Source organism: Sebastes fasciatus, chromosome 18 (genome assembly GCF_043250625.1).
Source record: "Sebastes fasciatus isolate fSebFas1 chromosome 18, fSebFas1.pri, whole genome shotgun sequence".
In the NCBI taxonomy this organism is placed as follows: domain Eukaryota; kingdom Metazoa; phylum Chordata; class Actinopteri; order Perciformes; family Sebastidae; genus Sebastes; species Sebastes fasciatus.
The window spans coordinates 28,748,766-28,892,944 of record NC_133812.1 but is presented as its reverse complement, the minus strand read 5'-3'; the positions used below and the strand labels follow the sequence as shown (position 1 = coordinate 28,892,944).

At 41.1% G+C, this 144,179-nt stretch overlaps 5 protein-coding genes across 5 annotated transcripts; 2 read left to right on the top strand and 3 right to left on the bottom strand.

Annotated features, from left to right (window-relative positions):
* Positions 1-32,069: 32,069 nt before the first annotated feature.
* On the bottom strand, positions 32,070-34,851 carry insm1a (insulinoma-associated 1a). The gene has a single exon (XM_074615110.1). It carries the CDS (start codon positions 34,650-34,652, stop codon positions 33,240-33,242), a length of 1,413 nt encoding a protein of 470 aa, XP_074471211.1. The 5' UTR covers positions 34,653-34,851; the 3' UTR covers positions 32,070-33,239.
* A 4,883-nt stretch (positions 34,852-39,734) lies between these two features.
* cfap61 (cilia and flagella associated protein 61) lies at positions 39,735-80,358 on the bottom strand. Its single transcript, XM_074616011.1, has 25 exons — positions 80,149-80,358; positions 78,441-78,598; positions 77,594-77,744; positions 77,285-77,361; positions 76,975-77,042; positions 76,770-76,890; positions 75,599-75,731; positions 74,386-74,556; positions 74,149-74,237; positions 72,231-72,270; positions 70,903-71,039; positions 70,155-70,281; positions 68,459-68,536; positions 67,314-67,520; positions 65,323-65,451; positions 59,934-60,061; positions 55,088-55,180; positions 54,758-54,926; positions 54,213-54,381; positions 51,671-51,963; positions 49,614-49,941; positions 45,367-45,449; positions 45,005-45,216; positions 40,826-40,913; positions 39,735-40,677 (listed from the first exon to the last, which is right to left on the bottom strand). Exons 2-25 carry the CDS (start codon positions 78,581-78,583, stop codon positions 40,561-40,563), a joined length of 3,351 nt encoding a protein of 1,116 aa, XP_074472112.1. The 5' UTR covers positions 78,584-78,598; positions 80,149-80,358; the 3' UTR covers positions 39,735-40,560.
* Positions 80,359-81,329: 971 nt separating this feature from the next.
* crnkl1 (crooked neck pre-mRNA splicing factor 1) lies at positions 81,330-88,636 on the top strand. The gene is made up of 14 exons (XM_074614800.1): positions 81,330-81,563; positions 83,036-83,188; positions 83,478-83,569; positions 84,219-84,377; positions 84,494-84,660; positions 84,820-84,998; positions 85,171-85,341; positions 85,520-85,711; positions 85,842-85,901; positions 86,063-86,143; positions 86,847-87,086; positions 87,276-87,377; positions 87,473-87,721; positions 88,031-88,636. The coding sequence occupies exons 1-14, from the start codon at positions 81,516-81,518 to the stop codon at positions 88,514-88,516; spliced, it is 2,379 nt and encodes a 792-aa protein (XP_074470901.1). The 5' UTR covers positions 81,330-81,515; the 3' UTR covers positions 88,517-88,636.
* naa20 (N-alpha-acetyltransferase 20, NatB catalytic subunit) lies at positions 88,574-92,498 on the bottom strand. The gene is made up of 6 exons (XM_074614801.1): positions 92,366-92,498; positions 91,745-91,769; positions 91,510-91,600; positions 90,696-90,831; positions 89,695-89,840; positions 88,574-88,934 (listed from the first exon to the last, which is right to left on the bottom strand). The coding sequence occupies exons 1-6, from the start codon at positions 92,416-92,418 to the stop codon at positions 88,849-88,851; spliced, it is 537 nt and encodes a 178-aa protein (XP_074470902.1). The 5' UTR covers positions 92,419-92,498; the 3' UTR covers positions 88,574-88,848.
* On the top strand, positions 91,144-130,819 carry cd109 (CD109 molecule). Its single transcript, XM_074616475.1, has 33 exons — positions 91,144-91,264; positions 94,968-94,983; positions 95,038-95,233; positions 97,248-97,423; positions 97,526-97,554; positions 98,084-98,320; positions 102,248-102,373; positions 103,217-103,256; positions 104,160-104,241; positions 104,321-104,414; positions 107,053-107,200; positions 107,540-107,649; positions 108,718-108,969; positions 110,783-110,884; positions 111,021-111,083; positions 112,007-112,180; positions 113,634-113,678; positions 113,710-113,757; positions 115,718-115,804; positions 117,239-117,308; positions 117,396-117,513; positions 118,121-118,238; positions 118,555-118,668; positions 120,825-121,043; positions 121,640-121,781; positions 123,929-124,105; positions 124,312-124,397; positions 125,796-126,119; positions 126,871-126,933; positions 127,139-127,278; positions 128,276-128,432; positions 128,517-128,619; positions 129,346-130,819. The coding sequence occupies exons 3-33, from the start codon at positions 95,157-95,159 to the stop codon at positions 129,558-129,560; spliced, it is 3,936 nt and encodes a 1,311-aa protein (XP_074472576.1). The 5' UTR covers positions 91,144-91,264; positions 94,968-94,983; positions 95,038-95,156; the 3' UTR covers positions 129,561-130,819.
* Positions 130,820-144,179: the final 13,360 nt, after the last annotated feature.

Here is a 144,179-nt window from a genome sequence, read left to right as displayed (position 1 = left end):
ATCTACTCTCACAGATCAATCCCCCTACAATCCTCTCCAGCCCTCAGCGGGAGTGCCGGGGGGCTTTTAGGGTGAAATTACGTGGTAGTGCTTCTGCTGCCGCCGCCGCTGCTTTAGAGGAAGTAATATGTCGACTTTAGGGCTTTCTCATCACGCAGAAATTGCTGTTCGTATTGATGCCACTATTAGCGCTCCCCTCGGCAAAGACTTCAGCCATTAAAGCCCGCGGTCGGCGCGGCACAAGATGAGTGAGATTGGCTATGATAATAGAGCTGCTGTGAGCCTATTAGAGCCCAGTGTGGTTCAAACGCCTCCACTGCAGGTGAGCTGAGGGGCGGAGAGCGTGCACTGCAAGAAATATCCACCGCACAGCTCAGCGGACGGACAGAAGGTAGTGGTTCTGGTTTTTAGGGGACATTGGATGCCTTTGTTAGACCGTTGAGAGGAGACTCAGAGATGACAGGAAACGGATGTTTATGGTCGGAGCTTTAACCCCCAGAGTGTCCCAATATAATGTTCTTTAAAACAGGTTAACTGATAGTTCAGGTTCACACATTGTTTTTCTCTGTAGAAAATATGAGAATCACGTCCACCAATCAGCAGCTTTTTATGCTCTTGATCCTGTTTGTGTATTTCTTAGTTAGCAGTAAATCACGACGCAGCACAGAGAGTTTCATCTATTTGATTCGTGTACAGAGACACCACTTTCACTTTCTTTTTCATGACGCTCAGCACGACTTTCAACAACCTATTTATTGTGCGTTTTCCTAAAAATGTCCAGGAACATGACGTGACGCACGTGTCAATTTCCGCCCCAGTCTTTCAAAATAAAACTACTTAGTCCTCTCTCTCTCTGTCTCTCTCTCTCTCTCTCTCTCAAAACCCAACGTGTCGCTGCAGATGTCCGCCCACCCAGAGCCGGTTCTGCTCCAGGTTTCTACCGGCTAAACGGGGAGTTTTTCCCGGCGACAGTGCATAACAATACAATGCTCTTGTTGGGTCTCTAAACTATAGAGTCCGGTATAGACCTGCTCTATATCAAAAGTGTCTCGAGATAACTTCTGTTATGATTTGACGCTATATAAAAATAAATTGAATTGAATGGAATTAAGTTTAAGAAAAGATGGACTTGGTTAGGTTTAGGCAACAAAACTACTGAGTTACATGACGAATAAATCAACGTTGACTTCTAGATTCACACGGGACATGACTAGCGGTCTCCTGGTCTCCACCCATCCACTCCGACCTCCTCCCTACACAGTGTTTGTTGCTCTTTATACTTCCTGGTTCACAACTTGGTGGATAAACATGAGTGGGAGCGGACTGACCTGGACTGACCTGGACTGACCTGGACTGACCTGGACTGACCTGGACTGACCTGGACTTCTGCAGACGTATTGATGATTGTTTGATATCTGGGCCGAGGAGAACTTACAGAATATGATAAATAAAGTCATTTATATTCGTATAGATTCATCGTCCAGATACCCGGTCCACCATCATTTGATTGTTTGACCTATAAACTCATTTTAAACGGCACAAACAGGCAACTAGAAACCAGAAACAGAAAGTGATCCTGGCTCAGCGGAGATAAATATTGTGCTGATCTCAGCGTGACCGATTCTCTTTCATTCATCCGCTGAACTCCGATATGAAGAAACCTGCCTGGCATACCTGCAGTATATCTGGGCCCTGCAGGGTACACTTATGGTTTTAGGGTTTTGGGGGTTTAGTGTTGTGTGTGTGGAGGCGATTGCCCCCCCCACTACCTCCCTCTCCGCCCCCCCCCCCCCTCCTCTGTGCTTTCCCTGCTGCCTGGCTTATACTAATCCCATTATCAGTGAGGCGGCCTGACGCTGATGTGGCCTGCTAACTGACCAGCTGCTCCGAGTCTGGCCACCACACACACACTGCAAAAAATGTCAGTCCGCACAAGAGAGCTAAAATCACGTCTTCAGCCACAGAAGCTGCACGGAGTTAAAATTCAGTTGATAAACCGGAGAGAGAAATGGTTCAGTTTAAAAAAACAAAATCTAAGATGTCACGAAAATGTTTTTGTTATCTTCACAGAAACAACACGTCTTCTTGAATTTGTTTTTTTCCGACTTTAATCGTGCAGTTTGGTGGTTTATTAGCTGCTGGTAACCACGGCAACAGTCACGATGCTCCAGGCTACATCACCAGTTCATTATCACCGGTGAAGCTAAGTGGCCGTGCTGTGGTCTAAATGTGACGCTGCTGCACCCTGAGGTGAAACACAAAATAGTCAGAGTCAGATTTATCGACCAGGTCAACTTTGAAACAATCTTTTTAGAATGAAATTCCTCCGGCTCGGCTCGGAAACTGACCGGGGAAACACAAAGAGGGAATTTTGCATTAAAAAGGACTGAAACTTTGGAGTATATTCACTCAACCCGGTCTCACAGGAAGGCGTATAAATAAATACCACGGCATTACACGGACTTCCTGCGTGTCATGAGTACGCCACGCTTACGTTTTCTGTTCGACAAAGTGACAAACTTCACTTTAGTAACTTACAAAACGAAACACCGTCAACAACGGTCTCGAACACGGGTCTCCTGATTAAAAGCTCAGTGTCACGTTTAATGTCACCCATCCATGTTCACCCATCCACCATTTCCCACAATCGATTGAAAGCCCTATTTCTTTTACACAGAACGAGGACTGTGGATCTCGTCCTCCATCACTTCCATTGGACGTGAAGGGATGTCTTAACGGTCAGTATGAACCGGAGGAATGATTACAGCAAGCAGAAAGCTGTTTCAGTGTTCATATGAGCCCCTGATCACTGTTTTAAAACTCAACATATCCTTTAAACAAAGTGTCTTAGTATCCTAAACATGACCACATGCAGGACTCAACATGCAACCTCCTCCAAAAACAACATAATCCAATCCAAATCCAAATATAGTTCTGCTAAATGTATCATAAAAACGTAATATTTAGGGGACATGGTTGCCGCAGGATGACGGCTGCATCCTCATGAGGTTCTATAGAAAAGATGAAAATATGAAATGTAATGAATTTGTGTTGAAATTCCATTTACATTTCAATATCAGCAGTCTCTGGTCAAAACTCTAAATATCTGCTTATTGTTTTTTCACTTCTTGTAATTCTGAGACTTTTCCAGAGGCCCATTTCTTGCAGCGTGCTCTGGCCCGGAGGCCCGGAGGCCCAGCAGCCGGCCAGCCGATCAGCCGGCCAGCCTATCAGCCGCGACCCGGCTTCTCCTGCCCGCTAGCTAGCGCGCTAGCCCGGACAGCATGTGGCGTGGATCCCCGTGGAAATGGCGGCGTGGGGAAGTTCCACAACGCAACACAATAATGCCGAGTCACTCGGAGCGTCGCTAATCCAGCTTCCCAAACAATGTGAGAGGCCCCCGACCCCGACCCCACCCTGACCCCACCGAGGGTCCGAGGCCAGGTAGGAGCAGATTAGTGCCACCTGGAGACGTCTCTTTGTGCTCGGCGTGCCAAACCAGCTGAAAAGTCAATTCTAACGAGGCGTCTCGTCTCAATTTGACTCTGAAGACGAGTGAAAGGAACTGACAGCTCAATGAGCTGACTGAGGGTTTAATTACAACATATTCATCTTTATATTGACTGTTTTATCACTTCCTTCAGTCTGTCAGTCAGTCAGTCAGTCAGTCAGTCAGTCTGTCAGTCAGTCAGTCAGTCAGTCAGTCAGTCTGTCAGTCAGTCAGTCAGTCAGTCAGTCAGTCTGTCAGTCTGTCAGTCAGTCAGTCAGTCAGTCAGTCAGTCTGTCAGTCAGTCAGTCAGTCAGTCAGTCTGTCAGTCAGTCAGTCAGTCAGTCAGTCAGTCTGTCAGTCAGTCAGTCAGTCAGTCAGTCTGTCAGTCAGTCAGTCAGTCTGTCAGTCAGTCAGTCAGTCAGTCAGTCTGTCAGTCAGTCAGTCAGTCAGTCAGTCAGTCAGTCAGTCAGTCAGTCAGTCAGTCTGTCAGTCAGTCAGTCAGTCAGTCTGTCGGTCGGTCGGTCGGTCGGTCTGTCGGTCGGTCGGTCGGTCGGTCGGTCGGTCAGTAAGTCAGTCTGTCAGTCAGTCAGTCAGTCAGTCAGTCAGTCAGTCAGTCAGTCTGTCTGTCTGTCAGTCAGTCAGTCAGTCAGTCAGTCAGTCAGTCAGTCAGTCTGTCAGTCAGTCAGTCAGTCAGTCAGTCAGTCAGTCAGTCAGTCTGTCAGTCAGTCAGTCAGTCAGTCAGTCAGTCAGTCAGTCAGTCAGTCAGTCAGTCAGTCAGTCAGTCAGTCTGTCAGTCAGTCAGTCAGTCAGTCAGTCAGTCAGTCAGTCAGTCAGTCAGTCAGTCAGTCAGTCAGTCTGTCAGTCAGTCAGTCAGTCTGTCAGTCAGTCAGTCAGTCAGTCAGTCAGTCAGTCAGTCTGTCAGTCAGTCTGTCAGTCAGTCAGTCAGTCAGTCAGTCAGTCAGTCAGTCAGTCTGTCAGTCAGTCAGTCAGTCAGTCAGTCAGTCAGTCAGTCTGTCAGTCAGTCAGGCTCCAGCAGAGAAGAAAGTCAACACTGGAAAGAAAGTTATTTATCTGTAAGCTTATACACTGTTTTACATTAAAACCTATTCATAACACTTAAATGTGTTCAAGAAAATGATTTCTTGGGTCAGTAAGAGACAAAATCTGAGAAAAGACAGATCACAAAGTAATTTCCACTTTTCAAAATCCATGTTTGGTCTTTGCACTTTTACTGTTTTAGTTTGATTTACTCACTAAAATCTCTCTAAACTTTGTCCTCCGACTGTCCAGACGTCTGCAGAGAGATAATATAAGAAAGGAGTTAATAAAAGTGTTCAAACACTGACCTGCTTCATGAAGCATCACTGTCTGACTGGTGGACCTCGTTGGAGCTGGACGCAGCCGGACAGGAAGCTCTGAATAACATGAAGTCTTCTGAAGAGTTTAACGCTGCAGTAACGACTTGTTGTCCACTAGAGGGCAGCAGAAACAAGCTGTGAACACAACACTGACATATCATCATCTTTTAACTTCTATCTTATCAATTTTCTTTATTCTAAATTCACTAAATGCCTGTAAATGCAGAAAAACGCATCAAATACCGACGCTTTGTCACGGCCGTCGGGGTTCAATGCCGCTGCACGAGGCACCCTTTAGCGTCGGAATGAGACGCACCAGTCGTTCCATTAACTACAATCTGCGTCAATATTAAACGCTTAGGGACTGAGGTGATGTTGTTTAAAGAGCGAGAAGTCCCACAGGGCGGATGGGAGGGAGGGGAGGTGGATGGATCCAACAAACACAAGGCTTTCATCCAGGAGACCGCTGGTCATGACCCGTAAGTTAAGTTTCACTTTCTGTCCCGTGTTCACAACGTTCAGCGTCATTTTCACTTTACAAACGTCGTAGTTTTAAGCCCAACCATGTAGTTCTTTCCTAAACCTAACTATGGTGGCGGCCAAGGAGTGTGATGCCGAGGAAGGGGCTGTTAGGAGTTAAGAAGAGAATGTGTTGCCCCCAACATCTGACTCTGAACCTAATAATGTGATGAACTGAAGGAAATTCTTGAAAAACTAAAGTTGCCATCACTCAACACACGTTACTGAACGCTGTTAAAACTCTGACTGACAGAGATTCTCCGTCTCTGTCAGTAGTAGTAGAAACAACGTTGTTTCTGACTACTGACAGACACAGAGATTCTCCGTCTCTGTCAGTAGTAGTAGTAGAAACAAGGTGTTTCTCGTCTGTTGGTTGTGTTTGTTGAGCCGCGGTGATGATGTCAGCCGTCCTCTGGGTTTCATCTCTAAGCCAACACTGATTAATAATTTATGGATCATCCCATTATGCCACTTTACACAGTTCAAAGGCGGCGGGCGCATTTGCATCCCAATTTGTTCACTCTGGTATAAAGACACGCTCAGCCTTTTTGCATCAGTATTTCTCTTAGAAATGGAATTTGGGACGGTCTGTCCTCACATCAGCGGATAAAGAAGATTAAAGTGTGGGCATCCTGCGTTTCCCTCCTCCTCCTCTTCCTCCTCCTCCTCCTCCTTCATCTCCGCCTCCTCCTCCTCCTCCTTCTCCTCCTCCTCCTCATCCTCCATCTCCTCTTCCTCCTCCTCCTCCTCTTCCCTCCTCCTCCTCCTTCATCTCCTCCTCCTCCTCCTATTCCTCCTTCCCTTCCTCCTCCTCCTCCTGAATATGCTGATATAATTCTGGTTTTAGGAGCATTGTTTGGACATCACATTCAGAATATACGTCTCAGTTGAGGTTTTTACGTCAGTTTACGACAGACGGCCTCTTGGCGGTTAACGTCCAGCTCTGTGCGTTGAACACGAACCAACTAGCCGACTGGTTTGCAGAGATCCACGCCTCCCACATTTCTGGTCGGAGGGAGAAACCACCAAATTCGACTGCTTTCAGGCCATTAAATAGACGTTATCAGTCGCTATAAGCAACATAGATGTGGGTCATTAGGGGCCTACTATGCCTATTACGTTGTAAAAGTGAAAGTGAAACTTAAATGCAACACGTTCTAACATGAAAAACTGAATAAAACGTCATGTTTTGAACAAAATAAAAAGGCTTCTTTAGGCTACTTAAAGGGCAGTGAAAATGGAAAACGGGGTATTAAAAGGTAAAAAAAACAACCTTAAACTCAAGTTTCTTTTCATGCTTATTTTCCTTTAACAAACTTCTACATGATTGTTTTTGTGGTTTTCCAATCCAGCAAATATTATCAGCTCCGATATCATTTTAAAGTGTTGCCCAAACCCTCAGAAATCTATATATTTGTGAACAAACAAAAGGTGTCTTCCTTGAAAAGAATAAAGGTTAACGGGATAAAACTTTATTTTCATAAATAAGGAATTGAACAACAGAGCAACAGGAGGTAAGTCGAGACACGCAGCATTAACATCCCGCTGAAAGGAGGCCGAGCTGCATTAAATGTCACCGCATACATCTGCCTTCTTACAAATGACTATTGATTGTGAGGCCGACACATTCGGCCCCAAACTCCTTTATTTACAAGCTTTTTGGTTTTCAAGCTGTTTTTAGGGTGATAACGCTTTTGTTTGCTCGCCGTCGTCGCCGCTCGCTGCCGCTGCTGGCTCGCCACTTGTTTTTGTGAATCCCTCCACATTGCCAGTATCCGGGCAGATATGTACAGTCTCCCTGCCTGTCTCATTTCAATTGGCCTCCATCTGTTTTGTCTATCCATGAAAAGGTCTATTATGATCCTCTGCTCTTTGTACAAATGGACTACTAAGCCGATAGGGACCCCCCCCCCCCCCCCCCTGAAACATTAGATTCCAAGGAGCTCGTCCGGCTTCTGCTTTAATTATCCAGCGCCGGCGGAGGGATCTTAATTTTAACGAGTTTTAAAAAGCTCCGTCTTCAGATTCTGTGCAGAAAAGAAGCTGAGGGGTGGAGGGAGGGGTCTTTATTAACCCTACAGTGACTAGCTAATGTGATTGAAGTGGAACCACCTGGCGGGGGGAACTGTATAGTCAGCTGCCGCTGAAGGCCGGCGAATGGGAGGACCAGGTGCTGCGCTGCAGCCTCTTAATTGTTGCCATGTAATAGCTTGCTTCAGTGCACAGTACGGCTTGGGGCTAGGATTAAAAAAAGCTGTTGCTGCTAGCTAGCACACAGAAGTCCATTTTCTTTCACTACACCCCCCCTCTGTTAACCCCCCCCTCACAGACAGACACTCCTTCAGTCGTAATGAAAGAAAAAGGGACTCCGGGAGGAGGGGATGAAAGGAGGCCAGGGAGGTTTTCTTTGGTTACGTGGCTGGAGGAGGATATCTGAGGTGAGCAGCCACCGTGTCCGGAGGTTTGGAAGTGTCTCTATCTGCTGCTGGATGACGACAAGCTGCTGAATATCTGCCTCCAGCACGTCTGACGCCTGAACTCCGAGAGCCGCCGAGGGCCGAAACCTCGGCCAAGAAACAAAGTGCACAAGAGAGAGCGTCACCCTCTGCTGCGTGCACAAGACTCTTCATCGGTTGTCTTGTTTAAACCTTTTTTAATCTGCATGAAAATACACATGCTCATTGAAAAACAAGTTTTCATTCCACTGCGCTCGCTTGCAGCTGTTTAAAATGTACAAAAATGCCCGTCTCACTATGTTTAGAAATATTGTTAAAACCTCCTGGACCATAGGTTTGTTGACCCTGATGAATATAAATCCATTATTCTCTCTCTTTTAGCTCTGGTTTTGGTCTCCACCAACTCCTCCACTTTGTGCACCCAGCCGAGTCGTACAGCAGTTCCTGAAATAGACAAAAATTTAAAAAAAAATTTGTGATGGTCAGCACAAAATCAATTCGTACGTAATCGTACGTAAGTATAAAGAGCGGTGAACGCCGTGTAGGGAGGAGGTCGGGGTGGATGGGTGGGTCTAAAAACGCCAGACGTTCACCAGGAGACCGCTGTTGGTGCCCCGCGTGAAACCAGAAGTCAGGGGGGATTTTTTTTGTCACGTAACTTCAGTAGTTACGCCACTTCCGGAGTTATTTTAACTCAAAGCGCGATCCTTTTCCTAAACCTAACTAAGTAGTTTGTTACCTAAACCTAACCAAGTTGATCTATTCCTAAACCTAACTAAGTAGTTTGTTACCTAAACCTAACCAAGTTGATCTATTCCTAAACCTAACTTAGTAGTTTGTTAACTAAACCTAACCAAGTCGATCTATTCCTAAACCTAACTAAGTAGTTTGTTAACTAAACCTAACCAAGTCCATTTATTCCTAAACCTAACTAAGTAGTTTGTTATCTAAACCTAAGCAAGACGATCTATTCCTAAACCTAACTAAAACGTTTTGTTGCCTAAACCTAACCAAGTCGATCTATTCCTAAACCTAACGAAGTAGTTTGTTACCTAAACCTAACCAAGTTGATCTATTCCTAAACCTAACTAAGTAGTTTGTTGCCTAAACCTAACCAAGTTGATCTATTCCTAAACCTAACTAAGTAGTTTTGTTCCCTAAACCTAACCGAATCGGTCTTGTCTGAACTGAACTGTGGTGGTTTTATTGTGTTTCTACTGTTTCATGTTATAGATTCAGGTTAAAGTGCTCAGACAGACTGTTGGTGTAACATAATCTTCCTGAGACCGCGGTGGCCACAGATGGAGCTGATGCAGCGAGGAGGATCAGTGGGACGAGTGCTGAGTGCTGCTGCGTTCAGGGACCTTCAACCTCCCCGCTGCACCGGCTGCCAGGTAACCGTCCACGGGGCCCGTCCGACCTGATCTCCAGCGGGACCCTGGGGGCCCTGCTGGGACCGACGCAGCAGCAGCAGGATTATTCTACTTACAGACGGCAGAACAACACGGTGGATGATTACCTCTTAGTTGTAACAGCAAAAGAGTGCATGAATGCTGTCTGCATCAAGTAGTTCATTGGTGTGATGCTGGAAGCATTCATAACATATGTTCTTCTACATTCTTTATTTTTATTTTTCGTCAGACCACTTTTTTGGCATCCCTACTCCTTCCACATTTTTCAACATAGAAACTCCATTCAAACATCAAAACGTGCAGCTCAATTACGACATGACGGCTATTACTTTTCTCATTCATAACTTTCATATTTTCTGAATTATTAACCATAATTCATCAAAAATGTTCCATTGAAATGAATGGAAGAAATGTTCAGAATTTAAACATGTTCAAGCATTTTCAACTCTTCACTGCTCATTCATACTTTCACCTAGAAACTCCATTCAAACTGTAAAATGTTCCACATCTTCCATAGATTCTGGCTATTATTCAACTTTCATTCATCCCAATTGTACTTTTTTAAATATTTAACTTTGTTTGGAGCTTGGTAAAATTCCCCTTTTTGTATGTTTTTCAAAATAAAAGCCCCAGAAGGTAACTTTCTTAACAGGGAACTTAAAACTAACTATTTATAAGGCTTCAGCTGCTTTTACAACTTTTATTTACTGATTCATAATCTTTTGATTCTGATTCTGTATCCTTTTTCATACAGAGTAAAGCTCTTCAGCATCCAGCATTCACACCGCAATTTCTTCAGAAATTGCTTTTCTAGATTAAAATGATGTTGTTATGGTAAATGAGTAACTTTTTAATTTGCTGCGCTTTATATTGAGACCATTTCAAAGTTTGTAATTCAGCTTTCATTTTAAAGACGCAGCAAAATTGTCTAGAAAATGTCAAGAAAAAATAACCGTCCAGTTGAGTACGTTACATATGTGACGTAACTTAAAATAAATCAACATTGCGTTTTAGTTTCAGCAGCGGTCTCCTGGGTGAAAGTGTTTTCCATCCATCCACCCCGACCTCTTTATACTACGTCACCTGACTTCCTCCATTACTCCTGCCATAACTACGGCCACGTAGAGCGCCATAGTTTGAAGCGTAGGGCCACCGATGGATCTAAAGATGATGTTTCCAGATGTTCCTGTGGTGTGATGTATGTTCAGAGTGTTTTTTTTACATCCCTCGATCAGCTCTGAAGTCCATCCTGACGGCACCGATCTCAAATGATGAATATTATAACATGTTCAATATTTCCGATGGGATATCCTGTTGTGTGTGGCGAACCCTGAGGACAGCCGATGACGCCGTCACGTGGGAAAGAACGACAGCCAATAGAGAACCAAGCTGACTGAAGAAGGAAGGATAACCAGCTCCGTCACGGCGGTCGCGGCTGACGCATGAGATAATGCTAACCGTGAAGCATAAAGTAGCAGTGAGATGGAGCTCAGAGATGGAGGAACAACTTGTTGATTAGTGTTTATTTAACGTGTCTCCATGACGACATCCATCCATCCTTCGTGAATTTTCAGTACAAAGTAAAATCTGAAACATATTTTACCAGACTTCAGTTTGTTGTTTGTGTTTCTTAGGTTAAAATAAAGGTTGAATATTGAAGTATAAACATGTCTGGTGACCTTTGATGGAGCACACAGATCTTTATCATACTCTGTTTGAAATCTGCTTTAAGATTTTACTGCGGCTCCTTTCAGAGCGTCTCTCTTCTTCTTTTTCTCTACAGATAAACCTACAATCTGCTGAATTTTTAAGTGCTCTCCAAAAGCACTCCTGTCCTGTCGTGCAAAGTGTAATAAGAAATTCATTTCCTCGCCGGCGGTATCCTTGTGCGACACACATGAAAGCATTTAATCAGAGAGTGCAGGAGAAGAAATGACAAACAAAAGGAAGAAGTGAAAGTGTAAATCCTCTCATGTGACCTCTGAGTTGTGCGTTCCGTGTTGACGACTGGATGAATGGAATAGTTTAATACTGTGAGCTGTCTGTCGGTGCTCAGCTGCCCGTGAGGAGAATCTGTATCTCTAAAACGTCTCAGGACGCCGCCGTCTCTCCATTTGACGGCCCTTCGGGAGAACAAAGGCTTCTCGGCGCTAATGCAGCGCAAATCAACCGCCTGCTTTTCTATTGAGCAAGGTGCCAAGACGCACAGGCTTTTAATGCCGCCGCCGGCCGCCGGGGAATCGTCTTCAAAGCCTAATGCAAAGTGAGTCATCCGCCGCCCGGCTCATATTAAGTCCCCCTTTAATTCAGCCCCCTTTGGTTAATCGTGTTCTACCATCTGAGCCGGCGTCAGCAATCACAAAATGAGTTGCAAAAAAAGGTTTTTCGTGATCGACCTAAAAGAACAGCAGCCCGGAGAAATGTGGGGCGGCGCTGAGGGTGGGGTGTGGGGGGGGGGTTGTGCAGCCATCTGTGACCCCTGCTCCTCGCCAAACAGCGACCACCAGCAGGTCCCAGGAGGCCGGCCGGGTTCTGCCGGGTGTCGCCCTCTTGTTGCTGTTTTGTTGTTGTTATTTATTTACAGAAGCAGTCAGATGAGATGAGCGGGGGGGGGGGGGGGGGGGCTTGGCCTCGGCTGCCAGAGGACGGGGGGGGATCTGGCAGCGACGTGGCGTCCAGCGGAGCGCCGGTCCAGCCAGGGGACAGAGGGAGAGCGGGGCCGGGCCATCTGTGGGACAGACATGGTAGACGTCTCCCGGCTTCTCTGTTTCTGTCTCAAGCAGTGCCAAGAAGTGACGACACCGAGGCCGGTTATCATCTCGTCACCGAGTAGAGGGGGGGAAGTAACGAAGTACATTTACTCTGGTTACTCTGACAGAGTCGGCGTTTTGAGTATTTTTAAAAATCGGGAATGTTACTGCTACTTCAGTGTACTTCAAGTTGCGTCCGTTACAGAATTAGAACAACAGTCGCATGAAAAAGTCACAGACGAGATTTTACATCGGCGCTCGACCATCACGTGTGAGCTGCTCAACGACGCGCCGAGCAGGCTTATGGTACACGTCCACCACGGGGCGTTTTTTATGGCGAGGGGTCGCCTCGCTTCCCAGCATTGGACGCTTGATGGGCTGCCACTACACACCTGATTGGACAAACACTTTCCCTCGTGGGCTGCTGCCAAGCCCCCAGGAAGAGCGCCGGTCGTCGATCCCGACTTCCGTAGTGGCCAAACGGCGGTACTGCAACTTCTATCCGTCACGTGATGCCATCGGGCCCAAAAATATTTTTTCCCATAGACTTCCATTGGGAAAGAGACGTCTGTAACTCAGAGGATCATTTATTTTGAGGTGAATCAACTCCCCAGTATGAACACTCTAATAGTCCTTATTTAAATCATTACATTTTTAAAGTTGTGAAACGCACTAACAGCTGAATCCAGAGTTATTTCCCTTCCTCCGTTCATGTGAGTGAGACCCAGACCGAGGCTGGAGCGCCAAGCCGTGACGTTGGGACCCCGTGACCGAGTCATGTGACCGAGGGGACGCTACTCAGCCAAGATCCGGGTAGTTTTCCAGACGGAAGTCGAGCTATTTAGGCTTCATGCTCCACTTAGCAACTCTCATAGGAATGAACGGGGCCCCGCCTCCAACGCTGGATCCAGTTCTCTTCATACATCCACGGCTGCTCCTCCCGGCTTTCAAACCGGAACCAAAATGGCGGCTTGTTTGGAAACTTTCTTCACTTTTATCACAAAAAGGATTCACCGAAATGTGTTTCTGAAAACATTTTATGAGAGAAATAATCCATGCAGCTGAATCTGTCTTTATTTTAGATCAACAACGTTTAGTTTAAAAGTTTCTCGGGAGTTTCCAGAGACGGCGAGTCGCGTCGGACGCCCCTGATTTGCATAAAGTAGCCTAGACCTCAACTTCATGCAATTGAGGAGCGGGCGACGTGACATCATAACATATCAACACAAACAAATGAAATGACTTGATCCGGTCGGCTTAACGTTTACTTTAAAGTGTTGATTTAAATGAATGGAAATGCCAACAAAGGTGAACCGTCAACAGGTGAAGCTCACGACCACCGGCCTGAACTTTCTTCACCTCCGGTCAATGAGGTGGAGATGATCCAGAAGCTCCACTGAGCCTTTTGTCCCTGCAGCAGCAGCAGTAGTGTGATGCTGGCTGTAACTTCAGCAGAGCTGGATGCTGATGTAGAGTGAGAGAATGTCCCCGAGGTTCAATTACGGAGCCGCCACAGGTCCTCTCAGCCTTCATTAGCTGCCTGCTGGAGCAGACACTCCTTCCTCCGACCCGGTGGAGGAACCTCGGGGAGAAGCCTCTCTCTCTCTGCTCTCTGCTCTCTAATGATCACACAGAGAGCTTTGTCAGGACTCCGAGGCGCTGCTGTGTGCTGTTATGTGGTTTGTTAGTACGGCGGTGAGGAGGAGGAGGAGGAGGAGGGCGTTCGTCAGCCACCTCTGAGTCTTCCTGCCGCCTCGGCACGCTCTGTTCCTACTGTTCCCACCAGAGCGGTTAACTAGATGGCCGGGTGTTAGCGTGCCCAGACAGGGTGGAGGCTGATCAGAGATCAGCAGGAGGGAGAGGGTCACACAGACTCATCAGCTCTGTGTCAGCTCAGATCCACCGACGTTCAGTCATCAGCTCTGTGTCAGCTCTACAACCAGATACACCGGCATTCAGTCATCAGCTCTGTGTCGGCTCTACAACCAGATACACCGGCATTCAGTCATCAGCTCTGTGTCGGCTCTACAACCAGATACACCGGCATTCAGTCATCAGCTCTGTGTCGGCTCTACAACCAGATACACCGGCATTCAGTCATCAGCTCTGTGTCGGCTCTACAACCAGATACACCGGCATTCAGTCATCAGCTCTGTGTCAGCTCTACAACCAGATACACCGACATTCACTCATCAGCTCTGTGTCAGCTCTACAACCAGATACACCAACATTCACTCATCAGCTCTGTGTCAGCTCTACAACCAGATACACCGGCATTCAGTCATCCGGCATTCAGTCATCAGCTCTGTGTCGGCTCTACAACCAGATACACCGGCATTCAGTCATCAGCTCTGTGTCGGCTCTACAACCAGATACACCGGCATTCAGTCATCAGCTCTGTGTCGGCTCTACAACCAGATACACCGACATTCACTCATCAGCTCTGTGTCAGCTCTACAACCAGATACACCAACATTCAGTCATCAGCTCTGTGTCAGCTCTACAACTAGATACACCGACATTCACTCATCAGCTCTGTGTCAGCTCTACAACCAGATACACCAACATTCACTCATCAGCTCTGTGTCAGCTCTACAACCAGATACACCGGCATTCAGTCATCCGGCATTCAGTCATCAGCTCTGTGTCAGCTCAGATACACCGGCATTCAGTCATCAGCTCTGTGTCAGATCTACAACCAGATACACCGGCGTTCAGTCCAATCATACTGATACACGACGAACATCTCAGTCGACCTTCGCATCATTTACAGTTTCTGTCGTCTCTGTAAACTTATTTTAAATCCAACAACAGAAGAGACGATGAACAAACAACTTAAAGGTGCTAAAGGTGTAACTCAGGAGGTAGAGCGGGTCGTCCTTTAACCACAAGGTTGGCGGTTTGATGCCCGGTTCCGACTGTCTGCATGTCAAAGTGTCCTTGAGAGAGACACTAAACCCCAAGTTGCTCCCCGGGCGCTTTACCAGCCCGTTTGCACGAAAAGGCGTATAAATGCCACGATAATGCAACGCAATTAGTACGCCTTTCTTCATTTCCACGTGTCATTTGTACGCCATGTATCCTGTACTGACTGCAGTGTAAACACATCCATGTAATGCTACGGTGAGCGTTAATGACGTAGTATAAAAAAATGAAACAGTTAAAATGACCTCAACCGACTCAACTATAAAATGCTGCTTTATAATTCATCAGTAATATAATATAATGTAACACTGGGAAAGAGGCCATTCTGCCTGAATATTTTATGCTACTTTAAAAAGTATATTTTTTATTTACATTATGTCTTAAGAGCTAACCATTCCTAAAGCCTAAAGATCGATTGTTTTCTTTCAAACTTTCGTCTTGTTATGAATAGAGAATATGTTTAATGAAGCACGTTGTAGATGACAAAACTAAAAAAAGACTGAATATCCTCCATGAGAAACAATCACATTTAGCAGCAATCAGGCCTCATCTCTGTTACAGCACCGTCTTAATTTCCTAAACCCTTGACGCAGATGAAAATTTAATCTGCTCACTTATTTGGTTTAATGGAGATGGAAATTAGATTATCTCGTATCTCAGCGCCGAGCCATCTGGGACGAGAACGTTCATCACCTCCGTTTGTCTCTTCTGGATCAGAGAGACGGTGAAAGTACGAGGAAGAAAAACAGGTTTTAAACTCCTGAAATATGAATCGGAAGGAAGCCTGACGTAACACAGAATGCTCATTTTGCTCTGCCTTTAATAACCGATAGCCATCGTCGGTCTTAGCGGTGCATGTGACAGGTTTAATGCACAGTGATTGGATGTTTGTTGATTGAAATGCACCTTTGGAGTCGTAGGGATTGTACCTTCAACTTTTTTATATCAAGAAACCAGATGTTTTCTAAGCAGTTGTTAATCTTTCACGTCGATATAAGCCACGTAACTGCTCCAACTGTGCATCACGTAACATTGTCTATAGGAAAACTGAATGGGAATTTCTTCTGGACCTCTGGAACCTGAAATAGCTCTTCCCACTTTGCAACCAGTCTGGTCCCATCAAATATATGAATGACCAACCAGGAGACCGGAGTTCCTGTCTCAAAGAGTTGTTGAGTGATTTTGAAGTCATGTTAGTGACGTTTTCCCTACGTATGTTATAAAGTTTTTTTTTTAACTTTTTTCAGAAATTTTTTAAAAACAAAATTTTTTGGAATTTTTTTCCCCAAAAATAATTTTGGACATTTTTTTTCAAAAAAATAATTTTGGACATTTTTTTCAAAAAAATAATTTTGGACATTTTTTTCAAAAAAATAATTTTGGACATTTTTTTCAAAAAAATAATTTTGGACATTTTTTTCGGATATTTGTCAGACATTTATCGGACATTTTTCTTAATTTTTTTTTCAGACATTTGTAGGACATTTTTTTAAAACATATTTTCATAGCATGGGTTTTCTCCGGGTACTCCGGCTTCCTCCCACAGTCCAAAGACATGCAGGTTAGGTTAATTGTTGACTCTAAATTTCACATGATACCAGTATCTTCACTCTAGTGTTAAAAAACCCCACTACAACCTAAAAATCGCAAGTTGCGTATCCTCTTACAACAGTTCGTATGATATCTTATGAAAGGTTTTTCCTCATTTTGTGTGTTCTCCTACGAATGTCCAGCAACACGTGTCAATTTCCGCACGTACAGTCTTTTCAAAATAAACTTCCTTCTTCCAACTTAGTTAGGTTTAGGGAACAAAACTACGCTGACATCTGGTTTCAAACGGGACACGAACGCCGGTCTCCTGGTGAAAGTCTGGTGTTTTTAGACCCACCCATTCGTCCCTCTTTATACTTTCTGGTTCACGATTAAGTGGATTAAATACACGTTGATTTAGTGGGATGTCACAAATCACAGTGCATTACTCTTCGTGGGTGTAGCTACGAACGGTGTATGATAACAGCCTTCCTCCAGCTCCGAGGTCTTTATGCTAAGCTACAGGCTAAACATGTCCTGACTCCAGCTCCGACAGTCATATTTCCCAAACTGTAGTCGGTATATTGGCTCTAATGACTCTTAATTTCATCCTAATGTTTATATTTCTCTGTGTAAGAGATCAGTGACATTCAGCTGTATTGACTCAGACAGGAAGTGATGTGTTCCTCTATAGCTGCACCACACTGAGCCCCCCCGTGAACTGCTTCATATTTACAGGCCAATTATCTCTCTGAGGGAGGGTCGGCGTGACCGCGGGCCTCTCCGGCACGTTACGGGAAGGTCAGCGCCGTCGACGGGGGCTAATTAAGCAACCGGCGCTGGAGAGGCAGTCGAGTGTGAGTCACCCGATACTTTACCCATCAGAGGAATGTCTTGTTTCTTCGATTCAAGGACAGATCTGCAGAGACGGTTTTTCCTCGAGCGTGCTTGACCCGCTTCACAAACACTTGAGAAAATGCCCCCCTGGTGGAATCTTCTCTTTTTATTCCTGTTTACAGCCGAAGGATGATTCAAGGTTAAAGAGAACAGAAGCTCCCTGCAGCAGACGTCTCTGAGAGATAATGACCTGTCAAAGGCCAGCAGGTCCGGCGTCCTTACATCATCTTTGAGGTGAGAGACTTCTCATCATGGTCTGCCATCGCATTAATCCCCTCGCCTGCAGCTCCATTAGGCAATGAAACAAGTTGTCCAACTGCGGGGTCTGGAGAGGGTTAATCCGGCCTCAGCTGCCAGCGGCCAAACCTCTTCAAACCTCTGTCACTTTACGGGGACTTCAGACGACCCTTTCTCCCTGACCCGTATCGATCCAGGTCTGCAAAGAGCTCAGGCCCTCCAGCTACAACACCGGGGTGCCGTTATGTTTCAATTACTGATGCCTGTCATTGTTCGGGCGTGACAGGAGGCATCTGAACCGTCTGGCTTCACAACTATACATTTTACATTTTAGGATTGTCTATACGTTCATTTCATCATGTTGATTTATTCTGTATGCACGACTTCTGTTACACGTCTGTCCGTCCTAACTGAGGGATTCTGTATTGCACTACTTCTTTCTTTCTTTCTTCTTTTTTTCCTGTTAAAAGTATTTTTTGGGGAGTTTTTCTTTATTTGAATTATTCAATTCAGTTTATTTTTATATAGCGTCAAATCATAGCAGAAGTTATCTCAGGACGCTTTTCATATCGAGCAGGTCTAGACTGTACTCTATAATTTAGAGATATCGATATTGCAACAAAGCGGTGACTGTTGGTGCTTTTACAAAATATTCACAAAATGAGATTTTTGAGAAATAATGATCAGTAATATGGACATAATGACTAATAAGCGACTAAAGTCAAACAATAGCACAGCTAGAACGGTCTGGTAAGTTTAGAAAATGACATCACTTCACTGTAATGCAGCCTTTAAAACCAGGAACACTTACGGCGTATTACCATGTCCAAAATCTAAGACAATATCTAGTCTCAGAATCAGGTTTATTTCACCAAGTATATACAGACATACTTGGGATTTGACTCCAGTTTTATGCAGCTCTCTCAATGTACTTACACAGAATAGAAATAATACAATAATAAAAATAAAATGTCTCTATACAAGTCAAGTGTTCAGAAGTTGTAACAGTACAAATAGTGCAAAGAAATAAATACTTCTCTATTGCGTTGGGGTACGTCACATTTACTACGGACTAGCTGGTGAACATAGTGGAGCATTTAGCAGCTAAAGAGTTGGTGGAGACCAAAAACAGAGCTAAAAAGCAGAGGTAAAAGAAGTACTCAGATCTTTCACTGAAGTAAAAGTAGCAACACCACGGTGTAGAAAATACTCCGTTAGGTAAAAGTCCTGCATTCAATTGCAAATCTTATTAAAGTAAAAGTATAAAAGTATATCAGCGTAGTTATTCAGGTTGTTCTCATACACCATTCGAAGCTATACCTACAAAAAGTAATGTACTGTAATTCGTTCATATCCTACGAAATAAATGCATATTTAATCCACGTAATCATGAACCAGGAAGTATAAAGTACGACAATCGCCGCGTAGCGAGGAGGTCGAGGTGGATGGATCGGTCAAAAAAACACCAGACTTTCACCAGGAGACCGCTGTTCATGTCCCGTGTGAAACCAGAAGTCAACGTTGATTTATTTGTCACGTAACTTCCGTACTTAAGTAACGCCACTTCAGTAGTTATTTTAACCCAAACCACCATCTTTTCCTAAACCTAACTAAGTTGTTTCCTGTTAAGACGGAAGTTTATTTTGAAAAGACTGTATGCATGTCCAAAGACATGCAGGTTAGGTTAATTGTGGACTCTAAATTGCCCGTAGGTGTGAGTGTGAGCGTGAATGGTTGTCTGTCTCTATGTGTCAGCCCTGCGATGGACTGGCGACCTGTCCAGGGTGTACCCTGCCTTCGCCCAATGTCGGCTGTGATCGGCTCCAGCCCCCCCGCGACCCCTAACGGGATAAGCGGTTGCAGATGGACTGGACTGGACTGTATGCATGTAACGAGCTTAAATTGACGTGTGTTTCCGGACATTCGTAGGAAAACACCCAAAAAACTATATCATAAACATACAAACCGTTGTGTGAGGATACGTTGAATTATCAATGCATTCATGTGTTCGTCACTTTAATGTTGCAGCTGGTAAAGGTGGACTTAATATATACTTATAAAGTGCTGAGTAGTTTAATCTATAATAATACATCATTATTTATTATTGATTTATATTTTAAATTAATAAACTGAATCTACAAAGTAACTAAAGTTATCATATGAATGTAGTGGAGTAAAAAGTGTAATATTTGCCTCGAAAAGTAGCATACAATGGAAATACTCAAGTGAAGTACCTCAACATTGTGGTTAAGTAAATATAAATATCAGGTGGACACAAACACGACTCCAGTGTGATGATAATGTTGCTTCATGTCTGTTAGATGAGGAAGAAGGCAGCTGTCTGCTAACGCGTTAACCATAAAAACGTTATAGTTTTATGAGTCTGACAGCTTGTTTTTAATGTTTCCTTCCTCCTTCTGGCCAAAAATGTGTTAATGCAGCTTTAATGTGTCAACAACACAAGATCAGGTCTGTTAACCACTGAAACGCTAAAAGAGTCCTTAACGTCAAACAACAACTCCGACGTTCATGAATCCTGTCGGCTGTAAGCTGACGTTTAGGGCTGCGATAAATAATTATCTATACATCAATTAACCTGCTGATTAGTCGCTTAATTAATCGTTTGGTCTACTAAATGTCAGAGAATAGAGAACATCACCTCATGTTCGCCTCATTGAACTCACGATAATATTAAACTTGTTTGATTTTATTGGAACATCAAGAGGAGAAAAAGACTGATTGAAGACGGCTTGGACTGAGTTTTATGACGACCTGACACTAAACCATCGAGATCACGGGAACGCCACGCAACTCTAGAAAGCTCTCGGGGTTTAACTCCGACCAAAAACCAAGATGTGACGGCCAAAACCAAGATGGTGACGACCAGAAACCAAGATGGTGACGACCAGAAACCAAGATGGCGACGACCAAAAACCAAGATGGTGATGACCAAAAACCAAGATGGCGACGACCAAAAACCAAGATGGTGATGACCAAAAACCAAGATGGTGATGACCAAAAACCAAGATGGTGACGACCAAAAACCAAGATGGTGACGACCAAAAACCAAGATGGTGATGACCAAAAACCAAGATGGCGACGACCAAAAACCAAGATGGCGACGACCAAAAACCAAGATGGTGACGACCAGAAACCAAGATGGCGATGGCCAGAAACCAAGATGGCGACGGCCAGAAACCAAGATGGCGACGACCAAAAACCAAGATGGCGACGGCCAGAAACCAAGATGGCGATGGCCAGAAACCAAGATGGCGACGACCAAAAACCAAGATGGCGATGGCCAGAAACCAAGATGGCAATGGCCAGAAACCAAGATGGTGACGGTCAGACATGAATGACACCATATTTGGTCCATAGCAGGAGAAGTCCGAGGGGCAGCACTCTGGCTTCAGAGGAGACATCGTGTGAAAACCCTGTTAGGGAAAGTTTAAAACATCGTCAGAGTTCAGCTCAGATATGTTTTGACTGAATAAATATCTGATGTTTTAAATATTGAACAGGAATGTCCTGTTGAGTTCGCTCGAGGCAGTTTCTTTTCATTGGCAGCTTCAGGGTGAATCGGGGGGTCGTCACCAGTTCAGCTGCCATAGCAACCAAAGCCTCATCACTAAATCACACATTTTTACAATTTACAGTATCACAACATTTTATAACAATTATATAAAAAGCCTAAATGAGGACTTTACAAACGGCCGTTTTCAGAGAATTGACACCCACTCAGAACAAAATGATTGCTGGCATTAAACTGAAACATGCTCTTTATGTTGTGAATCATCCGAAGAGCTCAGTTCTCAGTATTGAACCATCTGCGTTTTAAAAATGACGACAGATAAACTTCAATTAGCAAAGTATTTTTCCCCGAATGCCTGCGTGTAACTGCAGTAATTGGTTTAAAGTTCGGTGGACTCAGGAGGAGCGAGGAGACCCGAGTATTGATCCCAGACAGACTACCTCTGTTTGGGATCCTCGTTATTCAGAGAGCGGCTGAAGGAACGACCTTGTGAGGGTTTATATTCTACCAGTATAAAACATGTCGCTGCTGTAGTGTCCTTGAGCAAGACGCTGAACCGCCGTCTGCTCAGAGGTCTGTCCGTGACCTCTGACTAGAGCTATGTCCGTCTAGTGGCCTCTTAAAGCAACATGTATGAACGGGTTAAGTTTCTTATTATCACGTAAAAATAAAGTTGTCACAGGTAAAATATGAACTATATGCATGTGAAACAAATATCAATAGTGTTATTAAAACTGAATTTAAAGGAATTTAACTAATGCCGACCTTACACCAAACGACGAGAGGTGAAGTCCCGCCGGTGGACCACCATGGGACCTTATTTCTGAAAACATACAGTATGTACAGTAGTCAACAGCGAGAGACTGTTGGTTTTTGGCCGTCACCATCTTGGTTTTTTGCAACCAGTAGTGACACGAGAGGGTGGAGCTAAGAACAACCGAAGGCTGAACAAGACATTTTTAGGCATATTATAATCAACTTTCATGAACTGAAAACAAATTCTTCTTCAAGAACTTTTTCTCAAATGATGATAAATGTAATTTCAGGAGAATGTTGATGACATCGGTGTTTAGGTTTCTTCTTGTCTGCTTTTGTCTGTTCTGGTTTCTGTGCCATCGGACCGCCGGACTCCTCCCTCCATCCCCGACCCCCGACCCCCCCTCAGCTCGGTGGCTCAGGTGTTGCTCCGCGCGGCCTTGCCGAGGTTTCTTTCAGTGATTCGTCATGCCTCGGCCCGGCTGCTGCTGCGCCGGCGCGTGCCAGCTCACTGAGGAGGGCCGCGCCTGCTCGCCAGACGGCCCGCTCGACCCGACAGCCTGCCGCTGTCAGCCGGGGGCCCGGGAGTCACCGTCGGCCCTGGCAACCGGTCCCCTAACCCCGCCCCAAACAGGGACAAGAATAGGCAGCAAACCCCCCCAACACCACACACCTCCTTCCTCTCTGCAGGCTTTTCATTAGCTGCAGTCATCAGGAGGTTAACACTGAATGAGAAAAGTGGATGGCTCTAACACACACACACACACACACGATGCTAACTAAAGTAATATTATAACATTAACACTGCAACATGAAACAGTCATGTGAGAGTAAATCTGTGATAAAAGCCATAATGATATTGTATTATAATAATTGATTTACATAATTATGCTCGTGCTTCCTGCGGCGGTGAGGAGACGAGCTGCTGCGACCTCTGATGACCTTTCTTTAGCTGCTCTGGGACTCAAACACCTTCACAGCCAAAACCTGAACCAGATCCCCCCAACAGGGTCCCTGAACGCAGCGAGGCTGGACCACATGCTGCTCCGTTTCCTGTCAATCTCTCGTGCATAAGTGGTGATTTGAATCCTGCCACTAACAATGAAATATATAATGAAGTAATCACAGAATACATTAAAGGCCTGTTGGGATTTCATTAAAATATTTAGGATTAGAATTTGAACCACGGCGTTGTCCGTGTTTTCATCTTAGAACTTTAACCCTTTCACAGTGTGTTTTCACTTCATCAAGGTTAATAACAACATTTTGGACGTCTAAAAATGTCTTATTTGGCGATCGGTTGTTCTTAGCTCCACCCTCTCGTGTCACTTCTGGTTGCAAAACACCAAGATGGTGACGACCAAATAACCAAGATGGTGACGGCAAAAAACCAAGACGCCGATCAATGGTCTCTCTCCGTTAACTACCGTACATATATTTCAGAAATAAGGTCCCATGGCGGTCCACCGGAAGGGGCGGGACTTCAACTCTCTATTAACATCAACTTAACTTAATACAGCTGTAACTTAACAGCTGTATCAGAGCTGTTAAGTTACTGCTAATGCTAATACAACATTTTCTACTAGTGCTGCTGCTTCACATTACACCCTGAAGAAACACAGGGTGGCTTTTATTGTGAAGAAGCCACAGGAAATGTAAAGTATACCTCATTAACTGACTTATTTATGAAAACAATGTGCGTTAGTTTGACTGCACTGTAAACAGAAACACCAGCGTTTTTTCTTCTGTTGTATTTATGACGTTGTAGCTGCTCAACTAGTGTTTACTGTCGTATTAAACCAACCAGGACGGAAATCTACAAATTTAAGATTTTAAATTTAAAGTTGAGTGTTGCAGATTTGACCTCTGCAGCTCATATTTACAGAAATTTGGGAATTAAAACTCTTTTGCACTCGTAGAAATTCTCTTTGTGTAGACGAAGAACCAAATGTTTAAATTTAAATTAAATCTGCATGTTTTCATCTCTCAGATTCCTTTATAGGCGGGTCGTTCATCTGCCTGTAGTTAATCCAACGCTATTGGTCCGTATACGTACACATCTCTGCATCGATGCTAAACAGGCGTTTGTTTCACGGCTGACTGTGAAGCAGAGAGAGAGAGAGAGAGAGAGAGACGGGCTTCAGTTTGCTCATTAGAAATTCATTCTGAACAGCTTGTTATTATCTTTGGCCTGTGGATGTGTGAATAGATTTACAAGCATTAGGGCCGGGGCATTGTGTAGGGCATGTGTGGAGGAGGTCCTGGCCCCTTTGTGTTCACCAGGGCCCTCAAATCAGCTGCACACAGCACCCCCCACCTCCAGCCCCACCCATTACCTCAACCCTCCGAACAAAAGCTTACAGAACACACTGATGTTCTGCAGGATTTTAGGAATTACACAACAGACGTGTGCTTTCAACCACAGCAGATGCAAAAAGCTGTTCCTCAATTACATCCCCAGAATAAAACCTGTCAATACAGAACCAGTACAAAACCAGTATAAACCCATACAGAACCAGTACAAAACTAGTATAAACCCATACAGACCCAGTATAAAACCTGTCAATACAGACCCAGTACAAAACCAGTATGAACCCATACAGAATCAGTATAAAACCAGTATAATCCCATACAGAACCAGTATAAAACCATACAGACCCAGTACAAAACCAGTATAAACCCATACAGAACCAGTATAAAACCAGTATAAACCCACACAGAACCAGTATAAAACCATACAGACCCAGTACAAAACCAGTATAAACCCATACAGACCCAGTATAAAACCATACAGACCCAGTATAAAACCATACAGACCCAGTATAAACCCATACAGACCCAGTATAAAACCTGTCAATACAGACCCAGTACAAAACCAGTATGAACCCATACAGAATCAGTATAAAACCAGTATAATCCCATACAGAACCAGTATAAAACCATACAGACCCAGTACAAAACCAGTATAAACCCATACAGAACCAGTATAAAACCAGTATAAACCCACACAGAACCAGTATAAAACCATACAGACCCAGTACAAAACCAGTATAAACCCATACAGACCCAGTATAAACCCATAAAGAACCAGTATAAAACCAGTATAAACCCATAAAGAACCAGTATAAAACCTGTCAATACAGACCCAGTACAAAACCAGTATAAACCCATACAGACCCAGTATAAAACCATACAGACCCAGTATAAAACCAGTATAAACCCATAAAGAACCAGTATAAAACCATACAGACCCAGTATAAAACCAGTATAAACCCATACATCACCAGAATAAAACCTGTCAATACAGACCCAGTATAAAACCAGTATAAACCCATACAGACCCAGTATAAAACCCAATAAGAAGTGGTTTTATACAGTAACAGACAGAAGACGCCAGAAATGTTTCAGAGAATCTTCAAATCAGTAAAATTCAGTTTTTGTTTTTGGAAGTTAAGACGATTAAACACTGAGAAGTTTTAATGTCATTTCTGAAAAGAGCGTTATCACAGTTGAGATGGAGACTTAAGACGGACACCTGCTGATGAAACAAAAGGAAAGTGTGTGTTTAAATAAGTCAAAAACAGATAAAGAGGTAATCAAAAAGAGTGAGTTCGGTTGTCTGGAGCCGGCGTCGCCAGATTGGGCTGACAAAGAGAAGCACAATCTGAGCCAAGACATCGTCTAAATGTCAGAAAAGTAGCCTGATTTAAATGTGTTGTCTTTTGTTTTATCAGTGTAATTAGGCAAACAAAATATACTGAAGTAGAAGTGGTATAATAAAATATAAAGTATCTGGTTTCTCAGAGAACACATGAACTAATCCACGCTGTGACCAGACAATCACTCAGAGAGAGAACTGATCCTCCGGTCGGCGCTACATAAAGACAAACAGACCAGATATATGAAAGCATTCGCTCTATAAAATGTGTTTCTTGCAGAATGTTTGTGTATCTGAGAGACTCTCCTCCTGAAACTCCTCTGAGTCTCTGTGCTGAGTTAATTAGCTTTCCCTCTCTGAGCTCCTCTCAAGTCAACAAGGCGATTAAGGTTTTACTTGAGCCCAGCTAATCAGAGGGGAGATGGGTATCACAGCCAGCTGTATCCTGCTCCGCAAAGCTGATCAGCAGTCAGCACACACTGACCTTGGGCGTGACGTCGCAGGTCCAAACAGGCTGGATCTACAGGACGGCTTTTAGTTTGATTTATTGATAAATCCTCGAGCTGTGGTTCAGACAGAAGAGGTGCTGTTAGGTTAGAACACATATTTCTACATTGTCGATGACACAAACATCACACAACAACGCTTTGAGAGGTCCAACATGAACGGAGTCTCTGCTGAAAACCTCCGTCGGATTCTCATCAGCTGCCTCCGTACTAATTATTAAATCTGTCTACATACTTTAACTGTAGCACTGTTCTGTTATTACTTATTCTGGAATATAAACAGGTCCAACAAGGACAGCAGGATGTTGATGCTCATCACCTTCTCATATACTGTATATAAAGTAACTGCACTAGTTGTTGATGTTGAATGAGTCTTTTTATAATTATAACAATAATGCATCGTCTGTAAATACCATCAGCTACTTGTATGAACTGAGAACTCCTGACGATAACCCCGCTGACATTTATAATGATTATTCAGAGGAACAGCTCAGAAAGAAGCGCCGAACATCAGTTACTGTTCGTTTTCACAAGATGGCGACGGCCAGAAACCAAGATGGCGACGGCCAGAAACCAAGATGGCGACGGCCAGAAACCAAGATGGCGACGGCCAGAAACCAAGATGGCGACGGCCAGAAACCAAGACGGCGACGGCCTGAAACCAAGACGGCAATGGGCAAAGACCAAGATGGCGACGGCCTTAAACCAAGATGGCGACGGCCAAAGACCAAGATGGTGATGGCCAGAAACCAAGATGGCGACAGCCAGAAACCAAGACGCCAACGGGCAAAATCCAAGATGGCGAAGCCCAGAAACCAAGATGCCAACGGGCCAAAATCCAAGACGGCAACAAAAAAACTCGAAGGCGCCAACGGGCAAAAACTAAGACGCCAACGGGCAAAAACTAAGACGCCAACGGGCACCCAGATGGCCAGAGTGACTACATTCACCTCTTATATACAGTCTGTGTTAATGCCTCACATAATCATAATGAATCACTCTGTTGTGATTGACAGGTGGCCGGCTGGACGTTCAGTGCAGAAACACGACAGCGTATTTAACAAACATGAGGATTTACCTCTTTGACTTCAGCGCCCACGTGTCGACTGAACAAAAGTCACAAACACTCTGAAAGCAGCAGCTTTAATCTGCTCTTAAAAAACAGCGCTCCCGTGTTTGTGTTCCACTTGTTGACTCTCGACGCCACGCTCGCCTGCTTCTGACACCAACACCTGCCGGCCTGGAAAATGCCCCCGAGGTCTGTTTGACTTCCCCCGGCCTACGCAGAGAGGAGGCGAGGCGGCGAGGACGCTGTTTACTCTGTTTCTCTTTTGTTTGAGCGTGTTGGAGATAAGAGGAGGCGCGTGCAGCAGCTGAGAGAGAGAGAGAGGGCGGGCGGACATGATGGAGGGCAGAGCGGAGGAGGAGGAGGAGGAGGAAGAGGTGAAAGGATGCAAGGTGAGCTGGTGTGATGTAACTCAGCACCCACTCATCAGAAATTCATATTCTCCATTTAGAGAAGAAGAATTTAGTATTTCACATTTTAAATGTGTTTGAATCATTTAAGATGAATCTATCATCACAAGAGTCTAAATACACTTAATATTGGCCAGATATTGATTATTATCTCCATTTCTGATCACAGATTTCAACATGGACCCTTTGTTGAGGTGTTTTCACATATTGGACGGAGCTCCTGGTGGAGGTGGTGAAGAAATATGTACCTGATGGATGGATGGATGGATGGGTTATGGGTCATGGATGGATGAATGATGGATGATTGGATGGATAATCATAGTAACTATGGATGGATGAATATGAGAATGGGTGAATGGACAGAGGGATGGATGGGTTGAGGAATAGGTGGACGGTTGGATGGATAAGTGGATTAATAAATGGTTGTGTCATTGGAAGGACGGATGGATGAATGTTTGTAACAGATGGATGGCCTGAAAGCGATGGTGCTGATGGAAAATGTAGTCTTAATGCACAGAAACATGAGCGCTAACACTGCTTGTTCAACGTATCCTCATTCAACAGGTTCGTATGATATTTTACGAAAAGTTATTCCTCATTTTTTCGTGCGTTTTTTCCTACGAACGTCCAACAACACGACGTATCAATTTCCCCTCGTTACATGCCTACAGTCTTTTCAAAATAAACTTCCGTCTTCACAGGAAACAACTTGTTAGGTTTAGGAAAAGATTGTGGTACATTGTATCCTGTGAAACACATCCACGGATCAATGCTACGGTAAGAGTTAGTGACGTAGAATAAAAAGTGAGAAAGAGCAGGAAGTGGGGAGGTGGATGGAGACGCGTGTTCCAAACCGTTGTTGATCTGTGTTCTGTTTTGTAAGTTACGTTAGTGACGATTGTCACACGTTTTTTATTGACGTTGGTGACGTGTTTTCCGTAGTTGTTTCCGTACGTGTTTTACTTAGTTTACGATCTTATTTTAATCCCAACCACGACGTTTTACCTTACTCTAACTAAGTGGTTTTCTTGCCTGAACCTTACTAAGAACCTAAGTTAGTAACTGCGGACGTTTGTGTGGCGTACGAAAAGGCAAAAATGTTTACTCCTGACACGTGGAATATCTGTGAAATGTGGTGGTATTTATACGCCTTCCTGTGAGATCAGGTTGGTGGATTATATATGAATTCATTTCGTGGGATTTATATGAATTACAGTGCTCTATTCTCGTAGGTATAGCTATGAACGTTGCATGAGAACACTTGTTTTCTTGTTGCCAGATGATGCGGTTTATCTGTTCTATGTACGTCTACATGCTGCAGGTAAACAACAACACAGTCATTCATCCACTCACACACTAGCAGAGGGTGTAACGTTACTGCCTGTCCTGGACTAACAGCATTACAGAGCAGTGATGTCTGATTAAACCACACTAATCCAATCACATCGTGTCGCTTTCATGTCTGATAACAAGTGAAGAAAACACACGACAGCAGCAGCAGAGAGAAGCAACAGAAACACATTAACGCTGACTGAGACGTTGGAGGAATCATCTGGAACAGTTTTATATCATCTCCTCTCTAACCGGCTCGGATTCAACCTGGAAACACATTTCTCTGTTGCCTCCTTTGAAGGACGAAACCTGGACTGGAGGCTGAAGCTGAACCTCGTCCACTAATGTTTAACAGGTTCACCGAAACTAACCGTCTGTCATCGCCGTCCGATGGTTAACAGATACAATGTTTACCATGTTCATATGTTATCTTACCAAAAGTTCATTCATTCATTCGTTATCGGTAACCTCTTATCCGATTCAGGGCCGCTCTTCTTACTTCCTGGTGCACAATAACGTGGATTACATATGAATTGATTTCGTGCTGACCATCGCGGAAAAATAATTAATGAATCATTACATTAAATTTCGTGACTATTTCACGACCTGCTGTGCGACTGGGCTGGAAGAAATTCTTCAATAAACAATTTGAAATAATAAGATTAATTAATTAATAAAATAAAATCTGTTTGAAATATTGTCTTCCACAAATTTACATTACTTATTTTATATTTATTTGTTTATATTTGAGCCCTATATTTTAACTCTCACTATTTTATGTTTGCTATGTTATGTTCATTTTGCTTTTTTATATACATAATTATTATGGAGCTTTGTTGAAGGGAACATTTAAATGCCAACGACTGCTTTATTTATTATAACGACTAATTTAGTTGTATTTTTTTGTGCATAAGATGACAATAAAGAAAGTTAAATAAATAAAGAATATGTAGTGTTGAAGCTCGTCTGTGATGAAACATGTTGAGATGTTCAGTTTGAGTCCTGCAGCTCCGACAGCTGCTGCTTCCTGATCACACTCTTTATTTCTGCTCCGCTCCATTATACAGACTGTGTGTGTTATCTGGAGCTCTTATCTGCAGTCTGCTCCCCAGCTGGCTTACACCTGTCAGAGACACACACTGATGGCCTGCCTCTGTGTGTGTGTGTGTGTGTGTGTGTGTGTGTGTGTGTGGTAAAGCTGGAGACGGGGAGAGTGTGTCAGAGAGTGTGTGATGGTGTGATGGAGAGGTTAAGGTGGAGGTGAGGTTAAAGGTTTCCATCCAGATGTTGTGAAAAATTCTCTCAAAAGAAGTCGGCAACAGAAGTTTGTTTTTATCAACATTTGTTCTGTTTTATAAGTTCTGATAAATGAATTCATTAATTTCATCATTGTTTAAAACACAGCGAAGCTTCAAGCAATCCTGACCGACTTTACCGTCTTTCAGAGGCTGCAGCAGGTTCAGGTTCAGGTTTAGAGCGAGAGAAGCAACAGATATCATAGAAAACCAGTAATGAGTCCATCGGTACCAACCGATGTCAGACCAGCTGGTCAGGAAGGGGGTTAAATAAACTCTAAATTTTGGAGAGGAAAAACTGTCATGTCCATTTTCAAAGGGGTCCCTTGACCTCTGACCTCCGGATATATAAATGTGTGAGCGTTTTTGTCCAAAAATGTTCAGAAGAAAGAAAAATGTGAAAAAAAAAGAAAAAGAAAATGTCCCAAAAAAATCTCCACGTCAGACTAGCTTGTAGTGAAGGACGTTAAATAATGCTCCACACTTACTCTAAATTCTGGCGAGGAAAAACTGTCATATCCATTTTCAAAGGGGTCCCTTGACCTCTGACCTCCAGATCAGTGAATGTAAATGGGTTCTACGGGTACCCACGAGTCTCCCCTTTACAGACATGCCCACTTTATGATCATCACATGCAGTTTGGGGCAAGTCATAGTCAAGTCAGCACACTGACGCACTGACAGCTGTTGTTGCCTGTTGGGCTGCAGTTTGCCATGTTATGATTGGAGCATATTGTTTTATGCTAAATGCAGTACCTGTGTGGGTTTCTGGATCAATATCTGTCATTGATTTGTGTTGTTCATTGATTTACAATAATAAATATATACATACATTTGCATACATTTATTAATATTTGTTTGGGATAACAAAGCCACGTTGGTCTCTGATGCCACTGATACATCCCACCACATGAGACTGAGACATCAGAAGCGTCTGGATGTGACGTCATCTGTTGAAATACCTTCACATGTGCTGCTTTCAGGGACCACAAGGTCACATTTCTCTGGGAATTTAATGACCCTGAGGTCTTTACCATGCAACACGTAGCGGTGGAGGAAGTACTCAGGTCCTTTACTGAAGTACAAGTAATACTAACACACTGTAAAGATACTCTGATACAAGTAAATACCAACTATAACTACCAGTGCAGTGGTGTAAAAGTACAATACTCACCCTCTGAACTGGAGTGAAGAGGCATGAAATAGAAATACTCAAGTAGAGCACAAGTACCTCAAAGTTGTATTTAAGTACAGTACTCGAGTTACATTCCAGCACTTGAATCACATATTGGTTTTTAAAGGCTTATTCTGGTATTTTTAGACTAAGAATCGTAAAATATTTGATTGTTTTTAGCCCCAAAAAATACATTAATACAGATCAAATGAAGAAGTTTTATATCACCATGTATGGAGATCTTTTTAAACAGCATTTAAGATGATTAAGGGTTCAAATCCACCTCTGCATATATATTTATATATAAGTTAAAAAACCTCCAAAAGTGTTTTTCAGTTTGGTTTTTATTGTTTTGGGATATTTCGCAAAAAGCATGTTCTATATGTAAATACTATAACTACCAATGTAGTGGTGTAAAAGTAGAATATTCACCCTCTGAACTGTAGTGAAGTATAAATAGAAATACTCAAAGCACACGTACCTCAAATATTTAAGTACAGTACTTGAGTTACATTCCACCACTTGAATCACATATTGTTTTTTAAAGGTTTATTCTGATATTTATAGACTAAGAATCTTAAATATTTGACAAAAAAATACATTAATAAAGATGAAATTAAGTAATGTTATAGTGAGATCTTTTTAAACAGCATTTAAGTTGATTTAGGGTTTTAATCCAGCTGTTAAACCACATCTGCAAATATATATTTTTGTATGTTAAAAAGCTCCAAAAGACACACAAGACAGAATAAAAACTGTTTCTCAGTTTGGTTTTTATTATTTTTGGACATTTAGCAAAATACTGCAGAAACATCCGAAGCAGTATAAGAGCTAAGGGTTACAAAAAAACAACAAAACAAAATAAAATCAATGATTGCATTCAGTTATTATTATTATTATTTATCGAGGAGTGGCTGATAAAAGTCATTGATTGCTATAATGAACACGCCGTCCGTCCTCCTCTTCACATCGTCTCCATATAAATTAAAGAATTTGGCTACATCATGAAAACACAGCAACAGACCGCACAATAATTTACACAAATAATTTAATAAATACATAAATAAATAGAAAAAACACAAAGGAGTTAGATATACTGTATAGTAATAATACAGGAGGCTTTGTAAAAAATAATAATCATATCGTACCCAGCCAGAGATCAATAAATAAAAAGACAATCAGATCAGTTTAAGGCAGTTTTACAGCTCTAATCCAGAAGGCATTAACCGGCTACACTACTTCGACTCTTCTTGTTTTCAGGCGACAGCTACTGATCCACAGATCCACAAGCTATATACGTTAAAGCTAGTCCGAGTGATGAGATAAGGTGAGTTCGGCTCTTCGTCGGCTACAGGTCGTCTCCTCTCTCTTAGGTCTAGAAGCTAATAGCACTTGTGCAGAGATGCTAGAAAAATAAATGAACAGTCTAACGCTTTAAGTGTTTGGAGAGTGACGTCAGAGATGGGGTGGTGGGTGGTGGGGGGGATTATAGGCCAGGGTTCAAACACACACACACACACACCCAGAACCTGCTGAAGTGTCCTCGGGCAAGGCACTGAATCCCTGCCAGCTGCAGGTGAGCGGTGACCTTTGACCTCTACAGAGTTACACTGCAAAAACATCCGTCGATGAGCTTGAATTAACATCCCAGAATAAGACAAACACAGGGACATTCTTCTAGAAGTGTTGAATGAATTCAGAGTTCAGGGTGTTAAAGGTCTTAAAAGAGGAGAACTGATTAAAATTTGGTGATTTTTTTTAACCAAATACCTGAAACAAGAGGAAATAAATCTCTCAAAGTGCCATCTATGTTTCATTTGATTTCAGACTTCAGGAGCCTGACGGTTCTTTTTGCAGTGTAACCTTAAAGTCTCACAATCAGAGCTGGATTCTTGCTCTCGGTATTTCGGTGTGAAAGCAGCCTTTAAAGTCCCGGATCAGCAGGCGGGGCGCAGCGGCATCTGCAGCAGGATAACCTGCCGGTTCTCAGATGGGTGGCACTTGTTGATGTGTCTGGTGAGTCCCGGCGAGCTGTAGAACACGGCGGGGCAGTACTTACACGGGTAAACCTGCGAGGAGTGCAGCAGGCGGATGTGGCGCTCCTGGCTGCCTCTGTTGGTGAAGTTCTCCCCGCAGACGGGACACAGGTGGCAGCTGGAGGCGCTCAGGTTGAGCGGCGCCGCGTTCTGCTCGCAGGCCGCCGCAGCCGGCGCGTCCAAGTCCTCCGCCACTGCCACTACCACCGCCACCGCCGGTTTCGGGGAGCCGTGCTGAGATGCCAGGTGCTTCCTCAGGTACGCTTGGCGCTTAAACTTTTTCCCACAGTGATTACAATCATACAGCCCTTCCTCTGAGCCGGACTCGGACGGTCCGGGACTGGGCGTGTCCCTGTCACTAGAATCCTTCGCTTCGTCCGGTGCCGTCTTACCGGACGCCGCCTCCAAATGTTGCGCACCGGCGGCGGCTGCGCTCTGCGGCTTCGGTTTGTGCCAACGCCGGTGCGAGGCGAGGTTCGCCGGGCAGCTGAACACCTTGTCACACTCAGGACACCGGTACTCGACCCGGACGATCCGGGAGCACTTGTGCTGCGCCAGAGAGAACGGGTCCGCGTACGCCTCGCGGCACAGCTGGCACACGAACTCCCCCATCGGGACGTTGTTGTCTCCGCCGGGCTGCTGAGGTCTCGGGTCCACCGGAGGCTCTTTAATCTTGAGCCCCAGAACCGGAGACGTGGTGACATCATCCTCAAAGTGCAGTTTCCGGATCGCTTTGGTTTTCTTGGAGGCTGGTTTGCTTTTGCGCTCGGTGTCGCTGTGCGGCCGCTTGGTCGCCGCGGTGGGGAGCGACGCGCTGGATGTGTCGCTGGACAGCCGCTTGAGCGACGCGGTGTGTGTGGCCCGGGCTTCGCTGCGGCTGCTGGTGCTGGAGCCGGTTTTCAGGTCCACCGGGTTGTAGAGGTGGTCCAGAGCTGGGAGGGCTGCTGAAGTCGGGTAAGACGCGGCAGAGACAGGTGATCCGAGGTTGACGCGTCTCTCCAGGTAGGAGCGGTCATGGTCCTGGCTGACCGGGCGGGTCGGGCTGTAGAGAGTCTGGTAAACCACCTCCGGGTTCCCGAACTGCACCGGTCTGCAGACCCGCTCCGGAGCCGTGGCCGCAGCTCCGCAGGTGGGCGTCGGCGTCTGTGCGCGCACCGGGACGGAGGCGAGCGGCGCGCAGCGGAGCGGCAGCAGCGGTACCGGAGGCGGCGGCGCGTCAGCGGCGGATCGCTCCGGTTCCTCCTCCTCCGAGCGGACCCGGTAGGACACCGGGTTGCTCTTCTTGTTCCGCTTCACCAGGAATCCTCTCGGCATGTTTCGCTGCTGGACGGAGAGCTGAAGGCACTTTGGACGAGAACAGATCCTCGTTCACTTCATCTGATGCTTCTTTCTGTTGTTTCCTCTCCTGCTGCTGCTGCTGGTCCTCTGTTCTCTCTGTTCTCTCTGTTCTCTCTGTTCTCTGTTCTCCTCCGAGCTGCTTCACTAACAACACAGAAACATAGCTGCTGCTTTTTAAAGCGACATGATGACATTGTTCCCTATTGACTCATCCTCGACCAATCAGGAGCAGCAGAGGGCTTTGGGGAGTGGGTGTGGGAGGATGGAGAGACTGATGGAGGATGGAGGGAGGTGATGGAGAAGGTGATGGAGGGGGTGATGGAGGGGTGATGGAGGATGGAAAGGGTGATGGAGGGGAGGATGGAGGATGGAGGGGGGATGGAGGGAGGGGATGGAGAGGGTGATGGAGGGAGGTGATGGAGGGAGGTGATGGAGAGGGGATGGAGAGGGTGATGGAGGGGTGATGGAGGGGTTGATGGAGGGAGGTGATGGAGGGAGGTGATGGAGGATGGAGGGGGCTGATGGAGGATGGAGAGGGTGATGGAGGATGTGATGGAGGGAAGTGATGGAGGGGGGGTGATGGAGGATGGAGGGAGTGATGGAGGGGGGTGATGGAGGATGGAGGGGGTGATGGAGGATGGAGGGGGTGATGGAGGATGTGATGGAGGATGGAGACCTGATCCAGACGACCTGAGAGTTTTTGTTTTCTTTTAGTGTTTTGTAAACCAGCAGCAGTATTTAGAAATCAGTTCTCTGAGAGACGGAGCCGGTGGAGATGGAGGGAGGATTTGCAGATTGCAAAGCAGATGTACCTGAAGGGTTTATTGTATTTCACCCCCTCCCTTCCTACACACTCTCTCCTCCTCCTCCTCCTCCTCCTCGTCTCGACCCGGGCACACGCCAGGAGCCTCCTGCTTTTACGGTCTGATGAGTTTGTATAGAAATCTACACGTGCCTCGGCTTTATGTGTCTCCTTTGGGTGGTGGTGGGGGGGTCTGATGTGTCCAAAAAGGAGACACATAACGACGTAAAAATGTAGAATTGCAAGCTGGAGATTCAGCAGAACTTTAGGATGGACATTTAAGACCAATTTTAGAAATTAAATAAAAGTGAAATTGAGGTTTAAGACAGATTTTCTTGGGAAAGAAGCGCAACAGCAGCTCCAAACCTTGAGTTCAGATTTTAAAATTCAAGACATTCAGAGATTTTCCAGGATTAAAGACCCCAAAGAGCAGATCTGAAACGCGCTTTTACGCACTGAAATATGGAGATCAATTCGTCCAACTATATGAAACAAATAACCAAACCAACATGTCAGAGCGCTGCGGCGCTGCAGCATGTGCGCTGGCGTGACAGTTAACTCCGGACATATGAATCCGTCATTTTACGCATACATAATTAATAGCGAGAGGAGGGTTTCCTGCTTTGCATCACAATGGCTGCGCTTGTGCAAGCTGTAGACCCGCCGTGATTGAAAAGGAAATTGCACAGTTGAAAAAAAAAGGAGAAGAAGAAGAAGAAGAAGAAGAAGTGTGTGTGTGGGGGGGGGGGCAAAAAGCAATCTGGCCCCCAGATACCGTCGGCGCGTGCTGTGCGTAATCAGTGCGCTCTTTCTGTGTCACCAAATGGGGCAAACGGAGATTATCTGCAGAGTTTAAAGGCAGCAAACTCTAATTCCTGCAGGTCAGATCTGACCCGGGTCAGCCGGAGAGGAGTCTGTCCTCCACCGTGAGGGATGATGGGATGTCACCAGCATGACATGTTTAAAATAAAGGAGCACACAGACATCTGGATGTTTGGAAAGCAGCAGGTTTCATTTTATGTCTCATCGTTGAGCTCAAAATCAGCTCACATTTCTGACTGCTGCTCCAACTTTAGACACAAAATACCACCAATTACCACCAAAATGCTTTTATTATCTCATTTTAATTACCTAAAATTATTATTTTCCTTCATTTTTCATTTGTTTGTGCTTTTAAAATTGGTTTCGACTGGCGTAAAAACAGCTTACTTTATTTTACCAGGTACCTTTTGTCCATTATTGAGTCCTTAAAGTCAATAATTAGCCAGTTCAGCCTGTTTACAATATAAATCAGACTTGTTTCAAGAATTTTCCTGAAACAAGTTTAATTTTTCTTCAAGATTCAAGATTCAAGATTCTTTTATTTGTCATTTTTATGCTCCACATAAAAACGAAATTGTGTTTCTTACATCCACCACTCAGAAATTCAGTGCAAAACAATTGTTGAAAACTATAAAGTAATTAACTAATAATTAAGAGCACTAACAAATAAACTAAAAATACGCTAAAAATAGAATAGAATAAATAGTTAATTTAAAATTTTAAAATATTATTAAAGGAACAGTCTCTTCTTGATTCTAGTGCAGAAACCTGTGTCTTGTTTTCCAAGATTAATATACAATTTTACATACATTTCCTGAAACAAGTTTACTGGAAACAGGTTGAAATAATCTCAGTGGAGCAGCAACTTCTTGCAACTTTTAGGACTCAAAAACGACTTTAAAATGATTATTTTGCAGTGGAGTCATTTCATTTAGTTTGTGATAACTGTTTAGAACAAAATATATAACATGATAAACAATGCTCAATAAATGACAGCTGCTTTCTAACCACATATAACGCAGCTTGAACAAATCAAATATAGAAAACTAACACCACTTTTACTGTTTCCTTACTGACTATATCTTTTTTGTTTACTTGCTTATTTATTAGATCTTGTTTTGTGTTTTTTACTGAAGCCTGTTGTTTGTTGTTGTTCGTCCCACTTTGCTGCTGTAATCCTGCTGCGTGCTGTGGGACTAATAAAGGATTATATTATCTTAAATCAGGTCTCATAATGTGACTAATAACTCAAAACTAATGATACCAGTCCCCTTTGTAGAAACTCACAGGAGATTAAAAACAACCATTAAATACCATAAAACACTATAAACTGTTTATTTATAACCAAAGACACACACTTATTAGAATAAAAGAACATTATAGCAGCATTATTGAAGATTAGAAAAGCATTAAATGCTGTAAAATGACCATTAACGTCACTATATGTACTTCTGAGTACACTAATGCTAAGTTTCTTAACATATTATAGGAGGGATATTTGTATTTTATATCTTTATATATGTATATTACCTTAGATTTATATTGAAAGAGATACTAATCTGGTTATTTATGTGATGTAATTCTAATATTTTAAAGGTGACTGAGTGCTATAGTATGTGACTTTCTGTGTGTGTGTGAACACCAGCAGTGTGTGTGTGTGTGTGTGTGTGTGTGTGTGTGAACACCAGCAGTGTGTGTGTGTGAGCCTGCGGGTTGTTCGGAGGTGTTTGGACATATGTTGTTGTGTGTGTGTGTGTGTGTGTGTGTGTGTGTGTGTGTGGTTATTTCCTCGACAGGCTTCAGTTCAGCCTCATTAGCATACAGCTGTAGAGTGAACCCCCCCCTAGCCTGTGATTGGTCACGCTGCTGCAGAGTCATACTCACAGTTACAGTTGGCTCATGATGGAGGAGGAGACGTCTGTCTGTCTTCTGTCTGTCTTCTGTGGAAACACAAAAACATCATCTCATTTTAAACTTTACTGAGCTTCATATTTAAATCAGAGTGAGTGAAGAGTTTCCACATCAAATCAGGGAGATAAAAACAGACAATTCATTTGATGTTTATACGAGAAAAACGTCTCTTAATTTCATCAAATTAAGGACCAAATCAAAATGACTTCACATATCAAGGAATAAAAATGTATTGTAACATGAAGTGTTTCCAGCTATCAGGAAAGATGACATCACACAGTCCGAATTTTAGGTTCCAATATTCGTTTGCAATGTTTAATGAACTCAACATTAACATCTTTTCAATTATTGAAAAGTCTATTTTCTTCAAGGAAACATTCAACATCCATGGAAAGTGTGCTTATTTGCTTTGAGAACAAGAGTTTGAGAAGAAGACAGATATCAATCTTAAAGCAACCTGCTGATTTATCATTCTTTAAAGGTCCCATAATATGCTAATTTTCAGGTTCATACTTGTATTTTGTGTTTCTACTAGAACATGTTTGCATGCTGTAATGTTAAAAAAAACCTTCTTTTTCCTCATACTTTCTGCCTGAATATGCCTGTATTTACCCTTTGACTGAAACGCTCCGTTTTAGTGCATTTCGACGGAATTGCGACGAAATTGCAACAGAATTGCGTTGCTAGGCAACAGCTTGGGTTCATGTGTACTACCTGTCAGCTGATGACATTCACATCCACACTGCAACCAGGAATAAACTGGGACACATTTAGAATGTTTACGTTTAAATCTGTGTAAAGGGTCTAAATATTGTAGATTTGTGACATCACAAATGGACAGAAATCCTTGACAGCTTGTTTCAAATGCAGAGTTTCTGAATACGGGCTGTGTGTATTTCCCTGTGGATTTAGCGTTTCGATACTTTCACAGTATTTATACAGGACTTAAGCCTGATTTATAATAAAAAAGACATGAAAATCTCGCTTTTTTATAATATGGGACCTTTAAAGTGCCAATAGACACGTTTCTCAAATTGCGACGCCACGCTACCAGAATGCATTGCACGGCTGCTTACATAGACAATGAATGGGGAGCGTGGAAAGCACGGAGCCTGTGGACACGTACCATTATACTAGTTAGCGGCTAATGTATCCTGCAGCTTTGAACTTGCAGCAGAGATGAGCAGCAGCTACAGACGTCTCATTTCTTTAGAACTCCACACCTCCACATTTATTACATCTCATTCTCAAACTTGTAGTCTTCAGACTTGAGGACATTTATCAGACTTCACACAGCTCCCTCTGGAGACAACTATATGGCTACTCATTAGTAGGACTACTCAACACCTGGAGAAACCTGCTGATGTGTGAAACTGATGGAGTGAAGTTTTTGACCACTAGTGTCACCGTGGAGGAATGTTTTTAGGAGGAATGTTTTTAGGAGGAATGTTTTTAGGAGCGAGTCCCCGTTTTGTTTGTATTTCCACACAACAACCACGAGGTCACGGCAGCTGGTGGTCGACCTTCTAGAGGCGGGAAGAGGAAGACTGTGAGCTAGTAAACAACACAACACTGAAAACAATCACAACAATAATAATTGGGTTTGCAAAAGTTTTATGAAGGAATGAGATGCATTCAACATGTTTGTTAGACCTCAAGGATGAGAAACAGTGAACAAGAACAAGCTACACAGGAACCGCTTCAGTGACAACAGGATTAAAAAGAAACACATTTAAATACATGTAATGGGGTTTAAGAGCTTTGAGTAACACCTCATGTTACAGGTCTTCAAATTTCATGGTAATTAGGTGATAATTAGCAAGTAACCTATGACCCCAATATTTACCTCTACTTTATTATAAACATTATTTAACAATGATATATTATTATATATAATTAAATAGCATATAATGGTTCAAATAGGGCCTTCAGGCCTGAGAAGCGGCCGTACGCTGCTCTTCAACGGAGGTGTAAAACTAATAGAAGACACTTCTGATCACCTTTATGTGACTTATTGTAGAAATGTAATCTGGTAGCTGATGTAATGATTCAGGGAGTTTATGAAAACATTTCAAAGAAGTTATTTGCTAATAAATTAAATGTATTATTATATTATTAAATGTATTAAATAAATTTGGAAACAGCAGAATATAATTATTAAATAATGTTTATAATAAAGTAATATTAGATACATTTTGAGGTAAATATTGGGGGGTAATTTGGCAGTAATTCCATAGAAATTTCAAACAGGTTACTCGCTAATTATCACCTCATTACCATGAAATTTGCGGACCTGTGAAATGAAGTGTTACCCAAAGCTTCGTTAACGTGGCGATGTCACGTGTGATGTCACAGCTGACCCGGGTAGGCGAACATGGGCAGCAGGTTTCGGTTGTAGGTCAGATACTTCACAGCGCTGCTCCTCACGGCGTTTCTGAATCGGTCCTGTTGCCTCGACTCGTCGTCCTGCAGAGACACAGAGGTGGACGTTAAACTGTATTACAGTAACTATAGTAATTATTGAGCCGCTGTGTTTTAGCTCCACAGACACACACGTTACGTTTTTATAAGAAAGAAAGAGGTCAGACTTTTGGATAATAATAAAATCACTAACTGTGTTTGAGGAGATCTGCTGAAGCTCCTGCTCAAAGTCGGAGAATCTGTCGTGATAAATGGCCAAACACCATCTCTGCATGAAGAAACTGCAGGAGACACACACACACATTCATTGATACACATTTTCTTTTATTTACACCACCACTGTTTTGTTTCTTATTCTGGTGATGATACTAACACACAACATGTCAATATGTTTTTACGATAAAACAACAGTTCAGTTTTTACCGTCTTATAGAAACAAAAACAACCTGAAACACACTTTGTGACCTCTTAATATAATAAGGCAACGTCTCTACATTTAGTTTACCGCTATCGTTACTAACCTGTTACTAACTAATCGTTACACAGAACCATCTGAGAAGCCATCACTGGAAAAAATATACCTGGCAGGTGATTGGATGAACCATCTGTCAATCAAACTCTTGCTGAAGCCAGTCGGGAGAAGAGAGAAAACACTGTTTCCATCATGAAAAGCCTTCAGTGTCGTTCTTTGCTTTTCTTTCAATGAAGAAATACTCGTCAGTTGTGATAGAACTGATGCTATTACAGCGTCTACGCCGTGTGTGTCGTCACACACCTAAGCCCCGCCCCTAGCTGCAGTAGCTCCTCACTGATTGGACACAAACGCCTCACTTGGAGCCTGAAAAGATGGATTTTTCGAGTGATATGTGATCCCTAGATTCTTGCGTGATCTTGTGACATTGCGTGAATCCAGCTATCGGCGAAGTTAAAGGGACTGTTTGTAACTTTTTACACGTATAAATCTACCGGGTCGGGATCCCATGCACGTTCGCGTGTGGCTACGCTGTTCAGACTCTGCTCCACTGCCTGCTTGCCTTCACTCAGACACTGCGCGCGTTCTCTCTCTCTCTCTCCACATCTCATGTGCATGCTGCTCACTCCACACTGCAGAAGAGTTAGTGTAGCTCTGAGAATATCTAGTGAATGTTCAGTGGACGTTTGTGCAGAAATAACTGCTGCAGCTCCTCCAGACCAACAGAGGTTTCCCGTGTCTTGTGAAGTGACGGGGCTCCGCAGAGAGAAACGTTATCGTCTCCGACCAAAACTCCGGCGTCTCCCCCGTTCCCTCCGGCCGCGGTCGGGAGGCTGAGGCAGGAAAAGCCAACACTAGGATCAGCATTGATTCATGGAGAGACCTTGGTCTGGTCAGCTAACATTACTGCCAAGCAGCTGAAATATAGAGTGATATTGTGCTTTTAGCTGACGTGTGTCTCCTCACTGTGTTGAGTGATGCTCCTTCATGTCTATGTAGAGCGAGCACAAGCGCCAGCAACAGTTGTTGTTATTTAAATAAATCATAAATATAAGAGCAACGCAACCCGTTCAATCCAACGTGATCGGTTGATGCTTTTAATTGTGGTGTGAAAAAAAAGTATGTTGTTTTTTTGCCGCAAAATATTGGTGTTCTGTGTGAAAGTACTCACGACAAAAACAACAGTTTGAAAAAATATATTGACTTGCAAATGAATGGCACCATAAAAACGTACCCGGTGTGTAACGGCCTTTATCTGCTGACCCTTTGGAGGGGCCCGACCCCTAGGTTGGGAACCACCGGACTAAACTATCTAACTGTATATAAACATTGATTCTTCACTATTAATTATCATGAATAATAAGTCAGTTAATCAAGGCCCATTAGTATTTTACTTTAAGTGCATTTAGTTTTGTACTTTTACTGAAGTAGGACTTTGAATGTAGTGTTTTTACATCTTCCAGCCGTCTCTCTGCACACACCAGAAGAAGAAGTATGAGAGAAACTCTCTTTGTAATTTGGGTGAACTGACCCTTTAAATATCAGCAAACCCTTGAAGGAACCAAACACACTAACAGTATTGGCTGAATGCCCCCCCCCCTCTCCGCCACACAGTCAATCAATGATTGTAACGGCTCCCGATGCTCCGCCAGCCTCCACAATGACTTTACGAGTCAGCTGAGCGAGCGGCGGCGTGACGAGGAATCGGCCTCTGTGCGGCGGGGAGGCCGCGGCTTTGTCTCTAACCCCCCCCCCCGACCGGCCACAAAGACAGATTGGGGAGCTGCATAAACAGATTAGGGGGGGGGGGGAGACAATAGACGTCCATATCTGGGGGTCATTTGTGTTGAAACCTCAGAAGCAGGTCACCCGCTGTTTGACAAACACACACACACACAGCAAAGTCACAGCAGCAAACACACAGACAGACAGCAGGAGGACAAAAGACACTGAAGGACTGAATCCCTCTCGTCTGTTCAGATGTGTTATGTTGACGCGTGAGGTCAGCAGTCAGCAGATGCATTATGGGAGGTTTCACTACCTGGAAACATTTCCTCTCTCAGACTCACGGCGGCTTCACAAACAGATTCAGATATGAACTGAAAACAGCATCATGTGTTGAGCCAAGTGAATAAATATGAAATATAAACACAACAACAGAGAGGAAACTATCCGTTTGGTGAAGCTGTTTGTTGACAACCAAACATACGGATCCTTCCTGCAGGTCTGTTGTACTACTGTATAAATAGTTTGTTTACCTCCTGAGTTCTTGAAGCTAATAAAAGACTTCAGTAAAAACATGATATTATGTTCACAGTTTGCTCCATCAGTCCTTTTGGTAACAGGTTGTAAACAAACCCCCCGAGGGTAGTGAGACGGATCTGGCTGAGAAAGCGGCGAGCGGTCTGATGTAAACATCATCACAGTTTTCACACTTTCCCGTGTAACGTGGGATTACGACACACTGGGCCAACTTTCTCTTTCATTTATTCCTCCACATAAAGACAATCTTTGGTGAGTTTAAAACCTGTGCTTTATGTTCTTTGTAGCACCGTCACCATGTGATATTGAGACTTCGACTACGGCTTAGATCAAACTAACTTGACATAGACTTCTAAATCCCTCTGTTGCACAAAGCTGACTAGTTCTTAACTATCTTAAGGACGGGAGACTAGTTTGTTATGAATTCTGGGTAAATTAAAGGGACGTGTATCCGTGGAGTTTGTGTTGGAGTCTGAGTTGTGGTGGAGGCTGGTTGTTTGTTGGCGTTAGCGGACTCCATTTCTACCCAAACGTTAGCTATGGTTGCACGCTGTTGGCCCTGTAAGAGGAGCTGAAATGAAAGGCTGTTGCGAGCGTGCATGGCGTCACATCCGTTGAGTTTTACAGAGAAAAAAAAAGAAAAATATCCCCTATTCTTCACATTAAAAGCAATCTACAGGCTGTTAAATTACAACCTGTTCACACATCGGCAATAAAAAGGATTAAAACACGTTTATACGTGTAAAAACTTACATACAGTCCCTTTAAGATGTATTTCAACCAGGGCTGTCAATCCATTCAAATAGTTAATCAGAAATTAAATTGCAGATTAGTATTTAATCCTCTTATCAACATGGGAGTGGACAAATATGCTGCTTTATGCAAATGTGTGTATGTATTTACTACGGTGTGTTCGAATGCAACATTTTGTCCGAGACAAAGGCGACGTGAGGCGACGCAACAGTCGGCCTTCATCGCCGCTAGTTCTCTGATGTTGGTTTGGTGTGTCTGGGCCTTAAACGTCCCGTGTGTAGGATTCGGCGGTATCTAGCGGTGTGGTTGCAGATTGCAACCAACTGAGTACCCTCTCCTCCTCCTCCTTTCCAAGACTGCGGTAACGCCGAGTGTTACACAACTTTAGGAGCAACAGGAAGTCAGACGGCGGCTCACGTTACCGCAGTTACACAAGCGTGTCGGAGAACTACGGTGGCCTTCAGGTAACGCAAAAACATGGAAGTCTCTCTCTAGAGCCAGAGTTTGGTTTGTTCGTTCTGGGCTACTGTAGAAACATGGAGGAGCAACATGAAGAGGACTCCGTGAAGAGGACCCGCTCCCTATGGAGATATAAACGGCTCATTCTAAGCTAACGAAAACACAATGATTCTTAGTTTTAGCTGATTATACACTAAACACAGTTATTAATATCATATTACATTTCTGCCAAACAGAAGAGTGTTATAATAACTGATTAAATTAAGACCCAGAATTCACCAGGTGGGTTTTTGTTGAGAAAATGAAAGCACAGACTGGATACTTTATATTCTAGAAATCCTGAAACATGAGTGTAGAGCTTCTTCCCTCAGAGTGTGTGTGGACATGTCTGAACAGATAGTAACGGTCCCTGTGTCTCTCTCTCACTTGTGCAGGTCGTGGATCAGGCCCTGGTGGTACAGGGTGGACAGCTGGCCCAGCAGCTGCTGGTGTTTCCCATACAGATTCAGGTAATTGGAGACGGGGAGGGGCTTCAGGGACAGACAGGTGAGCGTCTCCACCAGCTCGTAGCAGTCCACATGTAGACAGAAGTAGTTCCCCTTCTCCGCCCGTCCCGTCACGATGCCGCTGTCCTGGAGCTGTACGTGGTTGAACAGAAGTGAGCAGAAGAAGGGGTGCCTGGTTTCAGAGTAACATGTCAGTGTCTAAGCCTTATTAAAGATGGATTCAAGTGTTTTTGTCTACAAATAAGAAAAAACAACGATTCATTAGTGTGTTAATGTCCTTACCTGTTTAACATGAGGACCTGTCAGGTTGGTGGCAGACGGTTTGGTAACGTGCAGGTAGTTAAATCCTCCAGGCAGCTTCCCACCTGAGGAGAGAGGAACACCACATGATGAAGGTTAATGATGCGTTCACACTACGAGCGACACAGCAACAGGCTACGAGTCATCTTCAATGGAAGCTGGTGACATGAAGCAAACATAACCCCTGACCCCTGCTGAAGTAGGGCCAAAGGTTATGCCCTTTTGGAAAGATTTAAAAATGTAGTGCTCCCTGGACTTCTACTAGAACACACTGTCAGCCATCACACCACATTTAAAGTTCCTAAGCTAAATAGTTTCCGAGTTCTGCTCCGGAAACGAAAGTGTGACACGCGAACGGACGGACGGACACGCGGAGCGCCATAGACCCTCGACTACGTTTATTAAAACTTTATTCAGCGCTCCAATGACCAATCACATGTTTTTGTTTCACCCTGTTCCGTTCCATCAAAGAATATGCCGTTAGCCAGTTCATGTATAATAATTTATATAATAATTCAGCTGTCATTAATACTGCATTTATACTGTACATTACAAAATATATTGTTATTCATTTATATATATTTATACCATTCTGTCATTTATAATTTAACACACTTAATAGATCCCACTTCTCAGCATTTGTATTTACTTATTTGCACTGTGGTTATTTGTCATTAATTGCACATTTTAATGGAAATATTTGTATATATTTCTTATATTCTTATATCTTCTTATTTAATTTTAGAACTTACTTATATTTCTTTGTATATATTGTGTTTATATTGTAGCATTATGTACATAATTTACATGTTACATACTCCTTTATTTCTATTTACATTTCTTTATGTTTATATAAGAGCAACTGTAACACCCCCCCGGGATCAATTCAATACTTCTGATTCTGATTCCCAGCGCTATTTAACGACACAATACGTCAACGAACACTTCAGATACACTTCAACGACAATGTAGCGGGCCACGCTGGAGGTTTTGTTGTCTCGTAGTGTGAACACAGAATAAGGTGTGCACTTCATATAATTCATGTGATGTTGGGGTCAGTTTTATATCATTATAAATAATGGAATTTACTCCAAAATGACCTAAAAATCAAGTATCATTAAACATGTTTAAATCTAAGATGAAGGCTTTAGAAGCAGACTCAATGGCATGCCAATGTTTTTAGCCCCCTTGTTGTACAGCTGACTCCCAGAAAAGTTCCTTTTTGTCCTCCATTTGTCCTTAGATAGTTCTCTTTTAATGCAAGTTTTAGTGCTTTTAGTGTTTGTGAATTGTGTTTTATCTCTATTTGTGTCTCTGTGTAACTTTGTGTTCTTGCTGCTGACCGTCTCGGCCAGGTCTCCCTTGGAAAAGAGGTTCTTAATCTCAGTGGGACTAACCTGGTTAAATAAAGGTTAAATAAAATTAAAAATAAAAATAAGTGGAATATCTTTGTATTTGAACTGTAAGTCGGACGAAACAAGAATTTGAATTAGTAGTTGCAGTTCTACATGACAATAATAAAAGGGAAGCACACTGCCACTGAAAATCACAGTGAAAAAGAGCAATCATGGTGTCAGTGTTAAGAGAAGGTGCTTTTATCAGAAGGAATTATTCAGTACAACAGCAGCTCCGTCATAACATGCGTTTCACTGCTAACATCCACCCACGGAGGAACACAGAGCCGAGGCAACGACCTCAGACAGCGGGCGATGATACGGCATCTCTGCTCTGAAATCCCTCTGAAAAGTTCATGTGTGTTTCATCTGTGAGAGAAGGGCGAAGCAGAGTGGCTGTTGTGTTTATGTAACCTGCGGAGTGGCCTTGGTTACTCCGTGAATACGCAGCAGCACAATGCGCCATTGTTACGCCCCGCTACGGTTTGAGTGTCCGCCACAATAACATCGGCGGTGGGTGGGTGGGTGAAAGATTGGAAAATGTTCCACAAAAGCATAATGAAAAAATATTGGCAGTGTGAATTCTGTCAGATAAAAGCAGACAAAAACACGGTGAGACGGGAGGAAGGACGCGGAGCAGAGGATCGAGGTAAACCGACAGACCCTGAAGATATACTGTTTGGAAACCAGACAGCTGCTCATCAATGTGAAGGAATTTAGTGTTTATGATAAACCTACTAAATATCTAAAAACGATTATTAACATGCCTGTTGAAAGTTTAATAAAACAGCAGGAAAGCTGATACAATAATGAAGTGGGACGAGTGTTTTTAGGGTGTCCAGAAAAACTCCATTCGTCAGCTTAGAATGAGTTATTCATAGCTACATAGGGAGATATGAATGTTGCTCCATCGTGTTAACGGACAAACCAAACAGAGAGAGTTTTTACGTTTCTTTTGTAAAACTCAAAAATACTGTTAAAAACACTTCTGATAAAGCATCAATCTCACATTGATGATGCTTGTGGGGGAAAACTACAACTGCTCTTCTCACCAAACCTCAAGTACTTGGTGGGTGTTTTTCTGCCATTTTGAACTTGGTGGACTTGTACAAAGGTGAGATTTCTGCTTTATCAGAAGTATTTTCAAACAGTATTTTTTGGTTTCACATGAGGAAGGATTTCGGGGATGAAGACATTTTTCGGACATTTTTTCAACTATTTTTCCAGACATATTTTAACTTTTTACCTTTTTTCTGAGTTTTTTTTTTTTTTTTACTTTTTCAGACATTTTTCACTCTTTTTTTTCCAGGGTTTTTTTTCAGACATTTTCCGGACATTTTTAAGACTTTTTTAGACATTTTTCATAAATTTTATTCCCCAGACACTTTTTTAAAAACTTTTTTTCTGACATTTTTTGAAAAATTCTTTTTTTGACTTTTTTCAGACAATTTCTTTTTTCTTTACTTTTTTCAGAGATTTTTTTTTTACTTTTTTCAGACAATTCTTCTTTTTTTTTTAACTTTTTTCAGACAATTTTTCAGACATTTTTTTGTTTTACTTTATTCAGACAATTATTTTTTTTACTTTTTTTCAGAATTTTTTTTTTTTTACTTTTTTCAGACAATTTTTTTTTTCTTTACTTTTTTCAGACATTTTTCAGACATTTTATTTTTTTACTTTTTTTGGACATTTTTCAGACTTTTTTTTATTCTATACTTTTTTCAGACATTTTTCAGACTTTTTTTTTTAACTTTTTGAGACATTTTCAGGCATTTCTTTCAGGGTTTTTTTCCGGATTTTTTCCAGACTTTTTTGGACATTTTTCAGACTTTTTTTGGTAATTTTTTCAAGCATTTTCCAGACTTTTTCCTGACATTTTTTCAGACACATTTTTCTGATTTTACTTTTTTTTTTGGACTTTTAAATTTCTTTCTCCAGACACCTTGTTTTGTTTTTTTACTTTTTTCCGGACATTTAAAAAAAAAAAAAAAATGTTTTACTTCTATCAGACATTTTTCTTTAAAACTTTTTTCAAATAATTTGTTTTTTAACTTTTTTCAGACATTTTTTTTTTTTTTAACTTTTTTCAGACAATTTTTTTTTGAACTTTTATTTTGAAAAGTTTTTTTTTCTTTACTTTTTTCAGATATTTTTTTTTTTTTACTTTTTTTGGACATTTTTCAGACATTTTTTTTTTTTTTTACATTTTGAGACATTCTTCAGGCATTTTATTTTTTTACTTTTTTCAGACTTTTTTTTCATTTACTTTTTTCAGACAATTTATTTTTTTTAACATTTTTCAGAAATTTTTTTTTTTTTACTTTTTTCAGACATTTTTTTTTTTTTTACTTTTTTTGGACATTTTTCAGACTTTTTTTTTTTTTAACTTTTTTCAGACAATGTTTTTTTTAATTTTTTTTTTTACATTTTTCAGAAAACAAAATTTTTCAGATTTTTTACTTTTTGAGACATTTTTCAGGCATTTCTTTCAGACTTTTTTTCCCAGAAATTATTCAGACTTTTTTGTACATTTTTCAGACTTTTTTTTGGTCATTTCTTTAGACATTTTTTGGACATGTTTTGTACATTTTTTCTGACTTTTTTGTATTTTGGGCTTATACTAGAACATATTGACATGCTTAATGTTCAAAAAACACATTATGTTTCTCATACTGTCTGTCTGAATATACCTGGGTTGTCATATTTCACAGTTTGTGAGTTGGTAGGCACTCCAGATACCAAAATGTATGAGGACAAGCACTGAAAAAGGGAGTTTTCCATGATATGTCCCATTTAAAACTCATTAAATATATTTTTCCAGACTTGAAATCTGACCTTGAATCTTGGCCTGTTTATACAGCGGTACGAGGAGATCCACTTCAGGTGAAGGCTCCACCGCAGGCTCCAGAGTCGGGTCGAAGAGGGTCAGCAACTTGGCCGCCAGGTCCCGGCCCACTTCCTTGGAGTTGAAGTTGGCGTGCGACCACTCGTCTGCGTAGTAGAAGCGGGAGAATTTGGTGAGAGGTCCGGCACCAGAAATGGCCGAATCGCTGGTGTGGAAAGTGGCGTTTATGACGAGTCTGCCGTCGAAGACCAGGAAGGAGTTGTTGATGCCCTTGAAGGCGTCTTGGTCGACTCCTTTATTGGAGAGGTTGATGAACACCTGAGAGGAGCAAATGAAGGAATCAGTGTTTTATGTGATTTTCTTGTGATGACAGTTAATTGTTGACCTTCTTGAGATTGTTTTGTCGACTGGATTGCTGCTGTTTTCTTTGAAAAGCCAGAAGAAAGATGAAACCTTGAAGACAGATACTATGCTCTTTGAGCAACTTGAAACTGTGATTAGATTAAAGTTGTAAATTATTAAAAGTACCCTGTAGAGTTTTCCTGTAAAACAATAGTTCAGTGTTTCTCACAAAAACACGGTGTATCCTTGAGGCCTAACAAATGTGTTGAATATATTTCCTTCTTCAAAACACAATGCTACGCCACATTGTTAAATGTTTTGGAAGCTGAATGGTTTAACAGCACATACGGTACTTGTAGAATATAAAGACAACAAGGTCTGCGGGGCGCCTCTGTTTTAGCCTAAAATGACAGTAGAATCCTCAACTGTCTGAGACAATGAAAATGGGAAACACACCAACATCATTTTGTGCTTGACAAACACAGTCTGCTTCCAGGAGGGAAATTAACATCCAACCAGCAGCCACAAGCCGGTGAATTCAGCCGGTCGGAGCTTTTCAGCTCCACCAGACACGCTGGCCACCGACCCACCATTGTTTGGCGAACATTTCCTTTTGTTAAAACTAATAACTGACCTGATATTATGGCTGGGATGATTCACCTATCTCCTGATTCGATACTGTCACCATACTTGGGTGCCGATTCAATGCAATTTTTAAGTACTGCGATTCGATATTGCGATTTTTGTTAACTTTCTTAACACTAGACCACCAAGGGAACAAGTTGAATCAGACACTTCTAGGGACTTTTACTTCGGAAAATCTCTAAATGAATCCAGTAAAAATGTTTGATTTTCAACATGTATGTAGTCAGAGATGTCCTGAAGTCAAATATATCAGTCTTTGTCAGACATTATTTATTATCCAGCAACACAAAAATCAAAGAATGAAGACATTTCCCTCACAGATTAGTGGTATTTTCCTTTTAATTTATAAGCGACATGTAATGTTTTATACTTCTGGTGAATATAATCCATCAATCTGATTTCCATAGATGTATTTAGTATATACAGTTCCCTTTGTTAACACCTTATTTTGAAAAGCTGACGTAGTCCCACGTGTCTACTTCCTCTAACTTCTCCAAGGTGGTCTCTAGCTCTCCCGTCAGCTCCGTTCTCTTTATCCATCCATGGTCAGCTCCATCGGGGCCGTTTCAATGCAGAGAACACAAATGTCAGTATATGGGTGCTCTACAGTCGTAGCGTCGGCCCGTTTGACCACGTTACCGCCATACGATAGCGTTTCCTGTCCGTGACAGAGTTAGCATGCAGCTTTAGCTCTGCTCTGTGTAGCTCTGCTTTTCCTGTCAATGTGTGAAACCCAAAGTGTTTCCATCCTTTACTGGATGTGTAGTGTTTACCATGCTGGATTTAACATGGGAGGGTGCAGGTCGTATCCACGACGACCCTCCAACGTTTTAGACTTTTTAAGGTTTGTTTTGGTTGACGGATACGGAACGGATATGACGTCACGTTACTCAGACTACAACAATAAAAGCGGTAACTTCCTTCTACCTCCACATAGACTCAGATGAAGCAAATATATTGATTCTGGCCTTAAACAATCTATTTCAAAACACATCCATAGATGAATAATTTTTTTTCCGGACCCCTACTGGATAAGCAGTGAAATCATAAATTGACTTACTCCACACTGCAGATGGAGGAGCTCTGCGTCGGTGGTGAAGGACACCGATTTGAGAGGATCGGGGTGTTCTCCGTGGTTCATCTGAGCCAGCAGGCAGTTATGGTGGACCTGGACCTTGGCCTTCTCAACGGCCGTCGTCACGGCCTTCTCCACAACAGGGTCGCTGAAGCAGGAGACGCCGGGCTCGGGAGGCGGGAGGACTAGATGGATACGACATCCCCGGACGCCGAGGCTGAGCAAAGTCTCCAAGGTGGTGAAGACGTCGATGCTGTTTCCGTAGACGACGGCGTTATCTGGAGAGACACGAGGAAGAAACAATTAGCAGCATGTTTTCAGAGTGTCTTCTATGTTTTTTCCAATATGACAGTTTAGTCAGAGACACTATCGTTAAGGAAAAGGCCATCCGAGAGTTCATTCTAGGGGGGTAACGATTCATCTACTACATCAATGTATCGATTTATATTCCTACGATCCAACTACATCGATAGGTACTCGGCAAATTGTCCTTCACAGGGGACGTATAGCGAACTAAAATTGATTTGCAAGGTATATAATTGATAGTATCCATACTAAGAATTTGCACCGTGTATTTAAGCACGATGCACCATGTATTTTTTAGCACTTTTAATAGTAAAGAAATGTTAAACGTTACTCCGATTCACTCTCCCCGTGTATAACGTCATCGACATGCGCCAGCAGCAGCAATCTCAGAAAGACGACAACAAAACGAAGCAGGCTGATGGCGAGGAAGAGCCAGACGAGCGAGAGATTTTCAAGCCGCGTTTGAGGTCCATCGTGTGGAAACATTTTGGCTTTTGCAAAAAAGGGAGATGTCCTCGATAAATCGCTCGATGTTTGCAGAATATGCAAAGGCCAGATAAAATACAACGGCAACACGAGCACTCTTTCCACGCACCTACTGAGATGCCATGCATTTTTTGTTAAATATTATTGCTCTACCTTTTGTTTTGAACATGAGTACAGAAGCAGCAGGTTAAATGTTGTATCGTATCGTATCGTATCGTATTCTATCGTATTCTATCGTATCGTATCGTATCGTACCGTACCGTACCGTACCGTACCGTACCGTACCGTAACGTATCGTATCGCATCGCATCGCATCGCATCGCATCGCATCGCATCGCATCGCATCGCATCGCATCGCATCGCATCGCGCATCGCATCGCGCATCGCATCGTATTGTATCGTATCGTATCGCTCTAGATGAGCCAAATATCGTCCTGGAATCGTATCGGAACCATGGAAAGTGATACGTATCGTGTCGTTGTAAAAACGTATCGTTACACCTCTAGTTATTTCAGGTATTTTCCAAATCATTCATCCCTACTGTCACTAAAAAGTCTCCTAGGTTCCAGACAATAACTTCAACTGACAGAGGATCAGCTGTTATTTCTGTTCACAAGTAACAGATGTGAAACATCATGACTAAAATAATATAGAAGTATAATATAGAGGAATACTACCCACTACAGTAATAGCACTTTTGATTTTTTGCTTGTGGTTACTTCTGGTTGTTGGCACAATACATGTTTATCTCACTAAATTATAATATTCCAGATACAAAAGAAGCTCTTCACTTTAGGAACTGAAAGGTGACCATGAAGCATTCATTTCTATTTCTCCAAAAAGGAAAATAACTTTTATTTGTAAAAGAGTATTATTTACATTGTTGTGATGTATTGGTACTTTTAGTAGTAACAGAGGAGAGCGGAGTAACTGATGAACGCAGCTGTTCAGAGTCTCTGTCCGTGGTGCTGAACCACAGGAACCATCAAGGCCGGCACAACACAAAGCTTCTCATCAATAAATCTATATCCTTCTACCACTACAACTACCCAAGGAAACATGCTCTTTATGTCTACAAAAAAAACCAGGAATGAATTCCCCAAAATGTCTCAGCACACGGCTGTGTTAAGGAAACTTCTGAGCCTTAACAAAGAAGTGTGCCGACATAAAATAACAGTTAATCAGGGTCCTGAGGTAGACTGGTGTTTTAGTATTTGTTGTCAATAAGAAAAATATCCTTTAAAGCTACATCTACTTTAGTCTAAAACATACATTCACTCTCTGTTATTATCATTAAAATATGGAAATAAACATGGTATCTGCTGGAGTCCGCCGTGGTAATTTGCATTTATTAATGGTTTTCCTTGATGACTGGGATCAACTAATTAGTAGGTATAAAAGCCTCACTCTAGATCGCTGCACAATTCCTTCAGAGAGCAGATTAATTTTGCTTAATGACACTGTGTATTTTCTGCTGCTCTGAACAGCCTGGCTCTCAGAGAGTGATATGATAATGGAAAATGGATGGAAGAGGCCGACCTGATTCACAGAGATGAAAGATTTCTCTGCAGCTAATTAGCTGCTAATTATACCGGGGCACTTCAGCGCTGACTGGCTGAGTAATGACATACTACTACAGATTCATTTTAGGCTCGGTGTGTGTGTGTGTGTGTGTGTGTGTGTGTGTGTGTGTGTGTGTGTGTGTATGTGTGTGTGTGTGTGTGTTTTCACTCACCCTCCAGCTCCACAAAGTTGGCACACAGCCAGCGGCGAGCAGCCGTGCAGTCGTCGAGGTCATTGAGGGTGAAGAGGTTGGAGGGGACGGGTCCGGTGTATCTGGACCGGGCCTGCAGCTGGCTGGTTGTGCCGTGCTGGTTCAGATCCACACCAGTAGGACACGGCACCTACACCGTCACATGACACACAGAAGAATTACATCAAATGATTCATCAGATTCATAATGTACATTTCAGACACCCAAAGAGGCTTACAACGTGTTTAACCTCTGAAGCCCTATAGGGTGCTGGAAGGTTCTCCTAGACAGACAGACCCAAAATAAATGAAGAATAGCTCCACAACTAGCAGGTCTATCTGCATGATCTTGGTCTCTATGGATAGGTAAGACCTCAGAGAATTCATCCCCAGTGTCAGGAACATTGTGACTGTTACTATGCCTGGGTTCACGGTTCACTGGTTCACGATTACATGCGTGAAAGTCTCTGCTCTGAGTTAACGCGTTATTATCAGACAGCACTAATGTAAATGTAGTCACTGTCTCACCTGGTACTGCAGGCCCGTACAGAGGACGAGGTGATCGTAGGGCACCTTCCCACCACCGGACACGAGGACGTGTTTGGACTTCCTCTTGATGCCCACCATCTTCCCAGTCACCATATGGATGCATGAATGCAGAGGGAGCTGGGCCAAGTCTCTGCTGCTGTACGCATGGCTGCAGAACGTGAAGAAACCTCTTAATGTAGTGGTGAATGAATTTAATTAAACATAAAATAAAGCTTTAATGTGCTTTGGAATGTTGAGATAATAAGTTATTCCATGTTAGATGTCACAACACGAGTTTCCATTTTCATGTCTGTTGTTACATTCGCTCACCTTGTGGACAGAAAGCCGGCGTCCTTGTGGTCGTAGTCGCTGGGGAAACCGTGGGTTGAGACGAGGGTCAGGTTGTTGAACCTCAGGTGAGGGCTACAAGAGAACAAACAGTGAAAAGCATGAGTGCTTTTTCCACAGAACACAGTGAATACATACAGGAATGCTCTCTCTGGGGAAGGACGGCGTTAATGTCAGAAACAACTATCTGCTTCATCCAGCGATGTGCAAGCCGGGCTGATGTCAGCCATGTCAAGAGGAAAATAAAGAATATGAAATATAACTTTGCTTTATGCACCAGAAGGTCTGAACACAGAGACACGTCTGCGAAGATGTTTGGTCCTTGCATTCTTTAAATATTAGCTGCTGCTGCTAACACTATTGATGCTGAAAATAAAGGAGCTCAGGTGAATAACTGAGGAGTTAAAGATCAAGGATTGGATCGTAAGAAGATATCTCAACAGAATGTATTTCCTTTGGATCAAAACCTTAAAGGATTAGTTATTAGTTATTATCCTTGACAGTCAGATATTTGTGAGCACATCAGTGTTTGTTGTCTGGGATGATTCTTCAGCTTCTTTCACACACAGTTCCTCGTAAATTACCGGTGAGTTTCACTGTTCACACATGCACTACATTCAGGAACATTTCTGTCTTGCGGAAAAATCTCCGATGTTGAATCAACGGTTCTCTGGTGGAAGTTGTCCAGCCTGCCGATGCATTTGTGGTTCCTGAGCATCCTGAACAATCCTGAACTGCCCTCCTCCCTCCTGTGAGTTTACTGTCCACAGCTATCCAACATCTCTTGTGATGCAAATGACTTCTTTTGTGGTGCCTACAGGACATTACAGAGCAGATAAGAGCAGCTCCAGCTCCTTCGTGCTCGGCCTTATCACACCGACGCCTCTGACCACCTCCTGCTCTGCTCTTATCTCAGACAGCTTCCTGCTAAATTAACGCCCGGCGGCTCAGATCTACAACACCAGACACCACAACGCTGCTAAACTGACTGGATATCGGCTGGATGGCTGTAGTGTTACATTACTCACCAGTAGTACGACTGTGGATCTACACTGGGAGTGAGATGGTAGATATGTGTCAAACAGCAGTGAGTTGGTAAACTTAACATCTCTGGTTGTATTAGGCGCCGTTCACATGTTGCGTCTAAATACGCAAGGAAAACGCCAGTCGTGCCGCTTTCATCCTTTTATCCAAGGTGCCTCGGAGGTTGCGCTCCTGTTGCACCTGCCGTTACTAAGCAACCAAAACCTGTGCGCTGATGATGATGAAGTTGTGGTAATTTAGCAGGAAGCCTCACTGACTAAACTAAACTCAGTAAAAACAAAGATTAATGGATTTCCAGCACCCTTCAGTAGCTTTACTTTGAACTGGATGTTACCCTTAAAAATAGGCACTTGGAAACGCATTCACACCAGATCACGCGTTGCGGCGATTCGCTGCAGGGTTGTGCGGAGGTCTGGGCGAGTCACTTTAATGGCCCATTAACTGCAACGATTAACGTCTTTTGTTGTACAGCGGTGTATCGTCAGTTAACTGATTGACCACTGCAGCATGACTTCGGGTTTCCGCCGCAGGCCGCTGCGTTTCTTTGCAGCGCCCCCTGTGGCCGCTGCAGCCCGAACGCACTACCCCCCTTCAATGAATGGGAAAACTTTGATCTGGTGTGAATGCAGCCTTCCGTATGTCTACATTGACAACAATGGATTTGAAGGCACAAAAAAACACGCCATTGAAAACAGCCCCTTTAATGCGAGATTCCACGATTCCACATCAGCTCATGTCCGTTCGACCGTCCTTATGGAAAGTAGAACCGAGCCTTTAGACCACCTTGGACAATTTTGCAAATCAATGACTTCTTCATGGTAATATTAGATTTACAGGATCTTTTGCATCAACAGAGAAACACAGCGAAACTCTTTGTTCAGTCTATAAAATGCCAGAAAATAGTTAAAAATGTCCTCAAAGAGCCTAAGCTGATGTCCTCAAACTACTTGTTTTGTCCGACTAACAGTCTAAAATCCAAAGATATTAGATTTACAGTGACATAGAAACAGAGAAAAGCAGCAAATGCTCATATTTGAGAAGCTATTTTTTGGGGTTATTTTGCTTGATAAATAACTTAAATGATTAAAAGGTTTATATTAAGTTCTATTCCTTCTCGGTAGAGAGCAGTAAAATGGGTTCACAGATGGATCAAGTAAAGAATCCTTGACTATCATTTCAAAGCTTTGTGTCATCAGTGGTTTGACCTTCGATCTGGACGTGAACATGCAAATAATAATAATAATAATCAGCCGTCAGACAATGAGAGCAGTCAAACTTTCCTTGTTAATCTGTGCCAGAAGGTGGATTTATGGCGCAGCAGTGAGGCATTAAGGCCCATTATTGGTGTCTGGACGGGAGAGAATCAGAGCTGGATTTGCTCCGTTATCAGGCGCTGACAGACGGCCGCGGTAACCCTGCAGCCTGACCGCGGCGAGCAGAGGGCCGAACCGCCGCAGAGCTCTTTATCTGTCTGACCCCGTCCCAGCCTGTAATGAAGTTGGGGGGGGGGCGGTGCTGCTGGGCTGCATTCAATGAGCACATGGAAAGCTGGGGGGGGTGAAGGGGGACGGAGGTTTAGGCAGGGCTGATAAGGGGGGCCCCAGCAGGCCGAAACTGACCCATCATTCACCCTCTCAATGCGTCGCCGCCTCACCATTAGCTGAGCGGACACTAACTGCCTCATTAGTCAACTCATTAGTGACAGCAAACACAGATCGCTGCAGCAGATCCCTGACAGGGGGAACAGTGGAGTGGCTAATTAAAGGGGGCCAGCGCCGGCCCCGCTGAATGCCAGGCCACAGACAGCTGCGAGCGCCCGCCCCACCGTCACCGGCGTGCCAGCCTCGCCAGCTCTGAGAGCTGCAAGATCTCGCTCGCACAAAACAACGAGCGCGGTTGCCTGGCAGCTATCGCCCGGTTCTGAATCAGCAGCCCCGCGCGTCTTATTATCTGCCGGAGCAGTTAATCTCACAAAGCGAGGACGGAGGCAAACATGTGAGACGTCCGACCCGGAGTCAAGTGACATTTCCAGAGATTGGATTCCTGGAATAAAAGACGATAAAGAAATGAAAGAGAGGGGGCGGCTCTCCTCTGGTTCAGGGTTTCTCTACAGACACATCAGAACCTGTGATAAACATGATGTGAATACTTTATTATTAAATGACCTCCTGCATTTACTACTCGTCTGTTTACTGGAACGTAGAGATGACAGTGTTGTAACACTAACTGACAGATTCAGGCTCAGACAGCGTTTCCTCTGCTTAGAGAAGTTCTGGTTGGGTACAAGTTTAGATTTAGATTTGGTTCCTGGCCCTGATTTGATTCTCCTGCAAGTTGCATCATACAGTAGTGCAAGATGAGTCAGGCCTGCACAGAAACCGATCACCGGCGTTCGCCGCACAATGCATGCTGGTTAGATTTGTGTCCAACTGTGACGTCGTAGTCGATGATAACCTCACGAGACAGCTGCTCTCCACCGACTGCAAGAAACGCCTGGCTGTCGCCTGATCAAAGAGCTGATTGGCTCTTAGTTTTGACAACAACCAGGTTTTGTAGAAAATCCTAATTTTCTGTGTGACTGTAATAACTAACCCTAAAGATTGTAGGCTTTTAGTCTCATGTTGTTCAATGAAGGTTAGGGGTGTCACGATTCTCCAAATCCACAAGTCGATGGAGTCTTGATTGGTAAAGATCAACAGATCATTGGTTTTATGACCTGACAACTGTCATTTATACTTTCAAAAGAGAACTGAACTCCATGTTTTATTTAGAAAAGGTTTCAAAAATGAGACTACAACAGTCTACAATATAAAAAGCTGCATCTTTTACTTTTCGATACCAGTATCTGTGTGACCCATCTCAGTACAATCCTTCTGCAGTGCATTACAAATGAGCTATAATCTACAAAAACACGGGTTTGTTGTCATTTACTGTCGCGCTTGTTTCTCTCCTCTGATCGCTGTTTGTTACCGAGGGTGGAGGCGAAGCTTTGGACGGTCTGTGTGCGTTCAACTGTGGTGTTGTTCTGTCAGGAGATGCAGTAACTTAATGTTAAACCAAGTAAGAGAAGAAGAGCTATGAGTAATGAAACAAACTAACTAACTAAAGTCATGCAGTGTAAAATGCCCTGAGTATCGTAGCGACGGGGACGGCCCACATTTCCCATCATGCCTACCTAGTCCCGAGTGCTGGACTGAGTATTTTCAGTTTGCTGTTTTATGTTCCAAAATGCAAACATTCCTGTTGTACGTGTTTGTAAAGTGTCTGTCCAGAACATGGTGCTGTCTCCGCCCCCTGCTGCTGCTGCTGCCGCCGCCTGATCTCGCCACTTTCAAAGCGACGAGCCCATCGAGTCCTAGCAGTGTCATTCTACTATGATGAAAGCACTTCTTTTATGAATATTATGAGTACAGTATTCAGATAAACTGAAGTTTATTTAATGTTTTTTAATAATTCCATGTCTTATAGAGGGGGTCTTTGTCTCTAATCTAGTTTTAAGACAGGAGCAGCGACTGGTTGGTGTCTGAGTTTTGGTGTAGATAATGAAGCTGCCATGTGAAGACTGTTGTTGATGGGAACATACACAATGCACAGATGGTGGGACGGTTCGGGGGGGTTAATAGGGGGCCTGACAGCAACTTTTTGCCCCAGGGCCTCTTAAAAGGTTAATCCGGTCTGGTTACAGAAGAGGAACTGCTCCTCACTCAGAAGAGGCCAGTCTACAGTATATAAACATATACAGTCTACATCTGGGAGAAAACTGACACTGAGCATCTTGACTCACCAGAAGCAAAGCACCTCGAGGAAGGATAAACCGGTTTCTGACGCCCCCACCACCACGATCCTGGCGTTAACGGTGACCTTTGGCTCCAGGGTTAACTTCCTACTGATGAGGCTGAGAGCAAACGGAGCCTGAGACAAACAGAGAGAGACGACGAGGCCGTCACATTCACTAAATCTCACACATAACTGGTGCCATTTACTGAAAGTGAAATATTCCATCACATGCTTCTACCCTTAATTATTAACCCACTAAAAGCACGACATAATAAAACGTCCAATTATTCCCCATTTGACTATCACAGGATGAAGTGGGAGCCATCTTTGTATCAGGGCACTTAATCTGTCCGCTGAAGAGACAGAAACCTTCACAGTGTTAGAGACGTTTAACAGGTTTCTGCTAGTGAAACTTACTGAATATCAACAACCGTCCTTTTATAAGTGGTTGACAAATTCACATTTCACTAAAGACCACTGGACATTAGAGAAGCTAAAATACATATACGCCTTGATGTCGAGATGTTTCACAACAGAATTCAGCTGACTGAACTTGACTATCAATGTTATTATTCTTATTATTCTATTATATCCACGGCTGCTATCATTATTCCGGCTACCATTATTGGTATTATTAGTCCTTTTTCTATTATTATTATAGCAGCTGTGTTATTATTGTTGTTGCCTCTCTCTCTCTCTCAACCCAACCGGACGAGGCAGATGGCCGTCTACCCAGAGCCGGGTTCTGACCAAGTTTTCTAGTTTTTTCTTGCCACTGTCGCACAGAGTGCTTCATTATAGAGTCCTGTCTAGACCTGCTCTATATGAAGAGTGTCTTCAGACTTCTGTTATGATTTGACTCTATAAAAATAAATTGAAGTGACTAAAAGTGACTTAAAACTTCCAAAAAACATCCAAAAAATTGTCCGAAAAAAATGATAAAAATGTCAAAAAAATTAAAGAAAAATGTCAGAAGAAAAGCCAAAGAAATGTCTGACATATGTTCGAAAAAAGTCTGAAAAATGTCAGATGAATGGCTGAAAAAAGGCCAAAAAACATCAAAAAAATGTCAGAAAAAAGTGCTAAAAATGTCCAAAAAATTAAAGAAAAATGTCAGAAGAAAAGCCAAAGAGAAGCAGAAGAAATGTCTGACATATGTCCGAAAAAAGGCCGAAAAATGTCCGAAAAAAGGCAGAAGAAAAGGCTGAAAATGTCAGATGAAAGGCTGAAAAAAGGCCAAAGAAATTCTGAAAAATGTCCAAAAAAAGGCTGAAGAAAGACCAAAGAAAGACCAAAAAATGCCAGAAAGCCTGAAAAATGTAAGTCTTTTAAACACTTTTTTTTTTTCTACATTGAATTTGGCTTCATTGAATCGGCTCCTGTCCCCACAGAACTCTGAGCAAGATAAGCGGTTACAGATAATGGATGGATGGATGGATGAATTTGGCATTTATATACCACCAAAATGTGTTTGTTTTCCTTTTTTAATGTTGCCTTTGTGAGATTTAGAGCCGAGAGATGACAGTAAATGAGGAGCGAAAGATGAAATGCAACAAATGTCCCCGGCCGGACGCAAACCGGGGATGCTGCAGGTTATTTATCGGCTTATTTCTGTGTTTCATATGACTGTTGTTTCATAAATATATGAGCTGATAAAACGCGGCTCCAAACTTTGTCCAATGAAATAAACACAGCAATTGTGACTTATATCATTGTCATCTGTAGACCCATCACACTGGGTGTAATTATTCATTTTTAAAAATGTATTTATTCATATTTTGTACTCAGTGTTCTTTCCTCCTGCTGTCTATAATCAGGTCGGTGTTTGCTCTTTATTCAGATAAACACAGTTAGTAAAGTGTGAGAATAGCAGCGCGTGCAGCTTCAGACTGTAATGAGATGGAAACACGGGGATCAAACGTGTGACCTGACAGTTAAGGAACACTTCTGCACAATCATTACAAAAGAGTCCCGCAGGAATTAGTAGAACACCGCGTTCTAATTTACCAATTCCTCCGCCGCCGAGTGTCTCTGGTCCTCGCAGCTAATGGCTCCTTCATCATCTGTAATTAGGCAGATTGGCCCCACAATGCACCTTGTTGGATGAAAACAGCATCCAGCAAAAAGGGGGGAAACCCGAGGGTGAAATTAACCTTTGTGTAATATTCAAATAATTTCCACGAGGGCATGTGTGCCCGACATCTGTCACACACCGAGGGATGTTGGTGGGTTTGATTAGCAGCAACATAAAAGAGCCTGTTAGTTAGTTTGTGTGCACGCATCAGGCAAATAATAATCTTATGAATATGTTTAATTGAAGCAATTAAACAAAAGCAGATAATACTTTTATGCCTGTTTATACTTCAGATCATTATCACCCAGTTTTAAATTAAAAAATGTTTCTAGGGCTTCCAAAGTTAACGCGGTGACGCAAATTCATTTTAACGCCACTAATTTCTTTAATGCAACTTGTGATTTTTAGGTTGTAGCGGGTACCACTTTATGATAATCACATGCCCCAAACTGCATGTGATTATCATAAAGTGGGCATGTCTGTAAAGGGGAGACTCGTGGGTACCCATAGAACCCATTTACATTCACTGATCTGGAGGTCAGAGGTCAAGGGACCCCTTTGAACATGGACATGACAGTTTTTCCTCGCCAAAATTTAGCGTAAGTCTGGAGCGTTATTTAACCTCCTTCATGACCAGCTAGGATGACATGGTTGGTACCGATGGATTCATCAGGTTTTATAGTTTCATATGATACCAGTATCGTCATTCTAGCTTTAAAACTGAGCCCTCTACAATCTTAGAAATTGAAAGTTGTGTTAATGCGTTAAAGAAATTAGTGGCGTTAAAACAAATTTGCGTCAACGTGTTATTATCGCGTTAACGTTGATAGATCTACTTAAACTAAAACATTGTAGTAACCTTTAAACATTTCGTTGTTTAAGATTCTAAGTCAATTTTGGATGAATTCAGCAACATGGCATCGTGTTTTGTTCCCAAATCCAACAATGAAACATTACAGCAGTAAGTGGAAGCGCTGGACGGGGTAACAGCGGTCAGAGAGCAGCCGAGATGGAGATACATTCATAGGTTATTACCTCCTATAGAAGTCATCCATTAAAACACTATCAGATAAACAATAATTTTTCAGCCGTGTGTCATGTAGCCGCTGACGTTTATTGAAAAGGAGTACCACTTTATATGTAAAAAGCCTGTATGTGTTATGTGCCTACATGCATCCATCTGAATACTGCAGGAATTAACCAGATGAGGTAACCAGAGGAACAAAGCTGCTGTCTCATCTGCATGTGCGGTGGAGCAGGTGCAGCAGCTCTTATCACGCTGGAGATGCCTCACCTTCCCTAAACACAATGGCCGCGGCGCTGTGTAATACGATCCCGTATTGACAGAGAGGGAACAGGTGCTTTAGATTTGATTAATCATCCCGAGGCCGCCATCGGGAGGCAGAGGAAGCGCTCGGAGGCGAGGCTCTTATCTGCACGGTAGCCTGGAGATCATGACTGCTGTGTTACCGAGGTGATGGAGTGAAATGAACATACGAGTGTACACGGTGAGAGCGCACTGCTGGACATGTGGTAAATATTTGAAGTACAGGACATTAAAATAAATCACAGCCACATTAGGATGAGATTTAAGAGCAGAACACAAAACTCATGGAAGGAGAGCAGCTGGGGTTATCATTATTCACCTGTCACTTTCATTTAAAAAAAGAAAGAAGTTGCTTTCAACTATCTGCTTCAGAAATTGAAATAGACCCTGAGAGAGAGAAAGAGACGTACTAAGGTACTAAAAAATCACTGAGATTCAGTAAAAACAGCTTAAAGGCCGGCCGAGGTGAGCTTGAAACACACTAGTTCAAGTACTTCAGTTGAAGGATACTGAAATCTTAAGGGCTACTATACAGCTCTATAATCTTCCAAGAACTTGTTGTTTCATGATGACAAAAATCTCTCAATTATCTCATTAAATTTCACAGTGAATATGTAAAGAATGAAAGGGTGGCAGAGGCTGTAGCAGGTTCAGTTTTAGAGCAAGAGTGAAGGTAGATGTATATATATGAAACTACAAAACCCAAGGAATCGGTTGGTACCAAACAGTGCTTCCATTTACTGCTGTAATGTTTCATCGTTGTATTTGGGAACAAAACACGATGCCATGTTGCTGAATTCATCCAAAATTGTCCTAGAATCTTAAACATCTGAATGTTTAAAGGTTACTGCAATGTTTTATTCTTGTTTTTGACCCCAAAAGGCGGAATTTTAGGTAGATCTATCAACGTTAACGTGATAATAACACGTTGGAGACAAATTTGTTTTAACACCACTAATTTCTTTAACGCATTAACACAACTTTCAATTTCTAAGATTGTAGAGGGCTCAGTTTTAAAGCTAGAATGACGATACTGGTATCATATGAAACTATAAAACCTGATGAATCCATCGGTACCAACCATGTCAGACTAGCTGGTCATGAAGGAGCCTAAATAACGCTCCAAACTTGCACTAAATGTTGGCGATGAAAAACTGTCATGTCCATTTCCAAAGGGGTCCCTTGACCTCTGACCTCCAGATCAGTGAATGTAAATGGGTTCTATGGGTACCCACGAGTCTCCCCTTTACAGACATACCCACTTTATGATAATCACATGCAGTTTGGGGCAAGTCATAGTCAAGTCAGCACACTGACACACTGACAGCTGTTGTTGCCTGTTGGGCTGCAGTTTGCCATGTTCTGATTGGAGCATATTGTTTTATGCTAAATGCAGTACCTGTGAGGGTTTCTGGATCAATATCTGTCATTGTTTTGTGTTGTTCATTGATTTAGAATAATAAATATATACATACATTTGCATAAAGCAGCATATTTGCCGACTCCCATGTTGATAAGAGGATTAAATACTGGACTAATCTCCCTTTAAGGTTCATTTAGAACAGATATAAAAATGACGAATAACTATGGACAATAATGCTATTAATCCTGATTAAATATTTGAATCGATTGACAGCCCTAGTTTCTACACATAATATTTGTTTTGTTTGTTTGCAGTATTTTAATTTAACACAGGACTAAAATGAATAATGTTGCTGTTCAGAGGCAACCAAAAAACTAGTGGAAAAGCTGTTTGTGGATAAACGTCATGACGAGATGTAATTCATTCCATCATACTGTGTTTTGTACCCGTCTGTACTGGAGTTTCAGCTCCATCCCTTCCACTGTGTGTCCCTCTCTTCCCTGTTGAAACAGCCCCGTCTAGCGGTCACATGAACTCCCTGCTGTGTTTGTGTTTCCTCTGTCAGCAGCCTTCAGCTAATCTACATTCCCTGGCAGGCTGCTCTGCTGTCAGCCAGCTGCTGCTGTGCCCACCTGGTCCTCGGTGATCTGCCTGGAAGGGGAGTTGATGCCAAGCTCCTCCAGCGGGTAGATGATCTGGCGTCGCGGGCGGACAGGGACCGAGCAGCCCAGGACAAAATCCAGATGGTGGACGCAGGAATTCTGGGTGCAGAAGAAGAAGAGGGCACGATGTCAGTGAGCTCAGAGAGAGAGAGAGTCCCCTCAGAGGTTAAACAGTGTGGAGGCGACAAAGTGATAATGAGCTCAGGTGAAGAGGTTAGATGATGCAAGGTTTACACCGCTGATATGGAAAACGTCACCCAGTGCCTGAACACAGCTAATTCTCTGCCATTATTCTATTTGCACATCATCATCTCCCAATCTGGTGCTTGTTTGTGGAAGGTAATTAGCAGAGGAAGTGGAGGCCTCTACATGTCGAGGAAATGTCTTATTATGGTGTGGAGAGGTGGAGTTGGCAGCACCGTCGGCACCTGCTGCCCCGACCCCGGGGACGGCAGCCTGCTGAGGGACGCACTCTGCAAGAAATGATCCGCTTCAAACATTTAGACATGAATGAACCAACATGATCAGCCTGAAAAACAGCTACAGAAGACTGTTTACAATATCTGAGATGCTGTAGATTTGTTGTCTATATCTCTTTAATTCCTTTATATGTCTAGTCTGCTGTCTTTAGTTTGACTTTATGTAGGTGAAGTGTCTTTCTTTCTCTGTTTTTATGTTTAATTGCGCTGCCATGTCTGATACTACTTCATCCTCAATTTATCTTATTTGTACATCTGGTTTAAGGCTGCAGCGATTATTTTCATTGTTGATTAACCTGTTGATTATTTTCTCCATTAATCGATTAGTTGTTTGGACTAAAAAATGTGGATCAGTGTTTCCCAAAGCCCAAGATGAAGTCCTCAAATGTCTTGTTTTGTCCACAACTCAAAGATTTTCAGTTTACTGTCATAGAGGAGGAAAGAAACCAGAAAATATTCACATTTAAGAAGCTGCAATCAGAGAATTTTCTACTTTTATTTCTTAAAAAAATACTGATTAATCGATTAGTTGGCAATTAATTTAGTAGTTGAAAACAAAACGATAAATATTTGCAGCTCTAATCTGGTTAGCTTAATCTGTCTTTACTTATATTATGTATCGTCTATCTGTTTAGCTTAGTTGTTTGTACTTTTTCTTGCATGTCTGTATTATATTTGAATGTTCACGTCTATATGCACATCCTTGTGCTTCTAATGTGGATCCTTAAATAAATAATAAACAATAAATCCAAATGTAATTCTGGTGCATCACATGAAAAGGAAAAAATGATCTTTAGTCTGACATACATCTTAAAAGCTTCACATCAATCACTGGTGAATTCATCTCACACATTAATGTGTTCAATTCTACTTTGAACAGATGCAAAACCAGATACAATTTGACATAATGCGCTATTTGACATTTCCCACACAGGTGATTAACTGACTGGGTTAAATTGTTCCCTCGTTAATATAAATGATGGGAAACAGTGTAATAAAGTCTAGGTTGAAGATGTAAAATCTATCAAATATGGTGTGTTTTGCAGTTTTAATATTGGTGCACTTGCTGGTGTTCGACTTTGAGGGATTGAGGTTTTTTAAACTGATTTTGTCAAGCATAGATTTACAGTAGAAGATGTATTAGATTAGCATCTCGACATAAAATTATCACAAATTAAATGTCTTTGTTTTCGTACGACACATTGAAAATGATCAAATCTAGTTTTTCCTGAATGAAATTCTATTATATTTGAGCCACCTGCGTTATTTCATATTCATGCAATCGGTGTTCAGTCTGTGAAATCAACTCATCATCACATCATGTGAGACTGAATGACTCGTGATGAAGGATATTTCTTGCAGTGTTATGCACTGAGGGTCATTACACTAATGACGGTGTGTATCTGAGCAGACATGCACAGAGGCTGGAAGGGGCCCAGTGATGAGGGGCCAGTAAGGGCCCGAGGGTCCCCGTGCACCCACCTCCTGGCTGCAGGATGAGGGGTAGACTCTGAGGAACAGGCAGGACCGGTGAGCCAGCCGGAGGACCTCCTTAAACAAGTGTTTGCTGAAGTGCTGGAAGGAGGGTTTGAGGACAAAGTGGCGTATCTGAGCGTGCTCCTCGTAGCGGTGGTGGCTGAAATAGATGAAGTTCTCGATGTTGTAGTGGGCACAAATGTACCTGATGTCCTAACAAAGACAAGAGGAAACAATGAAGTCAGTTTTCTGCAGATAAACTTCATTTACACAACAAATAATTGTATTTGATATGTTCATTTTCTTTTGTTTAATACAGTTCTCCTGTTTTTGCACCATTATGATACAAAAGAAAAGCTGCTGCTGATTGTTGATTGAACTTCCTGATCACATTTATCTTGATTACCACCTCACCAGCAGACTTTAGTTCCTTCAGTTTATTAACAATCCTAGTCAAGATCCTAGTGTTTTTAAAGATCCTAAATATGTCAGGCAGAATTACAGGAAAATGTGTACAGAATGATCCACAAGAGTTTTCTATTTCTATTTTCTATACTTCAGAATATAAAGTATGTGTGATGTAACCTCGATAAAGCCCAGGAGAAAATAGGGCTGAAACTAACAATTATTTTCATTATCAATTTATCTTTTAATCATTTTTGATCAGATTAAGTGTCTATAAATCTATAAAATCTTAATTTCCCAGACCCCAAGGTGACATCTTCAAATGCCTTGTTTTGTCTGCTCTACAGTCCAAAACCAAATATATTTAATTTACAATAATATAAAACAGAGAAAATGACGTCAACTCCTGTACCGAAAGTTTTGCCGTTTTTCCCCATTGTTGTTCGGACTTGACGGGGTGTTCACGTGAATTTTAGGGAACTCATTTTTACAATTATTCCAACACCGCATGAATGCAGCATTAAGGCCCAGACACACCAAACCGTGAGAAGTAAAGTGACCTTTATGTGCCCCTTTAAGGAGGAATATTGTGAACATTAAGGTTTAAAAGTAAACAGTTTTAAGTGGAGTTCATCACTTATTGATCCTGACAGCTGCAGAATTGTACCAAAAACAGCCACCACCCACCACCCCATCACGCTCAGGTTCATCTGAGGACACTGACCTCACCCACTGACTTCACCCACCTGCTCGTCTCTGATGATCAGTACCCCCACAACCTGACCGTGCACCTGGGCCACGAAGGCCTGCAGCGCCACGCCGTCCTGTGTGAGAACAAAACACAATACATGTAAATTTACATGTGTGTGTGTGTGTTGACACCTTCCAGTATCAGTCCGGAGCCATGAATACACATGAAGTGGCTGCAGAAGTAATTATCGGTTTTGGAGCTGCGGCGGCGACAGCTGGGGTGTCAGTCAGAGAGGAGAATCCGTTCAGCTGAATTCTCACCAATCTGTTCGCTGGCATACGCGCCGCCATATTCCTCGTTATTCCAACACAATCATTCCCAGCTCCAGTCACACTCCATCGTCCAAAACAATCATCATGTCATTTGAAAAGTTAAAGGGGAACCAGTTACAATTTGAACGTTCATATTTTCTCTATTTACTGTTTATGATTTACAAACACCGACCATATTACAGGCCAGTTTAATATGATGTTTTCTGCATAATTCAGCAGTGGTGGGTGAATTAGTTTTAGAGTTTTATCTAGCAGACTGTCTGCTGCGCCTTAAATAAAGAATAAACATGGAGAAACAAGTAAAAAATACATAGATATATTCAAAGAGAAGACGGGGCAATGAGGGTGGAGGTTTGATTTCAGAGGTGGAGGGAACAAAGAAAGAAACTTTGTGAATGATATTTCCAGCATTTAGATCAATCTAGCAGATTACACATTATGGTGAAAATGGTTATTGTGCTTAAATAACAGTAATCCAACAAAAAAGAATCACTATTATTGTTTTATTTAGTGGTTCCCAACCTTTTTTATCATTGAGGGAACTGACAAAGTGACATATTTTATGGATATTTCATATTATATTCAATGCATAACAATAACAGTACAGAACAAACTAATAAACTGTACAAATAGTGAACGCAATAACTGCAGGAAGTTTGTGTAAAATGAGCGATTTGGATGAATTTTGAGCAGATTATTTCCTGTGATTTTTACATCAGAGATGATTTTTTCTGTTATTTTTAGGAACTTTTAATACAAATCTCTGTCTGTATTATGTTTTATTTTAATGCTTAATAATCCTACATACTTAGTTCAGTGTCAAACTTTAAAAATGACCATTTTAATTAGTTTTTTTTTTCACAGAAATGAATGAAATGCTGAGATAAAGGCCAACTGTATACTCTTTTTAAAAAAGTTGTCTTACACACCTTAAAATCAAGAAGGCCTCGCGACCCCCCCGTGAAGCTCTGGCGAACCCTAGTGGGGGTCGGGACCCCCAGGTTGGGAACCAGTGGTTTTATTAATGCATTAACACTTCTTAAAATCACACGTAGTTCATTAATGGACACCTGATACTTTAGAATAATGTTGTATTTACATCTTCACTTAAACGAGCTCCGTCCTATTTGAATGATGTTCAACTTTAGTGTCTTTTTAGGAGAATATAAGAATAGAAATATAAGTATGTTTTGGTAGCTTGAAGGAAAGGCAGAGGACGTAGGAGTGGGTTGTTTTAGTGTCTGCAGCCTCATTTTGGTAGCTGACTCCCTTAAGCAGGAGGGAGACTAAATAACATGATGATTATTGATCTGAGTGGTAAATCAGGGTTGTATCAGCATCATATCTGCAGTCTGAAGTGAACACAAACAGAGCGTAGAGTGGCTGAAGGTGTGTTGATATCAGTGTGTGTTGACTGACTGGGTCTCTGCGGGTCTCGTAGAAGCAGTCCAGGTCCTGCAGCAGGGACTCACTCAGTCTCAGACCTTTCACCAGATCAGAGACAGCCGGCCGGTCTGCAGCCACAGCCGGCCTCACCTCCACACTCCTGCAGGAACAACCACACCATCATCACTCACTGGTCTGTTACTATGTGGAGAACATTAACAGGAATAATAAGTATTAGTTACAATACATATAGAGGATCATCACCAAGCGGACTGTCTGTTTCTACTCTGGATTTTATTCTTTCTGTGACCCACAACAGTTTCTGCATCCTGCAGTATAAGATGCTGTTTCTCAACCAGAGGTCCATGGACCCCTAGTGGTCTGTGATGGTACTGTAGGGGGTCCATGGACGAGTTTTGAATACATAGAAACACTGTTTTCCTTATTGTAATATGTTGAGTCTTTATCTTGCCTCTGGTGTTTTCTCTCATTAACAATTGACGAGGTTTATGATGGTTTTTCATCAGTTCCTCTTTCTATTTAGTTTTTTACTTTTCTTACATTTCATTTTGTATGAAAAGTGCTGTAAAAATAAAGTCTGATTGATTGATTGAGTGTTTATGAATGCAATTTTCATTCACAGTTGGAGCCACAGGTATGTAGAGACCTCCTCTCTGAGCACTAACAATATTAAAGCTGTAAACTTGTTATCCTGGCAGCCGTACCAAGACAGCAACCTGACACACTGATGCTGCCTGTAAGAAGCAGGAAAAGAACCCACCTGAGGCTGGCACGTTGGAAGACGTAGAGTTCACGGGGCAGCGAGCTGGTGGTGCGGGGCGGCACCCTGACGAAACTCTGCAGCAACAGGAACTCAGGGGACAGCGTCGGGACGGTGATGATGCAGTAGTCCAGGTCCTGATGGACAGACGGACAAGAGGACAACTAATACCAACACACACACTTCACTGAGCAGATATGTTCAATATATCATTAAAATATAGAAGACGGAATCTGGCAAAATAAAAATAAATAAATAAATGACTCAATAAATAAATAAATAAATATGCCATTAAAAGTAGCAATTGATAAAATGTGACATAAATTAGTATTTAATATTTAATTTGCTTTTTTATTTATTTACTTTTTTTTATTAATTCCCTTATTCATTTACTCTTCTGTTTAATTTTCCATTTCTATTTTTATATGCATTTATCTTTATGAATTTTTTAATATATTCATTTATTTATTTTATATTTATTTTTAAATGTATGTATTTATTTATGTGTTTAAGCATTTATTCATTTATTTCTGCATGTTTTTTCCTTAGCATTTCAACCCTTATTTATTTCCCAAAGACTTATTTATCTCTGTATTCTTTTCTTTATACATTTATTCATACATTTGTTTTTACATTTCTGTTTCGTTATGCAAATGAGGGGGCGTTGCTTTCATGTTGTGTCATGCTTTCAGTCTTAGCATAAATAACTTAAATAAACAAATGCTTAAACACTAAAATAAATATATACATTTACAAAAAAATAAAAATAAAAAAAATATATATATTTTGAAAAATCATAAAATTAAATACATAGATAAATAAAAGTGGAAATCAAACAGAAGCGTAAATAAATAAGGGAATTAATGCAAAGGTAAATAAATTTAAAAAAAGCAATATTAACTCACATTTTATCAATTAATTAATTTATTATACATTTATTATTAATATTGGTTTTGCTACTTTTAATGTCGAGTCATTTATTTATTTATGCATTTATTTTTTATTTTGGCAGGTTCCATCCTCCATATTAAAAAAGGTAATTTTCTAAATAATTCTCAGGGATCTTAAACTTTATAAACTTTCCTGGAAATCAATGTAGATTAATTTAAAAATCCCCCCGAATGTGTGAAGGAATCCAGCTTCTTACTTTTACATACTGGGACTTATTTCTCTAACTGTCACACTTCTTGCACACATTATGATTCCAGGGACATTTGAGTTTTGTTCTGTTATCTCCTGCACAGATACACTGACTTATGTTCCGTTGTCTGTTTGGGACGCTCGTAAACAAAGACTTATTTTCTAGTAAAAAACAAGATGATACTTACAGGGAAAAGTTTGAATATATATGGAATAAAGTCCACTGATCTGAAAGAGAAGAAGAAGAAGAAGAAGAAGAAGAAGAACAAGAAGAACAAGAAGAACAAGAAGAACAAGAAGAACAAGAAGAAGGGGAATTTAAGTGATAATATGTGTGAATGCCAACTTGAGAATCAGAGCCAAGCTTTCACTGTGGTGCAACAACTGGCCGAGCGGCCTGCCCGCTGCTTCCAGCTCAACTTCTCGCCTTCAACCCTGTCACGCTGTCACTGTCAGCACAGCTCTCATTAATAACATGCTCACTCTCGGCGGGAAGCGGCTCGCCACCATATTCAGTAACAGCTGGGAGGTACGGCGGCGGTGAGAGGAGCTCAGCAGGAGCCAACTAACAGTCACTCTCTCTGCTTTAACACAACATATGACTGATGTAACGCTGGACGGCTGCCATCAGCACCGCCTCACACATTCAGCAAATATGCAGGTTTAAAATATGGAATACTTTTTAAAATATTGTTGCATAAGTTGCATGTTGCCCTTTAACTAACTGTTTCTTCATCTTCTTTCACTTTAATGTTGAATATCTCATATTTATAAATACAAGAAATCAATTCTGTCCAACATATTGCAGTATTTACTGTGTACTTTCCTCGGGTTATACAACATGTTACATGTCAAAACATTAAAACATTTTTGATTATATAAGAATTTTAGGGTCTACTTTGATATAAATAAAATATTCTTGAAGTTCATCACAACAAGTAGGATCAGGAGAAACCTGCAGAAAACATTTTCTTGAGCTCAAGACTATTCAAGTTTTTTTTTGCATTTAATTAAAGGAGAAGGTAGCCGTTATTCTATATATTTATTATGGTCAACGAATCCCAAGAAAAGACCAAAACCAACGATGTGTTCAGTCAGTCTCTCAAAACTTTCTGACTTCCTGTCTGTGGCTCTACGCAAATTAATTACACATTTTTTATGTGTTCAAAATGAACCTTAAAGGGAGATTTGTCAAGTATTTAATCCTCTTATCAACATGGGAGTGGACAAATATGCTTTCTTTATGCAAATGTATGTATATATTTATTATTGTAAATCAATGAACAACACCAATCAATGACAGATATTGATCCAGAAACCCTCACAGGTACTGCATTTAGCATAAAACAATACGCTCCAATCATAACATGGCAAACTGCAGCCCAACAGGCAACAACAGCTGTCAGTGTGTCAGTGTGCTGACTTGACTATGACTTGCCCCAAACTGCATGTGATTATCATAAAGTGGGCATGTCTGTAAAGGGGAGACTCGTGGGTACCCAAAGAACCCATTTACATTCACACATCTGGAGGTCAGAGGTCAAGGGACCCCTTTGAAAATGGACATAACAGTTTTTCATCGCCAAAATTTAGTGCAAGTTGGAGCGTTATTTAACCTCCTTCGCGAGAGGCTAGTATGACATGACCTAAAAATCGCCAGCTGCATTAATGCGTTGAAGAAATTATTGGCGTTAAAACAAATTTGTGTTAATGCGTTATTAACGTTAACTTTGACAGCCCTAGAAAAAACATCTCTTTTTTTTTTTAAAAGTCTCAGTAATATCCTAAACCAGTTGGTCTCTGTAGTTTTTATCAAACAAACAGGAGGAAATAGAGCATTTGTTGGGGACTATTTTCAATGGCGGATGAATCCACATGTGGTGCTCTAGTGAGTATTAGTGGCAGCTGGACAGTGTGTGTGGGGTTGAGTCAGAATAAACTACCGTGTGTGTGTTGATGGTGATGAAGGAACATGTAACTCAGTGACACTTTTCATGGGATTTGTTGACAATAATAAAAAACATAGATTATTGCCAACTGTATCCTTTAATTTTAGAAGATATGTATTTAATTAACACCCTCACCCAGACCTCAGCTTGACTTTACCTTGTTTCATAGTTCTTGTTAACAACGAAGAAGTCAATACAGAAAGCGTTGGGTTTCTCTGAAACACGTCCAGTCGACTGTTTCTCCTCCTGATGAAAGTGACAATAAACACAAACACATCACAAAGTAGAAGATAAAGACTGAAGACTGTAAGACTGCTGTACTGTTAGACACTGTTGTTTTCATACTTCATCATGTCTTTACTACTACCTGTAAGTTACAGTTACAGTGATTTACCTGCTGTGAGTCGTGGGTCTGGGTTTCTCCTGAGTCGGACTGAGCAGCAGCTTCGTCGTGTTGCTGCAGTTTGGACAAACCATCGAACTCACTCAGGTCAAAGCCGTCGTGCAGACGTCTCAAATTGACATCACGAGTGACGCTAATGAGGCCGACGGCGGCTCCGTGACTCTGCAGAGAAAACACACACACAGACACAGACATCTTTACATCAGATTTCCCTCTTACTATAATACATATCTATAACTAAGGCTGCACGATTTTGAAAAAAATATCTAATTATGATTATTTTGACTGACATTGCAATATGATGACAATATTAGAGGGAATGATCATTTTCACATCAGGAAAAACTGCTGTGTCCATTTTCAAAGGGGTCCCTTGACCTCTGACCTCCAGATGTGTGAATGTAAACAGCAGTTTGCTATGTTATGATTGGAGCATATTGTTTTATGCTAAATGCAGTACCTGTGAGGGTTTCTGGAAAATATCTGTCATTGATTGGTGTTGTTAATTGATTTCCAATAATAAATATATACATACATTTGCATAAAGCAGCATATTTGTCCACTCCCATGTTGATAAGAGGATTAAATATTTGACAAATCTCCTTAGCTTTTGTATTATTATTTTAAACTGGGCTTCAGTTTTGGACTGAAATGTGTCTGTAACAGATCATATACCAGGATAAGAACTATTTAAATATTAAATATATATTCTGTATCTTCTCAAAGAGGTTATTGCGTTGAGCAGAGTGAACAGCCCAACCCTCTGGGGCAATGTTGGACTGTTTGTTCTCCGACTGCTGAACATATTCAGACAAAAAGCCCAAAATGCTTCAGATGTCTGGACACAATATGTTCAGTGAGAGCATGTCTTGGCCAAGTATCAGCTCGTATCTGCCATATGCTGCCGTGAACACATGTCGGCCCGACTGGCGGGGAGGGGAGAGGAGATCTGTCGCCTCCCTGGTTCCCCGAGGGAACGCACCCCAACGGGGTTTCAGTCAAAGCATCGTCAGCGAGCTGCTATGACATTATGGATCAGAAAGGACTGGGAACAAATCACATAACTCTCATACGATCAGACAAGCAGGAGGGTGCAGCTACAGTATTTAATTTAACTTCTGCGGATCAAAAATTAACCTGAAATTTAAAGAAACGTGGAATTCTGTGTGTTTTAAGTGAGGAAAAGGTTAAAAGTTGGAACAAACCTCACAAACAGCGATCTGATTTTCCTCGTTCTGTGTCTCGATGAGCTCTGCCAGGAGGTACGGCTGGTCGAGGGCTGACAGAAGTTTGGTCTGCTCTGAAATCACTCGCACGATGTCATCATGATCTTCAACCCTGGAATGTACAAATAGAGGAGAAGCCTTCAGCTTAAAGAACCACCAGTCAATATAATGTATATCAGTGATTCTCAAAGTGGGGTCCGTGTCACTCTGTCAGGGGTAAAATTTCTTTAAATGTAGGTTATAAATGCTGTCAAGTTGAGTAAAAATGTAATTTCGTAATGCATTATGCTTCATCGGTGTTATGATTATCAAGGAGTCCTTGGAAAATATTCTCCCCTTTAGCTGTGATTTATATTACAATCAATCATATCACTCTCTGTAACATGAAAAGGCCGACTGATAGTGCTTAACCCACTAATAATTATAACAAAATCAGCAGCTCCTCAAAACCTTTTAGCCTCTTTTAGATCAGAGTTTACGGTTTCAGTTTGTCAGCTTGTTTTTCTTCTGCCCCCATGTGGCCAGAAAAAAGCAATTAATGCAGCTTTAACTTCACCCAGTTCCAGCACAAAAGACCCACAGCCACTCTCGTCACACTGTGTGCTTCTAATGAAATGTGGGCACGATACATGACCGTTAAAGTCAGCCCGGCTGCACGAAAATGACACGAATTACACGATAACGAGCAAGGCAATAACAACACTGTTCATATGCACGCCATGTAGTCTGTACTGACTACAGAGTAGTCTGTGCTGACTACAGAGTAGTCTGTGCATGCACGTGAATATACTACGTTCAGAGTTAGTGACGTAGAATAAAAAGAGAGAGAGACTGCTGGTCTCACGGGTTTTTTAGTGACGCTTATGACGTGTTTTCCGTACTGATGTTACGTTGTTTCCATACGTATTGCATTTAGTCTACCTACTTGTTTTAAGGCCAACCATGATGTTTTTCCTAAACCTAACTAAGTTAGGAGGGCATTCCAGCCAGCTCATGACATGCTTAAGATGAAGGCAAAAGTTCATCACCTTGATCTCCACACTGTTTTCACTGCACTAAACATGAATATGCACTATATGTATTTGAGCTATACTGTATATACATTTCACTGCAGATACTATGTTAGTGAGGAGGAGTCAGCTGGAATCACCTGGCTGGACGGATGTGGCGCTTTGGATAGTGTTCTTGTCTGTGGCAGATCAACGCTAAGCACTGAGGCGCGGTGTGAGTCAGGCGCTGCAGCGGCTCAAACACCTCATCCAGCGCCGGCTCTGGACAAACAGAAATCACAAGACTCGCAAGTTACTTTCTGAATTAATGAAAAACCTAACAATGAATTTGAAGGAGCTCTTCACCTAAAGCACCAACGTTCGGGCTGACCAGGCAGACGTGTTCAAGCTCTGCGACGGCGTTAAAGACAGCCCTGTAAAGAAAAGCAGAGCAGGAATTATAACATTAACCTCTATGAATCTACATTCTGTGGTTGCGTCTAACCAAAGCACCTTACAGTAACTACTGTTTTTAATATGTGTGAGATTTGGGAGTTGAACCCTGACAGTTATGTTCATAACTTTATAGTTCAGCTGTCTGTAATCACTACACCATACAAAACGTCAACGCGTTTTATTCCTTTAAAAAAGGGCTTATACCCTTATTTTTTCATACCTCATTATTTCTTTTACACTTGCTGTGGCGAAATCCGGCTGTGCCACGAAGAGGTGGAGGAAGAGTGTGTTCAAAGGCTGCAGAGGGAAGAAGATTCAGCAAGTTTTCTCATCTAAGAAGTAGTTTTACTTCAAACTTTAAATAGTGAAACAGTCTTAGTATGAGCATATCAGATTAGATCTGTTGGTGCTAAAGATCCATGTGATCTTGTACAGTTAAAAACTAATAGCACACAAAGTATTAATCTTAAAAACAACTCCACATCAGCAGCTCTTTGCTGTATTATCTGAATTCATGAACGATACACACTGTGCATTGTCCAGCGCCGAAGTGTTTCTGGAGGAACGGTTCCCACTGAGTCTGATCCACCAGGTCGCCGACCGGGTGATCGAAGAAGGAAGCGTGAGCCACGATGTCGTCCTTTTCATTGGCCAGAGTCACGGCCAGATTGGCTTTCTCTCTGGACGAAACAAGAACCATGTTGAGATGACATCACATTTACTCTGTGACCTTTTACAAAAAGAGAAACTAACACTACAGCAGGAGTGGAGGTGGTCAAAGCCCTGGTGTCTGACAGGTATTTATTCTGTATACCTCTATACAGAAGGCCTGTTAATTACTGTCTACACTCTATACTGAAACCTCCTGTTGAATTTGACCGATTTACAAGTTTTCTCTCTGAAAAATATAGTTAATTTAATCTCCATAACTTTGTCCACACACGACATGTGAACAGAGAGAGGCCAGGAAACTGACAGTGAAGATACATTAAAGGAGGAAGTCATGAAGTCATGATGAAGACAACACAGATCCAGAAAGAGACTGATGCCTTTATGTCCTTTCTTTACTAATAAAATCATACCAGTCAGTTCTGACTGGAAACATATTTGTTATAGTCAAAATAATCCATACATTTAGCTTTTATTTACTCAACAACTAGTTGTATGAGCTCAGGTCAACGAGGCCTACAGGCCATAAATAGCAAATAGAAGTTCAGAACTTGTAATGTTAACAAGAACTTGAGTTGATAAAAAGATCTAACTCTACATTAGGTGATGATATGTATCATTTTGGACAGGGAACACAACAGTTAATAAACATGAAACGAACACAACAGGAGGGTTAAGACACTAAACAAAGAAATGTTTTGTCTTACAGAAGATGAATTACGTTGATCCTTCCAAAAACTGCCATAGCCGAGCGGCTGATGAGGCTGTCGATCCCCTGAGCATCCGCTGATTCACTCCTTCTGACGGTCACAGTTTCCTGTTGGCCCCTGGCTGATGTTATGGTCCTCATCTTCACCTGGACTGACTTTAAGAGAACAGCACAGAATCAAATCAGCCACAACAAAACCAGAGGTGGAAGAAGTATTCAGATCCCATTTAGTCAAGTGAAAGTACTAATACCACACTGTAAAAATATTCTGTTACAAAAATTCTGCATTGAAAATGTTACTTACGTAAATGTATGTAAGTATAATCAGGAAAATGTACTTAAAGTATTAAAAGTATAAAATTAATATTAATTAATTAATTAATATAATTAATAAATTATATATTCTATCATTAGATTATTATTACTGATGCATTAATGTAAAAGCATGATTTTACTGTTGTTGGTTGAGCTGGAGCTCATTTTGAAGTATTAACTAATGATTATCTGTATGGATTATGATTATTTGCTCCATTAATCGATTAATTGTTTGGTTTGAAAAAAAAATAGTGAGAAATGCCGCCACAATGACCCAAAGCCCAACGTGACACCTTCACAATGTTTGTTTTGTCCAACCAATAGTAAAAAATAATAATAAAAAAAATGATTGATTGAAAATGATTTTTTGTAAACAAATATTTTCTTTAAAATAATAATAATAATAATAATAATAATAATAATAATAATAATAATACATCCACAGAGCTTTTAGAAAGGTGCCAAATAAAAGTATCGCTTTTCCTAAAAAATATTATTATGATTGTGAATTAATTCTTTTAAAGTTTTTGTGTGTCCAAAATTAATGTTTTGTTTAATTCTGAGGAAGATATCTGATATCTTTTTTTTATACTTAATTTTTTCGAGATTGTTTTCATATATGCAATTTACTGCTCATACTTACAAAAGTTTATCAACAAACTTCTAAGTAATGAGCATAGAAACGAACAAAGAGACAAAACAAGACGTACATAAAAGAAAACGACATCAGCATTAGAAATTATTAAAAATAAAAAAGATATCTGACGTTTGGTTCCCACTTCTAACAAGGTTTCTAACAAAGTGTGACATCTAGTGGCTGAACGTTATATTATCAATAGCACCTTTAAAGACTAATTAATCAAACATCATATTTTATACCGTAAGCTCTTCCTATGTTTTGTATGAAGAAATCTTGATTTGTAAAGTGACTAAAGTTGTCAGATGTAACAGTTAGCTAGTGTTGTAAAAACTACAATATTTGCCTCTGAGATGTAGTGGAGTAATATAAAGTACTACTCCACTACAGTAACTATAATAAATCATAAATCATGATATATATATACACCAACAACTAGTTATTAAATAATAAATACAAATATATATATATACACCCACTAACTATAATAAATAATAAATAATAATATATATATACCCACTACAGTAACTATAATAAATAATAAATCATAATATATATATACACCAACAACTAGTTATTAAATAATAAATTAAAAAAAATATATATACACCCACTAACTATAATAAATAATAAATAAATATATATATACCCACTACAGTAACTATAATAAATAATAAATAATAATATATATATACCCACTACAGTTAAAGTCTGAATGTGAACCAGAACCAGAACCAGAACCAGTGTTACTCACCTGTCACAGTCCTCCTTTATAAACTACAACTTCAGTCTTATTGGTGAACTTTCTATTGTTTGCGGGTGAGATTATGAACTAAATGATATTTAGCTGTTAGCTTTATAAAACAGTAAATGATTGAAGGTAACTATCTGTTAGCTGTTAGCTGTTAGCTGTTAGCTGTTAGCAAAGATGCTCTCTGCAGTCACAAACTCCGTAACCATAGCAACGGAACGGAAGTCGCGCGTTAGTGATGGGAATTTGGGCTCTTTTTAGTGAGCCAGATCTTTTGGCTCAGCTCACCAAGAAGAGCCGGCTCTTTCGGCTTCCAAACGGCTCTTCGTTTTACCACTTCTGCCTTTTATAATTCAGCCAAATTTAGCGCAGTTTTGAGTTTGTAACTTTTTACACGTATAAATCATTGCGGGTCGGTTTCCCATGTGCGCTTGCGTGTGGCTACGCTGTGCAGACCGCTCCGCTCGACCGCTTTAGCTGACGTGTGTCACCTCACTGTGTTGAGCGATGCTCCTTCATGTCTATTTAGAGCGAGCACAAGCGCGAGCAACAGGACGCTGACTTTCCTTGACCTAACGGCCACAGGTGTCGCTGTTAACAAGCAATTTCTGATTCTTACAAACAGGCCCTTTAAGGTTGAAAGGAATAATAAAGTTTGCCGTCTTGGTTCAGACTACGGAGCCTCTGTGTTGTTATTTAAATAAATCATAAATATAGGAGAAACTCAACCCGTTCCATCCAACGTGATCGGTTGATGCTCTTAATTGTGATGAGAAAACTCATAAAAATCAACCTCATTGAGAAAAAAAAGTATGTTGGTTTTTTGCCGCGAAATATTGGCGTTCTGTGTGAAAGTACTCATGACAAAAGCAATAGTTCGACAAAATATATTGACTTGCAAATGAATTGCACCATAAAAACGTACGGCCTTTATCCGGTGACCCTCTGGAGGGGTCCGACCCCAAGGTTGGGAACCACTGGACTAAACTATCTAACTGTATATAAACATTGATTCTTCACTATTAATTATCATGAATAATAAGTCAGTTAATCAAGGCCCATTAGTCTTTTACTTTAAGTACATTTAGATGTGTACTTTTACCACAGGTGTTGCTGTTAACAAGACATTTCTGAATCTTACAAACCTTTTAAAAGAGCCAGCTCTTTGAGTCGGCTCGTTCGCGACCGAAACATCACTACTCGCAAGGCATTGTGGGATCTGTCATGGCGGATCCCGCTTGATGAACGTCTCGTTGTGGTTCTGGTTTAGTGTTCTGCTGGTTCTGGGTTCTGCTGGTTTAGTGTTCTGGTTGAAACGGTTTCAGTTAGTTTGGTAAACTTAGTTTGTGTGTGTTAACCCTGCTGACAGCATGGCGTCCACCGCGGCGGGTAAGCAGCGGATCCCCAAAGTGGCGAAGGTGAGAAAGAGCCATGAGCTGAGCTAAGCTAATGCTAACAGAGAGAGCTCAGAGTTGATTTAACTACGTTCAGCTCGCATTTATCTGTAATCTCTGATAATAATATACATTTAACTATAGTTTTAGAGTGGTAACGTTAGCCTGAAGGAAACAGCATTAACGTTAGACAGTGTTTCCTGTCTGAGCGAACTGAAGGTTCTGTTCCTCCATCAGGCTGAACTCTGTTTCATTATTAACATACTCAACTGATCCTGTTGACTGAACTGAAGGTTCTGTTCCTCCATCAGGCTGAGCTCTGTTTCATTATTAACATACTCAACTGATCCTGTTGATCCTGTTGACTGATCTGAAAGGCCTGGTTTCACTCTTTCTAAAGACAAACATATTTACTATATGTTATTAATATTTAAAACATGGTCAGCAGATTTGGCTGCGTAGGAGTAGTACTAGGAGTAGGAGTAGTAGTGGTAGTAGTAGTACTAGTAGTAGTAGTAGTAGTAGTAGTAGTAGTACTAGTAGTGGTAGTGGTAGTAGTAGTAGTACTAGTAGTAGCAGTAGTAGTAGTGGTAGTAGTAGTACTAGTAGTAGTAGTACTAGTAGTAGTAGTACTAGTAGTAGTACTAGTAGTAGTAGTAGTACTAGTAGTAGTAGTAGTACTAGTAGTAGTAGGAGTAGTAGTACTAGTAGTAGTAGTACTAGTAGTAGTAGTAGTAATAATAATAGGCAAGGCAGCTTTATTTGTAGAGCACATTTCAGCAACAGGGCAATTCAAAGTGCTTTACATAAACATTCAAGAACATTGTGAAATAATTAAAAGAGTTATAAAAACATTGAAGATTAGAAAATAAAAACACGCTAAGTCTTCTCTCTCTATCTCTAATTAAGTTTGCCACAAAAAAGACATGAGCTCCCGACAGCTCAGGTCTTGCATAGCCATCCAAACAAAATAAAATTCATATTTTACACAAAATGTAGCCCTGAAATCAAAATATAATAAGTACTAAAACATTAAGTGGAATTTGTTTTCAGTCTCATCTATATTGTGTAACAAGAAGGCCTACCTGTGTCTCTGGGTTATGATGTTGTACCTTTATAAAGCTGTGTACATAGACATATTATGTGGCTCTATGTAGGTTTTCCTTTAAGTATAATGTCATCCACTCCTACATAACATCAGTTGTTTGCAGTCATGTTAGGTACACCATTTGTATAATACTGCTAAAACACACGCAGCCATGATTTGTTCCCAGTTATCTCTAAAATATTCCCAGTTTACTTCGTGAAACGTTTTCTGTTAAATTCCTGTTTTTGTGTTGACTGAAACTTAAGACTTTATAAGCAAAATCTTTATGTTATGGGCTAAGAAACTTCGACAGTTTCACAAGTTAAGAATAGTCAGCATTAAGAACATCGAGACGTTACGCTCACGACTGCAGCAGCAGCATGTTAAAGGACTTGTTCTTGTTTTTCAGGTGAAGAATAAAGCTCCCGCAGAGGTTCAGATCACTGCTGAGCAGCTGCTGAGGGAAGCCAAAGAGAGGGAGCTCGAACTTCTGCCGCCGCCGCCGAAACAGAAGATCACCGATGAGGAGGAGCTCAACGATTACAAACTCAGGAAGAGAAAGGTAACTGCTTTCCTCTCATCTTCTTCACTGACGGCAGTGTTTTGATTTAAATGTGCAGCATTCAAGGGTGAAATCTGACCAAAACAGTTGAGATTCTCCAGCTCATATTTGACATAATAACATCATTACTTGTCCAATTCAACATATGATTAATTTAAAAGTGTGAGATCATGTGATTATACTTCCATTCTAAGACTCATGTTTGCTCAAATACACATCAGAAAGACGATCAGACAACGTTGTTGTTTTGGGACTTTTTATTCAAACCATCGTCCGTCTTTTCTTTCAGGGGTTTGAAGACAACATCAGAAAGAATCGAACTGTCATCAGTAACTGGATCAAATACGCACAATGGGAGGAAAGCCTGAAGGAGATCCAGAGGTATTGTGCTTATAGCCAGGAAATTATATTTCTACCATTTTTCCCTTAAAGGTGCTCTCTGTAAGAATCACAAATAGCTTGTTAACAGTGACACCTGTGGCTGTTAAGTCAACGACAGTCAGAGTCCTGTTGCTCACGCTTGTCCTCGCACTACGTAGACTAGATATAACTTTGTTTTTTTGTGTGTTTTGTGGAGTTTGTTTTGGAGTCTGAGTTGTGGTGGCAGCTGGTTGTTTGTTGGCGTCAGCGGACTCCATTTCTAACCAAACATTAGCTATGGTTGCACACTGTTAGCTGATATCGCCGTTATCGCTGAAGGAGGTAACACTGTGGTGATTGAGCCGATAGCCCACTGATGAAAGATGAATGATATATTTGCAGTATTATAAACTGGGTGTCTGTGGTGACATTTCTGGGGGGGGAAATTCAGTTTTTCTGAATTGTATACACACAAAAAATTTAACTATACACACAATTCTGAAAACTTGAAGCTCATATATCAACTAAAAGACTCCAGACTGCTAAACTCTAAACACATTGTTTTCACTCAAATAGAAATTCTAAATCAACCAGGACCGACATTTTTCGGATTGCCATGCGTGTCTTTGCTGTATATGTTTTCCCTCATCGCTGCTTCCTCTGGTTTCAGGGCTCGTTCCATTTACGAGCGAGCGCTGGACGTCGACCACCGCAACATCACTCTGTGGCTGAAGTATGCCGAGATGGAGATGAAGAGCCGGCAGGTGAACCACGCTCGCAACATCTGGGACAGAGCCATCACCATCCTCCCACGAGTCAACCAGTTCTGGTACGAATGGAGTTTGTAGCCTTGTAGTTTGTGCTTCATTTCACATTTACAGACAGACCCAGTCGGAGGAATCGATCAGATGAACTGCTTTATTTACATTTTTTGTGCTGTGAAAGGTACAAGTACACGTACATGGAGGAGATGCTGGGGAACGTGGCCGGCTGCAGGCAGGCGTTTGAGCGCTGGATGGAGTGGGAGCCTGATGAGCAGGCATGGCACTCATACATCAACTTCGAGCTGCGCTACAAGGAAGTGGACAAAGGCCGCACCATTTATGAGCGATATATCCTTTTGTTGCTGTTTTCACATGTAGAAACTGGAACCAGAGAATGTTTTGTGTTTTGGCTTGAAAAATGATTATAGAATGATATTTGTTTGTGGTGTTAAAAACTATAAAATGATGTTTGTTTGAGGTGTTAAAAGCTCTTTAACTCCGCTGCACTCGTCATCGTTCACCCCGAAGTGAAGAACTGGATCAAGTACGCTCGTTTTGAGGAGAAGCACGGCTACATCGCTCACAGCAGGAAGGTGTTCGAGAGGTCCGTGGACTTCTTCGGAGAGGATCATGTGGACGAACACCTCTTCGTGGCCTTCGCCAAGTTTGAGGAGACGCAGAAAGAGGTTTGTGCACAACAAAACCAACCAGCAGATTGAATAAATTCAGAGCCGTAGTCCCTTGCTTTCTTGTTTTGCTGGAGAGTTATTAATAATGTAGATATCCTGGTCTTTATACTGTGGTCATTGCTTCTCACCTCAACGTGCTGAATGTGTGAAACGTCCCTTTCCTCTACAGTTTGAACGTGTCCGGGTCATCTATAAGTACGCTTTGGACAGAATCCCTAAACACCAGGCACAGGAGCTCTTCAAGTTCTACACCATGTTCGAGAAGAAGTTCGGAGACCGGAGGGGAATCGAGGACGTCATCGTCAGCAAACGAAGGTTCCAGTACGAGGAGGAAGTCAAGGTATTTACCGTGGATCAATCAATGTGGTCACAATCAGGTTTTTACAGGGTTCCTACGCAGTATGGGAAAAGTATGGAATTTGATTTTAGTCTAGATCCAGGTCTAAATTAAGTATGGCCCGATTCTGTTTTCTAAAATAAAGTTCCTTCCTGTCCTCATCACTAACTGTTTCTGCCAGGCGAACCCACACAACTACGACGCGTGGTTTGATTACCTCCGCCTGGTGGAGAACGACGCCGACCCCGACACGGTGAGAGAGGTTTACGAGAGAGCCATCGCCAACATCCCCCCCATCCAGGAGAAGAGACACTGGAAGAGATACATCTACCTGTGGATCAACTACGCGCTGTACGAAGAGCTGGAGGTTAAGGTCCGTTTACAAACCTTCATTTCTCTTCAACAGACCAATGAATTATCATTTCTAATGAATGAAGATGTAAATATGTCAGGTGTGTTAATTATGATGGAAACATTTGTATTCTTTTTGTTTCCTTTGTCAGGATCCTGAGAGAACGAGGCAGGTGTACCAGGCCAGTCTGGACCTCATCCCACATAAAAAGGTAATTCAGCTTCAGAGTGTCTGATTCTCTGTTGTTTCTCTGATAATAAAGAGAATGGTTTTATTACTGCAGTAAAAACAGGAAGCCGGTGGAGGTGATATAGAACCGTAAACATCTCGGTACCGTTATTAGATTGTGATCATCTTATGTTTTCATTCCAGTTCACGTTCGCTAAGATTTGGCTGCTCTACGCTCAGTTTGAGATCCGGCAGAAGAACCTGCAGGGAGCCAGAAAGGTCATGGTAAGATTCACCGCAACGGATCGATCAATCAATCAATCAATCAATCAATCTGTATAGCACCTTTCAGACAGGTTAGTGCAGTTCAAAGTGCTTCTCGGATGACTGACAAGCAGGAAATAAGAGTGGACCGTGAAAACAACGGAAAAGACAAAAACAATTTAACAATAAAATAAATGATTAATAAAATAACAATAAAATATAATAAAATAGACAACTTCAATATAATAATGTAAGTAATTAAGAAAATAGAATAAAATGATACAACTTAAATACAATAAAATAAGTGAATTTGTAGGTGGTTAAATTGGTGGTTACATTTAAAGAGTTCACAAATAAATGTTGGAAATAACATCTTCATAGATTGTCAGCAGAACAATAATATTTAGTAAATCTAAAGGTTTATTAGAGGTGAACATGTTCAGATATTAGCTGTGTTTTATCATTTATTCATTTACATTTTCCTTTATTTAACCAGGTTCATGTTTCATTCAGATTCAAATCTATTTTTAAGAGATACCACAATTTAAGACAACTGTCCCACAATATTGAACAGCATAATAGAGTTAATAAAATATCTGGTGAAGATGATCACTTTACTTTTTAAACACTAAAATGCAGAAACAGGAAACTTAATAAACACAGATGCCTGATTCCTGCAGATGAACTCAATCTGACTATCTGTGATCTCTTCCCCCCTCTTCAGGGCACAGCGATCGGTAAATGTCCGAAGAACAAGCTGCTGAAGGGCTACATCGAGCTGGAGCTGCAGCTGCGTGAGTTCGACCGCTGCAGGAAGCTGTACGAGAAATACCTGGAGTTCAGTCCCGAGAACTGCACCACCTGGATCAAGTTCTCCGAGCTGGAGACCATCCTGGGAGACGTGGAGAGAGCCCGCGCCATCTTCGAACTTGCCATCGGACAGCCGCGACTGGACATGCCAGAGGTACTGATTAGCTTTATTCATCCAGCCTGTATTACCTACCTGTATAGTAGATGGAGTTTGGAGAAACAGCACTGGAGCAAAGTGTACGCTATATTTAGAATGTTTTCACCGCTTTACCTCGCTGTCAGACAGCCCTTTCTGACGGGGAACATGATCATTTGAAAGCGTCTGTATCTGATGTGTCTTCAGGTGCTGTGGAAGTCCTACATCGACTTTGAGATCGAGCAGGAGGAATTTGGAAACACCAGGAACCTTTACAAAAGGCTGCTGCAGCGCACGCAACACGTCAAGGTCAGGACTACACTCTAGCTTTCTGTGCTCACTGAATATCTGGAAAAAAACTTTCCAAACCTTCTTATCTTCATCATCCTCCTCCTCCCGTTCAGGTTTGGATCAGCTGCGCCAAGTTCGAACTGTCCATCGACGACCCCGACAGGCTGCAGAAGTGCCGGCAGATCTTCGAGGAGGCCAACAAGGGCATGAGGAGCTGCGAGGAGAAGGAGGAGCGGCTGATGCTGCTGGAGTCCTGGAGGGACTTTGAGAAGGAGTTTGGCTCCGACAGCACCGTGGAGAGAGTGAGGAAGCTGCTGCCGGAGAAGGTGAAGAAGAGGAGAAAGCTGACGGCCGAGGACGGGGTAAGAATCGAACGTCTTATAATGTTTTAGAATTATGGCCACGCCAATAAAGAAAGTTCAATATTAGAGTGAGTTAAACTATCAGACTGAGCACAAGCTTGATCATCTATTATAGATATATAAATATATAAAGCTCACATATGAGGATTTGCTGCTTTTCTTTTTTAAATCTTATATCTTTGAGGTTTGGACTGAACAAGACGTTTAATTTTTTCGCTGACACGTTCAAATGTTGATGAATGGATGATAAATAATTAGCAGCAGCCAGTCGCAGGTGTTAATCTCAATCTGTTGTCGTGGTTCTTTCAGTCGGACGCAGGTTGGGAGGAGTACTACGACTACATCTTCCCCGAGGACGCCGCCAACCAACCCAACCTCAAACTGCTCGCCATGGCGAAGATGTGGAAGAGGCAGCAGATCGTGGACGAGGACGAGGAGGAGGGTGAGGGTGAGGACGAGGAGGAGGGTGATGGCGAGGACGAAGGCGAGGATGAGGACGAGAGAGAGAAAAGTCCAGAGAAGTCTCCCGAAGCGGCTGAAGAGATGGCGACGACGCCGCCGTCACCATCGCCGACGTCGTCTGACGAACCGGCAGCTCCTCCTCCTGAGAAGCTGCCGGAAACCGAGTCGGACAGAAACACTGAAGCTGAAACGGAGCGGGAGAAGACGCACGATGATCGAGACGGCAGCAGCAGCAGCGGCAGCAGCGGCAGCAGCAGCGAGAGTGACAGTGATGATGATGATGGAAAGACGAAGGAGAAAAAGAGCGGAGATGAAGAGAAAGATAAAGAGTAGATTTCCCCGCTCAGACGTTCATCCTGGATTCATTTTTCTACTTAAACAACGACCAGCTCAGCAGCAGCAGTCTTTATTGTACGACCATGTTTTTCTGCTTTATACAAACATCAACTCAAACTCGCCTGTCGTTTTTATTTCTTTAGAAAATGTTCATTTAGAATTTACAGGAAGTGAATATTTGATCCTTTGGGGAGTAAAATGTGTACAGCGTGGCTCTCTGACTGAGATGGTAATCAGCCTGTGTGACAGTTTAACTATGTACAATGGAATAATATTAATAATTCACATGTGATGATGAGGCTGCAGAGCGTCAGAGAGCCAGTCTACTGTTATTCGATGTCCTCCGGTCTGACAGGATGTGGCAGCGGGATGATTGACTTCTTCTCCGTGTCTCTGGACAGAGCTTTCCTCATGTCTGCAACAAGCAAATAGAATCGTCAGTTTTTATAAACCCCGGCTGTGTCCAAAATCACTCACTATAGTGGTGAGTTCACCACTCTGTAGAGCTGTCCGACTGTATAGTGAGGAACCTTTACGTGACCCAGTCCCAGCGTCCACACTCAGACTTTGAGGCACGTTCCCGCAAAGTGCGTGAGGGTTTCGGGCCGTCCTGCTGTCTAATCATGGAGTCCTTGAGGGCTCTCTCGCAGGCATTTTGAACCCTTTATGAACAATTCCCGTAAGACCCCATTTCTGCAGACTTTGTCTGAGCGAATTACCCACAATCCATAGTGTTGTGACTTAAATACAGGGTTACCACGATTACCAGGGGATGCCCGGGGGCGTAAAGAAACATTAACATTAAGGATTTAAGATGGAACATCACTCGCTATGTTACACACCGGGTTTATTCATCAACCACTTCTTTTAATATTGCTTAATGAAGTTTGACAAAAACAAGTAAATAGATTTTTTCTATTCTCGTAAGGCCTGGGTTCAAATAGACAGTAAAATACCTAAAATAAAAACGGTAACATGATATGTCGCCGCAAAGTGCTGTCCCATTCATATTTCTACCATTACGAGCCCTCGCAGCCTCTCACTCTCTCACCATTTACCAGGGGATGTCAGTCAAGTCTCTGAGGGTTCAGGGTTTAAGGCCTCAGGGGGGACTCTGGGATTGGGTCTATATTCATAAAGCTCCTGTAATGATCTGTTTCTCTAACTCGTCTCACCGTAAGCGTCTTCGTCGGGTTCTCCGTTGCTGGCGGAGTAATACTCGATCACCGTCCTGTAGACGCTGTAGCCCAGACGCTTGTACATGTTCACCGCCACCTGGTTGGAGACTCGAACGAACAGATCCACGAAGAACCCGCCCTTCCTACAACACAACATTAAAGGTCACAGTGACACCTCTGTAGTGAGGAGATAACGATCTGATTTTCAAAATAAAAGCATCTTAACACAGGGTACCTTTTGTGTTGAGTGAATTTTAAACTTTAAAAACAACATGTGTTCAGATCTCATGGGGAAAATAGGTATTAATATATAAAAATGTGAATATTTCCTGGGCATCGATCGTGAAACATTCACACAGCTGAGACAATATAAGTCTGATATATTTGTCCTGATATACAAAATACAGAAAATCTAAATTTAGAAAAAGAATTGAAGGAGAAATTTTTTTTTTTTTTTTTTAATAAAACTGCAACAGATTTTAGGGATCTTATAAATGTTTATTACCCATATCTCAACACGAACTACGTCCTCCTGTGTACAGATGAAATACAAATATTCCCTTTAGTCCACATGCAGCTTCTGCTTAATTTAAATATATTCATGATACAGTGATTTTAATTTTATATTTCGAAAATGGGACATTTCCTGTTATCAGTTTGTTCTTCGTGCTATATAAGCATAAAGAAATATGACAAAAATAGGTATGTAAAATATAAATTATGTGCATAATGCTACAACATATAACATAATATATTTAGAGAATTATAAAATGATAAAATAATAAATATACAAATATGTGCATCAAACACATACAATATATAACCACAGTGTAAATAAGTAAAATAATGCTGAGAAGTGGGATCTATTAGATGTGTTAAATACATTTATGAATAAAAGAATAATATAAGAATATTTATTGAAATGTACAGTATTGATTGCAGTTGAATTATTGGACAGTGAAGTGAGTATTGTTCAGGGTGTGATGACGTGTACGAACCTCTCTGAGATCTCCTCCAGCATCTCCATCAGTTTGGCGGCGAGGCCGAGTCTTCTGAACTCGGGCGCCACTGACAGAGCGGTGACGTGACCGTGCCACTCCTCCCGAGCCACGGATCCCTCCGCCTTCCCCATGACTAGAAGAGAGAGTCAGAGAGTCAACTCAGCTGTACTGAGGGTTTATTTTACTAAACCAAAACACAGAACAGTGGGGTGATAAAGTGAGACGTGTTGCTGTTGTGTAAGATTAATATATTAAAATATTTCTCAAGTGTTACGGAGCATTTCATATGCAACAATTACACAGCTTTTAATGAGTGATTTGATCTGAAAAAAAAACATTTTAAGGGTCAGATTATTGAATGTAATGAACAACAGGTGTATTTCACAGCTTGTCATAGTAGGAGAACCACAGGTGTTACTAATAACAGTAACGATGGCTCCAGTTAATTCAAGAGTCCAGTAAGACAGAGACAGTTTGAGCAGCATGCATGATACCAGGACCTGATAAATGGAAAATCAGCAGACATTGCGTCATACACAACCAACATCTGAGCTTCCTACCAACAGGTAAACACACCTGAGGACTTTTCACATTAATGTGTCAAATTAAATTAAATTAAATTAAATTAAAATAAAATAAATAAATAAAATCTATTGAAGCAGCAGCTTCACTGTGATGGAAACCTCCTCTGGAGCACAATTTCTTTATTATAAAATAAAAAGAAAACAAAGTATAGCTAAAAAATAAAATAATCAAGTAAAGGACAATCTAATGAATCCTAAATAATAAAGATATGTGTTTAAAAACGTACTGTATCCCATCAGTTCACCACCAGGAGCCTCAGCAACGATGAAGTACTCTGGCCAGTGAGCCAGGTACTGGAGGTAAAAAGGGATCCCATACTGGAGGTCAAAGGTCAAAGAAAAAAAAACACTTTCTGTTACATATAAGGAAGTTTTAATTTATGACATGACAATAAAGCTAAGTGTGAAATGACAGATTATAACATATATTACAACAGATATTCATGTTAAAATGAAGGATACAGTTTCTGTCAGAGGGTCCAGGTTACTGTTGAATAAAACACACAAACATCAGTTAATAAAATCATTAATTATTCATCTGTTTTATGCATAAAGTCAATAATAATTATTCTACAAGACTACTAATATTTTTTTATGAAAACACAAACCAAACTCAATTGAATAATTTCACATTTCTCATTTAACATCTTATCTATTAATTTAAATGTTGCAAAAGACTAAATGTTATGAATTTCATGCCAAATAGGGAATATCTGTTCCAACCAAACCCCATGATTTTTATATGACATTATTCACTAACGTCCTAGCCAGGTTAGCTAAATAGCTAGCTTAAACAGGCAAACATATTCCACTTTTTAATAAAAAGACAGTTATCTGACTGATTAAATGTGTGCCGATTTGTTCAGAAGATAATAACGATTCATAAAGTGTTTTAGTTTGGCATTAAAGAGTATAGTTATTGCTGGTAGCAATACGATAACTACATTATGGATTTATTTGAATGGAGTTTGGTGCAGTCAGGTTGGCCATGCTGCACATCAACAACAGGAAGTGCAGATGACACATAAAACACAACACTGCTTGTTATGAATAGAACAAATACATTAACCAGATTTCACTCACATATTGTTGAATTTAAATAGATCATCGCAGGTAAAAGGTCTTAATGTTGTCATCCTGGCTGGCTGCTGTGTGACCTTTGACCTCACAGAGGAGAAGAGAGACTTTAAAAAGAAAGAAGAAAAAGAAGAGCAGCGCCCTCTGGCGACCTGGAGGTACTACAACTGGAATATAATAATAATAATAATACACATATTAGGCACAAAAGCACTCAGTTAGCAGTTTGGTAACACTTTATAATAACCATCATTAATTAATGGTAAATTAATAGTTAAATAAACGTTAGTATAGTATAGTAATAGTTATCTTACTGTTAACAAGCAACGAAATGCTAATTAATAATGTTAACTAATTAATAGTAATGCTATAATTTGTTATTTTAACAGTTTATTGATGCACACATTATAACATAATAAGTCAATAATCTATAAACAATATTTATTTAATCAATTATTTAATTTATTTCTGGCCCATCTATCTATTCTTAAAGATTTACAAATTATTTGGTAATCATTAACAAATACTTAATATAGTATATAATATGTTAGAATTTATGCAACAATAAACAGTTAATAAATAGTTTACTAATATAATCCTAATGTAATTGTTTTCGTCTTTTATCAGCAACAATACAATATATAATTTATAAACTAATCATTTCATATTACACAAACTAATGATTCATCATAAATTATAGCATTACTAATAATTAGTAAACATTATTAATTATCATTACATTGTTTGTTAAAAGTAAATTAACTATTATTATTAACTAAAGTTTAATTAACTATCATTTTACCATATAAAAGGTTGGTTATTATAAAGTGTTGCCGTCAGTTTAATGGGTACACCCATAGTTACAGCTAATCCAGTCTAATACAGCAGTCCTGTAATGAATGTTTTAGAGAGACTTTATTCAGCTTTATGGTTATTTTAGAGGACACAGTTTGTGGTGCTGTTGGATTATATTGCATGATACTGACAGGTGTTTCTATTATTTTGTCCATCCCATGCATATTAATGAAGGTCAGTTAAATAACAGAAACACCTAGTTATTAAATATTCTGCATTTTTATTCCAGTTTGACTTCACTGATAATTTACTGTTAGTTACCACCATCTGCTGTTGAAATAATGAACAGCACCTAACTTTTATGAAAATGTTGAAAACCATTTATTAAAGGTGTTATTGATTACATTGATAACATTCAGCCTGGCATTCTTAAAAACAAGTGGTTGTCAGAAACTTACCGTCAAATACAGACATTTTTTTCAGCACTAACTGGCAACTTGATCACTGATGACCCCGAGACGTTGTTTTACTGTTAGCTCTCAAGCCTTGTTAGAAACCAAACGTCACATATCTTCCACAGAGATTAACAAAACAATCATTTTGGACCCGCCAACAATTTTTAAATGATTAATTCACAATAAGACTGAAATAGACTGATGACATGCCTTGAAAATGGTAGGCAATGATTTAAAGTTAATGTTGTTTTAAAGTACCCAAAACATAAATAAAAAAACATGCATATGATCGTGTAAGGCCAGATATTATAAAGGACCAGTTCACCAAAGTTGCAAAAAACATATTTTCATACTAACTATGTACCCACACAGATATATTTGCTTTTATTTGTCCAGGTTTTGAGAGCCATCAAGACAATGGAGGTGAACAGAATTATTATTATTATTAGTAGTAGTAGTAGTAGTAGTTTTATTTACTGTATTTATTTTTATTCTTGAGAGTTTCTGTTTGGATTATTATTATTATTATTATTATTATTATTATTAATAATAATATTAATAATAATAATAGTAATAATAATAATAGTAGTAGTAGTAATAGAAGTAGTTTTATTTATTTATTTTTATTCTTGAGCGTTTCTGTTTGGATTATTACTATTATTATTATTATTATTATTATTATTATTATTAGTAGTAGTAGTAGTAGTATTAGTCGTTTTATTTATTTATATATAAATATTCATATTCTTGCATATATTCTAGTTTCTGTTTGAGGTTTGGGGTCATAAACCAAAGTATTGGAGGTTTATGACTATGGAGAAATAGTCGTGGGATCATGGACGTTATCATAATTCATCCTGAGGTGGAGATGAATGTGTGTATCTGATTTCACGGCAATCCATCCAACAGTTGTTGTGATATTTCACAAATGTCAACCTCCTGCAGCACTGGAGGAAAAGTCAGGGGATTACCAAAGTTCATCCTCTGGGGATCATCATCTAATCGTTGCTAACTCGGCTAACAATAAAAATACAACAGACTGTGAGTCGCCTTAAACCACCCTGAACAATTCTCATAGGAACTCACTCCTCTTTGTTTTCCAGTGAAAACCCTTTAGGTTTCAGAGTCCCCTGGGAGGACACCTACTGTCCTCTTCCAGCTCCATGTAGGCGCCGTGAGGCAGAGGGACAACAGTCGCCATGGCGGCAGTGAGACTGAACTAATGGAGACATTATACATACTTAATAATAATATCATCACAGGTATTCCTCTGAGTGAACAGAGTGAATCTCCTCAGAGTGGAAACACCCAGAAATGAGTCCTCCCGGGGGGGTTCATGTAAACTGACACTGGTTCAGTTAATCAGGTGATACCGTGTATGAGGAGGAGGAGGAGGAGGAGGAGGAGGAGGAGGAGGAGGAGGAGGAGGAGGAGGAGGAGGAGGAGGAGGAGGAGGAGGAGGAGGAGGGGTCACTGTCTGCAGGTATGAAGACCTGACCTCACCTGCTCCCAGCACTGAGTGAAGCCCCGTGGAGTGAAGTTCATTCATGCAAATGGAGCGTCTCCAGGCGTGGGGATTCTTCGGCCTCATCGTCCTCACCACCGCCCAGAACACCACGCACAGGTAAACAAACACACACACACACACACACACACACACACACACACACACACACACACACACACACACACACACACACACACACACACACACACACACACACACACACACACACACACACACACACACACACACACACACACACACACACACACACACACACACACACACACACACACACACACACACACACACACACACACACACACACACACACACACACACACACACACACACACACACACACACACACACACACACACACACACACACACACACACACACACACACACACACACACACACACACACACACACACACACACACACACACACACACACACACACACACACACACACACACACACACACACACACACACACACACACACACACACACACACACACACACACACACACACACACACACACACACACACACACACACACACACACACACACACACACACACACACACACACACACACACACACACACACACACACACACACACACACACACACACACACACACACACACACACACACACACACACACACACACACACACACACACACACACACACACACACACACACACACACACACACACACACACACACACACACACACACACACACACACACACACACACACACACACACACACACACACACACACACACACACACACACACACACACACACACACACACACACACACACACACACACACACACACACACACACACACACACACACACACACACACACACACACACACACACACACACACACACACACACACTCTCTCAGGTAAACTTACAGGTGCAGGTAGAGCCATGAAAGTATTCTGGGTCTATCTGAGGTTTCTCTCCGGTCAGAACTGAGCTATCTCTGTGTTTATGTCACCTAATATCTCTGTGTTGGCTGTTTTCTTAAAAAGATAAAATAAAATATATTTATAATATATTAAACTGACAAGATATCAGTCACATATTATTGAATTTAAACAGCTATATATTTATTTATATTTATGATGTAAAATGTATTATTGTATCATTTGAAAGGCACTATATAAATGCAAGTTATTATTATTATTATAAATAATAATAATAATAATAATAATAAAACTGACAAGATATCACTCACATATAACTGAATTTAAACAATCACTGGTAAATGGTCTTAATGTAAAACAAAATAAATGTTTGTTAAATGTCAAAGTTAAAGATTAAACTTAATCTGTCATAATAATAAATATTTATATAAAAATAAATATATTAGAATATTTATGATGTAAAAATTTATTATTTAAAGGCACTATATAAATGCAAGTTATTATTATTATTATTATTATTATTATTAAAACTGACAAGATATCACTCACATTGGATTTAAATGATCACTGGTAAATGGTATTAATATAAAAAAATATGTTTACGTTAAATACAAACTAAAAGATAAACTAAATACCATTTGATTCTCAGGATCTTAAAATTGGACACTTACAAACTTAATCTCTCATAATGTATTTTTTATTATATTAAATTATCGTATCATTTGATTGAAAAAGCAACATAAATCATTTGTAATTTCACAGAGGTTTGGCACAGTTTCACCGTATTTGGTGCACAAGTCTTTATTAATCTTCCTTTTGGTTCAGATTTTTAGGATGTGTTTATCATAATCTTCTTTTGGGCTCAACATGACTTTTACAATTTAATTTATTACTCTATTTTAGCCCAAATATCACTGTTGTCCCTGTTCAAACCAAGATAACTTTTACAGGAGGAAATAGAGCATTTGCTGGGGACTATTTTCAGCGGCAGATTAATCCACATGTCATGCTCAAGTGAGTGTTAGCGATAGCGTTGATGTGTCCAGACACAGTGTCCTTGTTGGATAATCCACAGAGTATTTCCAATTAAAAGTGTTTCTGACCACAGCAGATGTGTGTTCCCCTCAGGAGGAGCCTCCAGTGTGTTTGTGTATTTAACGTGACTCGTTTGGTTCTCAGCCCCGACCATCGGCCCTCTCGGCCCTCCTACCTGCTGCTGGCCCCCAGAGCCCTCCGACCTGGGGTCCCGACATCGGTGACCGTCACCATCCTGACGGCCTCTCCGGTCACCGTGTCTGCTCACATCGTTCATGGCAACCAGACCGTGTCCTCCAACTCCACTACAGTGGAAGGAGGTCAAACCTTTTGTGTATCATCAAAAAACAACAACAACAACAACATTTGAATTGCATTGCAGTGTAATTAAACAACTTCACTGTCACATTGTGTTTTTAAAGGTTCAACTGAGCTGCTGACTTTACCAGCTGTAAGTATGACAACAACTATGGGATGGATCGCCATGAAGTTTTATACAGATGTTCCCCAGAGGATGAATCCCAATGACTTTTTTAGATTTTATTCTAGCGCCATCATCAGATCAAAAAGTTTACTTTATGACCTGATCAACCTGCAACACTGATGACATTCCCATCAGCCTCAGCTGTACTGTGTGTTTATTGCTAATCAGCAAATGTTAGAATGCTAACCTGTTTTCAAAGCAGAGGCGTTCCCTTGAAGTGTAAACTTTTGATACAATGACGTACAAATCAGACATGTTGAGCAGGTCCAAAGTTAAAGCCTCTTATCTTGTCTGCCGTCCTTTAGTTTACAGACACCTGAGAAGCTTTTAGCTCTTCTAAAACAGATTTCCTCAAAGGTCACTCAGGTATCTTGGATTTCCATTATTAAATGGAATAATTGTCTCTGGAAAATTTGGATTTTTAGAATTACAAACATTTCTCCGAGGTAAAAACGGTTGTGTTAAACTTCAACACCTAAATGTTGCACCCCTCCAGATCAACGAGAGCGAGTCCAGCCACAGCCACCCGTACACCCTGGAGGTCAAAGGTCATAAAGGCAGCGTCCAGGTTTTCTCCAACTCAACACAGCTGCACTTCGACCCCAAAGGCTTCTCCACCTTCATTCAGACGGACAAACGGAACTATCGGCCCGGGCAGCTGGTGAAGATCAGAGCGGTGTCCATTCACCCCGACGGGAAACCCTACGTCAGCCCGGTGGACATCATCATCAGAGTGAGTCTGATATTCAATATACAGTATTGTTGAACTCTCCAAATCACTGTATATTTCAGCATATGAATAATCAAACATCTTCATTATCAGTCAATCGAAGAATCCACTGTAGTCTTAGTTTTCATGCAACCAGTCTGACTGCCGTACAGCTGTGAATTTAAAGGAACAGTTCGCCCAAAAATTAAAACCCACAATATTCTCAGGACATTAATCAACACAATACAATTCCCAACAAAAACTATAAAAAAAAAAAAAACATTAAAAAAATCCACCACAGCTACTGTTAACTTCAGTTATTACAGTTAAAACACATCCAAGATGGCGCTAACTACGGCTGCCTCGGCGATTTGGTGCGCTCTGTTTTTCTTGTTTTTTTGTGTTTCTTTAGTTTTTGGTGGAAGTTCACGGATTGTCTTCTCTAGAGAAGACATCCTTAACCTCAGGGAATCTACCCCAGCAGATCTTTTCCCCAACTTTCTGGCACCTTCAGCAGTTTTAATGCACGTTTTGCTGGGAGCTGTGGCCCTCGGCCGAGCGGCGAAGCGCCGGAGAGGAAAGCGCTCCGGAGCGCTGAATCGCTTCAGACAGAGAGGACTAAAAACTCCGCTGCCTGCGATATTCCTCTCCAACGTGCGCTCACTGTGCAACAAAGTGGACGAGTTGCTGCTGATGGTCAGTACCAACAGAGACTTTTCCCTCTCTTCTGTCTTGTGTTTTACTGAGTCGTGGTTGTGTGGAACTATACCGGACTCTGCGCTGCAGCTTCCCGGCTTCCAGCTGTTCCGAGCCGACCGCGACCCGGAGCTATCACACAAGTCAAAGGGAGGGGGAATATGTTTCTATGTTAACGACGGCTGGTGCAAGGACGTGACAGTGCTTCTGCGGACATGTTCTCCGGATCTGGAATCCTTTATTATCAACTCTAAACCATTTTATTCCCCCCGTGAATTCTCCTCCTTCATTCTGGTCGGTGTTTACATCCCGCCTCAGGCTCACGTGGAGCTCGCGCAGCGGCTGCTTGCAGACCAGATACGGGAGGTGGAGAGAAAAAACCCGGACTCTCTTGTTATCGTTCTTGGGGACTTTAACAAGGGGAACTTATCACAGGAGCTCCCAAAATACAAACAGTTTATTAAATGTCCGACCAGAGAGGAGAACACGCTGGACAAGTGCTACTGCAACATCAGAGACGCATATCACGCCGTTCCCCGCGCTGCGCTGGGAAACTCCGACCACGTCTTGGTCCATCTCATCCCCTCTTACAGGCAGAGGGTCAAACTGGCTAGACCGGTTGTGAGGACGACCAAGAAGTGGAGCAGCGAGGCGGTGGAGGATCTGCGTGAGTGCCTGGACTGCACGGACTGGGAGATGTTTAGGACCGCCACTGACAGTCTGGACGAGTATGCAGAGGCTGTGACGTCATATATCAGCTTCTGTGAGGACAGCTGTATACCGACGCGCACCAGGGTTCACTATAACAACGAGAAGCCCTGGTTCACAGCCAAACTCAAACAGCTTCGTTTGGTTAAGGAAGAGGCATTTAGGAGTGGTGACAGGGAGGGCTTTAAAGAGGCTAAATACGCGTTTGGCAAGGCGGTGAGGGAGGCCAAACGGCAGTATTCAGAGAAACTACAAGAGCAGTTCTCAGCCAGTGATTCTGCCTCAGTCTGGAAAGGGCTGAGACAGATCACAAACTATAAGCCCAAACCGTCCCACTCCACGAATGACCTCCGACTGGCAAATGAGCTGAATGAGTTTTACTGCAGATTTGACAGACGTAGTGACGGTCCTGACTACATCTCCTCTCCCCCCAGCCATCAGCCACCAGCAGTTAACACAAGCACCCCCCAGCTTTCTCCACAAGCACCCAGCCTGTGCACACCCCTCCCCCCCTTCACACCTCTGTCCATCCAAGAGGAGGAAGTCAACAGGCTCTTCAAAGGACAAAACCCCCGCAAAGCAGCCGGCCCAGACTCTGTCTCACCTGCAACCCTGAAACACTGTGCAGACCAGTTGTCTCCAGTGTTTACAGGGATTTTCAACACCTCCCTGGAAAACTGCAGGGTGCCGTCCTGCTTCAAAGCCTCCACCATCATCCCGGTCCCCAAGAAGCCAAGGATCACAGGTCTTCAGGACTACAGACCCGTCGCTCTGACCTCTGTGATAATGAAGACCTTTGAACGACTTGTGCTCCAACACCTAAAGACAATAACCAACCCCCTGCTGGACCCACTGCAGTTCGCCTACAGACCTAACAGATCTGTAGACGACGCAGTAAATTTAGCCCTTCATTACATTCTCCAGCATCTGGACTCCCCTGGCTCCTATGCCAGGATCCCGTTTGTGGACTTCAGTTCCGCATTCAACACCATCAGCCCAGCTCTGCTACAGGACAAGCTTTCCCTGCTGAGCGTGCCTGACTCCACCTGCAGGTGGATCACAGACTTTCTAACAGACAGGAGTCAGCACGTAAGGCTGGGGAAGCAAGTCTCCGACACCCAGACCATCAGCACCGGTGCCCCCCAAGGCTGCGTTCTCTCCCCACTGCTCTTCTCCCTGTACACCAACGGCTGCACCTCCAGACACCAATCTGTCAAGCTCCTTAAGTTTGCAGACGACACCACTCTCATCGGCCTCATCTCCGAGGGTGACGAGTCTGCCTACAGATGGGAGGTTGACCATCTGGCATCCTGGTGCAGCCAGAACCACATGGAGCTGAACGCCCTGAAGACAGTGGAGATGGCAGTGGACTTCAGGAGGAACTCAGCCCCGCTCCCCCCTCTCATCCTGCGCGGCTCCCCAGTCAACACGGCGGAGTCGTTCCGTTTCCTGGGCACGACCATCGCCCAGGACCTCAAGTGGGAGCTAAACATTAGCTCCCTCACTAGTAAGGCCCAGCAGAGGATGTACTTCCTGAGGCAGTTGAAGAAATTCAACCTGCCACAGACCATGATGGTGCACTTTTACTCGGCCATCATCGAGTCCATCCTCACCTCCTCCATCACCGTCTGGTTCGCCGCTGCCACCGCCAGGGACAAGGCCAGGCTGCAGCGGGTCATCCGTGCTGCAGAGAAGGCGATCGGCTGCAACCTTCCCTCCCTCCAGGAGCTGTACACCTCCAGGACCTTAAGGAGGGTAGGGAAGATTGTGGCCGACCCCTCCCATCCTGGACACCATCTTTTTCAGACTCTGCCATCTGGCAGGAGGTTAAGGTCCATCAGGACCAAAACCTCACGCCATAAAAACAGTTTCTTCCCCATGGCAGTGGGGCTCTCCAACAGCCCATCCGCCCCCCTGTGACTGTCTCTCCCTCACACACACACTACTGCCCCCCCTGCCGACACTGACTCTCCCCCCTCTCTCAATATTTGCACTATCTTTATATCATGTTTATAGCTTATTTGTAATTTGTAAATTGTACATTTTTATTATTTTATTCTAATGTTTTTATCTATTCTTTTATCTATTCTTTTGTTTTTATCCATTCTTTTGTTATTATATTATACTGTTTGTCTCGCACCAAAAATGCCAAAGAAAATTCCTAGTGTATACCTCTTACACCTGGCAATAAACACCATTCTGATTCTGATTCTGATTCTGTTCTACGGTCTGTTATTTCTTTATAGCAGACCATTGCTATGTATATAACAGACCGCTGCTATGTATAACAGACCGTTGCTATGTATAACAGACCGTTGCTATGGGTGCAGTTCTGATGTCGGACTGGAGGACCGTTTTTGTGTCAAATTATTGATTACTTAAGTAAGTAGCCGTGTAATAAGCAGGATAATGTACAGCTAGCGGGTCATTGTTGTGAAATAAACTCCTTCAGTAAATGAATAAACATGTTTTTGTGTTTGTTTCTTGACTGTCCTCTGTTATAAAGCATGATTTAATCTCTCTGTATCCATGTCGTACCTGATCCAGGATCCGAGGGGAAACCGGCTCAGACAGTGGCTGTCCCTGGACAGCGTCCTCGGGGTCGTGTCCAAAGAGTTCCGGCTGTCTGAAAACCCGCCTCTGGGTGAATGGACCGTCGTCACTACAGTCGCTGTAAGTCTGCTACATCTCACCCAGTCCACTAAGTGCATCCTTTAACAGCACAAGAAGAAATAAAAAAGATTATCATCTCAGATATGAAAAATGTTTAAATCACACATCCAAAATTAAATAAAACATTAATTGATCAAAAATAATAAAAATAGAAATCACACCTAAAGATGTCATGACCAACTCTAACGGCTATAATTAATGATCTAAAGCAAGATATAATTAGGAAATACTGCAGGAACTCATCTCAGATTTTCTTAGATTAATTTAGAATACATCTTGGATGGAAGTTGGATGAACTTCTATTAAAAATAACATGAAGCAATATGTCTGTAGGAAAATATTCATTACACAGTGTATTTTAATCTACTTGCCCTATTACTATGGATTCGATAAGATCACGATTCTTGGGTGCCGATTTGATATGTATTGTGATCTTTGTTAACTATTTTAACACTAGACCATGGGGAACTAGTTGAATCATACTTCTAAGGACTTTTACATGTTAAAATATCTAAATGAATCCAGTAAAAATGTTTGATTTTCAGCATGTATGTAGTCAGAGATGGCCTGAAGTCAAATATATCAGGATCATTGTCAGGAATTATTTATTACATTTTTTTGAATAAAAAGAATAAAGACATTTCCCTCACAGATTAGTGGTATTTTCTTTTTAATTTATAAGGAACATGTAATGTTTTATACTTCTGGTGAATATAATCCATCAATCTTATTTCCATATTTTGTATATAGTTCCCATGTGTCTACTTCCTCTAACTTCTCCAAGAGCACCAGAGCAAAATTCATGTTGTTATGAAACCTGTTTGTCGTCCTGGTGTTTTACAGAGTGTGTCAAGTGAGAAGCATTTCAACGTGGCTCATTACGGTACGTACGTTTTCTCTGACTTTATATTCATTTCAGAATCAGAAATACTTTGATTGATTGATTATTGGGAAAACACGATAATATAACCGGATGGGTAACACTTTATAATAACCATCATTTATAAATGGTAAATTAATAGCTAATTCAACTTAATTAATACTTATTTTACTGTTAATAAATAATGAAATGATGAATAACAATGTTTATTTATGTTTAATAATTAATGTGTTGGAGTCTGTTTACTAATTATTTTATCATTAGTTTTTTTAATATTAAATAATTAGTTTCTAAATTATATATTGTATCATAGCTGATAAGAGATGATAACTATTACACTCTGATTACATTAGTAAAGTATTTATTAACAGTTTATTGTTGCACATATTATAACATTTTATATACTATATTAAGTATTTGTTAATAATTAACAAGTAATTTGTAAATTCATAAACATTACATAGATAAATAGACCAGAAACTAATTAGTATCCATTAAATAATGTTTATAGATGCTTTACAAAGTATTTATTTAACATTTAACAAGTTATTATAATCATCAGTTTCAACTTTATAATATTCATCCAAATAATGTTTATATAATCTGTTTATATTAACTGTTAACAAAGTGTTACAAATATTTATCTTTGTAATGTTTATAGATGTTTTACAAACTATCTCTTAAAGGTTTACAAATCTTTTTGTAATTATTAACAAATACTTAATATAGTATATAAAATGTTATAATGAGTGCAACAATAAACTGTGGAAATAACATGAATTATAGCATTACTAATAATGAATAAACATTATTAAATATCATTTAATTGTTTGAGAGTAAAATAACTATTACCTATGTTTTAATTGTGATATTTGATGTTTTTTTTTATTGTGTGTCTGATTGCAGTTCTGCCAAAGTTTGAAGTTGCGATCGAGACTGAGGATGTCGTTTATCGGGAAGACACTGTGGTTTGCACGGTCAAAGCAATGTGAGAACCTTTGTTTCTGTGGTACAGTTTTCAATGCCGTTTAATACTTCTATTGACATGTTTGTGTTTTCATCCTCAGGTATACGCACGGCGCGCTTGTTCAGGGATACGTGAATGTAACGTTCCTCCATAACTATCACGGATTTAAAGAGGCTTATAATCAACACGACAAGGTGTGTCATTTTATTTAAAGCTCCTGACTGTGATTTGGAAGCAAACTGAGGAAAATATGGATCAGAATCTCAGAATCTCATCAAATAGTGCTGCAGGGACGACATATTTTTGTAGGCCAACCAGGAAGTTAGCAGAAGTGAGTGGTTCCCTCCACTAACAGTCAATGAGATTGTTCCATTGGGTTTTGGATTACTGTAGAAAATATAAACTCTGTGGCAAACAAACGTTTATGATACTGACACGATCTTCGCAAATGTTATGTGTGGTTTTTGAAGTGTGAATGCAATCAGCAGAAGTAAAAAGCTAACGTTAGCCTATAAACCAACTACACTATGGTCACATGAGCGTGAGTAAACACAACGAGGACAAACCGGTGTGATGATGTTTAGTCGTCTCATTTAGCCGCTTGTTAGCAAACAGCCTTTTTTATATCGGACAAAAAAAAGTCTGAAAAAAAAGATCTGAAAAATGTCGGACAAAAAAGTCTGAAAAAAAAGACCTGAAAAAAAGTCTGAAAAAAAAGATCTGAAAAAAATTCCGAAGAAAAAGATCTGAAAAAAGTCTGAAAAAAAAGTTCTGAAAAATGTCTGAAAAAAAAAAGAATCTGAAAAATGTCCGAAAAAAAAAATCTGAAAAATGTCCGAAAAAAAAGTCTGAAAAAGAATATCTGAAAAATGTCTATAAAAAAAAGTCTGAAAAAAAAATCTGAAAAATGTCCGAAAAAAAAGTCTGAAAAAAAAATCTGAAAAAAAAGTCTGAAAAAAAATATCTGAAAAATGTCAGAAAAAAAATATCTGAAAAATGTCCGAAAAAAAAGTCTGAAAAAGAATATCTGAAAAATGTCTATAAAAAAAAAGTCTGAAAAAAAATATCTGAAAAATGTTCGAAAAAAAAGTCTGAAAAAAAATATCTGAAAAATGTCCGAAAAAAAATGTCGGACAAAAAAATTCTGAAAAAGAATATCTGAAAAAAAATATCTGAAAAATGTCGGACAAAAAATGTCGGACAAAAAAAGTCTGAAAAAACAGATCTGAAAAATGTCCGAAAAAAATGTCCGAAAAAAAATATCTTAAAAATGTCGGACAAAAATGTCCGAAAAAAAAGTCTGAAAAAGAATATCTGAAAAATGTCTATAAAAAAAAGTCTGAAAAAAAAATCTGAAAAATGTCCGAAAAAAAGTCTGAAAAAAAAGTCTGAAAAAAAATATCTGAAAAATGTCAGAAAAAAAATATCTGAAAAATGTCAGAAAAAAAAGTCTGAAAAAGAATATCTGAAAAATGTCTATAAAAAAAAAGTCTGAAAAAAAATATCTGAAAAATGTTCGAAAAAAAAGTCTGAAAAAAAATATCTGAAAAATGTCCGAAAAAAAAGTCTGAAAAAAAATATCTGTAAAATGTCAGACAAAAAAATTCTGAAAAAGAATATCTGAAAAAAAATATCTGAAAAATGTCGGACAAAAAATGTCGGACAAAAAAAGTCTGAAAAAACAGATCTGAAAAATGTCCGAAAAAAATGTCCGAAAAAAAATATCTTAAAAATGTCGGACAAAAAATGTCGGACAAAAATGTCCGAAAAAAAAGTCTGAAAAAGAATATCTGAAAAATGTCTATAAAAAAAAGTCTGAAAAAAAAATCTGAAAAATGTCCGAAAAAAAAGTCTGAAAAAATATCTGAAAAAAAAGTCTGAAAAAAAATATCTGAAAAATGTCAGAAAAAAAATATCTGAAAAATGTCCGAAAAAAAAGTCTGAAAAAGAATATCTGAAAAATGTCTATAAAAAAAAAGTCTGAAAAAAAATATCTGAAAAATGTTCGAAAAAAAAGTCTGAAAAAAATATCTGAAAAAAAAGTCTGAAAAAAAATATCTGTAAAATGTCAGACAAAAAAATTCTGAAAAAGAATATCTGAAAAAAAATATCTGAAAAATGTCGGACAAAAAATGTCGGACAAAAAAAGTCTGAAAAAACAGATCTGAAAAATGTCCGAAAAAAAATATCTTAAAAATGTCGGACAAAAAATGTCGGACAAAAAATGTCGGACAAAAAAGTCTGAAAAATGTCGGACAAAAAATGTCCGAAAAAAAATATCTTAAAAATGTCCGAAAAAAAAGTCTGAAAAAAATATGAGCGTGAGTAAACACAACGAGGCTGTAAAGGAGGACGACTCGGCGTGATGGCGTTTAGTCGTCTCATTTCACCACTTGTTAGCAAACCGCCTTTTTTAAGACACATAAAAGCTTCAAAATTCACAAGTGGGATATTTATTGATGTATTTTATGTCTCTTCAGCTTGTGTTAACCACAGACCTTATTTCAGACATCTAACTAAAAACCCACTGACTTCCAGACGAGGGAACAGGAAGTGCTAAAACTCATTTCTGGGTTTTAGGACTCATTCCTGCAGAACTCTATTGTGTTGAATTGATGTTATATTGTCATGTTACCTGCTCTTTTCTGTGTAAATGTTTTTTGTACTGCATCCAGTGCTAAAAAGACGAGTAAATCAATCATTTAAGTAACACATTTATCATTATGCTTGACTTATTGTTTGCTAACCAATCAATCAGATAACAAGTCTAATCAACATATCAACTGATAATGAATGAATATCCTTAATGGCTTCATCGTTGCTTTGATTTAGATCGACGGCTCCAAGTACTTTTATTTTAAAGTTCCTGATTTCGACGACAGCCCAATGAGAAGTAGAGATCCAGAGATGCTCTTCAGTGACGGATACATGGACGATGAGTATCTAATGATTGTGGCTCATGTGACTGAACACCTCACAGGTAATCAGTTTCTACCTCAAGGCTACGCTCGTTCAGGGGATCACGTATTGATAAATGTAAAACTACTCATTCCAGTACATCGTTTGTGGCGTTAAAACGAATTTGCGTTAACGCGTTATTATCGTGTTAACTTTGACAGCCCTGGTATAAATACGTCTTTTAAATAAACTGCTTAGTCTTATTGTCCCGTTAGCTCAAAGTTAATCAGCATTCAATAGACTTACAGCTATTTCAATCAAAGCATTACTGCCTGGAGTTGTTCTATACTGCAGTGGAGTTTGTTTATTAATCAGATAGCACTGATTATTAACGTCACTGTGAATGCTTCTCATATTTCAGGTCTCACATATAACAGTACAGCAAAGGTGTCTTTGACAAAGTCCCAATATACAATTTCCTTTGATGCCTATCCTCAAATACTCAGACCCTCTACGAACTTCGTTTTCACGGTAAGGGAGGCAAATCGTTTTTATAAAGTTTGAATCGACCTTCTTTACTATAGTTTGACATTTTTTATTTTTTTTTATACGTTCTCCATTTCATTTTTTGTCATTAAATATACTTTACTTTATCGTGTAAAATGTCTGTTTTCAGTTGTGTTGAGACTGTGGGTGCACATTTACCCAGTTCAGAGGTCAGCAACCTGCGTCTCTTCAGCTCCTCTCCAGCGGCTCCCTGTGGATTTATAAACATGGAAATGAATAACTGTTTTTTGTTTACATGTTAATTTTTTATTTATCGTTGTTGTAGGTCTATGGTATGACGGAGTATTAGGACCACATTGAGGAAAAAAATTAATCTGAGATTTCAATAATAAAGTCATATTACGAGAATAAAGTCATAATATTATAAATGAGTAATTTTACATGTTATTTTATTTCTTTCTCGTAAAGTTATGACTTTATTCTCGTAATGTTACGACTTTTTTTCTCGTAAAGTTATGAATTTATTCTCGTAATATTACGACTTTTTTTCTCATAAAGTTATGACTTTATTCTCGTAATATTAGCATTTTTGTTCCCGTAAAGTTATGATTTTATTCTGTAAATCTCAGATGTTTCTTCCCTCAATGTGGCCCTGATACTCCGTAGTACATTGTCTCTTTGGCCCTCACTGCATTAGACTAATATACTAAATACTTAGACTATAAACTGTGTTACCTTTACCACAATGCAATTATTTATTTATTTAGTTTTGAATGGCTCTTCTGATAGTAAAGGTTGCTGACCCCTGGACTAGATGAATGTGCACTCTCTTCTGTAAATAGCAGTTATCAAAACTGGTATTCTATGATAAAAAAAACCTCCATAATAAGCAACACTTTCATTCCACACGACTAGTTCTCATTACAAAATACAAAAAGTGTGATTAACATATCAGGTCCTGACATCCGATGATAACGGCTTCTTATTGCACATTCTGTGGCGTACACCATAGATTTTACACACCGCTCTATGTTTCTACATAAATGACTCAACGTAAAAAGCATATTGTAAATAGTTTTCTTGATTTTGCAGCTGAAGATAAGTACATACAACAATCGGCCGCTGTCACCGCGGGATTCTCACAAGATGGTTAAAGTGACAGCGGTACAGCGAAAGCAAAGTCCGTGGAAGTGGGAAATGAAGGAGGAAGAGTCGAACATGTCGGGCCCTTCAGAACATCCAGAGGAGATGCTGCCTAAAATAATGGAGTATAATGTCCCTCGAGACGGAATCCTACGTCTCAACGTCGAGATCACGAATGAAACGGAAACGCTCACAATTGATGTAAGATAATCTTTTTTTTATCACTTCTAAACTCGCCCTTTATTCTGACTGCATCCTCAGTCTAACTGTGTATCGAGTGTGTAGTAAAAAATGACAAATGAGAACTCACAGCTGGAGAAAAAGTGAAAGAATTTGGGATTTGAATGCAGCAGATCAATCGCTAGAATAGTCTTTTGATTTGTCCACAGGTAAACTTACAGTTCAACGTATATAAATAAAAAAGTTTCTACTTGTAGATAAATAAATTACATTTAAAGGGACTATTTGTAACTTTCAGAATGTGTTGTTAACAGCTTCACCTGGGGTCGTTAAGTCAACTAAAGTCAGCGTCCTGTTGCTGGCGCTTGTGCTCGCTCTACATAGACATGAAGGAGCATCACTCAACACAGTGAGGAGACACACGTCAGCTAAAAGCACAATATCACTCTATATTTCAGCTGCTTGGCAGTAATGTTAGCTGACCAGACCAAGGTCTCTCCATGAATCACTGCTGATCCTAGTGTTGTCTCAAGACGACTTTGAAGTCATTGATTTGCATTTTCAGGGGCTAAAAGCTGCAACATTTCTCATAACTCTTAAATTCATTAGACTAAGTCTTCATCATTCTGTGGCAGCGGTGGACAGTTTCTAAAGTTTGGTCCTGAAAAATGTGGGATTAATAGTTATTTGGTGAATTCCACACTGTGTGGAAAAAAATGAAGAACTACCCCAGTTCACTTTCATTAAATCTTCAGAGCATCATCAAACTATGTATTTAATATACAAGTGTGTCTCCTCTCTTAGGCAGTGGTGGAGGAAGAATTCAGATCCTTTACTTCAGTTGAAGGCACTGTTTGTAAGAATCAAAAATGTTGATGTCATGTCTATGTTGCTGGCGCTTGTGCTCGCTCTACATAGACATGAAGGAGCATCGCTCAACACAGTGAGGAGACACACGTCAGCTAAAACCACAATATCACTCTATATTTCAGCTGCTTGGCAGTAATGTTAGCTGACCAGACGAAGGTCTCTCCATGAATCAATGCTGATCCTAGTGTTGGCTTTTCCTGCCTCAGCCTCCCGACCGCGGCCGGAGGGAACGGGGGAGACGCCGGAGTTTTGGTCGGAGACGATAACGTTTCTCTCTGCGGAGCCCCGTCACTTCACAAGACACGGGAAACCTCTGTTGGTCTGGAGGAGCTGCAGCAGTTATTTCTGCACAAACATCCACTGAACATTCACTAGATATTCTCAGAGCTAAACTAACTCTTCTGTAGTGTGGCGTGAGCGCGCATTCACGTCTAGAGGTGGAGTAAGACAGCGAGAACGCGTGCAGTTTGTGAGTGAAGACAAGCAGGCAGAGGAGCAGAGACTCCGGCCACACGCAAGCCCGCATGGGATCCCAACCCGGTAGATTTATATGTGTAAAAAGTTACAAACAGTCCCTTTAATTCATACTAAATTACATAATTATTTTCAGGAAACTTCCTTTATAATAACAGACCCATAAAATAAATCATTACTGTCACATTTTAAATTGGCAGCAGCGTTCCGATGTCGCAGTTACATTGATCGGTACATTTTCTGTAATATTTAATATTTAATCACGATTAATTTAATTTTTAATTAATTAAATTATTATATATATTAAATATTTAATTTAATTTAATATTAACGATTGTCCATAGCTAATCGTGATTAATCACAAATTACTCACAAAGTATTTGAAACTCTTATCAACATGGTAGTGGGCAAATATGCAAATGTATGTATATATTTATTATTGGATCAATTAACAACACATATTTATCTGTTTTTGTTTGTTTGTTTTCAGGCTGACTTAGAGGACAGCCATGAAACGCTACATCTCTATAGAAGCTACACATCCCCCAGTCACTCCTACCTGCAGATAGGAACACCTTACAGACATCCAGAGGTGAATATGAGGAACGTAGTAACATCTGTGTCGCGTGGTTGTATCTGGTAGCCTTGTGGAAATACTGGTGGTGAGGTAGAATGTACATTTACTTCCATGATGTACCTAATAATCATTAAACTGTCTCTTCCATCAGGCTGTTTCAATCCTCAGTCTGCCTGTTCGGAGCAATTTTCCAATAACTGAGTTTCACTACATAGTGAGTACAACATTATGACACTCATTAGTCAATATATTGCATTTAATTGATTTACATTTCATTCAATCGCCCGAGGCTTTCATTTAGAGTGACTGACATCGAGTGCAACTGTAAAATAAAGTTGAATTTCTCACATTCTCTGGACTAGATTTGTATGTTTTTAATTTTATAGATCGTTCTTTGTTGGCACAATTTCGTTTTTTATTTTTGCACTGCTATTTGTTTGCAATGTTTTCTGTTTCTACACGTAAATAATATACACGTGATTTTGTGTGTTTTTACATTTTGTGCAGCATGTTGCTAAAATGCTATAAACCCTTTTTGTGTCAACGTCATGACGAGGTCACGGTGTTCGCTGGAGGCTCAACAAAGGAAAGACTGGAGGCTAACGCTGCACACAGAATCCAGATATCACAGACACAGACGTCTCTGAAACGCTTTTCCGATGTTGTCCGACTCTCTTTCTGACTGACTTTACGGAAGGATAGTTAACTATAGACATCCAAAGATTTATACGGCCTCAGTTTATCTTTACAGCGCTGCAGTTGGCTAATCTGGTCCCGTTGGTTAATGTTAACTTTCTCAACTACCACTGGTGATCCTGGAGAGAGAGTGACAGCACATGTTGAGAGAAACTAGGATTTTCTTCAGCCATTGTTAAAAAAACAAGCCAACAATACTTGCCAGCCAGCGTTAACTAACGTGTTCAGAGAATTAATCTGCCTCCACTTAACGCTCCGCCCACTAAACACGTCACCATGGTTACCAGGACGGGGTCTATATAAATAAAGTTTGTTATTATACAACTTTAGAAAGTCACAATATGTCTGTCGACCCCCTAGTGGCCAAAAACAGTTACTGCAGCTTTAAGTGTAGATTGTATAACAGAATTAAGGGCTCTCGTCTGTCTTCTATGTGTGAAGGTGATGTCCAGAGGTCAGGTGGTGTCTGCTGGGAAAGCATATCGTTTTCTCTATCTGGAGCCAGAAACCAGCTGGGCTCCTGTGGCCTGCGTCATCGTCTACTGTGTGCGTCCCGACGGAGAGATCGTCAACGACGTGATGCAGCTGCCCATCACCCAGACTTTACAGAACCAGGTAACAGGTTTGATTGAAGTGATATTTGAGGTGTCCTGGCAGTGTGATTGTGAGTATGATCTGTTATTGAGGTGGTGAAACAGTGCACAGATAAGTGGAGCTAATAGTAATCTAGTTGATTTGCCTAATCTGTGAGCCAATCAGAAGTGTGGGAAATGTTGGAAAAAGGGGATTAGAGGTAAAGTTTGACTTTCTTCAATCACAACAGTCTGCTACATGGACAGAAAGTCTGAAACATTTTTATTAAATTATTTAATCGCGATTAATCGCATGATTGTCCATAGTTAATTGCTTGAAATGTATCTTAAAGGGAGATTTATCAAGTATTTAATCCTCTTATCAACATGGGAGTGGACAAATATGCTGCTTTATGCAAATATATGTATATATTTATTATTGTAAATCAATTAACAACACAAAACAATGACAGATATTGATCCAGAAACCCTCACAGGTACTGCATTTAGCATAAAACAATATGCTCCAATCATAACATGGCAAACTGCAGCCCAACAGGCAGCAACAGCTGTCAGTGTGTCAGTGTGCTGACTTGACTATGACTTGCCCCAAACTGCATGTGATTATCATAAAGTGGGCATGTCTGTAAAGGGGAGACTCGTGGGTACCCGTAGAACCCATTTACATTCACTGATCTGGAGGTCAGAGGTCAAGGGACCCCTTTGAAAATGGACATGACAGTTTAACCTCTCCAACATTTAGTGTAAGTTCAGAGCGTTATTTAACTCCTTCCTGACCAGCTAGTCTGACCTGGTTGGTATCGATGGATTCATCAGGTTTTATAGTTTACTATGATACCAGGATCTTCACTCTATGACAAGCAAGTATTATTCTGACATTTTTTCTGACATTCTTTAAAAACAAATTCAGACATTTTTCAGACTGTTTTTGGACAAAAGCCCTCACACATTCACACATCTGGAGGTCAGAGGTCAAGGGACCCCTTGAAAATGGACGTTCGTACGTTTGGAGCGTTATTTAGCGTTATTTCATATGATACCAGTGTCTTCACTCTAGCTTTAAAACTGAGCTGCTACAACCTAAAAATCACAAGTTGCGTTAATGCGTTAAAGAAATTAGCGGCGTTAAAACTAATTAGCGTTAACGAGTTATTATCGTGTTAGCCCTAATATTTATATCATCGAGTAGTAACTAAATTGATTTCAAAAGACGTCATGCCGTCAGAATTTGTCCGGTGTGGTTCACTTTGAGGTGGTTTTAATGGATCCTCAGTTCAGATGTTAATTGGAACATAAACACTTTGGAACCCGTCTGTTGAAGCTCTCCCACACGGCTTTGTTAAATGAATTCATCCGTGTGGTTATGAGGTTTTTACAGCAGCTAGACTTATTTGTCTTGAAGTCTGACCAAAAACAATTCAATACTTGTCAGCACGTACCACCTCTATGCTCACCTCTGTGTATATGATTGGCAGGTGTCTCTGAGCTTTAACCAAGTTTCGAGGAAGCCAGGTGGCGGAGTCCGCCTCTCTGGTCGGCATCCTGGTGGTCGACAAGGCGACAAAGTGGAAGGGTGACAATGACATCACCAAGGAGACGGTGAGAACAACACCGGAGTCATCGCTTGTTCACATCCAACAACTTTCTCCCAGTTTGTCCAAGACTTTGGTTTAACACACTGGTTCCCAATCTGGGGGTCCCGACCCCGTATGGGGTCGCCGAAGCTTCAAGGGGGAGTCAGAGGCCTTCTTGATTTTAAAGGGGTTTGGGACAGCTTTTTTTTTTTCACATAATAGTTGGCATTCATCTCAGCAGTTCATTCATTCTGTGAAGAAAACTGAATTAAAAAACTGAATTTGTCCAAAAGGAAGCCTACTAAGCAGAGCTCGAGTTTTAGGATGTCCCGTCGTCCCGGTGCCGAAAAGAAAATAGGATCGGAAATTAATTTTGGGACGAGAGTTGAACGAAAAATAGCCGTCAGAATGAACGGCGATGAAAATGACAGCACGTTTTGTGAAGCGCACAATTATCAAACCTCCTTGACAACATAAACACACACACACACACACACACACACACACACACACACACAGCACATAACGCCAAACTAACATGCAAATTATAAATAACAAACCAATGAAATTACTTTTTAAAATACATAAAACAATGTTTTGGATGAATAATACATTCATGAACTAAAATAAACAAATCATTTTTGATGATTGATTTATGTTAAAGGTCACTTTGAATGATTTTAAATAATGATAATGTAGAGAAACAAAGATTTTAAAGTCGGGACACTCCACATTTAGGTTGTATTTCAGGACGGTTCTGGGACGATGGTGAACAAAGTTAGGTGAGAACCCTGCTGGTAAGTACGACGGAGTATTAGGGCCACATTGAGGGAACAAAAATCGGAGATTACGAGAATAAAGTCATAACTTTACGAGAAAAAAAGTGATTTCCTCCACAAATGAGGCAATTTCTCTCAGGTCTGTGTGGTTCTTTCTTCGGAATAAATGCAGTTTCTTGCACAAACTTATCTTTTCAAGGTCCTGATACTGATGATAATGTGGTATTATTTAGTAGTATAGTACTTTGTTATTTGTGAAACCTAAACTAAAGTATAACTTCACAAAATGCTCCACGTTCCTCATTTCACTGCTCTATTTAACCTCTAAAATAACACATACAATTACTACTTTATAATATTCTGACTTTATTCTCATATTTACAACTTTTTTTCTCGTAAACTTCTGACTTTATTCTCAAAATCTCAGATTTATTTTTTTTCCTCAATGTGGCCCTACTACTCCGTCATAATTAAATATGTACGATTGTTAAAAATAAAAATAAATACATGATACAAACAGATTTGTATTAAAAGTTCCTAAAAATAACAGGGAAACTCCTCTCTGTTGTAATAATCACAGGAAATAATCTGCTCATCCAAATCGCTCGTTTTACACAAACTTCCTGCTGTTATTGCGTTCACTATTTGGGTTAATTGTACAGTTTATCAGTTGTTCTGTACTGTTATTGTTATTCATTGAATATAATATGAAATATTGTCAGTTTATCAATGATAAAAAAGGGGTCCCCTAAAGAAAAGGTATGGAACCACTGGTTTAACCGACCCGTTTCATCAGAGATCCTCGGCTCGCTGTGACTTCAGTCTGACCCTCAGTCAAAGAAATAAATCCTGAAGCTTTGAGTCACATGTTTCCTGTTGATTGTCACACAACCTGCTTTGTCATTTACAACGATCCATCCAGTGATCTGTGCTCCCGAGGGTCCTCTCCGGTTTAATGTCTTCCAACTGTTTTCCAGCTCCCATATTTTCCCCCTGCAGGTATTTCTATGAAACTCAATCTGCCGAGCCCAAAACTCAGTATCGGTTCAATGTGAACCGAAGCACCATGAACTGTTTTTTAATCCCCGCTCGGTCGAACAGGTTTTAAACAATAAGTGTTCTCTTTGTGTCCCGTGTCTGTTGTGCTGCTCTTTGTTGGGCTGCAACAGTAGCAGCTCTGAGGAAGTGTTGGTGTTGCTTTCACAGGTGCTGAAGGAGATGAAGGAGTACGCCACGGCCGACGACGCCCACTCTGACATGATGACAATGGGAGATCCTTACTCCGTCTTCAAGGTTAGCCTCAGAGACACATCAGTTCCTATCCGGTCCCTCCACCCTCCGACTCACAGCTCAGCGAAGCTCCCTTCTGTAGGGTGGAGGGTGGAGGGTGGAGGACCAACTTCCCTCTCTCCAGCGAGGAAACTATCACTAAATCAGAAATACTTTATTGATCCGTGGGGGGAAACTGAGTTATGTTTTGCTCCTAATCTAGAATATAAACATTGAGAAATCATAAGAAAATATAAATAAGAAATATGTACCGCCGCATCGTAACTACTTCACCGCCACAGAGCGGAGAGAGGACCTCAACTCAACAACGCTACCTTATGACAAGTAACTGTGGCAGTCCTACTGCAGGGCTGAGTTCTCTCTCCCATTCTCCAGGAAACGTGCAGCGGCGGCGACGCGCTTTGAGTTCAGGCTGGTGCACACCAAGGGTAGAGTACGAGCAGGGAGGCATCTGATTGGTTCTTTCCAAGCGGACCGCGAGGCAGTGATTGGTAGACGTTTTTACAGGATTACAGCAGCTACAGATGACGGCTCTTTTCCTTTTTCAGAGCTCATCAGTAATGGATCGCTGTCGGGGGGTAAAGACCATTTCAACCAATAGCACAGAGATACTGGAGAACATCGTCTACCCTGACTTTAAGTGTGTAAAAATACAAGAATAGTATAAATAAATAAGAATATTAGTTTAATAAATGCAGTGTTAATGCCGGAGTAAACCAGATTATTGCACAGCTGAATTAGAGCACTAAACTATTGTACTGTTAAGTCAGTATTGCACGTTTGTACGTGATGCACGTTGGATGTAATGAATAAAATAAAACTAAGAGATGCTGCTTGGTGCTTTAGAACATTAACGCCATGAAACAATTAGAAAATAACTTTTCTTTCTCTCAATCACAGCACCGCCGCGCTACGTCTCTCTCTTCTAACGTTTCCGCTCGCGATCTCTCTCTCTTTTTCTCTTTTATTTTAAATGCGTTGGGAAGCCGACAGCAGAATGAAGTCGTACAGTTGAAGCAGCGGCGCTGTGTGTGTGTGTTTCACCAATCAGCGACTGTCATCCCTGCAAACTCCACCCTGAAAGTTCCTGTACTTTCAGACAGTACTACCTCCCGAGCAGCGCCTTCTTTGGGCTAAAAAGACCTCGTAAAATGTCCCCGGAACTTAATTTAGACCTTTGGTCCCTGCGGTCGAAACGCAATGAGTTCCTCAAAATGTTTTTAGTTCTGAGGGAAAGTTCCTGCGGTGGAAACGAGGCTTATGTTCCTTATGTTCAGCTTTGACCTTACTGGAATAACTTGTAATTCTCTTTACATTTAAATGTAGTCGGCGGCTGTTGAAGCTGCTGAAGCTTTAGATGTGCTGACCCTTAATAAGCTTTCCAGACAAATGTAGAGTGAAATGTGTATTTTTCAAGTCCTCCATGTCTTTGTGCAGACGTGTGATCTCGTAGCGTTGACCGACGCCAGTTTACACGAGATGAGACCGCCGCCGAGGCCTGAATTTCGTAAGTTTTAAAAATGATCAAACGTTTCACAGTCACTTTTTATGACCATGGGATGCAAATGTAACGGACTTCTCTTCTTCTAAACAGCAGGGGAGGAAATGTTTTTCATGACCCAGGGAGACGGTTCACATGTGGAGCAACATCAGGAGCCACGAGAGCGCAGGAACTTTCCAGAGACCTGGATATGGATGGACATCAACACAAAGTGAGGTTCATGTTATGATTTCAGCATATTGTTTTATGCTAAATGCAGTATCGGTGAGGGTTTCTGGACTATATTTCAGACTTTTTTTCAGACTTTTTTTTCTCCAGTCTTTTTTTTCACTTTTTTTTTACCGACATTTTTTTTTTGACATTTTTCAGACTTTTTTTTCAGACTTTTTTTTTTACCGACATTTTTTTTTTACATTTTTCAGACTTCTTTTCAGACTTTTTTTCTAAAGGCTTTTTTCAGACTTTTTTTTCTATGGACATTTTTTTTTTACATCTTTCAGACTTTTTTTCAGACTTTTTTTCGATGGACTTTTTTTTCAGACTTTTTTCCGAATTTATTTCTTCCGACAAGTTTTAAACTTTTTTCTTTGTAATTTATGGTCAATAAACCTCATTTACATGAAATTATAACAAATTTTTGATTGAGAAAACCCCCCAGAAAAAATTAATTACTTTCATTCATGTTATTTTGGGGCAGTTAGATGAAAGAAAACCATATTTATGATAGAATGAAGTTTGAAAACGGGTAAAATTTTACCCGAGGACAACAGGAAGGTTAAAAATAATCATGTTTCTTATCTGTTTTTTTCCCCCCGCAGTAATTCAGACACAGCAGAGATGACTCTGACTGTACCAGACAGCATCACAACCTGGACAGCCACCGCCTTCGTCATGTCTGAGAACCTGGGTCTGGGCATCGTAGAGGAGCCTGTAGAGGTATCCACATCACGTCAATAACACCCAGAAATAAAGACTAAATAATACTCCTGAAAACACATGGAGAAACATCCCTAGACTAAATGTTTGTCTCTTCTTTTTAACCTGTTTCTTTGACATTTCAATCATTTTCTGATGTCTATTTAGAGTCTGTATTGTTATTTTACTGTTTCAGTTCAAAGGACTTTTAACCCTTTGAATGTTGTGTAGTATTATAATATGAGTATTTATAGTATGTGTTTTGGTAGAGCTGACTTGTATAGACAGAGGAATTATATTGGTAATAGTATAAAGTTTGCACGTGATCTCCCTGCAGCTCAGAGTGTCCCAGTTTTTCTTCATCTCCCTTAACCTGCCGGCCTACATCATCCGAGGAGAGGAGCTGCTGCTGGAGGTCGTTCTGTTCAACTCCTACTATATAGACCTGGAGGTCAGTCCGTCTTCCATCAGTTTGGTTTGGTGGATCGCTCTAAATACTCTGATACCCATGAGCCTCAGCTGCTCAATCAAAAAACAGATACTTTCTAATGTTCATCTTCTGTACTAATCATTCAGGAGGGTATCAAGTCCATCCAGCTGTCAGTCATCTAACATCGTCTATGTAGAAAATTAACAGGACTTTTACTTCCAGGAACAACTTCCACTTTGCAACTGTGTAGTGACAAGTTCTCATGCTGGAAAGAAGCATCAAAATGTCCATAAAACTTCTCAGTAACACTATATAATAAGCATCACATCTTTTTGTAAAGACGCAACGTTGACTTGAACAGTTGATAATGTGAAAGATGCTTTTAGGAAAATGTGATATGATTGTACTAGTTTTTAATAATGACCTAATAATTGATTGAATATCGAAGGACAGACAGCTGATCCATGAACCGGCACGTTAGTGACATTAACGTATTTAACGTTTTTTCACCAAAATCTTTGAAAAAAAAAAAAAAACGTAACGATAACTTAACGTTACTCCTCGTAGATCATAAATGTTTGAATATAAACCGACTCGTTGAAATCGGTTGAGAAATGTAGACATTATAGTGCTTTTTATCCAGAAAAACGGCAGCTCCCCCGTTCACTACAGTCTTGCCTGGTCCAAGATGGCGCCCACGTTGACGCACAATCCAGGAGTCAATGCGGCGTCTATTGGTGCCTTCAAATGGGGTCGTGTTTACCGAGTTGGACCCATATGAAACACGCCACAAGTCCGAGTTCACGACTTGTGGCGTGTTTCTTCAAGTTGACAGAAATGGCGGAAGTTATGGAAGTTAATTTTTTGGTGCATAATAAGTTAATATATTATAATTTTAACAGTATATTGTTTTTCTTTGTAATTTTATAATATGTCTGAGGAAAATGTTGATATTCCTAACGGCCTCATCCTTTTCCTCTGTCATTATACCTTTACATTTACTGCATAATGTTACCTAAACTGTTATCCTCTGTGGCTTCTAGTAACGTTAATATTGCCGTTGCTTAGCGGCGGTGTTCTTCATGACTTAACCACTTGAACGCCACGCACATTGTGTAAAAAGTCATGTCGTAGGTCATTCAAGTGATGCTGGAATCAGACGACTACAAGATATATCTGCTTTAAAGGGACTGTTTGTAACTTTTTAAGCGTATAAATGTACCGCGCGCGTTCTCGCTCCACCTCTAGACGTGAACGCGCGCTCACTCCACACTGCAGAAGAGTTAGTTTAGCTTTGAGAATATCTAGTGAATATACAGGGGACGTTTGTGCAGAAATAACTGCTGCAGCTCCTCCAGACCAACAGAGGTTTCCCGTGTCTTGTGAAGTGACGGGGCTCCGCAGAGAGAAACGTTATCGTCTCGTTACCGACCGGGTGCCGGTGTCTCCCTGCTCTCTCCGGCTGCGGGCGTAGAGAGCAGGGAGACTCGCTGCAGAGCCCCGCTGCATCAGCCTGCACTGAGGCAGGAAAAGCCAACACTAGGATCAGATCTAAATCATGTTCATGGAGAGACCTTGGTCTGGTCAGCTAACATTACTGCCAAGCAGCTGAAATATAGAGTGATATTGTGGTTTTAGCTGACGTGTGTCTCCTCACTGTGTTGAGCGATGCTTCTTCATGTCTATTTAGAGCGAGCACAAGCACGAGCCCGATGCTGACTTTAGTTGATTTCACGGCCACAGGTGTCGCTGTTAACAAGCATTTCTGAAAGTTACAAATAGTCCCTTTAATTCTGTTGAGTGTGATAGTGGGATGTATATTTCAGTGTGTACCAACAGTAAAACAGAGCAGGTGTTGGATTACGAGTTTGTGGAGTGAATGTGGTTCACAGGGTTAGTGGGGGTTGATTCAGGCGTCAGGTTGCTATAATCTAATGAGGTTTTAACATCTTAATAAGACTGCTGTCATCTCTGAGGACACGATGAGGACATGACCCGGGTTCTCTTTAATCTTTAAATCCTTCAGCACATCGTAAACAAGAGCTCACGACTCCCGAGAGAGAGAGAGCTGTGATTTGTGTTTTAATTTGTTATTTGGTTACAACAACGCCCTTCGTACTGTCTGATCTCCGTTTAATGTGATCTGGGCGGGTTCTTCTTCTGCTCTTTGTTCTCAGGTCGTGGTGATTGTTGCAGAGAGTGAGATTTTTGAGTTTGTGTACGTGGACGATGACGAGCTCTCCGTGCCCAATGTTCGTGAGGTGACGGTGGGATTGCAGAGCAGCGCGTCCGTCCTTGTTCCCATCAAGCCGCTGGTCCTCGGAGAGATACCCATCTCTGTGACAGCCCTGTCGATTGATGCGTCTGACCGGGTCCTCAGGACGGTGCTCGTCAAGGTGAAAATCACAGAAACAGGGGGTTCAAATAATGTGGTGGTAATGGAGGAGCTCCAGATTACATCCAGGTACAGTTGGTGTTATAACCTCTAATATTTGGAGGACGGAACCTGCCAAAATAATAAATAAATAAATAAATGACTCAATAAATAAATATGTCATTAAATGTAGCAACAATTTATTTTAATTAATTAATTAATTAATTTATCTTTGTTAATTCCCTTATTTATTCACTCTTCTGTTTAATTTTACCTTTTATTTATTTATGTATTTATTTTGATCAATTTTTTAATTTATTCATTAGCATTTATTTTTTATTCATTTATTTTATATTTATTTTTAAATGTGTGTATATTTATTTATTTATTTATGCATGATTTTCCCTTCCTCACATTTCTTAAGTCTTGAGTGATTTATGTATTTCTTCATTCTGTCTGTCAACCTGCTGCAGCTCCTCTAATGAGACCTCCCCTCATCTGCTGCTCCACTGTAACCCTACAAATCTTGATCTGGTTTCACAGCTCAGCCGTTTCCCAGAAATATTACTCACCACGTTTGTTTGTGTGTTCATTTTTCACGGCTTGTTGATTCTGCAGGCCGAAGGACTTGAGCAGTCTCACTCCACCTCGCTGCTGTTGGAGCTTTCTCCGTCGCAGCCGAGAATCGTCAGAGACGTCATGTTCACCTTCCCGCCAGATGTTGTGGAGGGCAGCGAGAGAGCTTCGGTGACGGCCGTCGGTATGTAAACACACTGAATAACCCCGAGTCACCACCAGCACGGGAAACAAACAGATTCAGGCCTCACGTCACCCGAGGTCTGATTCCTGTAAAACAACAACAGAGTCGATTCCTAACTAATGAAAAGATTTACTGTATGTTAAGTAAACACAAAACATAATCAATAATACGTTTCGAACAGTATGACCGAACCCTGAGACCTTAAAAAAAGGGAGGATATCACAACCAAAGCGGGGTGTTTGGTGGTTTCAGAGACTTTGTTTCTTGCATTCTGGTGACTTTAAGAGAGTGAAAATAGCAAAATAATAGGTACACTGCATGCTTTTTATGTTAAACTTTTGATTTTACCTTTAAAGGGACTGTTTGTAAGAATCATAAATGTCTTGTTAACAGCAACACCTGTGGCCATTAAGTCAACTAAAGTCAGCGTCCTGTTGCTGGCGCTTGTGCTCGCTCTACATAGACATGAAGGAGCATCGCTCAACACAGTGAGGAGACACACGTCAGCTAAAAGCACAATATCACTCTATATTTCAGCTGCTTGGCAGTAATGTTAGCTGACCAGACCAAGGTCTCTCCATGAATCAATGCTGATCCTAGTGTTGGCTTTTCCTGCTTCAGCCTCCCGACCGCGGCCGGAGGGAACGGGGGAGACGCCGGAGTTTTGGTCGGAGACGATAACGTTTCTCTCTGCGGAGCCCCGTCACTTCACAAGACACGGGAAACCTCTGTTGGTCTGGAGGAGCTGCAGCAGTTATTTCTGCACAAACGTCCACTGAACATTCACTAGATATTCTCAGAGCTAAACTAACTCTTCTGCAGTGTGGAGTGAGCAGCATGCACGTGAGAGGTGGAGCGAAAGAGCGAGAACGAGCGCGGTGTGTGAGTGAAGGCAGGCAGAGGAGCAGAGGAGCAGAGTACAGCAGAGACTCCGGTCCTGGAGACCAAAGCTACGGTCTCCCCCGCGTCCTCCGACCGCGGCCAACACTGTTTAACAGCTTCACTAGATACAACCAAGAGGTTTTGGTGCTTCACTGGAGTTTGTGTTGGAGTCTGAGTCTGAACAGCGGAGACACACACGAGCGCGCTAGGGACATATATTTACGCAATTCCGTTGAAATGCCCTAAAACGAAGCGTTTCAGACAGAGGGTGAATACAGGTATATTCAGGCAGAAAGGGTTTTTTTTAACCTGAAAATGAGCACGATATGGGACCTTTAAATAAAGTGAAACCAGCTGCAGTTAATAGAGGCTTTAGATTTAATGAATACAGACTTTATAATCCTGTAGTTTGTCTCACACACACACACACACACTCCAGCATGGACTTTCAAACATTGGACACGTGTGTGCTAAACAACACGGATTATAATAAGCAGAGTGGTGTCTTGCGGAGCACAGATGTTCAAACAGAGAGCCGTGCAGGAAGTTAAAGTGTCGCTCCTCCGTGTAACGAGGTGCAGACGTTCAATGTGAAAACACAAGCTGCGGCATGCTGAGATCATAGTTTCCTCAACGCTCAGGTGTTGAACACAGACCATATTTACAACAGAGATAGTCGGCGTTGTTGTAGTGATGTTAAAGGTTAAGTGTCAGCGCCGCGGCGAGGAGGAAACCTGTGATGAAGCAGCTGGTTGTAGTTCGTCGTGTGATCGGTGGAAACTTCACACAACACGGTGACGTCAGCTCGGAGCTAAATCTGGCCTCCTGCTGCAGAGTGTGCAGGTGATATTACCCTCACATAAAGAAGTATAAGTATATTCACAAGTATACTTTATGTAATAATATCAATGGACTAGTAGTATACTTGTAAGTGTACTACTTCAATACCTCTTGGGACTAAATTGGCCCACTTTTTTAGTTTATAAAAGTATACTTTTAACTATAAATGTAAGATTAGTGAACTTTGAGTACACAACTCGTTTACATCCAAGTTGTATTTTGTACTGCAACTATACTATGAACAATACTACAAGTGAACTTATAGGTATACTGTTAGTTTACTGGTTATATACTTGTAGCCCATTTTTATATTATATATACAGTATATATTCTCACTAAACTACTAGTTTAATAGTTTTTACTGCAAGTATACTTGTAAGTTTTCATCCTCATGTCTGATCTGTGTGGTTTCCACGGTGACGAAGGCGACATCCTCGGGCCGTCCATCAGCGGCCTGGATTCTCTGATCCAGATGCCGTACGGCTGCGGGGAGCAGAACATGATCAACTTTGCCCCGAACATCTACGTCCTGCAGTACCTGAGCGCCGTGGGACAGACGGACCAGGAGACCACGGACAGAGCCACGAACCACATGATGACGGGTAAATATAAAACAATGACATCATTACTGTAACAGCGGGATTTGCTTTATTTTGCAGTTTTTGCTTCTGCTGCGTAGAATAATCAGGATTTTATGAGATATATTTTTGGGGTTTGTCGTTTTGATTTGACCTCCATGTTAAAAACATTTGTGTCCAGAAGAAGCCAGAAGATGACCTGATATGATCTCTGGTGTCCTTCCCACCAGGTTATGAGCGAGAGCTGACCTATCAGAGATCAGACGGCTCCTTCAGTGCCTTCGGAGACCAGGACTCATCTGGAAGCACCTGGTGTGTAATAAATAGGGGTGGGGAAGAAAAAATGATTCACCTACAGTATTTATCACGATTTTTTTGTTTACGTTAGTACTGCAGAGGTAGAAGGAAGTTACCGCTTTTATTGTGGTAGTCTGAGTAACGTGACGTCATATCTGTTCCGTATCCGTCAACCAAAACAAACTGCAGCGAGCCGAAACAGAATTTTTTTCAGATGTATGTCCGCCTTTCTTCAGCCTTTTTTCAGACAATTGACCTTTATGTTGTTGTTGTTTTTTTTACATTTTTCTTACTTTTTTTTCTGACTTATGTTCGGACATTTTTCAGACATTTTATCGGATTTTTTTCAGACATATGTCAGACTTATTTTCTGACTTTTTTTGGCCTACTTTTGTAAATTCTTTGGTCATTTTTCAGAATTTATTTGGTAATTTTTCGGAATCTTTTTTTGATATATGTCGGCCTTAAGTCAACGAAAGTCAGCGCCCTGTTGCTCACGCTTGTGCTCGCTCTGCATAGACATGAAGGAGCATCACTCAACACAGTGAGGAGACACACGTCAGCTAAAAGCACAATATCACTGTATTTCAGCTGCTTGGCAGTAATGTTAGCTGACCAGATGAAGGTCTCTCCATGAATCAATGCTGATCCTAGTGTTGGCTTTTCCCGCCTCAGCCTCCCGACCGCGGCCGGAGGGAACGGGGGAGACGCCGGAGTTTTGGTCGGAGACGATAACGTTTCTCTCTGCGGAGCCCCGTCACTTCACAAGACACGGGAAACCTCTGTTGGTCTGGAGGAGCTGCAGCAGTTATTTCTGCACAAACGTCCACTAAACATTCACTAGATATTCTCAGAGCTAAACTAACTCTTCTGCAGTGTGGAGTGAGCAGCATGCACGTGAGAGGTGGAGCGAGAACGCGCGCGGTGTGTGAGTGAAGGCAAGCAGGCAGAGGAGCAGTGACTCCGGCCACACGCGAGCGTGCATGTGATCCCGACCCGGTACATTTATACGCTTAAAAAGTTACAAACAGTCCCTTTAAAGGATTCAAAGCTCAGACTGAAGCGCCTTATGTGTCCCTCCAAGAGGAAAACTGTGGTTTGTGTCACATCAGAAGGAGACTGTGGCCGTCTGAGCATTTGGTGACTAAAAAGACCATTAACCCCTCAGCACGCATGGACACACACACACACATAAACACATGCATGACAGATGCTACAAGGAAATAAATACCGTGTCAGAGGCTTCAAATACAGTACGTTTAATAAAGATTTTCTCAGGCTTTTTCAGCCAAAAATGTTTCTCCAGAAACAGATGAACTCACTGATAAAACAACACAGCTGTAAACAGGAAGTCAGCTGTGACTATCAAAGCAAAAGTCCATCAGCGACTGAACTGTAACAGGATATTGTGGAGCAGATGTATGAGTCTTGTTTCCTCTCTCAGGACACCGTCGTGGCTCTGCAGGCCTTGTCCGTGTTCGCAGCTCTCACGTCTCACAACTTTAACCTCGAGGTCAGAGTGAAGGCCTCGACCAGCGACGCCATGACCACCGTCGCCTCGACCAGCGACGCCATGACCACCGACGCCTCGACCAGCGACGCCATGACCACCGACGCCATGACCACCGACACCTCGACCACCGACTCCTCGACCACCGACTCCTCGACTACCTTCGCCTCTACCACCGTCGCCTCCTTCCACATCCGCCAGGACAACTACCTGCTCCACCAGAGCCGGCAGGTATACTGAGACACCACACACGTTTATCAGATTATTATGTGCAGATGTGATTCAACATCTGTTGATGATAAAAAAAAACTGTCGATAACCAATGAGAGCTCAGGTCACAGAGAGGTGGAGGAGGCAGATGTGTTAACTAGATGAAACCTTTATCAAAGAACATTGTGAGGAATCAGCTGTTCTACGAGCCTGATCAACAGCTGTTTTTTGGCACTAAAAGAAACGTAATGAGGTCATTAAAATCAGTCAAACTTTCCACCACAGCTCTGTGTACGTCAGAGTATTAGGGCCACGTTGAGGGAAAAATATATATCTGAGATTTCAAGAATTAAGTTGTTATATTACGAGAATAAAGTCAGAAGTTTAAGAGGAAAAAAGTCGTAATATTATGAGAACAAAGTCATAAAATTATAAATTAGTAATTTGAAGTGTTATTTTAGAGGGGAAATAGTGTGAAAATGAGGAACGTATGGGAATTTTGTGAAGTTATACTTTAGTACCATACTTCATCTTTTGGCACATCTGCACCACATTATCATCAGTATCAGGACCTTGAACAGATTGTGCAAGTAAATTCCGAAGAAAGAACCACATCTGACTTTTTTTCCCGTAATATTGTGACTTTATTCTCGAAATCTCCGATTTTTTTTCCCTCATTTTTTTCCCCTGATACTCCGTCGTAGCTCTGTGGATGTAGGAGCAGAATCTGCAGGTAGAACCCAGTAATCTGTAATCTGTTGTTCTGTTTCAGATCGACCCAGATGAGCTGAACCTGCAGGTGACTGCAGAAGGTTGGGGATTCGCCCTGTTTCAGGTACCGCGACAGAAAGGTTCAAACTATTAATATAGTAATAATATAATATAATAATCTTATAATCAGTACGTCTGGTCTGTTTGTGCTCCTTCTCGTCAACATGACAACTTGTGGTGTGAGCCGCACAGAAACTCTTGTAGTTCATAAGCATGTGGCTGAAACTCTGTTTTTCCATCCTGTAAACGCACCTCTTCTTCTACCGCAGCTGAACGTGTTCTACAACATCAGGAGTGACGGGACGATGACGAGGAGGAGGCGACACGCCGGAGAACACGAGGCGTTTTATCTGTACGTCGAGCTGATGGACACAGAAATGAACTCAGCACATCTGTACATCTGCAGCAGGTAACGTAACATCTGCATGATGTCCTTATGATGTCTGTCAAACCTTCATCACGTCTGTTTACAGACAATAAAACACAATAAAGTCAAAAAGATAAACAATAAAAACACCAAATGTGAATCTGAGAACAAGATTAAATAAAAGCAAAGCTGAAATATTCAAAACATTACTTTTTTGAAAAGTTTTTTGAAAGAATTCACTTTAAATAAGTTGTGTTTTATAATGTATTTACTCTTTACATGTTTTAAATTTATAATCATAGATTTTTAAAAATGTGTATTTATTTTATAATTATTTATTATTATTATTTAATTATTTATTTTTTAATAAAGCAATTTATTATCTACTAAATTTTAAATAAAATAAATTCAACATGTTCATAGATCATAGATTAATCATAGAAAAAAACAATAATAATCTAAATTTAGGATTTCTATTGCATATTTATTTTATTAATACTTAAAAATAATACATAAGAATTAATCAAACATTATCAACTGTTAATTTGAATGTAATTAAATACATTTTATTTATTATTAGCAATTTATTATCAACTAAATGTCAATTAAAAACAGTTAAAAATAAACTACATACAAATAAAAAATAAAACATAAACAAATAAAAAATACTAGTATTTAAAAAAATATATTTAAAAAATAAGAAATGGTCTTAAGAGACTATATGGATAAAGTTTTGTATTGAAATGAAGTCTTTATACAAATAAAGTTAGAACATATATATATCAAATAAAATAATAATAATAAAAATAAAATGTCATACAAATAAAGTTTGTTAAAAAGTTGTAGTTTTGTATTTTCAGGTGATTTCTTAGAGTCAGTTCCTGCACCTAGTGTCGTTGTACCTGATGAATAAAATATCCCAGTATATATCTTGGACTCATGATATATATATATATATATATATATATATATATATATATATATATATATATATATACATATAAATATCTTTTTCTAACGTGTTCATGTTGTTGTGCAGTCTGTCTGAGGCTGTGAGCCTGAACGCGACAGGCATGGCCATCATGGAGGTTGGTCTGCTGAGCGGCTTCAGCCTGCAGCTGGACGGCGTCCAGACCAACGAGGTGGTAAAGAGAGTGGAGACGAAGCCGGGGAAAGTCATCCTGTACCTGGACTCTGTAAGATCCTCTGAAACACGCTGTGTCATGGATTCTCCGTATTCTGTACGGAGGTGAAAGACTGAAATGTGAACGTGTTTCCAGGTGACGAAGGAGGAGATGTGTCTACTGATTCCGCTGGTCCTCGAGTACAAAGTCGGCAAAGTCCAGGAGGCCTGCGTTGTCTTCTACGATTATTATGAACCAAGTAAGAAGTTTCACATCGTCTTCGTTTGTACTTCTCTTACTATTTTATATACTAGTGGTACCACTCGCTTTCTGTAGAGCGACAGGTTTACAAAAACTTTTATCACACACCTAGGGATGCACCGATACCGGTATCGGGTACCGGGTTCGATACTGTGCTCATGTACTCGTACTCGCAAAACGGCTCCGATACAACGGCTCCGATACGCCATTGGGGTGCACTGAGGACAGTCCGTCCTGGTCGACAGTCGCACCGGGAGCAGGGAGCCCCGTCCCTCCCCGACGGGGAGAGAGAGTGCAGCGAGCCCTTTGTCCACGGTGCAGCGAGGTCCGGGCGGGGAGCGCTGTAAAGTTGCGGCCGCGAGCCACCTTCGCCCCGAGCCTTTCCGAGCCGACCCAGAGCCGGTGGCGGCGCACCGCCTCGTATGCGGGACTCCCCAGCCTGCCGTGTGTCGCTCACACCCTCCAGCTGGCTGTTAACGAGGGTCTTTTGGCACAGAGAAGTACTCGTATCGGTACTCGGTATCGCGAGTACCCAAATGTACTTGTACTCGGCCTGAAAAAAAGTGGTATCGGTGCATCCCTACTCACGCCCTTTCTTTTATTCTGAATTGCATCGGCACCTCTTTGATGCATCTTGCGGTTAGCCGTGAACATCTGAACTGAACTTTAACGTGGGTAGGCTCACGTTATACCTCTGACCTCTGACCTCTGACCTCTCTCTCAGGACGCAGGACGGTGAGGAAGTATAAGTCAGAGTGGAGGGGCAACATGTCCTCCTGCGCCTTCTGCGGTGGCCCCTGCAGTCTGTGCAATCCAGACAGACATCACAGCACCAGCTTCATGTCAGACAGCAGCGGCCAAAACCTCCTGATGACCAGCTCAACACCGGCTCTGCTCCTCCTCCTCCTCTTCATCATCTTCAGCATCTTTGGCGTGTAAATAAGGTCCAACAACAAATGCTAGTTCGGCCTTGTAGATGTTTTCTTGTGGAAGGTGATTACATACATAATAACGGGGTGTTCAGACCAAGAGCGGAGACTATTTTTCGCGTGGTGCGTTTGCATGCTAAGTCAATGCAAAGAGCTGAATAGATGCAAATTTGCGACCTGCGACGCGAACGACAAAGTTTGCATAATTCGCTCGAGTTTAAATATTTCAACTCATGCGAGAAATTCTTGTGTCTCTGTGTGGTGAAAGCCTCTCAGCGTTGAGATCGTCTTCCCGTCCTCACTGACGTTCTGACGTCGTTGAATCAGAAATGGAGGATAAATAAATCTAGTATGTGTGTGTGGTCACCCAGAGCTACGATAGTCCATCATCTCCGTCCAGAGAGCAGAAACCACAGACTGTCTCTGGTAGAAACAACAACGTCTCTAGATGACGTCATGTTGAGTGTCGATGGAGCAGCTGCATAGCCTGGTACTGATCCAACCAGACTCCATTCAGAAAACAAGCATTTTAAAAGTTGTTTGCTTGTCGTCATGGTAACAGACCTGACAAAGCATCAATTCAGACTTTGTACTAATCATCATCATTATGTAGTTATTTCAGCATCATTTTGATCTGTTTATTGATATTAAATCACAGCTCAATCTGATTATTTTGGGTTCATACCGCAGTAGCAACGTGTGGCTGCTAGATACAGTCAGTCTGTATGTGAATACAGCTCGCCGCCGGGTGACGTTATGAACCCAGACACGACGGCGTTTGGTTTTCTGACATATCTGGGACTTCACCAACATGTACAAAGCAGCAACAGAGGTTATTTCTTCCATGGTTGATGGAGGACAGAAAGGTTGTTGGTATCTATGAAGACAAACTCCTCCTCCTCTCCGGCCAGTCTAGAGCGAATGAAAACAAGTTTAATTAACTTTATTTAAACTCGAAAATTCACTGAGGTTGCCCTCATTTACAGTGATGTCGAGTGACAGACAAGTCAAAAGCAATTACAAATCAAATGCAAGATAAAAACAGAGAAAAATGATCCCGGCGGTCCGACTCGCGCGAGTAAAGCGAGGCGAAAATTCACTTCCCTCTTGGTCCGAACGCAGAATAAGACATTGTAAGTTTTAGTCTTCTTGAATAATTTTAATGGTGATTAACGTCTGTAAACTGACATGTTTATATTCTGTGTTACAGATAATAACAATAATAATAAAAGTAAACTGTATTTTGTGTTTTGAGTAATATTCACTGTGTGCTTTATGTTAGTTTAGCACTTCTTTTTGACACTTTTTGAACACAGTAATCAACCAGCGGATGACACGACTAAACGTATCCTCCAGAAATGGCCAACTTGCTGTTGATGACGACACATTCCTTTTCCTTATTGGGTACAGGGGTTATGATTCAATATATTGCGATACTGTAAGCAAGGTGATATATTGCAATTTTTTTAACCTAATTTTAGGAAAACTGTTATAGTATAAAGAACACCACCATATGCATCAAATCTGAGTTTAAAAAAGTTTACTTTTTAATGCAATCTGAACATTGGGATCTGCATTTGGCTTCATCACAGTCACTGTAACATCCAACATCAAAGCTCTACACTGAGAGGGAGCATCTCTTTACAAATGGAATAAAGTATTGATCTTTGCATATAAACTGTTAAAGGGCCTCTATGTAAGAATCATAATGTCTTGTTAACAGCTTCACCTGTGGCCGTTAAGTCAACTAAAGTCAGCGTCCTGTTGCTGGCGCTTGTGCTCGCTCTACATAGACATGAAGGAGCATCGCTCAACACAGTGAGGAGACACACGTCAGCTAAAAGCACAATATCACTCTATATTTCAGCTGCTTGGCAGTAATGTTAGCTGACCAGACGAAGGTCTCTCCATGAATCACTGCTGATCCTAGTGTTGGCTTTCCCGCCTCAGCCTCCCGACCGCGGCCGGAGGGAACAGGGGAGACGCCGGAGTTTTGGTCGGAGACGATAACGTTTCTCTCTGCGGAGCCCCGTCACTTCACAAGACACGGGAAACCTCTGTTGGTCTGGAGGAGCTGCAGCAGTTATTTCTGCACAAACGTCCACTGAACATTCACTAGATATTCTCAGAGCTAAACTAACTCTTCTGCAGTGTGGAGTGAGCAGCATGCACGTGAGAGGTGGAGAGAGAGAGAGAGAGAAGGAGCGTGGTGTGTGAGTGAAGGCAGGCAGAGGAGCAGAGGAGCAGAGGAGCAGAGACTCCGGTCCTGGAGACCAAAGCTACGATCTCCCCCGCGTCCTCCGACCGCGGCCAACACTGTTTAACAGACGAGCTTCACTAGATAGAACTTTGCGGTTTTGGTGCTTCACTGTAGTTTGTGTTGGAGTCTGAGTCTGAACAGTGTAGACACATGCGAGCGACCATGAGACACCGACCAGCAATGATTTATACGTGTAAGAAGTTACAAACAGACTCTGAGAATCGATACGGTATCACTAAACATAACATTGCGATATGCGATATGTTCTAATGCTAACATGCTGGATGTTATAGATATATTGTGGTGCTGCTGGTGGCGCTGGAGGAAAAGTCACCACAGTCAGTAGACGTCATCTTCTCTGGAACACGAACGTCTGCACAACATTTCATGTGAATCCGTCCAATATTTGTTGAGATATTTGGACGACCAACAGGCCAACTTCACCATCCACAGAAACACACTTTGGAGAAACACTTGTACTTCGTACTTCATGCCAAGCTGCAAAAACTAAAGTGTGAAACTCTCACTTTCCCTGTAAGACAGAGTTTGGATAGTTTTGGATGAACACCACCATGTTGGAGCGGCGTGCTCATCACTCAGCCCTGAGAGTGTATCAGATCCTGTCAGAGTATAAACACCACCGCAGAGGCAAAATATTTCCTCCTCTGACTCCAAACACGGAGCATCATCTGTCAGCAGGCAGCGCTGCACCACATCTCCATCAACACATGCACTACACACTCATTCTCATGGACATCAAACAATACGAGAATGTCACGATTACACAGCTCCGGCGCTACCATATTTCAAGAGAGAGAGATGAGTCACCAGAACGTGCAGCTGCACACATCTGGGCTCAATCAGCCGGCCGACTGTGGAGCAGAGAGGTTGTTTCTATTGGACAAAAATCTGAGAAAGAAACTCACATCCTCCTCTGAGGACTTTTAGTCCCCAATCAGAGCTTTTATTTCTTTATGATTGCATGATAGGAAGGACTGAGGGCATACACCAGGAGGTTTTACTCATTAAACGCTCAAATTCACATCAATCTCTCCTTAATTCATGTCGATCCCCCTTCAAAGAAACACATTCATTTCATATTATCTCCTCAGTCCACATTAAAGGTCCCATATCGTGCTCATTTCCAGGTTCATACTTGTATTTTATGTTTCTACTAGAACATGTTTACATGCTGTAATGTTGAAAAAACAACAATATTTTCATCATCCTGTCTGTCTGAATATACCTGTATCTGTATCTACCCTCCATCTGAAACGCTCCGTTTCAGTGCATTTCTACGGAACTGCGTTGCTAGGCAACAGCTCGGGTCCATGTTTACTTCCTGTCAGCTGATGAACAGAAAATAAACTCCGACACATTTAGAATGTTTACTTTTAAAAAATAGGGCCGTCAGTCTATTAAAATATTTAATTGTGATTAATCACAAATTAATCACACATTTTTTTTATCTGTTCAAAATGTACCTTAAAGGGAGATTTGTCAAGTATTTAATCCTCTTATCAACATGGGAGTGGGCAGATATGCTGCTTTATGCAAATGTATGTATATATTTATCATTGTAAATCAATTACCAACACAAAACAATGACAGATGTTGTCCAGAAACCCTCACAGGTACTGCATTTAGCAGTATTTATATAGTACTTTATAGACAGGACATTACAGACATTCTGCTTTATAATATAAAAGACATGAAAATATATTTTTTTACAATATGGGGCCTTTAATATACCACTTAATTGTTTACTTTATAATGTAATACAACATTTAGAGAGTGTGTAAACCCACTCTCTCAGTAGAGGAGTTACCTTCTAGTTTACCTACACAAGTATTGTCCTCTCTGGTTCACCTGTTAGAGACGATGATGATGATGATGATGATGATGATCACCTTCTACCTGAGCATCTAATCACAATAACTGAACACACCTGAGTGAGTGTGAGCGGCTCTCAGGAGGCTCACTGTCTTAATGCCAATAAGGTGGTTAATTTATTAATTTATTTCACCATAGGGCACTTTTATTATATTATGTGGATGGGAATGTGGTTGTAGTTTAGTTTAGTTGTATATTTTTAAATATCTGAAATGAGACATTAAGCTTCTGAAAACGTGACTCTACCGAGATGACCTCACTCAACGGACCGGAGCTCACTACAGGTGAATATTATAACTAATAGTTATCACCATGAAACTCCCACAGTTGATTACTGACATTAAGACAATTATTTTTTGTATTACAAGTTTTCTGAAATGTTTAAATATGCAAATGAGGCGTTATCTAATACTGACTTTATGTGAATTTAGGAGAAATCTACAGAAACAAAGTAGTAAAATAAACATCTAAATATGGAGGGCAGAACCTGCCAAAATAAAAAGATAAATCAATAAATGACTTGATAAATAAATAAATGTAGCAAAAATAATATAAAAGATAAATGTAGCCATTAATTAATTGATCAAATCTGACATAAATTGATATTTCTGTTTTAATTTGCTTCTTTATTTATTTATCTTTGTAATAATTCCCTTATTTACTCTTTTATTTAATTTCCCCTTTTAATTATTTATATATTTAATTTGATTAATTATTGAATTAATATATTCATTTTTGCATTTATTTTATTCATTATTTATATATTTATTTTTGCATCTATATTTTATATGTTTTAAATGTATTTATTTATTTCTGCACGATTCCCCTTTGCATTTCACCCCTTATTTATTTCCCCAAACTATTTCTGTATTCTTTTCTTTTTACATTTCTTTATGCATTTCTGCCTCATTATGCAAACCAGGGCGCTGTCACTCAACATTTATTTATTAATTAATTTTTTTATTTTGGCAAGTTCCATCCTCCATACATAAAAGTGTATTATGGTTGTTTTCTTTCCACCAGTCTGAAAGAAGACGTGTTATGGAAGTGTATGACATGTTTTTACCTGTAGTGTTTCATCATAACTTCCCTGTCTAATCACTAACAAGAACTTCACCATCTTTCTCTAAAACCTGACTGATAATTCTCATTAAACTCTGATCTCTCTGCTGTCTCCAGCTCTACCAGATCTCTCTGCTGTATCCAGCTCTACCAGATCTCTCTGCTGTATCCAGCTCTACCAGATCTCTCTGCTGTCTCCAGCTCTACCAGATCTCTCTGCTGTCTCCAGCTCTACCAGATCTCTCTGCTGTCTCCAGCTCTACCAGATCTCTCTGCTGTCTCCAGCTCTACCAGATCTCTCTGCTGTCTCCAGCTCCACCAGATCTTCTGCTGTCTGCAGCTCTACCAGATCTCTCTGCTGTCTCCAGCTCTACCAGATCTCTCTGCCGTCTCCAGCTCTACCAGATCTCTCTGCTGTCTCCAGCTCTACCAGATCTCTCTGCTGTCTCCAGCTCTACCAGATCTCTCTGCTGTCTCCAGCTCTACCAGATCTCTCTGCTGTCTCCAGCTCTACCAGATCTCTCTGCTGTCTCCAGCTCCACCAGATCTTCTGCTGTATCCAGCTCTACCAGATCTCTCTGCCGTCTCCAGCTCTACCAGATCTCTCTGCTGTCTGCAGCTCTACCAGATCTCTCCGCTGTATCCAGCTCTACCAGATCTCTCTGCTGTCTCCAGCTCTACCAGAGGGTGGCAGTCCTGCTCAGGAAAAGAAAGAACGTCTCCCAACGACAACTTTCCATGACACCAAGTTAACAACGGGAAACTTTTTATAGAGGCGTTCACATGAGTCTGAGAGCGTCGAGCCTCTCTGGCTGCCACCGTTAATGGGAGGCAGATGGACCTGGCCCGCGTGCTGCTCACTAATGAGGCAAATATGGAATCAGTGGAGGTTTCACACAAGCAGGCAGACGGGACGCTGATTGTATATTTTACTCTGTCGCTGTCAAACACCGAGGAGGGATCATCGTCTTATTCTGCTCAGAGTAATGCAGCTCGACATGTAGAGAGAAAGAAAGTTGGATTATAACACTTTAAAATATTAGTAATCTATATTTACATCTCAAGAAATATTCCAGGAGATTAAAAGGTGATAATCTGACTTTTGAGCATCACAACCAGCTACAAATGTTTTAATACGTGCATTTCCAACAACAAAAACGTCATGCAAATGGTGCACGAATGACACGGCAATATGTGATGGTACGCGTCCACAGGATCCCTCATTTCCACGCTCTCCCAGTTATTATCTATGTAAGCAGCCGTGCAATGCATTCTGTTAGTGCAGCGTTGCGTTTCAAGAGATGGACCGCCACGTCGCCTGCTCCTCATTTGCATAAAGTTAAATTCTAGGCTACTTAATGCAAATCCGGGGCGTCTAACATGACTCACCGCCTCTGGAAACTAACTGTTGTCGATCTAAAATAAAGACAGATTCAGCTGCATGGCTCATTTTTTGCATAAAATGTCTTCGGAAACACATTTCGGTGAACTATTTTTGTGATGTAAGAGAAGAAAGTTTCCAAACGAGCCGCCATGTTGGTTCCGGTTTGAAAGCCGGGAGCAGCAGTCCTCGGAGGGGAAGCGTTCGTAGGTACCTAGCGGCAGCCCATCAAGCGTCCAACGCTGGGAAACAGTGCGACCCCTCGCGTCCCAAAAAAGGCTCCTGTGGACACAAACCATAACGGCCGGACCTGCATGGTGGACGTGTAGCGTGAGTCCTTTCTCATGCAATAACTAATAAACTAAAGCTCTGTAAAGCCAAACTAACTTGTAAGTTTTGACATTGAGCATCAGTCCGGCCGACAGTTACGTGTTTGTGAGTGTTGGCTTTATGATTGGAGGTAAATCAGTAACCTCAGATCCCCCCCGCCACCCCGCCCCGAGTGGCTCTTTATTCTCAGTCTTTAACTCCAGCCGCCGACAGACACTCAGCAGGGCGGCTGTGATGTCATCTCTGAGGGACGGCCAGCAGATCGGCGGTCTGAACAGGACCTGGACCTGACCGCCACCCTCAGGATGTGATTGCTTGTTTTCTTTAGTCTCAGTTAGAGGTGGCCCTGGACCACAGCCTCTAAACCACAGTTCTACTTCATTCATTGGACAGAGTTCAGGTCATAAATCATCCTGACTGGTACCAGTTTCTGATGGTTTCATGGAGACAGAACCAGTTTGTGTCGTGTCAGTTAAACTCAGGATGATCAGCCGGACTGTCTCCGGTGGAGCTCATGAAGAACTGGTCTATTGTGAGACCTGTAAGGCTTTTATTTTGGAGGATCTGGATGGCTGGATGAGTATAACACTTATTTCTGTCATTTAATGCTCACTGGAGGGTCTCTGTTGGAGAACTGATTGAAGGGAACTTCTCAGTGACGACTCAGGACGTTTACTGTAACTGTAGGTGGTAAGAATACATTGCTATCAAGGTGACTTGATGATAGATTACATCTGGAATACAACTGAGAAATAGCACTTCTGTTTCAGGATGAACGAACCGTTGTATGAGGATATGTTGACTTTGTGGCAGGTTTTGTTCACTAGTTTCTACATAACTTGTTCATAAAACTTGAAAACGAACCGCTATTGAAAGCTGCTTCTTCAGAGAGATAGACAAAATAAAGACTATAAAATTCAGAACAGAAAGCTGCAGCGTTTTATGGACTAAACTGACTTTCAGTCACTTTGTCAAACTGAGTGAAGCTCCACTCGTCTGACGTCTGAGGAGACAAAACCAAACCAGTGAAGGTGTCTGAGGATAGTTTGAGGTTCTGGTTTGAGTACCGACTCTTCAGGTTCTGACTGTCGTCTCTACATGATGTAATACAGAATATAAAGCAACCTGATTGGCTGGAGATGTGTTTGAGTCGTGGTGATAATAAAACACGATGAGTCAGGATTTATTGGGTGCTCTGGCAGCTCTCCACTGACTAAACTAAACAGACAGTTATCAGCGTGTATTAACTGTGTGATTCAGTCTGGACAAATTATAAAAATAGATGTTTGAGTCAAAGTCAGAACTTGGCCGACCTTTTAAACGTATGACATCACTGGAACCGCAGCAAAGACTCTTATTCCTTTATACTATTTATGTCACAGTGATGTAAAGCACGCTACGGTTCATTCGGACTGAATGAAACATTTATGATCTGGAGCGACCCCTTAAATATAAAACCAGTTTAATGTTTCCTGAGAACGTTTAACCAAAGAGCACGATGAATGTGACACGTGGACGCTGTCGATGTGACGTGTTCGTCCAGATCTCCTCCAAAGAAGAAGAGATTTAGGATTTAAGATGGAGAAGATGTAAAAATCAGGGAAGTGGTTCAACGCGGTTCATGAGAGTCACTGATGATTTATATAGTGAAGTTACTGTAAATGATTAGTTTGCATTTAAAGGGGAGGATTTTAGTCTGCAGGCTGCAGCCGCAGGAGCACAGGAACAAAGATATTAGCTCGGTTTGTCACTGGTATGAAATTTTCACATCCCGTGTGTCAAAATCTCAGCTAGTTTGCACGAAAAGGCGTATGAATGCCACGATAATGCGCAAGGTGTTTAGCGTGCAATAATAACATGCGTGTCCTAACCTAACTACGGACGTTACAGTGGTTTATTTGCATGGTGTACAGATGACACGTGAGAAGGCTAAAATGCTCATAACACGCGGATACAGTACGTCTTCCTGTGAGACCGGGTTGCAAAATCTAGTTTTAAAAACATAAATTTGAGTTGGTATTGCTCTGACATTGACTGAATATTGCTGTGTACATTTGGGTCCAATGAAATTCCTGGAGATAATTTCTACATTAAAGCTAAACACACTTCCAATAAGACAACGAGTTGGCTTTTAGAGTTATAATTCAGATTTTTGTGAAATCAAACCCACATATTTCTTTAAATAAATACTTCTCTGGAACACACAGTAGTAGGAACAACCCAGTTGTCGGGAAAAATGTTGGCATTGTACATTTCTGCTACTACAGGATACGTTGAACGTCGACGTTTCTGAACCAAAAATGAGTTTCATAAATACGTTTCATATCAGGCTCGTATCACGCTTGCAGTAGAGGTTTTAGGCAACAAAACTACGTGGTTAAGGTTAGAAAAAAGATCACGAAGCAATGTAACTAGCGTAAATAAATGACAACCACCCTGAGTAGACTATCTAACGTAACGTTACGTAAGCTTAAAGCTCCAGTGTTTAGGATCAGATCGTATCTAGAGGTGAGGTTGCAGACTGCTACCAACTGAAGCCTCTCCAGTGTGTGTTGGAGAGCTATGGTGGCTGACGCGAAAACGCGAATGTCCCTCTCTGGAGCCAGTAGTTGTAAGAGTAGAGTGTGTGTTTACGTGGGACGTGAGTGGTGAAGCAAGAGAGAGAGAGCAGCGGCGACGGGAGCGAGTAACGTTATTGACTCCGACCCAAACAGGAAAAGTTAAGTTTGGTTTGTCCGTTCTGGGCTACTGTAGAAACATGGAGGACTCCGTGAAGAGGACCTATTTACATATAAACGACTCATTTTTAACTACTTAAGCTGGATCATTTGATCAGATTCATCTTTTATAATTTCATCACATTTTATTTGTAAAATCTGAATCTGTAAAGTAACTCCAGCTGTCGTATAAATGTAGTAAAAAGTATAATATTTCTCTCTGAAAGGTCGTGAAGTCAACGTATAAAGTTAAAATTTAAATACTCAAAGTAAAAAAAATACCTCCAAATTGTACAAACTGTCGGCTACAATAAATGTATTTAGTTACTTAGATCTCAATCTTTCCAATCTGTGCTATAATCCGTCACATTAACACGTTTCACTTCAGAACAACAGAGTTTCTGTTGTTGTGTGAGGAGACGTTGAAGTGATAACATCCTCTAAAGCTGCAGTAAACCTCACACGGAAAGATCTCTGCGTTGGCCCGAGACCAAGCTCGATGTCATCAGTCTGGACGCCGCTGCTGCTGCTGCGACCCGGCAGGAAGTCCTCGTCTCATCACGACGAGTCATGGAAAGTCTGCTCTCTCTCTCTCTCTCTCTCTCTGCCGGTAAAGCATCTTACTCATAATAACAGTCTGGGGTTCATGATGAAGGAGACCCAACACTCGTTGTTTCCACTAGAACACCCCCCCAGTCTGCTGGAAGAAGTACTCTGATACTATGTTAGAGCACTAATATCACAGTAGGAAAGTCAACTGATACTGATGCATTCATGATGTGTCTAGTATTTTTTATCTATTATAAGGTAATATCATTTGATTTGTTTCAGTTATTGAAATATTGGTGTATTTTAGTGAATGAATCATTTTGGTAATGAAACTTGACGTACGAAAAAAGCATGAAAATACCTACAATTGTGGGAAAATATATACATAATAGTATTTATATAGTAAATACTCTGTTACCAGTTTATTAGGTACACCTAGCTAAAATGAGTGCAGCATTCCTGTAATAAATGCTCCCTTCAGGGAGGTTCTAACGCTTTATAGAGGTGATGATCAGTGATCATGTTGGTGGTTGTAGTTTGTGCTGCTGTTGAACTGTGTTGTATTATACAGAGAGGTGTTTCTGTTATTGATCCTACTCTTATTGATATAAATGGATACTGTTGTATTAGACTGTATTCATAGGAATGAACGAAGCCCCGCCTCCAACGCTGGATCCAGTTCTCTTTATACATCCTTGGTAGCTCTGTCCGTCGCCGTCTTGGCAGTGACGTCACAGCCTTAACTCCAGCAGTGTGTTCCAATCCGCGTACTTCTGTACTTACACTTACTACTTTGAGTGCATAAGTGCGTTCACACTGTGAAGTACGGCAAAATGCAGTGCACTCAAAGTACCCGGATGTTGTACTCAAAACGGTCAGATCGTTGAGTGTGGAACGCTGGACACTTTCCACACTCAACTGTCTCCATCTTGGCTACGTAGCGGAAGGGGCGGAGCCACGACCACTATTCAAACATACGTAGATAACAGAATAAAACAATACGTAAACATACCGGTGCATTTTCAGCCAACAGGAGGACACATCGTAGGCGACGACGTTGGAAATGTAATTTCCACTCTGCTTTCATTTATTTCAGAAGATATTTTGGCGGGTAGCGAGCCGCAGTCAAATGTTGAGATCGTCATTTCCGGTCAGTGCGCCGCAGAGTATTCGATTTGAGACGACCCTACCCCGCTGAAATTTACGCACTACTCAAGTGAGTACAGAGTACACAAAGTACACTATATTGAAGTGTACTTCTGGAAGTACGTGGATTGGAACACACTGATGGCTAATCCACAAAGAGGTGGATTGTGGGTGAAGCTGACGCGGCCGGTTGACGCAGCAGAGCAGACAGCTAGCAGCTAGCGACCTGATACGGCACCCACCTGTCAATCAAAGAGACCACGCCCTAAATGATGCCGAACTTTAAGCCTTATTATAATTTAAACGGATGACTCCCGTACAGCTGTCATGAACGGAGGAATTAGCTCCAGAGATCAGGCTGTAAACATTTATATTATTTATAACATTTATTTCTGCTGTAAAGTTGGACAACGTGGAGGTCTGTGGGGATCGACTCACTGTTGGCCGTTTGACTTGCTTAGAAGCGTTTCCATGACATTCACACACACATGTAGGATGAATGTTGACCTCTTTGATGGAGGCGTAGTAATTATATTAATAAAGTTACTGCAGACTGTAAATAAGGAAACATTTTACGCAGAAACATTTTATGAGTTTATATCATGCTGAATGTAAAATCTGACTTTAATATGTTTCTGGAACAAAGCCTCCCTGTAACTTTATTAAAGCCTCTCCCAGTATGGAACCAGTTTAGAGGAGAAGCTGCTGGCTGAGCTGCGGGGAAGCTGGCGGGGAAGCTGGCGGGGAAGCTGGCGTCGCAGCGGTCTGAGGGCCGAGGCTGGTCTCCGTCTACTGTACATACGAGAAGAATGATGTCAGAAAGCAGAGCGGTGATTTATGAACAGAGCCATAAAATCCAGAGAGGAGACGAGAAGAGAGTCTATACGAAATTATCAGAACTCAGAGACTCAGAGAAGGGTGGAGGTCAGAGGTCAGAGGTCAGAGGTCAGACTGAGGGTTCCTGTTAGCGTCGGCCAGATGAATGATGTCAGAGAGAGAGGCGACCGGCTATAAGTCCTTCTCCTCTTCCTCCTAGTAAATAAATAAATACAATAAAAAAGTAAATAAATAAATGTAAATACATAAATCAAATAATAAATAAAGTGACTAAATTAATAAAAATGAAGTAAATAAATTAAATCAAAATAAAATAAATAAATACAAAGTAAATAAACAAATAAAACAAATTAAATGAATGAATGAATAAATATAGAGTAAATAAATAAATACAAATAAAGTAAATAAATAAATTAAATGAAAATAAAGTAAATAAATTAATACGCATAAACTGTACATATATATATACTTGCATACCTACATACATATCATCATAAAATAATGAAACAAAATAAAAAAAATAAAATAAAAATGTTATAATTAAAAAAAAGAAACATGAACACATTTATTGTTAGCAATGTGTCTTGTGCTTTTATTTTGATACTATTTATGACTTTATTAAAAATAAAACAAAAACAAAACATACAAAAACAACATATTTTTTGTAGAATTAAACTTTGAGAACTGTAAAGTACTCCTGCATCAAACTATTTATTTAGCATCATTTATTTAGTTTATTGAGATGATTAAGATGCAGAACAATGAAACATGGTTATGACTACTGGCACAGCTCTGAGACGCTGATGAGAAGATTAGAAGCACTCCAAACTTAATTTCTATGTTTATGTTTCTAGTAAGAAATAAATCAATACAGTCCAAACAGAACAACGATCCTGATCAATTAGACAGGACTAAAGTGTTAACATGAATATCATCTCAGAATATGAATGAATTATTATAGTTGTATTTTGTCAGACATGACTCGTCATATGAACCCGGCTGTCAAACAGAAAACATGACTCAGCGTTACAGTAAATCATATCAGCATCTTAATCAACTCAGACTTTCTGCTGGACGGAGTTCACACACATGTTCACTGTTAAGACACATTTAATGAGTCACACGTGTTCGCAGTTTACAAATTTACAATTTTACAGTCCAGTGAAGGAGAAAGAAAAGCTTCAGACTTAACACCGAATGGTCCCGAATGGTCCCGCAGGCAGCAGACGGCTGATATGACATATCTATGGTTATATAGTCTATGTCTTCATGGCTTCATATGTTCATGTGTTCATGTCTTCATGACTTCATGTCTTCATATGTTCATGTGTTCATATCTTCATGTCTTCATGTCTTCATGTCTTCATGTGTTCATATCTTCATGTTTTCATGTGTTCATGTCTTCATGTCTTCATGTGTTCATATCTTCATGTCTTCATGTGTTCATATCTTCATGTTTTCATGTGTTCATGTCTTCATGTGTTCATGTGTTCATGTCTTCATGTCTTCATATATTCATGTGTTCATATCTTCATGTCTTCATGTCTTCATGTGTTCATGTCTTCATGTCTTCATGTGTTCATATCTTCATGTCTTCATGTGTTCATATCTTCATGTTTTCATGTGTTCATGTCTTCATGTGTTCATGTGTTCATGTTTTCATGTCTTCATGTCTTCATATCTTCATGCCTTCATATCTTCATGTTTTCATGTCTTCATATATTCATGTCTTCATGTCTTCATGTTTTCATGTCTTCATGTCTTCATATCTTCATGTCTTCATATCTTCATGTGTTCATGTGTTCATGTCTTCATATGTCCATGTCTTCATGTTTTCATGTCTTCATATCTTCATGTGTTCATGTCTTCATATGTCCATATCTTCATATCTTCATGTGTTCATGTCTTCATATGTCCATGTCTTCATGTGTTCATGTGTTCATGTCTTCATATCTTCATGTTTTCATGTCTTCATGTGTTCATGTGTTCATGTTTTCATGTCTTCATGTCTTCATATCTTCATGCCTTCATATCTTCATGTTTTCATGTCTTCATATATTCATGTCTTCATGTCTTCATGTTTTCATGTCTTCATGTCTTCATATCTTCATGTCTTCATATCTTCATGTGTTCATGTGTTCATGTCTTCATATGTCCATGTCTTCATGTTTTCATGTCTTCATATCTTCATGTGTTCATGTCTTCATATGTCCATATCTTCATATCTTCATGTGTTCATGTCTTCATATGTCCATGTCTTCATGTGTTCATGTGTTCATGTCTTCATATCTTCATGTTTTCATGTCTTCATGTGTTCATATCTTCATGTCTTCATATCTTCATGTCTTCATGTGTTCATGTGTTCATGTGTTCATATCTTCATGTCTTCATGTTTTCATGTCTTCATGTCTTCATATCTTCATGTGTTCATGTCTTCATATCTTCATGTCTTCA

Coding starts and splice junctions, on each gene's coding strand:
- cd109 (XM_074616475.1), top strand. CDS start 95,157: ATGCAAATGGAGCGTCTCCAGGCGTGGGGATTCTTCGGCCTCATCGTC. Junction 104,242..104,320: donor GTTTGCACGGTCAAAGCAAT/GTGAGAACCTTT, acceptor TTTCATCCTCAG/GTATACGCACGGCGCGCTTG. Junction 128,620..129,345: donor CTACGATTATTATGAACCAA/GTAAGAAGTTTC, acceptor CCTCTCTCTCAG/GACGCAGGACGGTGAGGAAG.
- insm1a (XM_074615110.1), bottom strand. CDS start 34,652: ATGCCGAGAGGATTCCTGGTGAAGCGGAACAAGAAGAGCAACCCGGTG.
- naa20 (XM_074614801.1), bottom strand. CDS start 92,418: ATGACAACATTAAGACCTTTTACCTGCGATGATCTATTTAAATTCAAC. Junction 90,832..91,509: donor TGGTGAACTGATGGGATACA/GTACGTTTTTAA, acceptor TCTCTCTTCTAG/TCATGGGGAAGGCGGAGGGA. Junction 89,841..90,695: donor CTGGAGGAGATCTCAGAGAG/GTTCGTACACGT, acceptor GTTGTGTTGTAG/GAAGGGCGGGTTCTTCGTGG.
- cfap61 (XM_074616011.1), bottom strand. CDS start 78,583: ATGAGGACCATAACATCAGCCAGGGGCCAACAGGAAACTGTGACCGTC. Junction 54,382..54,757: donor GTACGGGCCTGCAGTACCAG/GTGAGACAGTGA, acceptor GTGACGGTGTAG/GTGCCGTGTCCTACTGGTGT. Junction 45,450..49,613: donor TAAACAGGCCAAGATTCAAG/GTCAGATTTCAA, acceptor CTCTCTCCTCAG/GTGGGAAGCTGCCTGGAGGA.
- crnkl1 (XM_074614800.1), top strand. CDS start 81,516: ATGGCGTCCACCGCGGCGGGTAAGCAGCGGATCCCCAAAGTGGCGAAG. Junction 87,087..87,275: donor CGCGACTGGACATGCCAGAG/GTACTGATTAGC, acceptor ATGTGTCTTCAG/GTGCTGTGGAAGTCCTACAT. Junction 87,378..87,472: donor AGCGCACGCAACACGTCAAG/GTCAGGACTACA, acceptor CCTCCCGTTCAG/GTTTGGATCAGCTGCGCCAA.